The sequence below is a fragment of the Ambystoma mexicanum genome, chromosome 6q (genome assembly GCF_040938575.1).
Source record: "Ambystoma mexicanum isolate Mex_15411 chromosome 6q, UKY_AmexF1_1, whole genome shotgun sequence".
NCBI lineage: Eukaryota > Metazoa > Chordata > Amphibia > Caudata > Ambystomatidae > Ambystoma > Ambystoma mexicanum.
In genome coordinates this window covers 1,007,759,117-1,007,903,295 of record NC_090937.1, presented here as the reverse complement: position 1 = coordinate 1,007,903,295, position 144,179 = coordinate 1,007,759,117, and positions in this window count along the sequence as shown.

The following is a 144,179-nucleotide window of genomic DNA, read 5'->3' as shown; positions in this document are numbered from 1 at the left end:
GAGGGAGAACAAAACAAACAATCTTACTAGGCCTTGTCTCATTCAGATTGTGCAAGTGCTAATGCAAAGTGTAGGGGGAGTGAGAGGGGAAGTGCCAGGGGGAGGGAAGGGAGAAGTGCAATCAAGGCAGCATTGCTCTGAGAAAGTGCAGCACGGGCAGCGCGGCTCTCGGTAAGTGCAAGGAGGCAGGGGACTGTAAGATTCCAGTTACAGCTCCTAAGTGCGCAATAGGCGCAGAGGCAGAGCAGAGGCTACTGGTCCTGTAGGAGCCTGGCACCCTGTGCGACTCTGAGGGTAGCCAGGCAACCAGACGCGCAGCAGACAGGTAAGTCAGCAGGCGAGAGAGAAAAAGCAGAGGCAAAAAGGAATGTCATGAGCAGCTTCCTTAACTTCAGGTGGTCCCGCTCAAGTTTTAAAGGGGCAGGGAGGCCATTCCAAAGGGAGGCACCTGCAGAGGAGAGAGATATCTGCCCCCGAAACTAAACATTGTGTATTATTTTCAGCCCTCAAACAATTCAATAGAGAACAGGCTATATCAGTGTTTACAAACTTAATTCATGGGGCAAATAACCCAGATATGTAACCAACTTGTGTGTCAAACCCTACAGCAACCATGCTAGCAAGTAGACAATTGGAAGTCTGTCACTAACAAGGATCTAATACTGGATTTAGAGAAGACTAACGCTCTATAGACACTGGTCGTGGGCCTGAAAGTGAAGTTATGTCATACCCAATAAAATAATACCATCAACTACTTTCCCTTCTAAAATAAGGCAGGGAAGAAATCAAGATTCAGGGGCGAGGTGTTACAGCATTGCTACATTCAAATCAACTTAAAATAGAAAACCAGCAAAGCTGACACCAATTGGCGCTATGCCTTCTAGAATACAAATTGGTCTTGAAACATCACAATAGACGGATATGCTAGGAAATAAATATGTATTGAATCAATTATATTCAATCTACATCCAACATATTGAAGACAATAATCCCTAAATCAATCACTTCAACCCTCCTAGACAGTGTGTGACAAGCACATTCATCTTTTAAAAAATAATTATGCTCCCATTAGAGCAGACCTTAGGTGTCTGACCTACGCAAGAATTGGATGTTACTATAACCTTGGCTAGACTGGTGCTTGAGGTTTTCAGCCCTAAGGCCTTTCTTTAGATGGAGAAGATGATGGCGAAAGCCAGCCCTTCAGCCTCTTCCTTTTACCTGTGTCCTGCAATCATAGTGAAATATCTCACGCCGAATGGGTTAATATTTATTATTTACCCTATGTTCTCAGTGGTCATATACCAGATGCATTATAATCAGCAGTAGTCAAGTCTCTTCTGAAATAAACCTGCTCGATATGCAAGAGACCCCAGTAGGGTTAGACTAATAGCTCTTCTTTTTCCAGCCACTGCTATTTCTCAGATTCTAAATGTTGCAGAGTAACATGGAATATTAGATCTGTCACCGGTCTGTTGTACTGAGGCAATGGTATTACCTATGATAAGTGATATCAGGAGATTGGTAGATGGCAATAATGTTACTGGATGTATCTGCGGCTTTTAATATGTGGATCACGACATTGTTCTGAGCAGATTGTTTAACACAGGACGAGGGTATGCAGATATCATGCGGCTCAGGTCCTTCGGGCCTACCTCCCTCTGCCCCTGCCTGGAAACAGTATAAAAGCTATACATATGACCGACTGATTTTTAGGGCATAGTTTGTGCATGCTCCTTATGCACCCTGCGGGATACATGTGGCCTTCCAAGAATTTATGTTGCCTCCCAGGGTTCAACTTTGCTCTGTATCTGCTGCAATTCCAGGCGCTGAAGAAAATAAGCAGATTAAGGGTTTATGATTAGTCTCTAGAGCTTCTTTGTTGAACCTTTGAAGTGTTTTTTTATTTTTTATTTTGCAATCGAATCGACTTTAAGATCAAGGCAGTAGGTCAATTTGCCACAGTCATAGGTGGTAAGTGGTAAGAGCTAACAAGAATTAAAAACATACAAACTATATACCATGAGAGAGGAGGCTAAATAATTCAAAAAAAGCATTGGCAAAGCCATATGGTTTGATTTTGAATTGAACATTTTTCGATCGGGCACCAGGGTATATTTTATTTTATTTTATTGGCACAGCGTTGCATATGCAGGCGGTGCCATCACTTGCAAGCACCGCTTTAAATGTCCCAGAACTATCATCCAAAGCTTGATTTGCACCATGTAGTCACTAATTGTAATGTGCAACCGCACACTCGTCTATTTGCTGTAATCATGTGACATGCACACCTCAAATGCCACCGTAACATTAATTAATGTCTTAAGCATGTATAGCGACCAAATGATAGGTCCAGGTGCTGGAATCATGTGCACAGTGAAGCCTCTAAAGCCACATGAAAACCATCCAATTGCAGTCAATGGCTTATGTGCATGGTATAATAGCTTGTGTTTTTATTTAGCTCTTTATGTCAAATGCCTCGTACTTCTAATTTATCTAAAAAGAGGTGGTATTGGTACCCCATTTTATGGTACTCAATGTATCAACCTAAACAGCAGGAACGCCTAAGTCTGCTCTGCCGTGGGATACAAATTTAGAAAGGTCCCATGTTAACGCTGAGCACTTTCCTTCTGAGCTATCCACTGAACAGCTCGGATAGTTGTATGCGTGATGTACTGTACAGCCTCATATATGGATGTGCTCCTTTCATATGCCAGGCAGTGCCTCAAGAGCCACAGCATTGGCACCCAGTGGAAGTTAATTCCTTAAATGCATAGTTGTTGCACAATTGTCCTCCTATCCTAATGTGTTTCTGAAAATAGCTCTGTCAACATGTACAACGGTTGAAATATTTTTTTTCTCTTTTTCAAATGTCATCAGGTTTTTAATCCATGATACTGGCTCAAGGCACTTTACCCTTTGGCACAGTTTCTTTTTCACGATTATTCCTTTTGGCAGAACTCTTAAAACTCCCTACAAATAGACATTTTCCTTAAATTGGGCGCAAGTGACAATCAAAATTTCTTGGAAAGAACTGCCAAAACCTCTCCTGTTGTAGCATTTAAATTATGTCCTGGTATGTCAATATTTCTTGATCATTTTAATTTAAGAACATCTAAATATGTTTCAGGAATCAGAAGCACACCCTCCATTGATTGCATTGGAGGTATTATTGTGTTTTGGGGCCTTAGGTATGGAATATTCGCAATGGCCAATGATCAATGCAGCCCTCAAACTATGACCAAACTGAACATTGTTGGGTATATATGTGAGCACCCATGCCATGGATAGGCACTGTATCTAAAACATGCTTTTGTTTATCTATGGCTAAAGGAGAGTCTATATAATATCTTCTTTCCTCATCTTTGAAGCTCAACTCTTGCATAGAGGACACCAGGTGGCTATGATTCTGAACATAGCCAAAAGTCTAGTAATCGGATTGACTAGAACAGACAATATCACTCGTGATCTGAAAAGCCTTTATTGATTTCAAGTAGGGAAGAGAATTATCTTTATGTCAGATTACATTGTTCCTATGGCCTCATATGGTATCACCACTTTGCAAGAGCATCTCTGCCCGAGAGACTTCACCGATATCTACAATCAGTCAAACACGCCAACTTCTAATGGTACCCAACTTGAGGAGAGAAAGAGCAGGTGGCAGAATGTTTCCAGTGCAGGCCCTTCATGTGCAGCACACCCCCCATTAGGCTCTGTCAGGCCCAGGGCGAGCTTAAATTCAGGAAGCTCTTGAAAAACCTACCTCACTTTTATAGCTTTTCCTTCCAGTTATTTCCGCACCCCACTCACAACACATGGCTTCCTTTGAGGTATGAGAATACTATTGCAAACTGTTTTTCATACATACATTTCACTTTACCATACCCTGGCTGAAAGTTAAACCTACCACACACACATATATATATATATATATATATATATATATATATATATATATATATATATATATATATATATATATATATATATATATATATATCATTCAAAATGTGTTTGTGACAGGATTTGGGTGAAGCATTGTTTCTTATACAATTCCACACCATTTCACCACTCTGCACCACATTTTGCATATTTACCTGTTAGGACCCCCGAACATTACTGGCTACAAGAAATTTCGACACTGCACTGTTAGGCTGAATTATATGCAGTACCCTTTGGGAAAACCACACACAATTAGGATTACAAGTGACCTTTGGTACAAGCCTTTACTACACAGTAAAGTGGTAGCGATGGCTGAGCAGCCAGACTTATCTCAAGAGTAAAGTGATCAGACTCAATAGTTACACAAAGGACAGCAATTACTATGATTCAAACAAACACTAACTCAAGGTATCTGAGTAAAAGAATATACACATCAGTTTTAAACATTTCACTATTATCAAGCAGTTGAAAAATAACAATCTTAATACACTAAACTGCACCCAATAGATTCTGGACAAGTTAGGCTCAAAATGAAGTGTGAGCAAAATGGCACTCCGGTAATTTAAAAGGGAGGGAAAGACAAAGTTAAACAGGCGTTGAGCAGCACCAACAAGTAAGTAAGCAGGGCAATCTAGAAAAAGGAACTACATTGAGGAAATCAAATCAAGGGGCCTGGCCCAAAGTCAATGGACCAAAGTCTTTGCAGAGGATCACACAGTTCAGGGTAGTTTGCGGTTAAGTCTTTGCCAAGAGTTCAGAACAAAGTTGGTCGGATGAAAAGTTACTTTAAAGAATAGAGAAGGACAAGCCCTCGGATTGGTGAAAGATTTCACACACTTTCACTGCGGCTGGACAAAACGAACAACCGGGTTAGCACAGTACCTTTAGAGTAGAAGAATGCTGTAGCTTTAGCAGACGTTCCTTGCAGGTCCTGCAGGCTCACAGTTCCTGAAGCGACTGTCGGACTGACAAGAAGGAGGAAGACTGGAGGGTCCTGCACTGCCCAGGGAAGAAACCAGAAGCGGAGCAATGTGACAAATAAAAGGTGCGCTACTTAAAACCCAAGCAGGGTCCGTTTCTCCTGGCTATCCGGTTCACTGTAGCTGTGCACAGCAAATTCGATCAGAGGAGGGAGGCCTGGCTTGCAGTTTGACAAACTGGTTATTCCCACCAGCTCAAGGGGAGAAGATTCCTTGCAGATCTTCCCTGTCGTCGAAGTTTGGAGATTCGGACTTGCAGCAGGGCTTCGCCGGGAGGTTCAGTCGTGGTAGAGGTCCACTTCTGTCAGCTTCTCTTCGGATCTCTCGATCCAGTGGCTACTCTGCTTTCTCAGTCCCAGAGACTTGCTTTTTATGCAGTTTTCCCCCATTCACACAGTCTGGCTGTCAATCACACAGCAGGGTGGCTGTCCTGGCGGGACAGTCACCTAGCCAATCAAACAGGAGTGCGACTTGGGTTACCAAGGGAACCGATGGCAGGGGTCCTAAAACCCCTCCCTCACATCCTGCCTAACCCAACTTTCAGGTGTCTAAGGAGGGCTTCTGTGCAGAAGCCCGCCAAAGGTTGGCGAACAAACGGACCAAACCTGGTTTGGTGTGCAGAGTAAAACACGAAAAAGACCTTTACAAAAAGAAATGGTGAATAAACCCATCCGGAACCGTACACAAATATATATGGTCCAGGGGGTTTAAGTTCAATGCTACCAAGATAGTCTAAAACAATACCAAGGCTATATAAAATAACCGCGGTAGGAAAAATAGGGTAGATACCACTGCCACCAGCCAAGTCTTAATGAAAAGGGAATGAAACAATGTTCCATGAGAGACAGACAAAAAGGGATAACTATTAACCCTTTCCAGTACTCTATGCAAGATAGTTTGTACTGGGTCTGTGGTTTTAAAAAGACTAATAAAGTCAATGGCAAATTTACATGTTCTGGGAGACAGTAGTCAGTCCCAGAAAATGAAGTCTGAGTTGGGGAGTCTAAAAAGACAACCTTGTGTTACTGCACTGAAGGTGCTGTGTAACACACAGTAAAAAGATGATGCCTATGGAGTAGGTGAGGCTCCACAGTCTATGAACACAAAATGTTAAACACACACACAGCAAAACACATGTAAGAGTGGGAAAAAAGGCTCACACTCTTACCAGATGTATCCTAGAAATCCAGCAAAGCTGCTGAGGCACTCATTAGGTAAGGGAAATTAGCCATTTTGGAGAATTCTCCCTAACACGCACCATTTTCCCTGGATTTCAGCAAAAGTCAACATTTGTTTGTGGGTTTGTGGCTTGGCGAAGCATTGTTCCTTATACAATTCCACAACGTTTCACTAATATGCACCAAATCAGTTATAGTTACCTGTGAGGACCCTCGAGACAATACTGGCTACATGACATTTGTACACCCGACCCTGTTCCCCATATTTCAGCATGAGACCACATTTGTTTGTGGGTCTGTGGCTTGGCGAAGCATTGTTCCTTATACAATTCCACACCGTTACCTCAATCTGCATCAAATTTTGCATAGTTACCTTTTAGGACCCTCCAAACATTACTGGCTGCATGACATTTGCACACTCCACCCCATTCTCCGGATTTCAGCACAAGTCAAAATGTGTTAGTTTGTGTGAAGCAACAGTGTTCACTGGAAAGGGAAACAAAAACATTGTTTATAAACAAGCCTTTCAATGAACATGTACATTAGTAATATTAAACTTTAGGTCCATAGTTGTTGGCACTGTCGACATCATGTCACCTATCATGCTGCTCAGGAATCTCCATGTTGTTCACACGTAGTTCTTAGTCTCAGAATGACAATACATTGTGTTTTGTAGTCTTTATAAGACAACATTTGAAAAATGTGAAATCATCAAAATATTTGGTGATTTTTTCTTTTCACCTTTCTTAAGGAGCCTTTCCGAAAAGCGTAAAGCTATCTTAAGGTATTTCTAACAAGTAGTACCCATAAGAAATGAAAATCCCAGGCAACACCGGGTATATCAGCAAGGGGTGAATGAAAGCTGAGCCTATATATCACATACAAACGTACTTAGAGTCACCCCTGAAGTTGGTTGGTCCTGTAAAGCCATAACCCCAGGAAATACTGTTAGGAGGTCCACTGTTAATGTACCCAAATACTGACTTGTGTCTGGGGTTCATTATTTAAATTGCACACACACTGTGATGATTCTGTGTCTGTTGACCTCAATTTGTGACGTGGATACTATGCCAGTTTACTGAACCACTCTGCACAGCTGCATTGAATAGAACCTGCTTCTACCTTTGATACCTGTCTCCCTATTGGATTTATCGGTGACGAGCTGCAGGTTTCTGGGCCCTACTTCACCACTTTTACAGTAAAACTCTTTTAATTCTACCCCACAAAATCAAGTTCTAACTGTTCCTCAATAAACATAATGTTTCACCTATCACTACATTTAGCAGGAGAGGAAAGACTGACAAAGTACCTTACATATGTTTTAACAAGTAAAGATCTATAGGAATTAAATTACAGCTGTATATTTTGGAAGGAGTCTCTAGTGGTTGAGTGGTAACTCAGTGATCATGTTGCACCTCTAACATCTGCACACTTATAAATACTTATTACAGATGATTAACCTCTTAAAAGAGTCAGCCTTTCAAGGTTGCTAGTTTAACATGACCACCTTCTATAGCTAAAGTTTCACAACTATTTTACATTTCATACGTTATATGATAATTCCCTTTTTATACCATTATGTGAGGCATATTGTTCAATGCTGTTTTCCAAAGTAATTATGTTGAACACTTTTAAAGGTTGGTCTGATCTTAATGAGGAGTTGAGTACAAGGTTAATTCGTTTTAAGACTTCCCCTAAGAAACATTTCATTAATTAATTATTTGTGTTTTGATCCAGTGTTTTTTTACACCTCAATTTATTTCCAAATCAAATCAATAGCTACATGAGATATGGTGTTTAATACCTTTGATGAATAATATATGAGAAAAATAGAAATCACTAGATAATCTGTCACCAACACACCTGCAGTACCTATGGCTGTATGCTGATAAGGTAATGTGCTATTTGATTTCTGAATATGTTCTCACTTACATGAGTTCAAGCAAGTCTTTGATAATTACCTCCACTGTCCAGTCCGAACCTGTAGTATGCACCTGTGTTGTACTGCTGTATAGACCATTCCAGGAAACAACATGTTACTTGCCTATATGCTGCAAATGACATTCAATGTCTGCGTCAAAGTTTGGCAGAATGCCCTCTCTAAATTCCTCATCAATATGATGGGTGTGCCAAGAACCTGAATTGTAGAAAATCAAACAAATTCACAAGGAGTGAGTTGGCACTGATGTTGATGGCCCCGTCCAGATGTGTGTCTATGACCATTATAAGATCTTGTAAGGGGCTCTTTATCAGGTGATGCAATGCAGATATCTTAACCCTTTTAAAGTGTGTGCAGTTCATCGAGTACCGTTAGACTCGCTCATACCAATACTATCTATTTTATCTGTGGGATTTCATTTGAATGTTATGTGCATATGTTCATGTGATTGTGGTTTCACAGGCCCCAGCATCATAAAGCATTCATTTTGAAAATGGCAATATTATTTTTGATAACTATGACACATTGGGTAGAGCAAGAAATCTTGTGCTGTATATATAATACTCATTTATATATTTATTTTCGATGAATAAGGAACCAGATGTGAACACATTCACTACAGAGCGCCACAAGAGGAAAGAGAGAAAAAGGAAAGGGGACGGATAATTGAAGATCTGAACCTTCAAAGCCTTGGTAAATCCAGAAAAAAGATGCCACTGGGACAATTATTTGAATGTATACTTCACATTTCTTTCACTTTGAGTGCCATTCTATTTTGTATCAGACTTGTGTAATGACGTTTCTTAAATTCTGCCTCTCGCGTTCAGAAGCGCGTTATGAATATCTTGCTGATAGTTTGTGCACTTACTCCCTTTCACACCCCTTTCCTCCTTCCAGCCCAGAAATAAAAACATAGAAAAAGAGACCCTTTGTGAAAAACCTTTCTAAAGCCCTTTGTGATTATTGGATGTTCCCGTTAACTTGATATGATATGATATCATAGGTTATTTATAACGCCCTTAATACCCAGAGGTTTCTAAGCACGGACCCGGGGTTCAAACCTGTGTTGTTTCGTGTCGTCTCGCTTCCATGACGAGCACATTGCCCCTGAGCTATCCTCCTGAGCTTTCATCCTTCCACCCAAAAAAGGAAAACAAAATCCTTTGTGAGCCCCCTTGTTATTGTTATTTAATCCCGTTCCCTTACACCCGCTCAGAAACACAAAAGAGAAACATACTGGGAAGCCCTTTGTTCTAGTAGAGGCACCCTGTGAAAACATTTCCATTAGTGCCTCCCAGCCCACAATTTGTATGTAACAAGGGCATCTCTTTGAGAGTATCTCATTTTTTGGGTAGGGAGGACAGTCGAAAGGAGTAGGAGAACGAAATAGAGGATGGATAGATGATGGGGCAGTAGAAGGTGGCACAGGCGGTGCCAGAGAGGGATGGGCAGTAGGAAGGGGAACAGGAGAATTCAGAAAAGGTTGGGCAGCAGGAGGAGCAACCAAATGAGACAGAACACAAGAGAAAGGAGGGAGGAGGGGCAAGAGGAAGAGACAGGGGAATCAGGTGGTACATGAGGTGGTGGAACAGGAGGAGGTGGGTGAGGAGTAGGAAGTAGGTGAATGAGGGGGAGGAGGAGGATGTGGAAGGTGTGCAGGGGAAGTCATGGCAGCAAGCGGATGTAGCAGGGTGGGTACTGACTGACTTGATTCTGATGGCTCCCACCCTGTGTAGTAAGTAACGTAGTCCAGATGAGGGAGCCAACAGAAATGTACTGCCTGAACACGTTCCAGTCTAGCCACTAGTTGTATACCCCCCCACCCCCATCTTTGTTGCACTTGTACACACTCCAGACATGTTGGGGTGACTATCAAGATTTTCATAGGATAATCCACCTTTCCTAGAATAATTCTAAGACATTTGTATGCAAATGAAAACATAGATTGGCTTAAAAAGACAAAACACGAGTTACAGCAACTAAATATAATTTCCTCCGTACATTTAAGAAGTACAGCCTCTGATTGAACTCTCTTGCCTAAAAAGTTTTCTAAGACTTTTAATTGGCAAATATTTTACATTTCTACTCATGCAACATGTAAGTGGAATAGACACAAAAAGATGGCATACTATATATATTCTCCTCTTTTCCCCAAAGAATTCTAAGACTTGTGTGCAAGCCACTAGTACTTGAATCGGCCACGTCATGATGGCACACATTATTTCAACACTGGCTGTAATTTCCTACCTGCCCCTTCCTCAAAACTATTCAGTGATTCTAGTTTCCTCAATCAGAAAAGCAATGGCACGTGTGTTTATATCTGTGTACCTCTCCTACAACTGAATCTTATTTTAGGGGGTAATTCATAGAATTCAGCGCACAAGTGGCGCACGCAGCTGGCGCACAGTGTGCGCGTGCGAATCCCTGCGCCAGCCGCGTGCGCCAAAATACATTTCCGCGCACAGTGTATTCATGGATTCCAGCCACCAAAACCAGCCGTGGTGCACAGTGGCGCAGCGACCCTGCAGCAACGCCAGTTACGCCCCCAAGAACGCCCCTTGCGCAGGGAAAAGCCATCAAAATCCCCAATCCAGCGCAAAGGGCTGCCCTAACCCTGTACCAGCACGGCAAGCGGGGTACGTGTATCACTGGGGTGCGCGGGAAGTTCCTCACGTTATTCCAGCTGGGTACGTGTATTTCAGGGGTGTGCGGGAAGTTCCACACGCGATTCCATCAGGGTACGTGTACATCAGGGATGCGCGGGAAGTTTCACACGTGAATTCAGCAGGGTACGTGTATATCAGGGGTGCGCTGGAAGTTCCACACGCGAATGTCCTGGGTACGTGTATTTCGGGGTGTGCGGAAACTTACACACGTGAATTCAGCAGGGTACCTGTATTACTGGGGTGCGCTGGAAGTTCCACACGCGAATGTCCTGGGTACGTGTATTTTGGGGTGCGCGGAAACTTACACACGTGAATTCAGCAGGGTACGTGTATTTCAGGGGTACGCTGGAAGTTCCACACGCGAATGTCCCGGGTACGTGTATTTCGGGGTGCGCGGAAACTTACACATGTGAATTCAGCAGGGTACGTGTATTTCAGGGGTGCGCGGAAAGTTCTACACGCGATTCCATCAGGGTACGTGTATATCAGGGGTGCGCTGGAAGTTCCACACGCGAATGTCCTGGGCACGTGTATTTCGGGGTGCGCGGAAACTTGCACACGTGAATTCAGCAGGGTACCTGTATTACTGGGGTGCGCGGGAAGTTTCACACGCGATTGGCCCTGTGCGAGCGTGGTACGTGTATTTCAGGGGTGCGCGGGAAGTTTCACACGCGATTCCATCAGAGTACGTGTATATCAGGGGTGCGCTGGAAGTTCCACACGTGAATGTCCTGGGGACGTGTATTTCGGGTTCGCGGAAACTTACACACGTGAATTCAGCAGGGTACCTGTATTACTGGGGTGCGCTGGAAGTTCCACACGCGAATGTCCTGGGTACGTGTATTTTGGGGTGCGCGTAAACTTACACACGTGAATTCAGCAGGGTACGTGTATTTGAGGGGTGCGCTGGAAGTTCCACACGCGAATGTCCTGGCTACGTGTATTTTGGGGTGCGCGGAAACTTACACACGTGAATTCAGCAGGGTACGTGTATTTCAGGGGTGCGCGGAAAGTTCTACACGCGATTCCATCAGGGTACATGTATATCAGGGGTGCGCTGGAAGTTACACACGTGAATTCAGCAGGGTACGTGTATTTCAGGGGTGCGCGGAAACTTACACACGTGAATTCAGCAGGGTACGTGTATTTCAGGGGTGCGCTGGAAGTTCCACACGCAAATGTCCCGGGTACGTGTATTTCAGGGTGCGCGGAAACTTAAACATGTGAATTCAGCAGGGTACGTGTATTTCAGGGGTGCGCGGAAAGTTCTACACACGATTCCATCAGGGTACGTGTATATCAGGGGTGCGCTGGAAGTTCCACACGCGAATGTCCTGGGTACGTGTATTTCGGGGTGCGCGGAAACTTACACACGTGAATTCAGCAGGGTACCTGTATTAGTGGGGTGTGCGGGAAGTTTCACACGCGATTGGCCCTGTGCGAGCGTGGTACGTGTATTTCAGGGGTGCGTGGGAAGTTTCTCACGCGATTCCATCAGTGTACGTGTATATCAGGGGTGCGCTGGAAGTTCCACACGCGAATGTCCTGGGTACGTGTATTTCAGGGTGCGCGGAAACTTACACATGTGAATTCAGCAGGGTACCTGTATTACTGGGGTGCGCTGGAAGTTCCACACGCGAATGTCCTGGGTACGTGTATTTTGGGGTGCGCGGAAACTTACACACGTGAATTCAGCAGGGTACGTGTATTTCAGGGGTGCGCTGGAAGTTCCACACGCGAATGTCCCGGGTACGTGTATTTCGGGGTGCGCGGAAACTTACACATGTGAATTTAGCAGGGTACGTGTATTTCAGGGGTGCGCGGAAAGTTCTACACGCGATTCCATCAGGGTACGTGTATATCAGGGGTGCGCTGGAAGTTCCACACGCGAATGTCCTGGGTACGTGTGTTTCGGGGTGCGCGGAAACTTACACACGTGAATTCAGCAGGGTACCTGTATTACTGGGGTGCGCGGGAAGTTTCACACGCGATTGGCCCTGTGCGAGCGTGGTACGTGTATTTCAGGGGTGCGCGGGAAGTTTCACACACAATTCCATCAGAGTACGTGCATATCAGGGGTGCGCTGGAAGTTCCACATGTGAATGTCCTGGGGACGTGTATTTCGGGTTCGCGGAAACTTACACACGTGAATTCAGCAGGGTACCTGTATTACTGGGGTGCGCTGGAAGTTCCACATGCGAATGTCCTGGGTACGTGTATTTTGGGGTGCGCAGAAACTTACACACGTGAATTCAGCAGTGTACGTGTATTTGAGGGGTGCGCTGGAAGTTCCACACGCGAATGTCCTGGGTACGTGTATTTTGGGGTGCGCGGAAACTTACACACGTGAATTCAGCAGGGTACGTGTATTTCAGGGGTGCACGGAAAGTTCTACACGCAATTCCATCAGGGTACGTGTATATCAGGGGTGCGCTGGAAGTTACACACGTGAATTCAGCAGGGTACGTGTATTTCAGGGGTGCGCTGGAAGTTCCACACGCAAATGTCCTGGGTACGTGTATTTTGGGGTGCGCGGGAAGTTTCACATGCAATATCAGCAGGGTACGTTTATTTCAGGGGTTCCGTGGAGTACTAGACGTGAATTGGCCGTGTGGGTCCTCCCAGGTGTTTGCTCCACAACCTCCATGGCCCCTGCAGGCATCCCACACCACGGGGGACTAGCCTGCACCCCCACTCATGTCCCCCAGCATCCCCACCCCCAGCACTGTGGGGCACCCTCCACCAGGCCCCCAACTCATGTTCCCCTGCACCCCCACCCCCCAGCACTGTGGGGCACCCTCCACCAGGCCCCCAACTCATGTCCCCCTGCACCGCCAGCCCCCAGCACTGTGGGGCACCCTCCAACAGGCCCCCACACATGTCCCCCTGCACCCGCACCCCCCAGCACTCTGGGGCACCCTCCACCAGGCCCCAACTCATGTCCCCCTGCACCCCCACCCCCCAGCACTGTGGGGCACCCTCCACCAGGCCCCAACTCATGTTCCCCTGCACCCCCACCCCCCAGCACTGTGGGGCACCTGCCAGTAGGCCCCCACTCATGTCCAACTCATGTCCCCCTGCACCCCCACCCCCCAGCACTGTGGGGCACCTGCCAGCAGGCCCCCACTCATGTCCAACTCATGTCCCCCTACACCCCCACCCACCAGCACTGTGAGGCACCTGCCACCAGGCCCCAACTCATGTTCCCCTGCACCCCCACCCCCCAGCACTGTGGGGCACCTGCCAGCAGGCCCCCACTCATGTCCAACTCATGTCCCCCTGCACCTCCACCCCCCAGCACTGTGGGGCACCTGCCAGCAGGCCCCCACTCATGTCCAACTCATGTCCCCCTGCACCCCCACCCCCCAGCACTGTGGGGCACCTGCCAGCAGGCCCCCACTCATGTCCAACCCATGTCCCCCTGCACCCCCACCCCCCAGCACTGTGGGGCACCCTCCACCAGGCCCCCAACTCATGTCCCCCTGCACCCCCACCCCCCAGCACTGTGGGGCACCTGCCAGCATGCCCCCACTCATGTCCCCAGCCAACATGCCATCACAATCTAGATCCCTGGCCCCTATGGTCAGCCTCCAAATGCCAAACACCCACCCGAGTATTGCATCCACCCACTTAGAAATGGCAATAACATGATAGAACCCCAATTGCAAGTTTGGAAATTAACACATGTCCCTCACATACACCCAATGGGTGTCAGTGAATCTCAAAACCCATATCATGATATGCATGAAACCAATGAGATGATACTACACATTGAAGTTTGAACAAAAAATATGTATTAAAAGAAACATAAATTGAATCAAAAATAAACAAACAGAAATGGGAATTTAAAAAAATAAAAAGCAGCATGTCCGTGAAATAATGCAAAACCACAAATCATAATCCAAAGGAAAGGTGTCCAAAGTCACAGTCCACAAAAGTAAATCCAATGGAAAATTATAATTGAAAGCCATTGCTCCATGGGTAAATTGTAAAAAAAAATGAAAATCCAACAGTCAACTATATACAGATAAACAAGCCAGGGTCCATGATCCCAACAGAAGAAATGAAACCTATCTAATAACACTACCTAATAAAAAAAACTATATACAAAAATGTGGCCCATTGTCCAAAAGGTCCAAAAAAAATGCAAAACCAAAGGAAACCTAACACTAGCTACAGAACTATTTACAAGGGCAGCGGGCTAGTCCGATGGCTCACTTTTGGATGTCCCGGGCCAGGGCATCATCAAACTCCTGCTCAATGTCCCGGAGGCGGTCTCCTCCATGGCCCGAGGGTCCGCAGGGCCGTCGACGTGTCCACCTCCAACCCCCTGCGGATTGCCTCGAGGCACTCGGCCCGCCTCAGGGCCCTCCACATGGAGTTCTCCGCCCTGACCATCGTGAGCCGTGCCTCTTCCGCCCGCTGCCGCTCCGCATTTATAGCATGGCCCAACCGCTGCAACACGGAAGACACTTCCCATCCTGGGTCCTCCTGCCCTCCAGCCGATGCCTGCCCCTCCGATGTCGAAGGCCCCGAGCCATCATGGCTCCCACCACGTTGCTGCTGCTGCTGTGCCTCTGCCCGTGCACTGCCTCCTGCTGCCTGCACATCCTCCGCTGGCTGGGGTGCAGTCATTGATTTGGCCACCCCTGCTGGACATCCGACTCCCGACTGTGGCAGGGATGCCTCCTCCACCAGCCTGGCCGCACAGTCAGAGGCAGCTCCACAGGGCACCCAGGTGACTGATGGGTGGGAAGTTGGCACGGAGGACGACTGGTGCATAGGGGGTTCAGTTGAGGAGGGGGTCGTAGCAAGCCCCATCAAACGGAGGAATCCGGCCTGGGTGACCTGTCCCAGTAGGCCGACGCGGTCAACAAGCCATTCGAGATGACATACAGTCTCCTCATGAAAAGACTGCAGGTCACCTCTCATGGCCCGTTGACGCAACGCCACACCAGTCAGGACAGGTTCAACCCGGACCCGGAAAGCCACGTCCGCAGGCAGAGGAAGGCCAGTTCTCGTGAGCTCATTCCCTGCCTGAAAACGGGTCTGGACGTAGGCATCCCTGCTGGTGCAAGATGATGCAGGGACAGTATCAGGGACAGGATTGCACACAGGCACCTCCGCAGCGGCCTGTGCTGCCTCCTGTCCCTGGTCCTGCACTGCACCACTAGCACCAGTGGAATCCCCACCTCCAGACCCCGTCTCTGTTGCTTGCACGGCCTCCTCCTCCACCAAACCCCCCGCCAACCTGGATGACTCCGTGCCATCTTCCCCTGTTGGGCCCTGTGGGGTCCCAGCTGCCCCTTCTGCTGCCGAGGAGTTCAACTCCAACCTCTGCCTGTTGGACCTCCCCCCGGTAGCTGCGGCCTGGGACGCGGCACCGGACTCCTCACTCCCCGACGAGATCACAACCTGGGAGGGGAGCCGGGCCTTGCGTCTCCGGCCTGCGGTGGGATCCCCGCCGCTGTGCTCCACAGCACCTTCTCCGCCTTCTTCATCCGTTGACGCTGCAGACAGGGAGAAATAAAACACAGGCATCAGGGCACTGTACAATGGACACATACACACATGACAGTTGTAAATGAGTGGCATTGGCAAACCTTAGACATGCCATCACAATCCCCAATACACATGTCATTTCAACTTGCACACATGAGCCATACCACAGCCATATCGCAACTGCCAGCACCATCCATACACATACAACAGAATGAGCAGGCAATGGTGAGCCAGACATCACATGCAACACAGGGAGTGCACGACACATGTACACACACCACCACACTTGCATGCATGTGTACACCTCTGCCAAGTGTCGCAGTGTTCAGATGGGCATCCATGTCACATCTGCCAATCAGGCTTGCACATACAGCTGTCACATGCATCCATGTTGCATCACTGTTGCACCCTTGTCAAATACACACACATGCACATGTACACAGTGCTGATACATGCAGCTGAAAACAACATACATGCGTGACATCACGAACATGTCTACTTACATACACATTCATCCAAACATGTGTGCCCACACAACTGCATTTGGCATGCAAGCCTACACACATAAGCACCATCCATGTCTCACACATGACAGCCCTTGCATGTGTTAGCCTCACGGCCCTGTACACCCCCACCCATACTCGAACCCATACAAACAGATGTGCAACCTGCACACTACTGAAACATCATCACACGCACAGCTTACAATCAGGATGCATGTACACTTACCGCTCCACTCCAGACGGGTCTGCCTCTCAAGGACCTGGACGTGGAGCGCTGGGGATATGCGTTCCAGGACCCTCATCTGATCTTCCGACAAGTGGCCCCGGCGCCCCTTAGCATCCGCTGCCTTCAAGAGGTGCCGGGCCTTGTTCAGGGTCCTGGACCTGAAGTCCTCCCAGCGCTTCTTGACATGTTGGAAGTCGCGGACTGCCACCCCCTCCGCGTTGATGGCAGTCACGATGTCCGTCCAGATCCGAGTCCGTCCTTCCTTGTCAGCGCGGGAACCTCCGAAGAGGGCATCATACTGCCCCAGGACTTGCTCCATCAGGACACCAACTTCCCTGGCACTGAAGCTGGTGCCCCTCTGCCTCTCTGGCCGGGGGTTGTCAGTGGTGCCAGATGTTGCAGTGCCCGACATGACAACCCCAGAGGCAGGAGTGGGTGGGCAGCTGGGTCCTGGGGCTGGGCTGTGGAGCGATGGAATCCCAGTCGGGAGTCTTTGGTTCCAGCTGGGGTGGTCACAGCAACAGCACCCCTGGCTGATGTGCAGGCAGCAAATGGCAGGGCACGTGGGCAGCAGGCAGTCAGGCAGCAGCAGATGGCAGGTGGGAGCGTGCCCGGCGGTCTGGGGGGCAGTAATTCGGCCTTCTGGGCAGGAGCATGGTCTTCCGTGTGCTTACGCGTGGCCAGTTTGATACAGAGTGATTTGGCACGTGAAAATTCTGCACGTCAGCGTGTAATTCGAGGAAAGGCCCTTAGCGCGTAAGCGTGTCTGCACGCATACGCAATTTCATTAGATAGAAGGCCCTTCAAGCGCAAGCGCCCCTGTGACCTGACGCGCGCAGGCGTGCATGGGCATTTCAGCGCGCGTTAAAAACTGCACGTCCGCGTGCAATCCGAGGAAAGGGCCCATGCGCGTAAGTGACGTGACGTGCGCGGGCGTTTCCCTCAGCACGGGTTAAAGGTGAGCGGGGCCAGCAGTTCGCTGTACGTGCCTTTCGTGGAGACTGACGTGTGTTGCTGCTTCCTGTTGTTCGCACGCCATCACAACTTCACAGCTATCAAGGACATATCTCTTCTTTTGGGAGGGGTATTGGCTACGCGTGTTGAGTCGCACATGCTCTTTTTCCCACTGCGGTTGCCCCTGTGTATCGCACCCATTTTCGATGTCATAGTAGCCTGCGTGTCCCACGCGTACGTGTTTTTCGTGTTACTGGGTGCCACCGCGTACTGCGGGATGTTGAATCCACGCACGTAGGCTGCAGGGTTGCGTGCACGGTTTTACTGCAGTTTTGGGGTGCCTGAGCGTTGCGTGACCCGTCACTACATCACCGGGGTCACATACAGCCTTGCAGGTTCAGGGGGGCTGTTAACATCTTGCTTCCCACCCCCTTCACCCTAATTGCCCAGGTCAACTGTGGTGTACACCTCCCATTGGCACTACTCCATCTGTGCCGGCACTACTACATCTGTGCCATGGTTGGGAGGCCACCAAAGGTGAGGGGCGCCTCAGCTGGGCGTACTCCTCGTGGCGGGCGTGGTCGGGGACGTGGCCGTGATGACCAGGGAGTAGGGGGACTCCAGGGTGTCCAGGGTGGCCACAGAGGGTGAAGAGGCAGGGGTGCGCCACTTGAGCACAATGTTGTGCCAAGTGTCGGTGCAGTCATGCCACCACCCCCTGTGGTTCCAGGGGATGCAGCTTCTGCATCTGGCACTGGCACCCGTGTGACCCGGCAGTCTGTTCCATCGACTGCCACGGGCCCAAGGGTAGTGGTAGCTGCAGGTGCAGCTGTGGACACCGCCACCCAGGCTCAGGGTCTGCCAGCGCAGGCTGCGTTGGCACTTGAGGAGCCCTTGGTAGATTTCCAACAGGCCAGGAAGGAAACCATAGGGGCAGGCCGGGCTGCTCAGACCAAGACACATGTCCCTGGGGCAGTTATGTCATCTGCTGCCCCGAACAGCCGGGTGCTGGCAAGTGCAGGGGCAGATGCACCCAACAACACCCCGGTTGTGAGTCTGCCAACCAGGACCGTTGCGGACAATGTCCCTGCCACAGCTGATGTTGCTGCGCAGGGTCCACTAGAGGGCACCCAGCTGCCACTGACACAAGTCAGGCCTTTGGTAGTCCCTCCACCTGCCACTCCCTTGGCTCAATCCACCGAACCCACTGGCCATACTGGTCGGTTGGCATTAGCCAGCCAGGGTCTGCGCCACAGTCCAAGAGGAGGAAGGCTGCACCTGCAGCACAGGCTGGGACCCCACACACAGCCACGACCTCCTGCACGTCGAGGAAGAAACCTTTCTGCAAGCAGGAACTGTACTTCCTTTTGGGCTACGTGTGGGGCCACAGCCGTGACATGCTAGTGGGTGCCAATAGTCAGACTACGGCTGCCCAACTTGACACCCATTGGAAGTATGTTGTGGAACATGTCAGTTCATTCGGCCATGAGGTGCGCACGGCGCAAGAGTGCAAAAAGCGTTGGAATGACATCAAACGCAGCACTAAGGCTAAGCGTGCCTCTAATTACAACTTGACTCTGGTGACTGCCGGTGGGCCTGCACCAGAGGAGGAAGAGCTCACTCCGCATGAGGCACTCGTTGCGCAGTTCATACCACCTGAATTGGTTGAAGGAGTGGGAGAGATGCTGGACTTTGATGCCCAGTCCAGTGAGTGTTGATGCGTGTTTGTTGAGGACGTGTGTGTTTCACTTGTGGGATGTGTTGTGCATGATTGCCACTACATGTGACGTGTACATGGTTCTGATGTGTAAGTAATGCAATGCTTCCGTGATGCATGTCTCCTCTGCCTGCATGCGGGGACTCCATGTAGGCATGCTCCCTTGCCCCTCCTCCGCCACTCTGCACCCCAGTTCCACCTTTGCACTGGTCTGCTTCAATCTTGCCAATGTGTACTTTCTTGTTCATGCGTCCTGTGTAGATGCTAACTTCCAGCGTAGAATCTGCCAGAAATATGCCGTGTGGTACAGCCTTAGTACTTGATGCAGGTTATCTCACTTGTACTGTGCATAGGTCAGATGTCCCGCAGGAACATGAGTGCCCATTCATGCTCCATGTGCATTGCACGCATGCCCCTATGTGTCCTTGACTGGATGATCACTGTAATACAAGTCCTTTGTTACATACATTGCATGGCATCTCATCAGCCTTCCCATGTCAACTGTGGCTCAGTACTGCGTTGCACACATGTTTAGGGTCTGACAATCTGTGTGGCTCACAGGCCTCAGCCTGTTCAATGGCCAATGACTCTGTCCAACTGTTGTTGTGTCTTCTTCACACGTGGACTGCCTCCAGAGTTTTCATCATGTGTCCTGCTTACTGTCCCATCATCATTTGCAGTGTTGTCACTTGAATCACATTAAGCTGTTGATGCCAGTCAACACTGCCTGTCAATACACAGGTGTATGGTCAGCCTTTTGATACCATGCTAGGCATCCCTGCTTTGGTACTGGGGTGGAGGGGTGCTTGGCTTCTAGGTATGGTACACATTGAATGCACAATGCATGTGATGCCTGAATTTGACCTTGCAGTGCTTTCTCATTTCCTGGCACACACTACGGAGTCCTTGTACATGTAGTTGGTGAGTGGCGTACACATTTTCTGCACTGCATAGACCCACTTCCATGGAAACTGCCACCTTTCAACAGTTCTGATCACAGAAGCAATTCAAAGTTGACCCAGCATGCATGCCAGGTTATATGTTGTGTATCACATGTCTGCCTGATGCATTTGTTGTCGATGTGTGTGTGTGTGTGTTGTGTGCTTCTGACATGTGTAGTGACCTTTTTTCTCTCTATTTTTCAGGTAATGATGCAATGGAGGCAGAGGATGGTGTTGTCATGCCAGACACAGGGTTGTTACCACTACATCAACCCGGCACAAGTGGGGGTCGTGGGGTGGTAGGCCACGAAAACCCCCATGTGCTACAGTCCATCTTGTCTCTGGCTGCCTATGAGTCCAGCCTTGATGACGACTCTGACGTCCATGTTGAGTTGGATGAGCATCAAGTCCATGTGTCAGGGGTGAGTGATTCTGATGTGGACACTCCTCTGTCTGCGACAACTGCACTGAGGGATCAGACAGTCTTGGCTCCTCCGCCCGTGGTGGATCGGGACGCAGGGTCACCCTCCACACCAGTCGCTGATGTGCCTGGGACATCACATCGATGGGGGCATGTAGTTGTGCAGCCGCGGGCAGTGCCAACACAGCGAGGACACCCGGTCCTTGGGTCCCGCAGGGGTCAAGCCCGGCAACGCGGTCGCCGCGCGCAACCGCAATATACTGAGTGGGAGTAAGACATGACTGCCAATTCAGAACGGCAGGGGGCAGCAATGGAGAACATCGCTGAGAGGATGGAGCGTGTGGCCCGATCTGTGCTCCCCCCTGCTAGACAGGTGCTTCTCCAGCAGCAGGCGGCATGGTCCACGGCCCGCTCGCTCAGGCTGGGCATGGCGGCCTCAGACAGGGCACGCCAGGCTGAAATCTCCTCTCTGCGTCAAGCAATTGCTGCTCACGCAGAGGCGCACATGGATGTCCTGAGGGAGGTGTATGCTTCCCTAAAATCCACTCTGGGTGTCCTTATGATGTCCCAGAGGCAGCGGGCAGAGGAGAGGTTTGCACAGCTTAAGCGTACCATCTCGACTGAGTAACAGGCTTGCCGGGAGGTGCAGCGGTTGTCCAGCCAGGCCTTGCAGGAGGAACTCTGTGTTACACGTGCTACCTTGTAAGAGGAAGCACGTGTATCACGTGAGGTTCTGCATGCAGACCTACGTCACATCGCCACACAGAACCAGGCTCACCCATCCGGCAGACTTGCTGCCGACAAGGGGCAAGCTGCGGCTAGGCGTGGCCAGGCTACTGTGCCATGTCCTCCTTTCCAGGATGAGCCAGACTCGGACGACCATCTATCTCCCAGATAGGTCGGCTGCGCAGGCGTTGAGCCCATGGAGGTTTTTTTTTTGGCTCAGCATCATCGCATATGGGTGTTGAGCAGCACCCTGTACCTCCCCCCTCCTGGGTGCCTCCCCTCCCCCCCGGGTCGTATGTGGCCATTTTTGATTTTTCTTTTAGTTTAGTTAGTTAAGTTTCTGTTTGATAGTTAGTTTAATTAAGTAATGTAGGTTTTCCATAGTTAGTGTAATTAGTTAATATAGTTTAAAATTGCCTGTCTATTGTGATTTCATGTGACAGTGCGGTGCTTTGTGGCTTTTGAAGGCATCCCCTGTCTGTGCCACTCCTGCCTCCCTTATCCATGGGCTCGCAAGGATGGTTCGGTGTGACAACCTATTACACAAGGGCTTTGGACTGTCATATCTGTGGCATGTCTGGTGCTGTGTGATTTGTGTTGACACCCCTAGTGGGGATGATTTTGGTGTTATTGTCCACTGTTCAGCTTTTGCTAGATGGGGTGTTTCATGATTAATGTGTACATTCATTGCTATGCATTGTGTAGTATGTTTCTTATCTTAACTGTACACGTGCTTGTTGCAATTCATGCCGTAGATAGTGTGTTCCACACTTTGGATGTGAAAGACGGGCTGATGGTGTGATTTCTGATGTAACTCTCTGACATGGTCAAGTAATGAGATGCCTGAAGAGACACACACAGATGACTTTAAAGCATTAATCATGTGTTTCATGCCCTTTCTGCAGGGGGATGAGCCTCAAGAGCACCTTTGCCAGCAGACATGGCCCATTGGACGTCTGAATTCTGGACACGTTTATTGGTGCCCACATGCACATGTGTGCACAAGCAGAGGCACAGGGATTGCAGACCTACATCCTAGAACTGCTGACGTGTTCCAAGGAACTCCAGGCAAGGTGAGCAGCACAGGGGGGCCACAACACAGCAAAGCTTGCACCAGGCGAGTTGTACATGCAGGCTTAGTCACAGCACTGAGGGTGAGCTTGGACGAATATTAGTGTTGAAGCACACAATGCAGCTCAGATGTGTTGGTGGACTGATGGCTGTTGATTGTAAGGTTGTCTGGGACACCTGCATGGGCAGTGGCACATACCCTCCGGTACACCAAGGTCCATTGAGGCACTTGTATCAACCATGTAGCCTTCCGAGACATGGAAAGGGGCAGCTCACAGGGACATACAGCAAGGGACATACTCGGGTGCAGTGCATGTCTATTCCACGTACTTCATGATAAATGCACTGCCAACTTTGTTTCGGTCATGGTGGAACACAACCTGTTCTGAAGTCATGCCTTGCTATATGGGTCTGTCTGCTTACCCAGGGAACATTGCATGTTGTGTGAATTGTGACACATTGGTGTTCCATTTGCCATGCACCCACCGGCGGCTGACCTACTGCATTGACTGTGTATGACCCATCACAGGGGTAATGTTATATATGGGTACGAAGCATCTACACCAGATTGTCTGTTTGTAGAGTAGTTTGTTGCTATGGGGCATGTTTGGTGGTGTGTTTTTGTGTAATGGGCACATACAGGTTATTTACTGTGGCTCTCTTTGCAGCATTGCAGTCCTCCTCTAACCAGACCTGAGAGTGCGCAGGCAGGAGGCCAGCACTCAAAACCAGAGCTAAGTGTCTTGTTGTTTTTCTTTCAAACTGCTCTGCATAGGCTTGCTGGGGGGTGCACTAATGCATGGATGAATGTGTAATTCAATTTGGTATGTTTTTTTTTCCCCTAATCACCCGGAATCCTATCCAATTTTAAACCCTGTACCCTCTACCTGGTGTTCCTGCTTCCCGTACCTATCCAAGAAACGTTCCCTAACCCTCTTTCCCCGCTGGGGTTGCGGATGCCTGTGTAAGCCCCAAACTTGCAGGTGCCAAAACCCTAGAGGGGGTGGTTGGTTCGTGCCACTCCTAAGCCTGGACTACAGAAGGCCATGACAATGATGTCCAAGTTTGTTTGGATTGTGTATATGTTCATGCAGGTAGTACATTTTTGTGCATTCACTACTTTCATATGTCATTCCTCCTCCCCTCTCCTGCCACTCATTCCAGTTATCCAGTGTGCCAACACCTGTCCCGACTGCATATCCCTGACCCTCCTTCCCCACCAGGGTCTCAGAGGCCTGTGTGAGTTTGACCTTGCAGGCACCCGGGACACGGTGGGGGTGGTTGTTTCGTGACACTCCCGCGCCTGTACACGGGACCTGTGACAGTACACATCCGTTCATGGTGCATCATTCTATGTTATGTACCACACATGGTTCACATCCTGTTGTGACATTGTTTTACTGTGCTACCTTGGTTGTTACATCATTGTGGTAGTACTTGGCCTTTGTGAGGTACTGCTACGTCAAGTCATCTACTGGAGGGTGTTCTTGTTCGTTTTTCTGGCTTGGATTTTGTGATTTTGCAAATGAGGGTGGACTCTGAGGGTGCAGGCACCTTTTTATATACAAGGTGGGAGATGGTGACGAAGGGGAAAGGTGATCCTGTGGCCAGGTGGAATTGAGGGTTGAAGGATCCATGACCCAGGTGCAGTTGTTCAGTGGGTCATGGTCATTTGTGAGGGAGGGGGGGGTTGTTGTTGATAGTTGCCTTGCCCTGCAGTGTGATGGGAACCCTGACATTGTAATGGTGGTATCCTATGTACATGTTGTGTTCTGCTGATCACTGCCTGTTCATGTGTTGTGTTTACCTTTCAGGTGTGAGGGGATAGTTGTGGTTTGACATGCTGGGGTGTACACATGGTGAATGTTCACATGTGATGTGTAGAGGACACGGATGGTCACTTGATTGCACATACATATGTTGAGTGCATGTCCTTACTGACCCACACACTTGCACTCTGATGCACTACATGTACAACCACCCTTGCATATCCACGTGTACAATGTTTGCCTTCTGGTGCCCACTGTGTCCCTGCAGCACATGTTCTGCGACCAATTATGGATCCTGTACATGCCTAATTTGCTTTTTGATGTGGTCTGTCGCTTAGATGTGATGCTCAGGGTGTGCATCACACACAATGGCTGTTCACTGTGCTGTGCGCTGAGCAGTGTTTTGCAGGAGTTGGACACAGCACACAGAAGCTGCAGTGTTGATTTTGCAATGCACAATGTGCATGTAGACAGGCATTCCTTGTTATGTTACGTCTACAACTCTTGTAATGCATTTGGAAATGACTTATTTTGGGTGGGAGGTTGTTGGTCAGTCATTTCATCTGATTCCATGTCAGGCATCATTGTCTGATGTCACTGTACATTTTTGACATGGCAATGTGTACCTTATTGTTACTGTATTGGTGTATGGGTATTGCTTGCCATGTCATGTTGTGGTTTGGGAGGGTTTGAGTGACATAACAGTGATGGCCATGGCCTGTTTTGCAGGTGTGTGTGATTCACACCTTGCATGTCAGGGTCATCCGCTTCTCAAAGCAACTAGCTGGGGGTAGATCTCTCTCCGCGGCAGGGGACTCCCTCTGGAACAGCCTTCCTGTCTCACTGGAACTTGAGGAGAACCATCTCCGGTTCCGGAAGCACCTCAAGACCTTCCTCTTTGCTTCTGCTTTCTCTCTGCCTCTCCCTTGCAAAATTCTTCACTGGAACTGCACTGGATCTGCAACTGGGCCACTCTCACCGACCTCGGTCCCTGGCCCAGCCACTCTCCACTTGCACTGCCTCCCTGGCAACCCCTGCACTGCGGGACTGTCTCTCTATCCCTACCGCCCCCCTTCCCAGCACTTGTCTGCACTTACCTTTGCAGTTGCCACCAGCTGGCCTATGTATTTGTTTTTTGGTCTACTTTCCCTGTACTGCACTCCCCCCCATCCCCTCCCCTTGCACTTTTCCCTTCCCCCTACCCCTGCACTTGCACAATCTAAATGACACCTGGCCTAGTAGTATCGTTGTCTGTCTTCCCTTGTTCAACCCTCCCTGCCTCATCGCACCTTGAAATACTTGTGTAGAGGCCATATCATGTCATGTCATATGTGTGCCTTTTGGTCACACAGGATAGCTTGTGTTTAAGTAGCTAGGGATGCAGACAATGTGGCACTTCCATGGCAACTATCTCAGGGTGGTAGGGTTGTGACAGTTGACTGTCTCTTTGTCATCATCGATTGTCACCTGGTATGTGCCAGGCCTGTGTGCACTCTGCAGGGGTGGGAGTTTAGGTGAAAAATGTGGCCACAAGCTGGGTTCTGGGCTTCTTCGCCACGTGCCCTGTCCCCTCCCATGGGCAGCGCCTGTGCCTGTGGTTGGGGATGTGGGGGCACCACCATGTCCACCGGTACGCCCTGCCGTGTTGCAACATTATGCAGGACACATGCTGCCACAATGATCCTGCACACTACTGGGGGTGCATAGAGTAGCTGCCCGCCAGAGCGGTCAAGGGAGCGGAAACGTGATTTGAGCACTCTGAATGTGAGCTCCACTGTGGCCCTGGTTGCAATATGGGTGGCGTTGTATCTTACCTGTGGTGGGGTTCCGGATTGGCGTCATCATGTGGTTGCTCAGAGGGTAGGCACTGTCCCCTGGGGAGGTGTAAATGGTTGTGATTATTGGGGTTTGTGTATTTGTGTGTGTGTGTGTGACATGCATGCATGTGCAAGGGCATTTGTACTCACCTAGGAGCCAGGTGTCGCCATGCTGCCCAGCTGCCAGGGCCCGGCTCAGGACGGACATTCTGTATATGAAACTGTCATGGGTGGAGCCAGGGTAGTTTGCATAGACAGAGGTGATGATTCCCTTTGCATCGCATACCACCTGTACATTGATGGAATGCCAGTGCTTGCGGTTTCGGTAGATGTGCTCAGTGGCCCTAGGTGGACGTAGGGCCACATGGGTGCAATCTATGGCACCGAGCACTTTGGGGAAGTGTGCCACCCTGAAAAAATCCAGGACAATGGCCTGCCTTTCTGCGGGTGTTCTGGGCATGTATATGTGCCTGCGGACTGAGGGGAGTGCTGTCATGATTACCAGTACCTGGTGTAGGCGGCGTGACTGCGTGGCCTGTGAGACCCCCCCCCACTATGGCAGTAGTCCGCTGAAATGACCCAGTGGCCAAAAAATGAAGGACATTGAGCACCTTCTCCAAGGGGCTCAATGCTTGGGAGCAAAGGGTGGGGGATGTAAGGTCATCTTCCCACTCCCTGACCAGGTCTAGGATGATATGGGGTGGAAACCTATACCTGCCGTAGACCTGGTCGTCAGGCATCCCAAAAAGGCTTGTCCGTGGTGAGAAAATGCGTGCCCTGGCTATTCTCCTCCTCCTGCGGTGTCCCACGATCAGGGCTGTGACAAATGGGGCAATAATCCTAGCTGTATATACGTGTTTGTTGTTTGCGCGCACTTTTATACTGTGCACGGGGATGCTTCCACCTGTCTTCGTGTGGCGGACGCGTTGATGCCTGTGTGCGTCTTTTGCCGTTTGCGGTTTTCCCGTATTCGAATCCATGAATACGGGTTGTTGGCGTGCGTGTGGGCGTTCCGTGTAGTTCCCTGCAGTACTTCCTCAGTTACGCCTTCTTTTTCACTCATTATTCCCCATTCCGCGTGTTCCGACCACTGTTCCGCCCACTTTGGTTGTGTGCGCCGCGCTATGTGCGCTTTTGCTGTGCGCGTAGCGCACGCTGTGTTTGCCCGCGTGCGCCATGGCAGGATTGGGCGCACGGACAGCGGGAAACACGCGCAGCGTCTTCCTTGAATGGCATGCGTGCGCGTGCGCTGCGTTTCTCACGCTTGTGCCACCTTGCGCCTGCTTGCGCTGGGATTTTCGGCGCACGTTTGCTCCATGAATCGACCCCTTAATGTTCTAACTTTTCCTTGACTAAAACCTATCAATTGTCTACATATCCAACCATTAAATACTATTAATGTTCTTCTACCTGTCCCTCAACTAAAACCTGTGCTATTAACTGCCGTGTAAGCTAATGCCTCTGTCTGCACAAGACAGATTATGAAATTGCACCAAAATGTCCCAATTCAGGGGTTAGGTTTAAAGCCATATGTGCCGGCCCAAGCTTACCCTTCGATGACTATCAATTCCTGGATGCTGCCGTACATTAGCTTCATGAAAGTGCTAGCAAGACTACCTTCCTTACCTACCAAATACATAAGGTCTAACATTACACATAATTGAAGTGTTCAGAAACTGTAAGAAAAACTGAAGTATGTTGTATTCTCTCTTACACGTTAAATTAGGTTTAGTTATTACGCAACACAATTATATTGTGTAACACATAATAATTAACTTATCTGCTTTGGGAAAGCTTGTGGGCAGTATTAGGTACCTTTATCGCTGCATGTGTTAGAATTGTAAAGTCTAAAGTGTAAATTGTAAAATTCATACTGATACATTTGAAAAGGAAACAAAAGTCCGCCCTATACAAAGTTCATCATGGGTTTCGGAAGCACAACGGGTTGCATTAGTAAACAGTGTCATACCCACTACAAGGACTATGGCCCTGCCATGTGTCTTTTAGCCTTGTTATTAAGAATGTTTGACTAATTACAAGACAGAAAACAACATGCTTGTAACTAATAAAGGCCTTTCACGTGCTCGCTTGTATTGGGTACAATTTGGATTGTCTTAGACACTTACTTGAACTGTAAACCTTTGCTTTGAAGTCCTAGTATGCTCGTGCTCCGTTGAACATCCATCACTGTTTCTGCACACCAGTATCAACTCAACATGCTTTGGCAAAGGCAATAGTCTGGGCATTTGAAGTTCTTTATTGCATTTCAAATGCATAGGTAAGAATGCAGTAATAGTTGGGGGTGAGTTGAGGTGTGTTAGGGGTGGTGAATGGGGTGAGGTAGTGTGGGATGGATGATGGTAGAGGGGTTTTGCGGTAGAGATGGAGAGGTAGTTTTGCTGGGGTTGGTAGAGAAGGGGGAGGAAGCATCGGTGGGTCAGGTTAGAGAAATGTGCGGTGGGTTGGTGAAGTACGAGGTAGGTGAGGAAGTGTCGTGGTGGTAAATGGGTGTGGGGTAACATGCAGTGGTGTAGAATGGGGTGGTGTGTGGTAACATGCGGTGGCGTAGAATGGAGGCACTTCCCATGCCTAAATGTGCATTATTACCAAAACCAATAGACACAGTGCAGTCTGTTTTGTCTAATGAACAGACAAATAAGGGCTGGGCCAATTTATTGAACTCGGATGAATACAGTAAGATAAATCAAAAATCAGGTGATTTCTTAAAGCCTTTACAGGACCTAGAACCGTGCAAGTGCGGGGAAGAGGGAAGGGGAGAAATGCCAGGGGCGAGGGGAAGGGATAAGTGCAGTTAACTCACAAGTGCAGCCAACGGGTGGCTCATAAGTGCAGAGAGCAGGGACTGCAGGTTGCGGATACAGACCCTTAAGTGCTGGGGAGCCCGGAGGCAGTAAGAGGGCAACTTGGCATGCAGGAGCCTGGAACTGAGTTCAAAGGGTGACCAGATGACCAGTGTGTGGCGCAGTCAGGTGCATCCGCAGGGGAGAGGAAGAGAGAAAGTGGAAACGAAAAGGAAGGTCTTGAGTTGCTTCCGGAAACAGAGGTGGTTCTGCTCAAGTTTAAGGGAGACAGGGAGGCTCTTCCAGAGGGAGGCCCCGGCCGAGCAGAGACATCTGCCCCCAACTCTCTGCTTGGAGAAGTGTCTTACCCTCAAAGAGTTGGAGGAGAATCAGCGGAGAGCTCGAGAAGGAAGATGTTTTGGAAGAGAAAGTTGGAGGTAGAGTGGTCCCAGGCCCCAGAAAGCCTTGTGGATGATATAGATGGTCTTGAAGTTGATCCTTGCAGCCACGGTGTGCCAATGAAGAGATTTCAGAGCTGGAGAGACACAATCCATGGATAAATACGATTATGAGAGTTAAGCATCTGTCACGGGCGGTTTGTCAGGATAGTGTTGTATTAAAAGAGCCCTGTGGCCTATCAGCACTGAGAAATCCGCATATTATGCAGATCTGGGAAGAGGTGCTTTTTCACAACTAACATCAACCATATCTTCTTTTCAGCCATTAGAATATGTTTTGAATTTAAATATGGAGTTGACATAGAATTGAGATACAAATTTGAGGTCAGTGAACATCCAATGATTGGTTATGACAACATTATTGTCAATCAAGAATAGCACAAAGCTCAAAGGGTACCATATGGTAAATAGTTGTTTTCTATTTTAGTGAATTATCCTGCTGATGAGCCACCATGAAGCATATGTTGAGGATTGTTCTTTAAGAGGACTGTGGATTATTTAAATGAATATTTCTGAGGATTATGGCCTAATTAAATGAGGATTTATTTTAACCAATTTCAATAAATCTATACATTGTTTGTTGGTGCAGTGTTTCTTCAATATTCTTCTATATTATGCAGATCAGTGAAGAGGTGCTTTATCTGAGTACAGGCTGTGTTTCAGTACTTTAAAATTAGAGTATGTTGCAGGCCATGGCAGAGGTGTAATATGAGTGCACTGTGGCTGTGGCTGTACCTGGGTGGTACTGTGGCAAGCATAGTGTGACCAGAATGTCAAGACAAAAACTGCCACGGCCAACAGCATAAAAGAAGCACTACCCCACCCATCCCTCTCCTCTCCCTCTCTCTTAACCCGACTCCCCCCAAACACATAGGGCCTCATTACACGGTAGGCGGTAACCATGGCGCTGTTAGCGCCATGGTTGCCGCCGGTATTTTACTGTGTCCGCCTTGGTGGATGGCGGAATTACCGCCCTACTCCAAGGTGAGCGGGGGCGGTAATCCCCCATTCACCAAGGCCCTTCCCCATTCCCGTTTTTGCCCCCATAGGGCATAATGGGAATGGGGAAGGCGCTAATTACGGTACCGCAAATTGCTAAAAGCAGGCGTTAAAGTACCAACCTGCAAAGGGACCTCGTAATAAGGCGGTAAGGGTTAACGGTCACCGGTAGCCTGTTAACCCTTACCGCCCTCCGTGTACTGAGGCCCATAGTAACTGCACAGAAAGGGTGCTGTTCTGACTCTTGATGTATACTTAAATAACAATGGAACTATTGCTCTGTTTGACATTATATGCCGTGCTACTTACTTCCTTTTTAGCCAGTCTCTGTGGTGCATACAATTAATGCATATGTCTGGTATCCTGAAAGTTGGTGGTTCAACAAATGCATTTAAGGCATATGTCTAGTATCTTGAAATTTGGGAGTTCAAGACCAACCTCAGAATGCATAATTTGAAAAATATTATGTTTGTTTAGTTGATAATTGTTGGCTATAAAAAAAAAAACAGTGCAATCACCCTCGTAGTACCAAACATTGGGACAGGGTTTTTAAATCAAAAAACCTCTCTGGTAAGGGGTGCAGAGAACCCTATTACGGGACAGTCACAGCTAAACCGTGACATCTAGTCACCCAAGGTAGGCATGTCAAAATAGAAGTGATGTGGATGATTCGGCACTGAGATGTCAGCTTGTAGTGTTGATCAGAGCTGAGGTACTTCATCAGGTTGCAGTCTGCCTTGAAGACAGTGCATGTTGCAGGTCAGCAGAGAGGTGCTGCATTTTAGGAGCACACTGGATGTTTCCGTAGCCCAGGTGTGTCCAAATCCAGGCCTCAAGGGCCAGGATCCTGACGGGTTTTCAGGATATCCCTCGTTAATATTCATGAGGAATAATGTGCATATATTTAGAATCATTGCATGCAAATGTATCGGATGAATATTAATGATGGGTATCCTGAAAACCCGACATGGATCTGTCCCTCGAGTACTGGAGTTGGACAACCCTGCCCTAGCCAAATCCTCAGTACAGAGCTTTTGCACTGTTGTGGGCCATGTGTCATGATTTAGCATTGAGGCAAAAAATGCCTTAGAGTTAATAGCATTGAAAGACTACATATGTGCAAAATGGCAGTTACGACCATAGTGTAAATGATGAGCCAAGCAGCATTTGCACTGTTGCAAAGTTGCTATAATGTATGCCTTATAGGACAATGCTGCATGCATGTCAGAACAAAGGTGGGATGAGCGAATGCTGTGGACCTATCACTACTGTGATATAAGTGTATACTGCAGATCAGGACAAAAGTGCTTCATGAGAGTTGTGTCTGTGTGTCAGTACCTCAAGGACGGATGTGCGTGATGAGAGTACCATGACTATTTCACTGCCTTGATGATATTGCAAGATAGAGATGCTTTATGAGAGGTCTATTGATGTTAAAGTGCAATGATATCAGTATATAGTGAAAACAGTGTTCGAGCTGTTTTTCTGTACCTGTAAAATTTGGGGGATATATTTCCCTGTGAAAATATGAAGGCGGTGATGTGTAATTTTACATAACAGTATGTATGCGTAGGACATGATGGTATCCACGTGTTAATGTGATGTCCATCTTCCTGCAGCTCTCCCACTTACATAGCCTTTGTGGCATGTGATCAGTCGCAGCTTGTGATAATTTTCATTGGAGTGGTTGAAATAATTCCTATTAATGAGAATGAGCGACTGGGCATAGAGCCCCAGGACCCCACACCTCCAAGGTGGGTTCTTGAGAGTTCTCCACCAAAAACCTATTTTTTTTTAAATAATAGGTTACAATGTTGCATTATTTTGAACACCGTTTGTAAAACGTTGGACAAAAAGCCATATAATACACATCTAATAGATGACAGGTCACAGAGAGTAAACAGAAGAATTTTACAACACAATTTCATGTCTTTGTCCAAAATACATGCCCGTTTTTTCACTGTAAAACACACTTTATGATGCATGTGGCCACCATACATGCAATTATTCTGCCATTCATGGAATTTTCATGCTGACTGTGCCAATATATCCTAGTATTGCCATTGTAAGAACACACCCATGTTGTCTTTCACCAATAATGTAAGTCTTTCACTGTAAAACACCCTCATGTTGTTGTTCCTGTAAAAAGTGGCTGCCCTCTCAGCTGTACCAATAGAGGCTAGTATTGCACTGTAAGAACACACCCATGTTCGCTACACTCAATAGTGTCACTCTGCTGAGCAAATATTTGCCAGTATTGTCACTACAAGAACATACACATGCTGCTGTGCCAAATAATGACAGAATTGCCATTGTAAGAAGGCAGTATCATGCTGGTTTCTCTTATTAATTCCAGTATTGCCACTGTATGAACACACTCAGGTTTACGGCACCAATAATGCCAGGCTGGTATGCCAGTATTGGCAGTTTAAGAATACACCCATTGGCCCTCATTACGACCCTGGCGGAAATCGGAAAACGATGGCGGAAATGCAATACCGCCATCGAATAGCGCTCGGTGCGACTATGACCCGTCACCGCAAAGTACGAAGCCATTAGCGACACCGTAGTGAACGCCAACGCTAACTGCACCAAGTACGCGCGCGCGCGCCATGCCAAACCGTAAATACCACCATGGCGCAAGGGTACGCGAATTCCGACCCTAGCGGACATGTACCTAACGCCATCAAGCATGGCGGAAAGCACCATTCCGCCATGGTGAGAAGTACGGCATCGCGAATCAACCGTAAACGGCCCCACTGAGTGCCTGTACACCGCTCCCTGCCCACAAAGTACAACTCCCCGTAGGTGCAATGAAGTCACAATGCAACCAGTGAAATGTACAAGTCACCCATGCATGCCAACGAACAAAAGAATCACAAGAGGGGCCAATGGGAGCTGCAGGGCACAGATGGCACGAATACAGAAGCCATTCCAATGGACATGACCACAGTCACCCCCCCAGAAACGCACGCAAACACAGGCACCTGTGACCAGCAATATTCCGAAAATCACAACATTCCACCAGTCCACCTGGCTGACCGGCATCTGTTACACAAAACCCAATCCCCCGTCCCTGAGCATGACAACATTCAAACAGTCATATTGGCAGCCCCCATCCCTGACCTCACTGGGCTCCGTAGGCAAACGCGCCCAGCACAGTACCACGCGACTATACTCCGAAGCTGGAACCCAATGCAGATCTCCTCACAATACATCGCTCCCCAAATAGGAATATGCCACATCATTCGCAAAGAAGAACGCTACACGGCCCATATCAGAATAGAAATTTAATGCACAACTAAATCACCAAGCCCATACAGCCATTAGTCCATGAACTCCAAAACACATATCACCATAGTGGGCTGCATCCGCAAGGAATGACCAGCTACTACTTGTGTGACGCCCTGTTCCATCATGGTACACAGAGCCACATTCACGTACGAAAAGGCAACATGGAAGCGCACACAACCGCAGGCCCGTCCCAATGGGGAGGCACTAGTCCAGCTGAAAGGCCGAAATGTTGCTCCGAGCCACTAGTACTGCGTAAGGGCATGTGGCCCATTGGCGATCGTCCCATAAGATCGTAATGCTGCTCCACTGATTAACACGAAGCAGCAGGTGTCGGGAGTAAACGCCATCTGCAGGAGTGGCATACAGATGGCAGTGGCAAAAGGGGAGGAGATACCTGTCAACCAAAAGAAAAGAAAAAGAACAGAATAGCCATCAGAACTACATTCGAACAACTCACTTCAATGATCACACTAAATCCACAGTCATATGCATGCTAGCCCACTCGAAAGGATCATCACCACCCCAAAACCACTTGCGACTCATAACTATCTATATCGAGGTGTAAACACCATCACAAACGAGTGTACCTGTGCATGCGTCTGTCAAAACAGATTCCATCAGATGGGAATGTTAACGTGCATGGACACAAGTGTCTGAAGGCGCATCGAGACAGGGAGGGCTCAACAAGGCCAGATAGACGATGGTCCCACTATGGCAGCCCTGCATCACATAGCGCAGGGGAGGCGGATAGATTCCAAGAAGCCCTGTACATGGCAAACCCTGTATCAAATCACCTGCCCATGCATCCATTCATCATTCCCTCATCCTGTTATAAAAACGCCTGAATATTTACTCACAAAACATTCGAAATTTCCATTGAGTCTGTGCGTTATGCAGCCTGCAAAATCCACAGTGCCCCAGCCCGTAATTCCAGTGTTGTGAACTTACATGTATTTGGGAACGTCCGGCCTCATCGCCCTCGTCACTATTGCGCATCCCAAACTATTCATATCAATCATTGCTTCCTCGCCATGGCCCCTGTCTCAAGGACATTGAACAATAGAACGTTATATTTGCAGTCAGACCTGTGGGCATCTCCTCTCCGCTAGCTGAAAACCGAAAGCGCCGCCCTTCGAATTCCTCATTTGCAACATCACGTCGAAAAGGCATCTGTGGCCGTTTGAAATCACAAATTAATCCATCTAGTGCGGCTGTGTGTGAAAATGGCAACTGCCATCGCCCACTAATGGGACGCCCCACCCGTCGTTGCAACTCGGTACAGTGATGCATGAGGGCCCACCGTTACTCGAGTACTACGTTCCACTGACCCATCACAAGTCTGTTCGCACCTGCAAAGATTGTATGTGAAACAATGGGACCATAGCCGAATGTACATATCAACAAATGTTACACGGCCATCGGGTACAAATACATGATTGCAATAGCAAGATGCCATTCCTCGAATTGCAGCGTTGTGTGCGGGACGTGCTCGGCCAAAGGGGAGAGCAGCTTGCACAGGTGGAATGAATCACCACAGGTGGAGGCCATACAGCCTGAAAACACATAAATTGCACACCCAGTCTCCTCCCACAACCACACCCACTCCGAAATGCTACCGACAGGACTCGCGATGTTGGCCCTGGGGCACCTGATAGCACTGCAAGTACTCCAACTCCAAGAAGAAGACGAACACCAACTACAACCGGCCGCACGGAGGAGACGCAGGAGGAGGAGGAGGGCAAGGCAGGGCCAGCAAGGGCCGCCAGCACAGCCACTACCACCACGCAGGCAGCCCGCAATCCCACGCCTCCGAGCACATCCGTTCAACCTCACTGATGAGCAGATCCACACCCTCTACCGTTTGGACCGGGACACCATAGCCGCAATAGTGGACATGACACACGCTGACCTTGTCAGCATGATAGATAGCCCAACCGCCATCCCACCCCTACTGAAGGTGGTGTCTGTACTCCACTTCCTGGCCACAGGCACCTACCAGCACACAGTCGGACAGTTGCATGGCATTTCTCAGCCACTGTTCTCACGGACACTATTGCAAGTGCTCGATGCCCTCCTGCAGCATGCAGACGACTACATCTCTCTACCACGCTCGGAGCAGGAAATTACCAACACAAAAGTGGGATTCCATGCACTTGCCGGCATACCGGGTTGCATTGGTGCCATCGACTGCACCCATGTGGAATTGGTCGTCCCACATGCCATGGAGGCCCAGTACCGCAACCGAAAACAATTTCATTCCCTGAATGTACAAATGGTGTGTGACTCCAACAGGATCATTACACATTGTTGTGCCAGATTCCCTGGATCAACCCATGATTCTATGGTCTTGAGGAACTCTACTATACCACGCTACATGGAGCGACACGCAGGGAACAGATCCTGGCTACTCGGTGAGTCTCATTTCATGCATGATGATGTGGGGTATGTGATGCGGCAATGACCTGGCAGGAAGGGGGGGGGTGTGCGTACGTAGCAATGGCATTCCACATCATACGTTTATCGTCCACATACAGGTGATGCTGGGTATCCACTGAAGAGATGGCTCCTCACACCAGTCCGGAACCCACGGGACCAGCATGAGGAGGACTACAACCATGCCCACTCACGTACCCGTGTAGTCATTGAACAGGCATTCGGCCTACTGAAGACTCGTTTCCGCTGCCTCAGCAGGTCTGGCGGGGCACTCCTGTACCGCCATGAGAAGGTTGCAAAGATGGTCATGGCATGTGTCATGCTCCACAACATGTGCGTACGTAGAAATGTGCCCATGCCCCCTGACGCAGAACTGCAAGCACCTGATGATGGTCATGATGAGGGTGGGGATGTGGCAGCACCTCAAGGAGTCTGCGAGGCACCGGAGGGCCGTGACATTCGTCAGCATCTCATTGATGCATGCTTCTAGCACTCACGCCTGGTGGCTGATACATGGACACGGGACTCGTGGCACTGTGTGTGTCTGGTACATGCACAATATGGACTGTACGCCTATGATGGCCTAGTACACAAAGATCATTGTCCACACATCTCATTGGTTGATCGTGCACTGTTTATGGCATATGTGATATCATGTTGAACACCCTATCGACCCGCCACCCAAGTGAGCCCAACACACCCCCTCCACCCTCCTACCTCCCCCCCGAACACCAGTGTCCAAAGATGCTCATTGTCAGTGGGCTGTCGCTATTGCAAGCCCCCTCTGCGGGTGTCAGGGGCACCCCTGCCTGTGGAGCGCAGGTTCCTCCCAGATCTACGTTGGGGGCTGCCCTGGACGGAACTTGCAACGGATGATGTGTCTGCCTGCTCACGTCCATGCATGTCCCTAAGGGTTTGTGAGAGCTCAGTGAGCACACGGCGCACTGCGGCAAGTTCGGCACATACGTCTTTGGACGTCGCATGCAGTTCCCCCCTCAGGCTCTCGGTGCTTCTCTCCATTTGGACTCTCAGGCTCTCGGTGCTACTCTCCATTTGTGCCCTTAGTGTCTCTGTACTTCTCTCCATTTCTGCCCTGAGTGTCTCAGTTGATGTTTCTATGTCTGCCTTAGTGCGCCCACATTCATCGGCATGGTCCTTGAGGAGCGTGGCCAGTTGCTGCTGTTGCACGATTAACTGGTCGAGGGAGTGTTGCTCTGCTGGGCCATGGCCATTTGCGGGGGTGTCACAGAGGGGCTGGTCACCTCATGTTGCCTTGCCACAGGGCTTGTGGGGGATGGCCAGTCATCGTCTTGTGGGTGCCCCTGCGTGGTATCCTCATGTTGTATGGGATGGGACAGACAGGGGGAATGGGACAGGTCATGGATGGATCTGACTTCGACATCCCCGTCTTCTGTGTCGGAGCATGCTGCCATCAATGGGGTGTCACCTATGGTGCTGCTGCCACCAGAGGCAGTGCCTTCTGTGGCATCCGTTGGGGGGACCTGTGGTGGTGGTGGTGTGGGCATGCTGGCTGCTGGGGTGCCTGTTGATGTTCCCTCCTCTGTGCTTCCACCTGATGTGTGCTGCTGCCGTGTCTTGATGCGTGCAGCTGGGGTGGAGGGTCTTTGGCCGTTGGTCTTGGCCCTCTTTGCAGGTGCGCTGGTAGGGGTGTCCTGATGCTCGTCGTTTGGATCAGACCCTGTGGTGGAGTAAAGGAGGGCGAGGGTTATTAATGGGTCTGTGGGTATTGGAATGGCATTGTATCACATGCATTGGGGTGGTACCTGAGGGTGATTTGGGTCGGGGCCTTGGAGGTGCTTTCATTTGTGTGTGGAGTGAGGGTGCAGTTGTTTGGCAGCCTGCAGTTAGGGTGTGCCTGCTGCATGTGTAGTGCGTTTTTTAGGGGTTTTTAATTATTTATGTATTTATTGTGAGTTTTAAAGTGCGCTATCAGGGCGATGTGTGTGGACGTTCTCCTGGACATGTGTTTCTGTTGCACTATGTGGACACATGGTACTTCACATGATTGGACATTGTGGATTTAGCATTGTTTTATCTGGCCCACCTACCTGAATCTTCGGATGTCTGCACTCCTTTCTCCATCCCTCCGACTCCCTCTATGCTCTCCATTCCGATGGTGGAGGCACAGATTTCTTCCCAGGGGGTCAACTTGATGGGTGATTCAGGACCTCCCCCGGTGGCTGTGGCAATGTTGCGGTTGGCAGAGAGTATGCTGCGGACGCGTATCCGCAGGTCGTCCCATCGCTTTCTGCATTGCTGTGGGTTGCGGGGTGCGGTCCCCACCGCACTTACCCGCTGTGCCACCAGAGCCCATATGGCCTTCTTGTTCGCAAGTGCCGTCCTGGTCATTTGCGTGGAGAAGACGACGGCAGCATTCTCCTGGAGGGTCTCTGTTAGCACGGTGAGTTCCTCACGGGAGAAGTGGACCTGCCGCTTGCGGTCGCACGCTTTCTTCGCTACTTTTCCCATTTTTCTTGGTTTCGCTAGGGTGGATGACGGGTTGGGGTGTGTCTCGGGGTAGTGTTTTTAGTGGTTGTGTGGTTTTTGTGGTTTTATAGGTGTACTGCGGGATGTTTCCCGTTCCGGGCCCATCTTTTTACTTCCGTTTCCGTATATTTCCGGTCACCGTACTTTCCGGTAGGCGCACTCTGCGGTGTCCGCTGTGATGGGTGGCGGTATTGCACCTAGGGCGCCGTACGGCGGCGGTGTGGGCCGTTTTGGGGTCATTTCCGCCATCGCGGACTTTGCACTTCCGCCATGCCGTGGTGCTCGTGCCCGATGGGTCGGAATGGGCCGCACTTTGCTCCTTCGTGCAATGGCGGAAACGCTATTTACGCTGTTGCGGTCCGGTCAGTCACTTTCCGCCAGGGTCGTAATGAGGGCCATTGTGCTGTACCTGCTAATGGAAACATAGCTACCTTAAGAAGACATTGTTCTGCTGGCTCTGTTGTGCCCAACATTGATGTATTACCACTCTGTGATGACATTGGGGGTCATTACGAGTCAGGAGGTAACCATGCCACTATTAGTGGCATGGCTACCCTCTTACCGGGTATCGGGTCCCTTGAATGAGGAATTACCGGGCCATTCCGACCTTGGAGAGCCCGGTAATTCCTCATTCAAGTAACCCATCCCCATTCCCATTCAAGCCCCCATAGGGCTCTTTGGGAATGGGGAGGGTGCTAGCAATGGACCCATTAAAAACAGCCCATTGTTAGCACCCTGGTCTGTTTGCGAGACCCGCTAAGGACGCCTTGTTTTACCAGGTGGCCTTAGCGGGTTCCGCGAGCAGAACTCGTAATGAGGCGGTAAGGGGTTGACGGTTCCGGCACCTTTACCGGTGCCATTAACCCCTTACCGCCTAACTCGTAATGACCCCCATTGTCATGCTGAAAGTACCAATATATGACAGCCTTGCAACTTTAGGAGAACAGTCATGTTGCTGTGCCCAAAGATGCAAATGCTGCCACTGTAAGGAAACATTGTCATGCTGGCTGTGACATACATGCCATTATTGCCACTGTAAGATCACTCTCATGATGCTATGCCCATTACTGAATCTATTTCCCTGTAAAAGGATACTCATTTTGGCTGTGTCCAATAATGGCAGAGTTACCACTATAAGGAGCAGCCAACAAAGACCCTTAAGAGCCGCCTACAAACACTGCCTCACCACCCCAGATTCACTGCAAAAGAGCAGGGGGTTCCCGATTCACGTGCCAGGCCATCACACTCTGGAATTTCTACTGCTCGTGACATCAACCCAATCATAATTCCCAGATTGCCTGACATGTAAAGAGGACAAGCAGAAACAAAGTGAGCAGAAGATGTGAAGGCCATACCATTGTCCCCTGGCCTGCACACTCCAGCCACAGTAAGATGGAATAGGAGTATGATGTTGTATCTTCCCCAGGCTCCCTTCACTTCACTGCTGCTCCAGTCCTCAGTCCGCCTTCTATGCTGCCATTATATATATCACCTGTGTGATACCCCTCGTGTGTCCCCTGCTGCTCGGGCATTTTCATGAATCTAGAGCTGCAGCCTGTTAGCCCTATGTACGTTCTAAGCGAAGAAAGGACAGCACACTGCCCTGCTCGCTAGTACGGGCTTGTGCAGGACAACATCAGCCAATCGATAGCCCCTCCATTGGACTAAAGACATTGGGGGTCATTCTGAGGTTGGAGGTAAGGGATTACCGGCGCCTGTAAGGGCACCGATGGCGGTTATCCCTTACCTCCGTATTCCGAGTTCCCTTTGCGGGTACCTCTTTACCTCCTGCTTTTAGCAGGAGTAAATTACGGGACCCGCAAAGTGACCTTGGAGTAAATTACGGCACCGTAATTTACGGTGCCATAATTACCTCCTTCCCCATTCCCATTGAGCCCTATGGGGGCAGAAATGGGGATGGGGAAGGGCTAAGGTGAATGGGGAATTACCGGTCCATCCAACCTTGGAATGGACCGGAAATTACTCCATTCACCATGCCAGTATTCCATGGAGTAAATAGCTCCATGGTTGCTATTTACTCCATGGTGTAGTCCTAACTCGGCCCTCATTCCGAGTTAGGACTACTAGTGTCAGAGAAACGTAGATCAGGTTTTGTTTGCCACTCATCGCTCTAAGTAAATAACAATGAGTGCACCTGAATCCCCTTCAGCTCAGTCAGACCTCACACTGGCAGCATGACTAATAAGAAGCTTCAGACCCCAGCCCTGCCAGTCTCTATGAGCCTCATAGAGCTGGCAAGGTGATTAAGAAAAGAGATACCCCAAAAAGAGACTTCACCAGGCCCCAGTGTCACCGAGAGATCTCGGACCAAGCTAAGCTAACATTCACAGTGTTCCTGGATGAATCCAAAAAGGACAGTACGAGACTCAGCCTTCACTGTAATAAAAAAAGTGTTAAGCAACCCACCTCCCTCTGAGAACTGCAGTTCATCTGAAGTCGAAGAAAGAAAATGCCTCACCAGACGTTGGCCCATATACAGCTCTCTTATCTGCCACAACTACCATAGTTTACGGACACAAACAAAGGAGCGGGCTCAATCCCACAGAACTTCAAGGACAACCTCAAACAGAAAGAGTCGCCCTGCAGAGCAGTGCCCAAGATGCACCAATTGCGGAGGACGCGCAGGCCTGCCTTTGGGAGCTTCCTATTGTTTATTGTCAGGCATTGATACGTTACACTCTAGGGAAGCAAGGGGTGCAAAAAGGTCATGTTAGTGCCGCTTCGATGGACAAGAATATACTGGTTCCCACTGATGAGCAGTTTTACACTGAACCCAGTGTGTATTCCTCTGCTAGTACGGTTCCTCTCAGGTAATCTCTGCTTCCGAACAGATGAGTTGAAATATATGCAAATGGTTGTGTGCTGTGGGTCAGCATTGCTCACTACCAAAACATATTCATGTGATTTGCAACAAAAGCCACTTTAAATAATGATGAAATAGGACTTAATGCATCAACTTCATTATAAGCATAATGCACTAACATATGCTAACATCCATCGAGTAACAAGCACTTCAACAACATAAATACCCTTAGCACTGTATTAACAACTCCAAAATGATATGTATTGCACATACTGGCTCATAAAACATAAAGGGAGTAAAATTGTCGATTAATTGGGATTGTGAAGGGCTGTTGAAGCCGTGATAGGAAGTGCCTCAGCAAACACTTCTAAGTGAAACTGATCAGTGCAAACGGATGGAGCCAAGGTGCTTCATTCTGTAGACTGGGACATGCACTTTTCTACACTTTAGGGCTCATTACAAATTTCCCAGTATCCTGTTGGTAATTCTGGCGGGATACCTGGAAACTGCCCCTACCGTCTCTGCCACCTGGTATACCGGTATTATCAGGATATTATCAGTGGCGGAGACCGGGTATGTACCCATTCCATGGAGACCCTTTGGTCCCCATGCAAAGGGATTTCCAGAATTACTGGCACTGATAGTACAGGTGCCGGAGATCTCTGCATTTATTTGCCAGTATGGGCCAGATCTACTGGCAGGTCCAGCCTGTCGGTAGATCTGACCACCCACCAGCAAATTTGTGTTTCCCTGGTCTGGAAAAAATGCTGGTGCAGGAATTACCGGCATTTGTACCTGAATTTGTTACAGACAAGGGGAATTATTAATGAGCCCCATGTTGGGATTCGTCAGTGCATTTAAAAAAAGAACTCCAGGGAATTGTTTTTGAATTGCGTTCTAGGTAGTATGAGTCCCTGGAATGTCCTGTGTGTCTTTATATTCATATGCGATTGTAAGGTTGCCACACAGTGTTCTACTATTGTTTGGATTATGTGTAGCTTGAATAGTAGAGGGAAGGAATCTTCTACACACATCAGTGTGGGCTATTGACGCGCAAGGCCATTCCCCTGTCTTTTCCCAAAAGAGAGCAAACTATAGAATAAGAAAACAAGAATAAGCTGTCATTTTGTGTATGCCACCGCAATGTAGAATGCAACACAAGCACAATAGAGTTAGTTTTGCCACACTGTTTGGGGCTAGTTCTGCCACGTTATAGGGATAGGATAGGTTTCTGAATACACAGAGAGGGAATTTAATGAGTGGTGGTATGCACAGTTAGGTAGGGTACGCATGCATAATGCAGCATTATAAATGGCAAGACATGCACTATTTGTTTTCTTTATAAGACCCTGCACAGCACATTGTTAAAAAGCACAGCATTGGTGTTTAAATAGCTTAATAAGGATTTTCATTGGTTCCTGGTAGTGTGCCGACAACTGAAAGTGCCAAGGCTGAGGCAAAGGAAGGATATCTGAAAATACACAAATATGCCTTTTCCACGGTTCCAGTTTCGATAAGCAACAATTGAGTTCGTTTTTTGCTAATGTTGCCAAAAACAGTCTAGCAAAATGTATCCATAGCGCCTCCATTGGTGAAAACAGTTCAATGCACGCACAAAGAACACATTTACAGGTTGAATAATTTGAAGGCAAGAGGTCTCCTACACTGTCCTCACACTACAATGAATACGCTATGCACGTCATGACCCAATTAGATCAATCACCTGCAGGCAGCAGTATGTATCAGAAGGGAGTACGGGATGAGCTGTCCAAGGTTGAGCAAACTGTCTGGGAGATTGGGGCCCGGTGTGGAAGGATTTCAGTTTGACAGTTCTTTCGCCACGGCAGCGTTTTGAGCTCTCCTTTACCCCAGAAGTTGATTGAACTGTTGTGGATAAGTGTAACACCCAAGGCCACATCAGTAACAGGCACGCGTATTGTAATGATGTCAGCATGTTGTCGTGCCAACCAATTAGAGCTTTGTCCAACGATGAACAGGACATGACGTCTTGCATAGTGGGTGGGATCCTGGGCAGGTTAAAAGATAATGATTATAAAATTAGAAGAAGTAATGTACGTACTAATAAGAGTGGTTTTATTTTAACAAACAATGGCAATTTTTGAAAATTGTTTTTCATAAATATGACACTACGTGTTTAATTTATAACCCCTGGGCTACCAGGAAGTAATTCAGAACGTCTGTGCAACTTTTACCAGCCGTATGGAGTAAATGCAGCTGGTTTCATCATGCACTTTTGTGTGCTCACTTATTTTGGTTGGTGTGGATTGTTGGGAGGTTGTTTACAGACCTGTCATGAATGCAAAATTCAAAGTGAAGTAATGATTTTTATAGTCATTACATGCCACATGCAGAACATGTTTCTGGAAATCCCCTTTTAATCATATGCTCACATGGATAATGTATCTGCAAATTATTATCAAGTATTTGTATGTATTTGTGCAAATCCAACAAATATTTTCTCTTTTTTTAAGGCTTACCATGATGATCCAATTATAATGATGATAAGGCATCAGTCCAAATTCAAACAACTTTGGCAACCACCAAGTAACTTATGAAGCCGAAATTGAAACAGGGAAAACAAGAGTTTTGAATGCATGTCATTATTAATGGCGCATCTTAGGCGTCTATACAGAATTATTAATGATACAAATATATTTAAGACGTATTATACCCCTGAGATTTAACTTCTTTCTAACCAAACGATTGATCGTGTTATGAACATTAAGTCCAATAGCTTTCACTTTGCTATAGTTTTAAAGCACTGTTGCCTCTTCCTGGATGTAAAGGGACACGCTCTAACAACTGCAAAAATAACAGAAGTTCTACAAAATAAGGAGCCACTGATAACTTCTTATTACACTGTGGAATATCAGCTTGATACATAATAATGCGATCAGCTTAAATGAAGCATATGCTCTTTTCAACATAGGACAGACAACCAGGATAGCCCATAAGATGTCAGGCAGGTTTACATGATGGCATAACTGCATTTGTGCTCATGTTCGTATATGATCTATGTAAAAACAAGTGATTAGTTTGCATCTTATGGACGGATTCAAAAAGGAAAAGTGCATTCCTTTCCCTAGATGTTATGCACAGCAAACAAATCAGATTTTACTAATGGTTCACGGAAGTTAAATGCAGACCTTAAGGGAAAGGGAGGAGTGAACTTAAAACCTCTCTGACAAAATGAATTCTGCTCTGCAGGAGTACAAGCATGAGTAATGGCCAAACTGCGTACTCAGCCACCACATCTCTACAAATTGTGACCCCAATCATAAAGGTAAAACAGGCACAGCTAAAATATATACCTCCTTCACCTTTTATCGTAACGTGGGCTGTGGGAAGGCTATACTCTCAGAAGGGGTGAGAATGTGAGCCACTAGCAAATCAAACAGCAATTATATAACAGTTCAAAAATTAAAGAATGTCCAATCCATTTTGCATAAAATATAAATACTTCAACCAAACAAATCAATTGTACAATTAGCTATCAAAAACACTATAAGTGCCACCCCAGTAATGGAAAGATAAAGACATGCACAATGTAATGATGCCACACTCTGGATATGTATCAGGAAGGAACAAAGGCAAGAAATACAACAAGGAATTAAAAAAATATATTTTTTTTGTGACAAGAGGTGCAAAAGGGATTTAGCTATTCTCCAGTGTCCCAAACGTAGGTCCGGGGGGACAAGGACAGTTCAAAATAATATATTACAGGGTTAAGCGATTTGATGGTGTCGAAGCAGACTTCATGCTGTACAGCAGTGCAGTTTGAACCAGGTTGAGGTGCAGCTAGTCATACTGGATACAATGAGCTGGCACTTAATTGGTCTGAAGTGAGTGCTGGTTACAGTTGTGTACAGCATTTGGTAATGCAGATCACGTGGTTCACCGGGATCGTTTTGAGTCAGTTTGAGACATTGCTAACTGCTGGATTGGGTCAGAGGGTGACGCGATACTCCAGCGGTTCGATTCGAGGCCCAGCGGGTCAAAGTAGTGATCTTGATGATCCGATGCAAATGATCGAAGAGGCAGTGGTTGGAGTTTCTCTGCAGCAGCAAGCTGGTCATTCGAGCCGAAATGGTGATGGGCTCTGCTTGGGACTATGCAGCGATGAACCGGTTTGATGGGTTCACAACAGCAGTGGCTCGAAGTTCAAAGGAGTGCCAATGTCAGCACCAGCGGGTCCTTCTGGTTCAAGTGCAGTGACCACGGTCCAAATTAAGTTTAACCAGTTTGATTCTGCAGAACAGGGAGTTTATCTAATCTGGTCTTCCAGATGATGGGAGCCCCACTGCAGGGGCTCTAGGGCAGGGTAAGTCATCTCACGTTCTGTTTTCCCAGCCTAGGAAGGTTTGATGAAGAGTGGCAGGTCATGGTTCTCAGCAAAAGTCACCTCTAATGTGCCCTCGGAATGGGTAAGGAGATGACCTTGCCTGTGCCTTGGAGCCCTTCTTCTTCACCTCAAGGCTGAGAGATTTAGAAATATGAAACTCTCCCAAAAGAGGTCCAAACAAATTGTTCAATGAGAGGTGGGGGGTTCAAAAGTGAATCTAAGAAGGGGTAGGAGACGCCATCCTTTATCGGCAAACGTTCTGAGGTGAATCGACAAAAACAAGCATGCTTTAAGGGGTTCAATCCCTGTCCTCGTGACAAGTGATCTTTGCCTTGTTGCATCATACTGAAAGTGCTGTGTGCTAAAGGAAGTGTAGGAGACAGGAAAGAAAGAGTTGCAGAGAGAACAAGATGGTGGAATCCTTCCCCAACAATTCTGGGCTCCCTCGAACTACACTAACCTGCCCCTTCGCCGGCCTATAGCATCAACAGCCCTTTCTTATGCAACACCCTCTTGTGAGGTTAGTCCTTTTGTGTAGGATATGCCCTTTGATCCCTGTTTCGAAGGCTCCTCCTGCTGGAGAGAGGTGTTCCGCAACCTCAGATAGGATACAAACAGAGGCAGCCCCCATGAGATATGGCCATGCTGGCCATAGCAGAGTCTGCCAGTCTAGTTAAATACATACAGCCTGTCCATGGCTGGCCTCAGTATGAGATCCATCAGGTGTGACTTTAGTAATTATATGAAATACCATTCACCAAACCCCAAACTCAGGTATGCTTTATGCTGAAAGTTATAACTGCCACTAGGATGGTAATTCAATATAATCATGTAGTTATGCAGCAGATGTGCATATTTTAAATGCAATCTCTGTGCTGAAGTGACATTGCTGTCACTCCAGTTCTCAAGTGGGCACCTGTGAACTCTGAACCTGCACTGTGCCATTATTATAGAGCAGGCGCTTCATATCAGTATACTGAGGCAGCAGTGCACAGGTGTATACTTCACTTTTGACGTGTTTCGTTAGCAGACCACCCTTTCTGTGACGGAATTACCTGCATCATTTTATTATTAACAACAATTTTTAGAAAGCCAGGACTTCTACACACATGCCCTCCTGCCCCCCACCCACAGACAAAAAGTTTGAGACTCTCCCTCCCATCCAAGCAAGATGGCAATCCTTCAAATCCTCAAAACAAGTTTGGTAGTATTGCCTCTGTAAAGAATGTCAACCCAAATATCTTTACCGGACTAGGTAACATTATTGTGCAAGGTTACATTGAGTCAACTAGTTATTAAATTAACTAGTTATTTCTGAGTTTGTAGTCCTACTGGACTCAAGTGGATACATGTGGTATTACCACATTGGGCACACCGGTGCTACGGCTGTATTTTTGTGGATGTAATTAACGTCACTCAAAGGGGAGTGTTTTTTTCTGGGTTCCAGTGCAGAAACCATCATTTATCCATGTTGTAAAACAAGCAATATTTCCATATGCCAACCATTTCACCACTACTGCATAGCCTGTCTTGTAATGAGGCCCTTTTATACATTTTTTAAATCTTTTTTTCGTGCATGATGATTGACAAAAACTTCAATGTAATGGGTGTAATTTTCTAACTAAATCAAATTGCATGTAAGTGACTACCAGTGCTTGGGCATATGTGCTGTTGAGTTCTCTGCATGCAATTTTCAAAATGTGAAACGTGTAGTGTAAAAGGAAAAAGGAAATCCAGTTGAACTCTCATTTACTCTTTACTTTTATGAACTCTCAGTTGCTCTTTCCTTTTACTCTCCCTCGGGATAACAAATAAGTGCCACCTGCAAATTACACTTTGCGGATTGAATTTATTTATTGTTTTCTATGGAATCCACCCACTCATTAGCAGGTGCTAAATTGCTGCAGATCCCATAGGAATCCATGAATTTTATGCCTTGATTATAATCCCATGCAGGAGAAAAAATGATGTGCACTGACAAGACGGAGGAGGTCATCATGCCACTCTCTGCCTGCCTCCTTGTCTCTGCACCCATCTTGTCCCACTTTTGCACCTTAAGCGTATAGTCTGGGTATGCCGTCATGTCTGCTGATGCCATCCGGACGTGCCTCCTTTCCAAAAGTGTTCTAGAATCTTTTCCCGATCCCGGTAATTTAGTATTTTGGTGATGATGGGCCTCGGGGGAACTACCGGTGCAGGTTTCGGCTTCAGTGCCCGATGGGCTCTTTCCACTGGGTCAATGCCCCTCCGTCTATTTCTTGGAGCAGCATGTTTTCAATGTAGTCTGTTGTGTTGAGGCCCTCCTCACCTTCTGGGAGCCCTATTATGTGTAAGTTATTTCTTCGGGCCCGTTCTTCGGCTTCCTCGGCTCTGTTCTCCAGGTTACTCACTTGCTGACGCAATGTGTGGATCTCGGAAGCATTCGACTTGCCAGTGGCAGTATTTGCTTGTACTTCTTTTTACAGAACTCCTGGGCGCTCTGCTATCGTTCTCACATCTTGTCGAAGGAGGGTCATGTCTACTTGTACTGCATCGATCTTATGTTCTAGCGATGTTTTGAGGCTTGTCATCGCTGCTTCTAGCTTGGTTTCCCAGGTGACCTTCAGGTCCGCTATTGCCTTCAAGATCTGTTGATCACTGCTCATTGGTACTGAGTCTGCTCATAAACTGCTCTCTTTGTACTTAGCTTTATCCGTCTGTGTTGGAGTTTTGGCATATTCATTCATAGTGGGCTGTTTTCCTTTCTGTTTAGGTGCTTTAGCTGCCATCCTCTTGTCACTTGCTATGCAGCCAGCAGCTTCTGGGGCTCCAGTGTCTGTATCTTGCACTTGCGACAGCCCAGTGAATCTTGGTTCTACCTGTGGCACCAGACTGCTTCACTGTGGGCCGAGGCATCCCACCGTGCACTAGCGGTACTACGGGGCGCGTCTGACAGTGTGCTCCTGTGTCCCAGTCGCTATTCACTCTCTACCTTTCCCATTTTATGGTGGGTTATGTGTCTTCCTTGGGCCTGGCGTGGCCTCTTCCGTACTCGCTTTCCCAGAGGGTGCGGTTGTCTATCTGCACCCGTGCTGCCAGTTCCATGCACTGACCTTTGGGTGCAAGGGCCCCTTCATGTGTTCATTCACAAGCCTATAGGTGCTGCAGTGTTTGTTGTGAGGGGGGAGCTCAGTGTAATATACTAGTCTCCTCCTCCCCTCTCAGCCTGCCCAGGGGGGTCTTTTCACTCTCTGTTCTCGGATCCGCTCTCCAGCTGCCTTAGCTGCCCAAGACAACCTGCAGCCTGCCACCTGCACTGTGCATTTCGAGGGAGAAGACGTCTTTAGCAGGGGCTCTCATGCCAGCCGACAATCTCCGGTGCAGTACAGGATCCTGTATGTCAATTTGTTCGGTCTTGGGCTTGCCCGGACCGTCACCACGGATGCCCTCCACTTCAGGTGTGTGTTCCAATGGCCCACTGGTCTCAGGCCTCTGCAGTTCACAACGTGGGTGCCGCACGTCTAGCACTCCACCATGTACTCCTCGTCTTAAAGGCAGGAGCTCCAACCAGCCTGTGTTGTTTGCCGTGTCAGGCCTGTTTCAGCACGGGCTTGCTCCTTCAGCTGCGCGCCGTTGGCTGGTCCATTGTGGGGGGCCATATGGGTGTCCTGCTGTCTGCTTCGTGCAGCACCATCATCCGGGCCGGCTGCTGTCACGGAGACCCAGGTTCACTTTGCTCCGCGTTGCTGCCCCATCCACAGCAAGGATCAGCGGATCTATCCACGGGTCCGTTCGGTCCACACTCGCTTAGCTGCTCACTCCGTGTGCCATCACAGTACCATGCTGCATCTGTATATATATTTCAATTCATTTGGCTTCGGCTGCCCGCTCACTCCACACAGCTCCCTCTTGCTGGCGGCCTCATCCGTCATGGCTTGTGTTTTCAGATGCGCTGCACTGAGCTTGCTACATTGTATCTAGATCCTTTGTTCTCCTGAGCAGCCATTTTGGGTGTGTGATCGCAGACTTTTCGGCAAGTTTCAAACACCGTTATATTCCTGTCAGATGATCTGTAGCGAGCCTGGCATGACTCATTGCATACCCCACTATCTTATATGGCTGGGCTTTCATTCTAGGGATGATTTCTGTGCAATCTGCCGGTGGGCAGATTCAGGATCTTGTTGGATCTGCAGGAGCACCAGGTCCTTTCAGCCTCTTACATGGCTGGCTAGCCACACCTCCATCGTCAATATATTCTTCACTATTTTTCTTAGACTCCAGTTTCTCTAATAGCTGTTCTCTGTTAATTTCTTTCAACACTTTTTTTAGTTTAAATTTTACCTTTGCATACAACATCCGTAGTTTACAGCTCTTATATATCCTTTCGATACAGCAATTATGCAACGCCCTGTTTCCATTCGTAAAAGACACATATAGCATATGTAAAAGTGCTTGAGCGTTCAAGTCAAATATTCTCTTGGCTAATAATGACAGTTTGATAGACATCTGCATATCAATACTCTACAGATTTCATTCAAGATACACAGATCCAATAGATAGGCATTTTGGCAAGCGCAACATTCATTTTTACCAAGCATCCTTCCAAAATCAAGAGACGTTTAACACATTTTGCTCCCTATACCTCTTCCCCATACAGCAATAGGGGTCTTATTTTAGACAGGTAAATGCGAAGTATTGTAATGATTGTACAGTCACCATTGTTACCAATGTACTTACTCCATCTGTATTTTTACCTGATCTCTCACGTGTTCCCAATGGGCCTTCCATGTCAAATATGCATCCACAATGATACCCAAATATTTGTATCTATTAACTTCCTTCACTTTGTTACCATTAAGCATCCATCGGTAGTTATTTTTGTTCGCCCGTGCACTCTGAGTAAATGATATCATTTTCATCTTTCCCACATTAACTTCTGTTTTCAAATATTGGCAAGGAACTTGGGGTTGGTCACCCGGAGTTACCTGGGGGCAACCAGCCGTGGATTCCCTGTTCACTGTGCTTGGAGAGACAAAGCTTCACCTCACTGATGAGGCCCAGCAAGGCTGAAACACGTGTATGGGGTTGCTTTTGGTACTCTTGTTCAGAGAGGAATTGCCATAGCATTTCGGTGCTGGACTGGCCATGTGGGCGGGATAAAGACTGATATGCAAATGGGTATTTCCCATCTGTGAAAGGTACAGTGAGCAAAAAGCGTGTGCTGCAAACTCTCATCTGAGAACAGGTTATCATGCTGTGTTCTTTCTGGAGAGGAGCGCCTGCTACCTGTTTTCAAATATTTGCAAGGAACTTGGGGTTGGTCACCCTGAGTTACCTGGGGGCAACCAGCCGTGGACTCCCTGCTCACTGTGCTCAGAAAGATAAAGCTTCACCTCACTGATGAGGCCCAACAAGGCTGAAACATGTGTATGGGGTTTCTTTTGGTACTCTTGTTCAGAGAGGAATTGCCATAGTATTTCGTTGCTGGACTGCCCATGTGCGCGGGACAAATACTGATATGCAAATGGTTATTACCCATCTGTGAAAACTCCAGTGAGCAAAAAGCGTGTGCTGCAAACTCTCATCTCAGAAGAGGTTATCATGCTGTGTTCTTTCTGGAGAGGAGCGCCTGCTACCTGTTTTCAAATATTTGCAAGGAACATGTGGTTGGTCACCCTGAGTTACCTGGGGGCAACAAGCCGTGGACTCCCTGCTCACTGTGCTCAGATAGACAAAGCTTCACCTCACTGATGAGTCCCAACAAGGCTGAAACACGTGTATGTGGTTGCTTTAGGTACTCTTGTTCAAAGAGGAATTGCCATAGCATTTCGGTGCTGGACTGCCCATGTGGGCGGGACAAAGACTGATATGCAAATGAATATTTCCCATCTGTGAAAGGTACAGTGAGCAAAAAGCGTGTGCTACAAACTCTCATCTCAGAACAGGTTATCATGCCGTGTTCTTTCTGGAGAGGAGCGCCTGCTACCTGTTTTCAAATATTTGCAAGGAACATGGGGTTGGTCACCCTGAGTTACCTGGGGGCAACCAGCTGTGGACTCCCAGCTCACTGTGCTCAGAGAGACAAAGCTTCACTTCACTGATGAGGCCCAACAAGGCTAAAATACGTGTATGGGGTTGCTTTTGGTACTCTTGTTCAGAGAGGAATTGCCATAGCATTTCGGTGCTGGACTGCCCATGTGGGCGGGACAAAGACTGATATGCAAATGGGTATTTCCCATCTGTGAAAGGTACAGTGAGCAAAAAGCGTGTGCTACAAACTCTCACCTCAGAACAGGTTATCATGCCGTGTTCTTTCTGGAGAGGAGCGCCTGCTACCTGTTTTCAAATATTTGCAAGGAACATGGGGTTGGTCACCCTGAGTTACCTGGGGGCAACCAGCTGTGGACTCCCTGCTCACTGTGCCCAGAGAGACAATGCTTCACCTCACTGATGAGGCCCAACAAGGCTGAAATACGTGTATGGGGGTGCTTTTGGTACTCTTGTTCAGAGAGGAATTGCCATAGCATTTCGGTGCTGGACTGCCCATGTGGGTGGGACAAAGACTGATATGCAAATGTGTATTTCCCATCTGTGAAAGGTACAGTGAGCAAAATGCGTGTGCTGCAAACTCTCATCTCAGAACAGGTTATCATGCCGTGTTCTTTCTGGAGAGGAGCGCCTGCTACCTGTTTTCAAATATTTGCAAGGAACATGGGGTTGGTCACTCTGAGTTACCTGGGGGCAACCAGCTGTGGACTCCCCGCTTACTGTGCCCAGAGAGACAAAGCTTCACCTCACTGATGAGGCCCAACAAGGCTGAAATACGTGTATGGGGTGGCTTTTGGTACTCTTGTTCAGAGAGGAATTGCCATAGCATTTCGGTGCTGGACTGCCCATGTGGGCGGGACAAAGACTGATATGCAAATGGGTATTTCCCATCTGCGAAAAGTACAGTGAGCAAAATGCGTGTGCTGCAAACTCTCATCTCAGAACAGGTTATCATGTCGTGTTCTTTCTGGAGAGGAGCGCCTGCTACCTGTTTTCAAATATTTGCAAGGAACTTGGGGTTGGTCACCCTGAGTTACCTGGGGGCAACCAGCCGTGGATTCCCTGCTCACTGTGCTCAGAGAGACAAAGCGTCACCTCACTGATGAGGCCCAACAAGACTGAAACATGTGTATGTGGTTGCTTTTGGTACTCTTGTTCAGAGAGGAATTGCCATAGCATTTCGGTACTGGACTGCCCATGTGGGCGGGACAAAGACTGATATGCAAATGGATATTTCCCATCTGTGAAAGGTGCAGTGAGCAAAATGCGTGTGCTGCAAACTCTCATCTCAGAACAGGTTATCATGCCGTGTTCTTTCTGGAGAGGAGCGCCTGCTACCTGTTTTCAAGTATTTGCAAGGAATTTGGGGTTGGTCACCCTGAGTTACCTGGGGGCAACCAGCCATGGACTCCCTGCTCACTGTGCTCAGATTAGACCCAACAAGGCTGAAACACGTGTATGGGGTTTCTTTAGGTACTCTTGTTCAGAGAGGAATTGCTATAGCATTTCGGTGCTGGACTGCCCATGTGGGTGGGACAAAGACTGATATGCAAATGGATATTTCCCATCTGTGAAAGGTACAGTGAGCAAAAAGCGTCTGCTGCAAACTCTCATCTCAGAACAGGTTATCATGCCGTGTTCTTTCTGGAGAGGAGCGCCTGCTACCTGTTTTCAAATATTTGCAAGGAACTTGGGGTTGGTCACCCTGAGTTACCTGTGGGCAACCAGCCGTGGACTCCCTGCTCAGTGTGCTCAGAGAGACAAAGCTTCACCTCACTGATGTGGCCCAACAAGGCTGAAACACATGTATGGGGTTGCTTTTGGTACTCTTGTTTAGAGAGAAATTGCCATAGCATTTCGGTACTGGACTGCCCATGTGGGGGGGACAAAGACTGATATGCAAACGGATATTTCCCATCTGTGAAAGGTACAGTGAGCAAAATGCGTGTGCTGCAAACTCTCATCTCAGAACAGGTTATCATGCCGTGTTCTTTCTGGAGTGGAGCGCCTGCTACCTGTTTTCAAATATTTGCAAGGAACATGGGGTTGGTCACCCTGAGTTACCTGGGGGCAACCAGCTGTGGACTCCCAGCTCACTGTGCTCAGAGAGACAAAGCTTCACTTCACTGATGAGGCCCAACAAGGCTGAAATACGTGTATGGGGTTGCTTTTGGTACTCTTGTTCAGAGAGGAATTGCCATAGCATTTCGGTGCTGGACTGCCCATGTGGGCGGGACAAAGACTGATATGCAAATGGGTATTTCCCATCTGTGAAAGGTACAGTGAGCAAAAAGCGTGTGCTACAAACTCTCACCTCAGAACAGGTTATCATGCCGTGTTCTTTCTGGAGAGGAGCGCCTGCTACCTGTTTTCAAATATTTGCAAGGAACATGGGGTTGGTCACCCTGAGTTACCTGGGGGCAACCAGCTGTGGACTCCCTGCTCACTGTGCCCAGAGAGACAATGCTTCACTTCACTGATGAGGCCCAACAAGGCTGAAATACGTGTATGGGGGTGCTTTTGGTACTCTTGTTCAGAGAGGAATTGCCATAGCATTTCGGTGCTGGACTGCCCATGTGGGTGGGACAAAGACTGATATGCAAATGTGTATTTCCCATCTGTGAAAGGTACAGTGAGCAAAATGCGTGTGCTGCAAACTCTCATCTCAGAACAGGTTATCATGCCGTGTTCTTTCTGGAGAGGAGCGCCTGCTACCTGTTTTCAAATATTTGCAAGGAACATGGGGTTGGTCACTCTGAGTTACCTGGGGGCAACCAGCTGTGGACTCCCCGCTTACTGTGCCCAGAGAGACAAAGCTTCACCTCACTGATGAGGACCAACAAGGCTGAAATACGTGTATGGGGTGGCTTTTGGTACTCTTGTTCAGAGAGGAATTGCCATAGCATTTCGGTGCTGGACTGCCCATGTGGGCGGGACAAAGACTGATATGCAAATGGGTATTTCCCATCTGCGAAAAGTACAGTGAGCAAAATGCGTGTGCTGCAAACTCTCATCTCAGAACAGGTTATCATGTCGTGTTCTTTCTGGAGAGGAGCGCCTGCTACCTGTTTTCAAATATTTGCAAGGAACTTGGGGTTGGTCACCCTGAGTTACCTGGGGGCAACCAGCCGTGGATTCCCTGCTCACTGTGCTCAGAGAGACAAAGCGTCACCTCACTGATGAGGCCCAACAAGACTGAAACATGTGTATGTGGTTGCTTTTGGTACTCTTGTTCAGAGAGGAATTGCCATAGCATTTCGGTACTGGACTGCCCATGTGGGCGGGACAAAGACTGATATGCAAATGGATATTTCCCATCTGTGAAAGGTGCAGTGAGCAAAATGCGTGTGCTGCAAACTCTCATCTCAGAACAGGTTATCATGCCGTGTTCTTTCTGGAGAGGAGCGCCTGCTACCTGTTTTCAAGTATTTGCAAGGAATTTGGGGTTGGTCACCCTGAGTTACCTGGGGGCAACCAGCCATGGACTCCCTGCTCACTGTGCTCAGATTAGACCCAACAAGGCTGAAACACGTGTATGGGGTTTCTTTAGGTACTCTTGTTCAGAGAGGAATTGCTATAGCATTTCGGTGCTGGACTGCCCATGTGGGTGGGACAAAGACTGATATGCAAATGGATATTTCCCATCTGTGAAAGGTACAGTGAGCAAAAAGCGTGTGCTGCAAAGTCTCATCTCAGAACAGGTTATCATGCCGTGTTCTTTCTGGAGAGGAGCGCCTGCTACCTGTTTTCAAATATTTGCAAGGAACTAGGGGTTGGTCACCCTGAGTTACCTGTGGGCAACCAGCCGTGGACTCCCTGCTCAGTGTGCTCAGAGAGACAAAGCTTCACCTCACTGATGTGGCCCAACAAGGCTGAAACACATGTATGGGGTTGCTTTTGGTACTCTTGTTTAGAGAGAAATTGCCATAGCATTTCGGTACTGGACTGCCCATGTGGGGGGGACAAAGACTGATATGCAAACGGATATTTCCCATCTGTGAAAGGTACAGTGAGCAAAATGCGTGTGCTGCAAACTCTCATCTCAGAACAGGTTATCATGCCGTGTTCTTTCTGGAGAGGAGCGCCTGCTACCTGTTTTCAAATATTTGCAAGGAATTTGGGGTTGGTCAACCTGAGTTACCTGGGGGCAACCAGCCATGGACTCCCTGCTCACTGTGCTCAGATTAGACCCAACAAGGCTGAAACACGTGTATGGGGTTTCTTTTGGTACTCTTCTTCAGAGAGGAATTGCCATAGCATTTCGGTGCTGGACTGCCCATGTGGGTGGGACAAAGACTGATATGCAAATGGATATTTCCCATCTGTGAAAGGTACAGTGAGCAAAAAGTGAGTGCTGCAAACTCTCATCTCAGAACAGGTTATCATGCCAGGTTCTTTCTGGAGAGGAGCGCCTGCTACCTGTTTTTAAAGTATAGCTACCCAGTGCATTTAGTTTATTTTGTAGGACTTTCTGTATATAGTCGACAAGCACTATGTCATTGGCGTACCCTAACCAGGATACACTGATAGTTAAGTATCTTATGGGGTAAATGCCCTTTGCGTCCAAAGCTTTTTCCAAATCAACAAGATACAAAGTAAATAATGTGAGGGCCATGATGCACCTGTGCTTAACCCCTCGACAAGTTGGTATCCAATTTGTGGTGCTTCCAGTGCATCAAGCATATCTCTTATCCCTGTGTTAGCATGGATCTTTATAATCATTGATAGTAAACCTGGCGTGATTCCCAAATCCCTACTTTTTTCCAGAGGCGTTCCCTAATTAACGTGCCAAATACATTATCGAGAAATCGATAAAATCTGGGTTCACTTTCCCAGACCGCATGTGCCATGTGAATTCTATAAGAGATGTTAATATAATTAGGTTATGCGATGTAGACATCCCTCTCTTGAATCCCCTTTGTATGCAGGGTAGAATGCTATTGTTTTCAATCCATACATTCAACTCAGCAAGTGGTATTTTTGCAAAGATCTCAGACGGTATGTCTAACATAGCAAGCATCCTATCATTTGTGGGAGATTCCTTCCTTTATGCCTTTAGAAGAAGGGGTCTCCCACCACTTCTTTGAATCATCTCTGGACTTACAAAACTTCAAGAAGATTTTTTTGGACATTGTTGTGAGAAGGCGGGTGTTCCAAGGTAGAGGCAAGCTCTACCCCTACCCATCCCCAGGGACCATTGGGGTGAACCTCTCCGGTCACAAGGCCTGCATCTCTACCAGCCAAACTGCTGCCCAGGACCTCACTTTGCTGACGGACCCCTTGAAGTGTGTGCCAGCCTCCATGTGCTGGGAGCCCTAGAATAGGTCTGAGACTTTTGAGTGGGATTCACAGCTCATGAGAGCCAAGTCAGCCAGTATTCCTGTCACTTCAACATCAAACCGTTTTGAGCCATGATCGTGGGAGGCTTGGTTCGTACAGCTTTGGTATGACTACTATGAAGCGACGCCTAAGGTCGTTCCATGCTGGGGCCATTCGCAAGGTTGTACCTTGCGAACAGCGTAGTAGGTCGACTTCCTCTACTACATCCTCCATTACTTATAACTTCAGTGTTTATAAATTTGGTCTTGACCATGCACCCAGGACTCTAGGCCCTGGCCACAACCACAGCAGCATACCACACCAATAATAGCTTATAACTTCAGTGCTTATAAATTTGGTCTTGTCCATGCACCCAAGACTGGATAAGCCACTATGGGTGTGATATGCTGCGGTGGTTGTGGCCAGGGCATAGAGTCTTAGGTGCATGGCCATAAGGTCATGCTCCCAAGATTCTATGCCCTGGCCACAGCCACCACAGCATATCACACCCGTAGAGTCAAACATTTTAACTATGCCATATGGGCACTTTTAATGTCCGCGAACATGACGAGTGTTCTTAGGACAGTTTCAACTTGCCCACGAACAGTACAGACAGGTATAGCGTCCTCGGGACACCCCCATTTCGTTTATTTATGAACATTTCAGGAGACTTGATGTGTTCTGAGAACAATTTCAACTTGCCTACGAACAATACGAACAGGAATAGCATCCTCAGAACACCCCCATTTTGTTTATTGACGAACATCCCAGGACACTTGATGTGTTCTTAGAACAGTTTCAACTTGCCTACGAACAGTACGGACAGGTATAGCTTCCTCAGGACACCCCCATTTTGTTTATTTACGAACATCCCAGGACACACAATGTGTTCTTAGAACAATTTCAACTTGCCTACGGACAATACAGACAGCGTCCTCAGGACAACCCCATTTCATTTATTTACGAACATTTCAGGACACCGCGTGTGTTCTTAGAACAGTTTCAACTTGCCTGCGAACCTTACGGACAGGCATACCATCCTCAGGACATACCCATTTTGTTTATTTACGAACATTTCAGGACACCGCGTGTGTTCTTAGGACAGTTTCAGCTTGCTTGCGAACAATTCGGACAGGTCTAGCGTCCTCAGGACACCCCCATTTTGTTTATTTATGAACATCCCAGGACACATAATGTGTTCTTAGAACGATTTCAACTTGCCTATGGACAGTAGAGACAGCATCCGCAGGACAAACCCATTTCGTTTATTTACGAACATTTCAGGACACCGCGTGTGTTCTTAGGACAGTTTCAGCTTGCTTGCGAACAATTCGGACAGGTCTAGCATCCTCAGGACACCCCCATTTTGTTTATTTACGAACATCCCAGGACACATAATGTGTTCTTAGAACGATTTCAACTTGCCTACGGACAGTACAGACAGCATCCTCAGGACAAACCCATTTTGTTTATTTACAAACATTTCAGGACACTGTGTGTGTTCTTAGAACAGTTTCAACTTGCCTGCGAACCTTACGAACAGGCATACCATCCTCAGGACATGCCCATTTCGTTTATTTACGAACATTTCAGGACACCGCGTGTGTCCTTAGGACAGTTTCAGCTTGCTTGCGAACAATTCGGACAGGTATAGCATACTCAGGACACCCCCATTTTGTTTACTTACGAACATCCTAGGACACATGTTCTTAGAACAATTTCAACTTGCCTACGAACAATACGGACAGCGTCTTCAGGACACCCCCATTTCATTTATTTACGAACATTTCAGGACATCATATGTATTCTTAGAACAGTTTCAACTTGCCTGTGAACAATACGGACAGTCATAGCATCCTCAGAACACACCCATTTTGTTTATTTATGAACATTTCAGGACACCATGTGTGTTCTTAGGACAGTTTCAGCTAGGTTGTGAACCATTTGGACAGTTCTAGCGTCCTCAGGACACCCCCATTTCGTTTATTTAGAACATCCCAGGACACTTGATGTGTTCTTAGAACAGTTTCAACTTGCCTACGAACCACACGGACAGGCGTAGTGTCCTCAGGACACCCCCATTTTGTTTATTTACGAACATTTCAGGACACCCGTATTGTCTGCGGTCAGAACAAACACAACAGGGGTGCCTGCCACCTAAATAAATACACATTTAACCCATCTCTTACTCCCCCACCCTCCCCAAACAGTCTTACACACCAAAACACTCTACTAAATAGTATTTTTCCACCAAGTTTCACCGCGCTGTCTGCGGACGTCCGCGAACCCAAGATGGCGGGCGTTTCCGAAAATCTGATGCACTTCACGCTCTTCACCGTCCAATCAGCGAACACATTCCATGTTCGCGGACATGACGAGAGCCGATTGGCCAATCAGGACACTGTCCGCGAAGCGAACAGGGAAGTGTGTCCATGGACCAAACATAGATATCACACATTTTTTGTGACCTACTTTTTGGTCATTTTTAAAAAACTACTGGACAGATTTTTATCAATTTTGGGACCAAGCCGCTGCTCCTGGTCTAAATTTGGTGAAAATCCGTCCAGCGGTTTGGGCTGTAGGAGTGAGCAAAGTTTTTTCCCCATTCAGTCTATGGGAAAAAAAGAGGTTTTGGGACCCCCCCCCCCTATAACTTTGCCCCCCCTGGACCAAACCTCACCAACTTTGCAAAAGGATTCAGAGTGACCCATATACTTGTTTTGCAAAGTTTGGTGAAGATTCATCCAGGGAGAGCGAAGTTATAAGCTGCCCAAAAAGGGCTCTTCCTATGGAAACAGCAACTTAACCATAACTACACAGCCACTAACGTGGCTGTGTAATATATATATACAATGAAAAAATGTTGTTAAAGGGACGGTATGGTTACAAGTAAAACCAAAAAATCTCTGAAATTTGCCAGTTATGGTAAGCTAAGCAACCATAAATCGTGCCACCACCATGCTAAGACTAACTAACACCCATGACATCAAAGATGACAACACAAATATCATTGATAACATCACTGATGACATCACATATCTGGGCCACTCATTTTTGTTCACTGACATATCTAGGCCAGGCGGTTTTGTTCACTGACAGTCAGAATATTAAAATTCAAACGGTGCTATATATCTAGACGTTAACCTTGTCATATGTTCTTAAAGTACTTTCTGTAGGGTTTGGTCTCAGCTCATGGTGCACATACATGGGGCAATAAGCAGGCCTCAAACACGCAATTCATTTGTATACATGAAGATAAATATCAATGTTATTAACATTTTCTGATGATGTTGTTTATTTTTTCCTTACTTTAGTTTCCCTGTATGTGCCTCTGATTTGTATGCATTGTGGGTTTTCATATGTATTGTTTGTATGAGCTCAAATGTGTAGTACGTCTTGAATTGTTAGCTAGTGATTAGATGTTTAACATTACTCAAAACTCTGATCAGGTAGCATTCATTATTGTACTATCCAAAATTACAAGATTATAAATGTAGTACTTCTATTGTGCATGCTGCAGCCATTGCCTATGTTTATGTATGACAAGGTTCCTGTATTAACAACAACGCTCCAATACTATGTTGTTTAGAAGAGTACATTCTTTAATAGATTAAGTAGTTCATGATAGGTCTCCCAACCACACCTGACATCTTGTTACCAACATTTTAAACACAACCCATTGTAGGGACTTTTCATCAAAATTAATTTCACATGTTATGTCATCAGTGATGTCATCAATGACATTTGTTATGTAATCTTTGATGTCCTGGGTGTTCGTTTTAGGAGTGCACGGTGGTGGCACGAGTTATGGATGCTTAGCTTACTTACTTGTAACCATAACGTCCATTTAACAACGTTTTTTCATTGAATTTCATGGGTTTTTATTAGTCCAACTTAACCATAACGTCCCTTTTAATAAAGTTGTTTTCAGTGAATTTCATGGATTTTAACCAGTGCATGCTATTTTCCTACAACCTACTAATATCATACTTACTCCAATATAGCAACATTGGTGTCCAATATACAAAGTTTCACCTTAACACTCTGCCAATCCCCACCTTCTAGCCTAATTTTTAACACTTCTATGCACTTTTTGCAACCTTTTCCACTGTTTTTGCATCCGTTGACATCCGCGAACATCTGACGTCATTGAGCACCTTCCAGACAGTGAATGTCTCTACTTCGTGATCGGGTCCGTGCATCAAGGACTGTTTGGAACTGCATTTTCTACCAATCTAGGAACTTTCAAGCTCAAAATGTACCCTTGCACAGCTCTTAGACCTAAACATACTCATTATCCTTTGACAATCTAGTACAAAGCACATACTTGGAAGAATTTTAGCAAAATTGCTATTTATCTTAAAAATGGCATCCGCTATTGTCATCCCTCCTCCTCAAGAGCCAACACCACCACCAGCTGAAGGACCTGAACAACAAAAAAAGGCCAGTACTTCCAAAGACAATGAAGAGAACCAAGAACATGAGGTAGAGGAAGTGTCTACCTCCAGCACCCAGAGAGAATCATGGGTGTGGCAGTGCTTCACCACTGTTGGGAATGTACCAAAGGTAAAGCTACCAATAGTGAAATGCACTAATTTTGTACTCAGTCACGGACTACCTTGACAGTACTCCTACGGGACCACCACCATGCACCGTCACACCAAATTCAACCACTGCAATGCTCTTAGAAAGGTTGTTCCTTTCTTAGCAAGTAGTAGGGTGTCTTCCTCCACCTCAACTTCCTCAACCAGTACTGTAACCACACACCAACTTCGGTGGGACACAAAATCCCAGCAGCTACCTTGCAAGCAATAAAAGAAGCTGTTGATCCATATCTTTCAAAGACAACAGTCCTCTGTACCTTTTTCACCACACCACTCTGCAAGGGAAGCTATTTCGAAGTTCCTTGGAAGCTGTAATCAAGTAGCATGAGAAACACTGCTGCTACCATAGAAGTAACACATGCGCAACATCTTCCCCTGTCCATCTGCCCTCCATCTTAGTGCCTGGTGCCGCTTCCCTCATTTACCTACCCACCTGACGTTCTAACCTTTTCTGCAAACAAAAAAATATATCAAACAACAAAAGGAAGGTTCCTTTCGGAACCACCTTTCACAGTTAAAAAATAGAACTAAAAACAAAAATATCAGATACTCCATCTACTTTAAATTTCTCAGTAAAGTGCATAGACTCAATATGATATTCCAACATTTCCATTAGCATTTTGTGTTATGCTAATGGCAATAATGTGGCGTTCATCCCCGTTCCAGGGACTGGAACAGGGGATAATGGCCCTGGCAGCCCAATTTATCAGCCCAAGCAAAGTGAGGGCGGATAATGAGGGCTCCGGACCGTTATCCCTGTTCCAGCCCCTTCAATGGGGGATGAAGACCATTAGCACCCCGGGTTCCCAAAGTGGTAACCCGGGGTGCTAAAAAAATAAAGGAATTCTCTTCCTACAGCGGGACGCTGAAGAGAGAATCCTATGAACATATTACCATGACCACAATATTTTTCCCTTTCAAACCGATCCCCCTTTCGAATAACTTTACCACATAGCCGGGACCAGGTGGACATGGCCACTTTAACCTCATTTGTCGTCCCTCGTGGTCATGCCCAGTAGCCAGATTGTCTGGGTCATGACCTTATGCCATGAGCTGCACAAGCTGGCCACTGCCCATGGCCACAGGCTATACCTCAGTCACCAAAAGTATATCACTATTTTTTGTACCTACATTATGACACTTGTCAAAAAATAAAACATGTGCAAATTTGCAAAACCATGTTTTAAGGTCCTTGGCAATGCTCCTTACATGAGTTCACTGGAAATCTACCCATGTTTTATTTTTTCAAAAGTGTCAAAATGTATATACATACAATAGTCATATAACTTAGCCCCCACTTGACAAAACCCATTCAGACTTTACACAAACATTCAAGGTTGGATTTATAATCTTTCTGGAAACCTTTGTCCACATTCGACAAACGGCAACAAAGTTATAAATCATTTTAAAATGTTGAGACCCCCCTCTAATTTAGCCCCCTCTTGACAAAATCTCACCAAACTTTACAAAAGCATTTATATCTAGATCTGCAATGTTTTTGCAAACTTGTGTGTAGATTTGTGATATGGCACCACATTTATAACCCTTTACAATATTTTTGGACCCTGCCCTCAAATTTTTCCCCCTCCTGACAGAATCCCACCAAACGTTGTAAAACCATTCAGAATCAGGCCTGGAATAGAATACCTAAATGTCCTGCAGTTACGTTAAGTGGCGCCAAAATTATAAGCCTTCCAAAAACATCTTTTCACCAACCCTGTAATGCAGAAATAGCATATATGCACCTGAACATTTGAAGCGTTCGGGAACATCACAGGACCACCTCTGAACATTCAGAATGTTTGCAGACTACGGGTTGAAAACAACTGTTTTTTGGCTTCTTACGGCCATATCCCATCCTCATCACCCCTCACCTCCCCAGAGATTGTTTGATTAATTTGACAAGTGCAACCTTGTGTTTTTTAATATGTTTTTTCAAAGGAGCCATTAAGTGGGTTTTCAGGGGGATATTTCCATTTTGAAATGGCTGCGTACCAGAAACTGGAAAATCTGGCTTAGAACAAGGCAATTCTGAGCCCAATCCACTGTTTTCTGGATATGGCTGTGAAAATATAACCTGGGCCTTCCGTATGAGGAATTATGTGAACCTCTATGATCTATTTGCTTTTATAAACAGAGCAATACACCTCAGTTAGTCATAGTCTATTTCTATGCATTGTGCTTTGATCTGCTTGACTTGACAGAATGAATAATCGATAAGGAGTTTATGTTGTTCAAGCCTGATCTTTATGGAATGGGATTTGACACAATGCCAACAGGGACCCCTATTATTGGGGATGGGAGGAATTCCTCTCTGCACAGTATGGTAACCCATTCTGAAATTGGTCTTTCTACCTTGGCTGCTTATGAAGTAATGATCAATAAATGTTTCACTAGCACCATGTGGCAGGATGTTGGTATAGTATTGGCATACAAGAAAGTCTGTCTTCTCCATTCCTTTCCTATTGGGGCACGTGATGCAAAAAGAACCTTAACAAGAGACCTCCGGAGAATCTGTAATACCTCCCCGTCTGCCCCTCATTTTGCACGGGCAGTTTGAAAGAGGAAAGCCCTCTATCATAGCTGGAGGAGGGCTCAAAGTGGGAAAAGAAATCTTGAATGGCAACTTCTAACTAATTATGCCAGATCTAACGATACACTAGCTTTTTGGAAACAAGCTCATTTCTTTTCTCTGTCCTGTACAACAATGGGAGTAGACTGTAAGACGGATTGGAAACAGTTTTGTCGTAAAGCCCCAGCATGCTAGAATAAAAAGGGGACAAACTGTGGCCAGTACTATTATGGGGGCATATTTATCCAGGAGATTCCACCTCTGTCCCTCCTGTAGGATAATCAGGTGGGGGAAGTTGGCATCTGCTGGAAGGAAACCTGCATTTAAGCAATCAGAAGCTAGAAACTACATTGCCCAGCTTCCTGAGCATCTCCAGCAGTCTCTGCGCTCCCAGAACAAGAGGATCAGGCCCACAGGGCCTGTAAACTTGCTTGGGAACACCCCTGCCAATGCCCCAGCATCTGCGCATGCGCGAACAAGGGACGTTTGTTCGTGCTCAGATGTTCCTCCGGGCGGATGCATTTTCCAAGGCAACGGTTGGGCAGAAAACTCACGCGGGGCCGCTCCTCGCCTAAAGACATCTTCCTAGGCCCTGCGATCAAAATGTTAAGTGAAAGTTTGATGTGAAAGCTGATCCGATGCAAGAGAAGTGTCATGTTGAGTGTGTAATGCAGCTGGGCCGTGAGATAACACTGGGGGCATTGTTGTGAAAGTACTCTGGAACGTAGAATCCCACGCAGAAGTGCATCGACTTAACCCTGTGTGGAGACTAATACTGTATGGCAGCGGGAATGCACTGCATGCAGGATAGACTAATCCCAGTGTATTAACCCTTCAGAACACGTTACACATTGAACATGTATTAATTATATGCATAAGTGTATTTAGCAAATACAAAGCCATTCAGTGAAAGTGTAACTGAACAAAGGTTCTAGGGGTCACTCTCAAAGCAAAGCAAAGGTGTGTCAAGAAGCTCCAAGGACAACTCAGCAAGAGCCAAGGAGCATGTTTCCCTGATTCCCCCTTCCCTGCCCATAACCTCTTCCTAACCCTCTTTCCGGTCTTCCTTCATCCCTCCACCCATCCAATCCGTGGACCCTAACCCTCTTTCCCTGTGGTGGTTGTGGAGGTCTGTGCACTTTTGGTTCCAGACACCAAAACCATTAAGGGGAGGCAGGAGTTTGTGCTGCTTCTGCGCTGGACCAGAGATCTACACAACAGTAGCGCAAGCCCACATATAGCCAAGCGCCCAGACAGCACAAATTTTCAACCCTCATGGAGGAAACAGCGCAGGCCCTATATGAGCTTAAAGCGGAGTTAGCCGCTACCCGGCAAGATTACGCAACCCTTGCCACCCGAGTACAGGTGCTTACGGCGCAGGGGGCCCCACACCCTGAGCGGGATACTGCTGCTCCAACCCCAGTCCAGGTACAACTTACTACTCAACCACCGGTGCCCCTAGCTGCGCCCGAGAGGTATGGGGTGACCCACAAACGTACACCACTTTCATCACACAGTGTCAGCTGCATTATTTAACCAAGGAAAGTGTTTTCAGGTCTGACCACGCACAGACTGCGTTTGTCATCTCTTATCTTACTGGAGACGCAGCAGCCTGGGCCACCCCATTAGTCCAAAAGGATGATGCAGTATTATACAATTGGTGTGAGTTCCAAAACGAATTCGCTAAGATCTTCAACCCAAGAGCAGCCTCCCTCGTGAAAGATCGAGAACTACTAATGCTGTGGCAGGGCAGTAAAGAGTTAATAACTTACGTAACCTCTTTTAATCGTTTGGTGGTAGAAGCAGAATGGCCCCACGAGAAAAGGTTGGCCCTGTTCTATCAGGGTCTTACGGACGAGCTCAAGAACCTTATAGTACTGGTGGACCCACAACCAGAATCTTGCACAGACATGATCAACTTGGCCTTACGTCTAGACCATCGGCAAGGTGAAAGACACCAGGATAAGAAAAGGTGGGATGGGAAACAAGTTCCAGCCAGACTAGACTACCAGAAACCCGCTGTGGGGAGATCCGAGAAGGCTTCAGAAGTAGAGCCCATGCAAATAGGCACAATTCGTGGTCCCATCTCCAAAGAAGAATGAGAGAAAAGGAGACGAGATAAGCTGTGTATGTATTGTGGCAAATCAGGACATTTTGTAAAGGAATGTGGAGCAAAACCAAAAGGGAACATATTGTTGGAAAACGCCAGCGCTAACCAATGAGTGGGGTGGACCTGCTGAGCCATAGCCATAAAGACCCCCCAGTTACCCTAGCCAATGTTACTCACACTCCTCAGTCTCATGTTACGGTTACAGGTGTGTTGCGAACACGTCAGAAGAACGTGTCAGCTACCCTTATGGTGGATTCCGGGGCTACCAGAAATTTCGTGGACGTCCAACATGCTCAGTCACTGGGTTTACCGTTGTTGGCAAAAGGAAGTCAGGAATCAGTCTGTGCTGTGGATGGAACCCCGCTAAAATCTGGACCAGTGACCCAGCATACAGAAGAGATGGTGTTGGACGTCCAAGGGCATAAGGAAACCATTCGATTTGACGTAATTGCAGCTCCACAGTTCGGGTTTATATTGGGATTGCCATGGCTCGCACTTCACAACCCAGCAATCGATTGGACTTGAGGCACTGTACGGTTTTCATCAGAGTACTGTAACACTCACTGTTCCAGAGAAGGTGGATGGGTAGTCCAGGTTCTTAGTGCTACTCAGGTGGAAGTACCGAAATAACAAAACTACCATCAGAATATCAAGACGTGTTCAATAAGGTGGCGGCAGAGACATTACCACTGCACCGCTCGTACGATTGTAGGATTAACCTGAAACCCGGCACAACGTTACCATGCAGTAGGATATATGCCCTAACTGAGAGCAAGAACAAACACCTCAACGAGTATATCGACACAACTCTACAAAATGGGTTCATACAGCATTCAACCTCACCCGTCTCTTTGCCACTATTTTTCATACCCAAGAAGACTGTTGACCTCAGAAGCTGTATAGATTACTGTGCGATAAATTTTATCACAATTAAAAACTGCTACCCTCTCCTGCTCATTCCTGTTCTATTAGACCAAGTATGGGGAGCGAACATTTATACCAAACTGGACCTTAGGGGAGCATATCATCTGGTGCGGGTGCGTGAAGGAGACGAGTAGAAGACAGCCTTTAAAACGAAATATGGACTATACAAATATCAGGTCATGCCATTCGGTCTCTGCAACGCACCCGCTGCCTTCCAATATTTTCTAGATGAGGTCCTCCAAGGTCTCTTGGATGTCTTCATAGTCGTGCATATCGACGACATCTTGATATACTCACAAACCCGAGACGAACATGTGGAACATGTGAAGACGGTGTTACAACGCTTGAGAGAGCATCATTTATATGCAAAACCTGAAAAGTGTAGCTTCGACTGCACTACAGGGGAATTCTTGGGTTTTATATTGTCTCCAAATGGAGTGAAAATAGACGAACGGAAGGTCCAGGCTATCTTAGACTGGCCGTCTCCTAAGCACATCAAAGCAGTGCAATCAGTTTTGGGCTTTGCAAATTTTTACCGGCGTTTCATTCGAGATTTTGCCAAGAAAGTCTTGGCTATTACCAGTTTGTTGAAAAAAGGAGCGCCGTTCGTCTGGATGCAGAACGAAGTTTCAACCAATTGAAAGAAGCCTTCACTTCCGCTCCAGTTTTCTTGCATCCTGACCCAACACAACCATTTATAGTAGAGACTGACGCCTCAAGTTATGTGGTAGGTGCTATTCTTTCACAACGAGACCAGTCTGGCCAGTTGCATCCTATAGCCTATTATTCAAGAAAACTGAACCCAGTGGAACAGAGCTACACAATAGCCGATCGGGATCTCCTAGCGATTAGGGTGGCGTTCGCTGAATGGAGACACTATTTAATGGGAACAAGGCATACTATTACTGTGCTCCCGGACCATCGTAATCTTCAATTTCTGAAATCTGCACGTGGGCTCACCCCACGTCAACTGAGATGGACCATGTACTTTGCGGACTATGATTTCACATATAGATCAGGACTAGAGAACAAAAAGGCTGACATCCTATCCAGATACCCAGAGGTCCCTTCAACTTCGATGTCAGAGGAGACAGCTAAACCCATCATCGTACCAACGAAGTTCATTGGGGGAACCACTAATGATCTCTGCGAGCAAATAAGCAAAGGAATATCTGCACAGGAATTGCTCCAGTGGGAAGATCCTAAAAAGGAACATTATCTGTTAGATGGAATACCCTATCGTTAGGAAACATTTCATAATAGTATGTAATTTTCCCTCCATGTGGCAACCCCCAAACTTTTTGCTGTTGTTTTACACCCTGATCTAGACTTTGCCAGAGAAGCTCAGCCTTCCGCCGCACTCCTCTGGGCTTTCGCTCAATTTTTATGGGGAAACCGACATGCCCTTAAGACAGTCAGTACTGGGAGACTTCGTTTCCCTTAGTCCTTTCCTCATGTTGCAGCTTTTGTGCAACATGAAACAAGAGTGCACTGTAACTTACATTACCGCGCTCTTGGGTCTCTAGTCATTCGCTGGACTTATCATGAACTGTGCAAGTGTGTAATGGACGGGACTGGTGGCAGCTATCGTTTCTCTTGTTTTTTTAACCCTTTTTTGCCATGTATCCACGCTTACCGCATTTGGCACGACTAGGTGGCCTGGCTCCCAAAATGGCCATGCCACGAGGTTCTTTGTCGTGTCCGCTGACCGTCTTGCCCCTTCACCTTCCCCCAGATCGAGCCGACCCGGGGCAGTCCTTATTTGGTCATGCACTTTGCCACGAAACACAACGCTTTCGCAGGCTTCTGCATGCCTTGTGTGAGCGTCCAGGATGTGGGCTGGGATGTCTGGTCCAAATACACATTCTTGGTGCCAGAGAGTCTAGAGTGTCCTGAATGCCTGGGACCACCGTGGTCCATGATAGGTCCACGTATGGTGTGAGTGTTTGTGAGCAGATCTCCCATTGGGCCCTCTCCGTTTTGGCACAAAGGGACCTTTGGATAAGAGGAGGCTGAAAACACCACTACCATGTTGATCTCCTGAGATCACACCGAACAAGGGATAAGGAGCCAAGTATCCTGCAACAAGAAGCTGAGTCGAGGAACCGCTGGTGACCTGCTGAAGGTTTGGCACCCTGAACCGCTGTCGTCCTGTCCTGCGAGACCCCTCTGCATCTGATCATCCAAGAAGGTCTGCAAAGGCGCTTCGACCCATTGGAATAGTGGGATCATCTATTCCCGGCACCTTCATCAAACCCTGCAAGTAAGCCTCTTCGGAAGTGTCCCTGGGCCAACCAGTGGGCTGACCAGCTTACACAGGATGCTTTGCTCTGTCACCGCTGCTGTTTCGGGGAAGCCTTCGAAACTTGGTCCACTGCTTGCTCTGCGTCCATGGCACCCTCACACCGAATTTGTACACTTGGCATTCCCAGGTCTGAAGTGAGACGAGTGCGCCCGGACCAGAGTAAACACAGTTGCCATGTTGCCCTGCTTTGGTAACAACCTGTGCACGTCCGCTGCATTTGGGACACCCTCTACCCTGCATCCTGCTATGCTGAATCTACACGGTGTCGAGACGTCCTGATCATCGCAGCTGAACCTGCCAGCAACGTGAACTGAACTGGAGAAGTCTGGGTCTGCCTGCGTCAGGGACCGGTGAGTAGTCCATACCCCAACCAGTGGCCCTTCGCGCAGGAGCCCGTTTCTTTGCTACCGCTGTTACGAAATAGCGACTCTATCCCGCACTCTCACCCTGCCTCTGGCCACAAGTGGAGGCCTTGCTTGAGTAGTGGGGACTTGTTCTGCATCGCTTCATTCACCTTCCTGAACTGCCTGATATCCTCGAAGAGGACCTCTTTTGTCCATTGGCACCAGCGCGTGCAGGTACTTTTGAACATAAGGCTCCTCTCTTCGTAGGGCTCGGACTTCCTCCTAGTTAGGTGTATTTCAGATGTCGAACTGGGTCTAATGATTACTTGCACTGCCTGTTTTCCTCCCCATCTAGGTGGTCTAGCTATTACGTGCTCCTAACTCCTTAGACCCTGCGGTCTTGTATATATATTGTATTGATTGTAATGTGTTGGTTTACTTTAGTATTATTGTGATTCTTTGGTATGGTCGATGTTACAAAGGCCTTGTAATAAATGTGTCTATATTTTTAATATAACACCTGTCTGGTGTAATTTGTAAGTGTTCTTGCTTTGTGTGCTCATTGAAGTCTTTCCGTCACCCTCACCCCTCTTGAGACTTAGTCTTGACCGCCGGCATCGCTACCCTGATTGGTCTGGATTGTCCAGAGGTTACCCTGTTCCAAGAAACTAGGCTGACCTTCTGAACCTCTGCCCCACCAGGTCAGAGTTCAGAAATCCATCTTAACACCTATCAAGGTAAAGTTGTGTACCTGCCCACCCCTGCTTTGAGAATGCAGGCGCTGAAATGGTGCCATGATTCTCCACTAGCTGGTCATCCAGGGATTAGCAAGACACAGGAATTGGTTCAGTGTCACTACTGGTGACCACATCTTCATAAAGAAGTCCAAGCATATGTACAGCAATGTGAAGTGTACGCACGAAACAAGCCTGATCATCATAAACCCATAGGCTTGCTCCGACCTCTACCTATACCAACAGCACCATGGAATACTATTTCCTTGGATTTCATTGTGGAGTTACCCTCTGATCGGGGGCATACCGCAATATTAGTGGTAGTGGATTCTTTTTCCAAACTCTGACATTTCATTCCTTGCAAGGGAGTACCAACTGCTCATGAACTGGTGGATCTTTTTCTACAACACATAGTTCACTTACATGGAATACCCCAATATATAGTTTCCGACTGAGGGGCGCAGTTTACCTCTAGATTTTGGTGCTCATTTTGCAAAAAATTGGGAATCAAGCTACAGATGTCCAGCAGCTATCACCCAGAATCCGATGGACAAACAGAATGTCTGAACCAACGTTAGAACAATATCTAAGGTGCTACACACATAGTGCAGAAGGGATTTGGGTAGACACCCTGTGGCTAGCAGAACTGGCCTACAACAATTCTCGACATACCGCCACTGGATATTCACTGTTTTACACCACTTATGGTTACAAACTTCCGGTGCAACCTTCATTTGCTCAAGTACAGGATCCTTTACTATCAGTGCAGGCTCGAATGACTGTCTTATCGCAAACATGGGCCAAGACACATCAAAACCTAGTTTCAGCTAAAGACTCAACCAAGCGGTATGCAGATACCAAGCGTCGGGAAAGCCCGCAGTATAAGGTGGGGGACAAAGTGTGGCTATCTACACGGCATCTGAAGCTACCAGGGTCACCTACGTTCAAACCCTGTTTCCTTGGCCCATTTCGTATAGCTTGCATAATTAATCCAGTGGCCAAGCACTTACAACTACCATTGCATATGAAGGTGCACCCAGTGTTTCATGTTGCCTTGTTGAAGCCGGCGGCCCCACACACACGCATGGAAAGACCCCCTCCCATTCTAGTAGAAGGGTATCCTGAGTATGAGGTTCATGCCATTCTCAATTCCTGAAAAAGAGCTGGAGTATTGTATTATCTAGTTGATTGGGTAGTTTACAGCCCTGAAGAACGCTCCTGGGAACCCACCAGCAATATACATGCTCCTCGGCTCTTACGTTTATTCCATTGTAATTATCCAGAGAAACCTGGCCCTTCTGTGGGGAGGGGTTGTACTGTCATAAAGCCCCAGCATGCTAGACTAAACAGGGGACAAACTGTGGCCAGTACTATTATGGGGGCATATTTATCCAGCAGATGCCACCTCTGCCCCTCCTGTAGGATCATCAGGTGGGGGAAGTTGGCATCTGCTGGAAGGAAACCTGCATTTAAGCAATCAGAAGCATCCTCAGCATCTCCAGCAGTCTCTGCGCTCCCAGAACAAGAGGATCAGGCACATGGGCCTGTAAATTTGCTTGGGAACGCCCCTGCCAACGCCCCAGCGTCTGCGCATGCATGAACATGGGGCGTTTGTTCGCGCTCAGATGTTCCTCCGGGCGGGCGCATTTCCTATGGCTCCCGTTGGGCAGAAAAATCATGCAGGGCCGCTACTCGCCTAAAGACATCTTCCTAAGCCCCGCGATCAAAAAGAAAAGTGAAAGTTTGGTGTGAAAGCTGATCAGATGCAAGAGAAGCGTGCTTATGTTGACCAGGTAATGCAGCTGGGCAGTGAGATAACACGGGGGGCATTGTTGTAAAAGTGCTCTGGAACGTAGACTCACGCGCAGGAGCGCATCGACTTAACCCTGTGTGGAGACTAATACTGTATGGCAGCGGGAATGCACTGCATGCAGGATAGACTAATCCCCGTGTATTAACCCTTCAGAACACGTTACACATTGAACGTGTATTAATTATATTTTCTTCTTACAGACGCTGTGTGCCTTCCTTTTCTCCCGGACATTGCTGAAACCGGATTTGGGCACCAGACTCCGAAGCAACAACCAGAGCTAAGTGTTGCTTGTTCAGTTAGCATGCAAGTGCATTCCTTGGTGTGAGAATCACACCAGTTAAAGGGCAAAAGTGTGTGCATGGTAGCTGTGGATCCAGCCTACTCTTTAGTATGTACTTGTGATTCTGAGTGTCATCCTGCTGGTTTTGTGTGTAAAGGCAAATTGTTATGTGACACCTTGGTGCATACTTGGTAAGCGCTCATCTCCTGAATCAGTCTCAGTGGGCCAGAGTAATAAAAAAATAGACTGGAAGCAACTCAGTGCATGCAAACTGAGTGGAGCGACTTCCAGGTGATGCAGTCACAGTGCATAAGTGTATTTAGCAAATACAAAGCCATTGAGTGAAAGTGTAACTGAACAAAGGTTCTAGGGGTCACTCTCAAAGCAAAGCAAAGGTGTGTCAAGAAGCTCCAAGGACAACTCAGCAAGAGCCATGGAGCATGTTTCCCTGATTCCCCTTTCCCTGCCGATAACCTATTCCTAACCCTCTTTCTGGTCTTCCTTCAACCCTCTACCCATCCAATCCGTGGACCCTCTTTCCCCGTGGTGATTACGGAGGTCTGTGCACTTTTGGTTCCAGACACCAAAACCATTAAGGGGAAGCAGGAATTTGTGCTGCTTCTGCGCTGGACCAGAGATCTACACGACAGGTTTATTGGACAAATTATTGATTCTAGAGCTCTAAATACTTTGATTTACAATGACAATAATACTAGGTGGCTCTTTAATTATGAAGTTCTGGACCTTGTAATAGTAATTAAATCCATTAAGAACTCACGTGCCCCTACTCCTGATGGCCAATGCAATGCTCTCATCAGGATTAATTCCTGGGTGTGGGCGAATCGGCTGCATGCTTTTTTTTTTTTTAATTAGTAATATAGGTACGATGGCTAAGACAATGCAAGAGAGTATCATAATTCCAGTCTTCAAACTGTGGCTGCACAATGACCCTAGAAGTTATAGAATCTTGGCCATGCTGGGTGCACCGGCCAACATTATTGCTGTTTCTAACTTAATGAAATAAATGCTTAGGCCATGATAACAACATAACCCCTTACAACCAGACAGACTTTCGAAAAGTCACTGGTAGTATTTCCAATATAGTAGTATTAGTGACTATTGTGGAAACTGCATGGAGGTTGAATCAACAACCATGTTTATATTGTCATTATTGACTACAGTTCTGTAGTTTGGTGGTTGTGGTTTGATACTCTGAAGTCTTGTGGCAAAACTGCTTAACTGGGTGATTCCCCCAGGTCTGTTAAAGAAGATAATTTATTTACACACTGATACCACAATACCTGTGAGACTGTCTTTATTTGGTTTGCGTATGGACACCATAAAACCTTTACCTTATGGAGCTTTCCTATGAGATGTAAACTGATAAAATGTACCTACCCAGATTAGGCAATAGCAGCATACAGTGGCTTGGGTATGCAGATGCCTTAATCCTTCTGGACTGTATGCCGAAAGGATTACAACTCCAACTTAATTTAGTAAATGCTTATGGAGGGATGCATTGTCTAATGATGAATACATTGAAGACTAACATGATGGCCTTTTATCCTGGTCATAAGAAACTAAATAGTAAATTATCTTGGAGATTAAACCAACATGATTTGGAAATCTTACAACCTGTATATTATTTGGGCATGGCCATTGATGACAAATTAAACTGGAAAGCCCAAATGGACAAAACTGAAGTCATGATGTGAGAGAAGCTTGGAGCAGTTAGAACCTTCTCTCACAAATGTGATGGCTATATTATTAATTCAATCTTTAAGCTCTATAAGGCGAAGATCCTCCACAGTTTGTTTTATGGTTCTTAAGTATGGGCCCTAATCATGAAATTTACGAAGCTGGAAAACAATTGCCTTCCTTCTATGAGTAAGCTTTCTTGCATTTTACCAATTGATTACTTGTATGCAGAATTATGTATGCACAGTGTAGGCTGTGCATTGAATTCCCGCTGCATAATCTCTACTGGAAATTAGCAAATTCTGCACCTAATACTCATGTATTTGATCCATAGTGCCTCTACTATTAAGGTTTGTGGACTTGGATACACTTGTTTGGCACATTTGATGAGTGAAACAAGTGGTTGGTACCAGCGCCTCACTATTGATGCCTTTAATATTACTTACCTTCATTTCCAGACACTAACTGAAAGGGAGATTGCTGATCTTGACGATGACCAAACCATAGTTCATTTGGCCAGCAAATTCATACAATTCCACATTTGCAGCAAAATGCCAAGCTATTTGTATGAGTTTCCAAGCATTTGGAATATCCTGTGAGTCCGTGAATATATCAGACTCAAATGTAATTTAGTGGGGACACTGAAAGTCATGGGTGCCAGGAAAAGGATGATCAGCAGCTAGAATGGGCAGATTATGTGGTAACAACAGTTTAAAAACTGCCCAACACAGACTATTGGACTGCAAGAGTTTTGCCATGATTCAGGGCAAACAATGTTTGGCATATGGCGATTTTGAGGTGTTAGCTGTTTCCCTTGAATCAGTATGGGATCACTATGTTGAAGTCAATGTTGTGTCCCTCATATATTACTTCACAAAATGTTGGCACACGTCTAGAAAATTGGAGATGATTTCCTTGGCTAATTGTCTGACTGTGTTGTTTGATTTCTCGTATCTATTGATTGTGAGGCTGTCTTGATATTATGAATAAAAAACCTTAGTTGCCTGTATTATACTAATAATAATAAAAAAAATAAATCCACTTTATATTTCTTGCCCATGGTCTTTTGCCATAACACTTGCCTACTGTGTGTGTTTTTAATTTCTAGAATAATTTTCCCCCTACTGGCTGCCATTGAGTCTTTAAAATATTATATTTATTTATCTGTATTCATGTTATTTATTTATTTATATACAGGGAGGGTCAATGATATTTTTATCACAGAAGAACATACACTAGATAAGAAATCAGATTTAATGGGAAGCAGCTAGCTTCTTACAAGAGGGTGAGTTCGAGTCACATTCTGACCAGGTTGTTGGGGAGGGGAGTAAATGGAGCAGTCACCGGGGACAATACATGTGTGGACATACATAGATTATGTGTGGACATACATAGATTAAGGACAACCAACATTAGATATTTTGAAGTGTGGGTAGGTGTTAGGAAAGATTTCCATTTACACTTCTGAAGTGTTCCTGTACTTCCCAGTGAACTGACCTGGACCTTTCCTCTACACCTAGCATTCCTAGGTCTGGAATTAGGAGAGTCCGCCTGAACCTGAGCCTACACAGTTCCTGTGTCGCCCGCTATGGTAACGAACTTCATGGGTGCCTTGCTGCTGTTCCCTCCTTTGCCCTAAGACAAACAGCAGTGGAACTGGCCCAATCACTTCACCAGAAGCAGAGAAATCACCACTGTCCCACCACGGACTGAGATCCCGGAACGTCGACCCTGAAAGCTGAAGAGACGCACAACTGCTGGATTCGGACCTGTGATTGAACTGGAGTGCGTCACGGTTCGGCAAGTACTTGCAACCCTTACTAGTGGCCCCCGGGCGTATCCATATACTTTTATGCATGAGTGTCCTCCAAGGGCCACTCTCATTTGTTAAGGTAGCCTCTGCTACCAACCTATTCCCGATTCCTGGAAATCGCTCTGCCCTCTTGTAGAGACCCTCCTTGAATAGTGGAACTTTATTCTTCATCACCTCACCCACCTTCCTGAGCCACTACAGCCCCTGAAGAGACCCGTTTTGTACTTTACCGTACAATCGAGTGCCCCGGCACTGAATATTCTGTTGAGCACAAGGCTCCACACTTCGTAGGGACTGGACTGCCTATTAGTTAGGGTTTGAGTTGAAGCACTGCCTAAATTATATTTACACTGTATGATCCCTTTATGTTGCAGGTTGTGGATCTCTTCTTGTTGAACCTTACTTTACTGCATATATGTTTCCTAGTATAGTGTTGCTTTAGAATTGTTAATATTGCTGAGTTTCATCTTGTTTTTGAGTTAAAAGGCATTTAATAAATGTATATGTCTTTTTGATAGATACACCTGACACAGTAATTTGTTGTGTTTGCTGTGTGTGCTCATTGTGGACTTTCGATCACCCTTACCCCTCTGGAGACCTAGTGTTGACTGCCGCCAATGCTACCTTGATTCGTCTGGCTTGTCCAGAAGGCTACCCTGTTCCAAAAAACTAGGCTGGCCTTCTGAACCTCTGCCTACCAGGTAAGAGTTCAGAAATCCATCTGAACAAATTGGTGGCAGCCTTGGGATAGGATGGAAGGCAGCCACTGTTGCACACTAGTAAAGGTACCCAGATTACACTTACTCAGGACATATAGTAACCTTAGTAGAAACTTACCATAAAACATGGTAGCAATAGCAAACATACCCTTGAATACTTCCAAATCATAGACACTCAGAATATTGTGTACCGAGAGAGGCTTATCCACACAAGGTACCAAATGTGAAATTATCCAAAGGATCATGGATTGGCAAGAGGCGCAGCTCGGTGCCATTACCTCAGATGAGAGTGCAGAAGGTGGTGGGGCTGCTCTCATTGACCTCTCTAGAAGAGCAGTCACTCTCCTCATCCATGGGGTCCAATAAGGCAGGGATGATGAAGAGTCCCAAGATCTGTCTGCTGGCTCTGATGCTGAAGCCATGCTTGATTTCAAAAAGCAAGAACTGTTGTTTAAGCAGAAGAAGCTTGAGTTCAACATGGCCAAGCTGAGAGTTGAGCATCTTTGGAAGGCCTGAGGAGACAGGCCTGCTCCCAGCTTGAGGGTGAACCTCCTGTGAAGCATAGGATCTATTGGGAAGGTATGCTCCTGTACAGTGAGCTCACAGACTCTACAGAAGGAGACCATAGGAGGCTGGTGGTTCCCCTTCATGTAAAACCCTTCCTCTTGCAGCTGGTGCATGAAGTCCCCCTTGCTCGTCACCTTGGCATCAAGAGAACCAAGTGAAGGTTAGCCATGCACTTCTACTGGCTCAAGGTGGGGGTCCAGGTAGAAAGCCACTGCAGGAGTTGTGCCACCTGCCAGTTATCTGGAAAATGTGGCACAGCAATCCAGGCTTCCTTGGTACCACTCCCAGTTGTGGGTGTACCATTTGAGAGGGTAGGGTTTGACATTGTTGGCCCCCTTGACACTCAGACTTCCTCAGACAATAGGTTTATCCTGGTGCTGGTTGACCATGTCACCAGGTATCCTGAGGCTATCCCAGTAAAACAGTAACTGCCAAGTCAGTTGCTAAAGCTTTGCTTGGCATATTCACTAGGGCTGGCTTCCCTAAATATGTGTCTGATAGGGGCAGCAACGTCATGTCCAAGTACATGCAAGCCATGTGGAAGGAGTGTGGGGTTACTTATAGGTTTTCCAAAGCCTACCACCCACACACAAATGGCTTAGGTGAGGGGTTAAATAGAACCCTCAAAAGCATGATTGGAAGAGCCCCAGAGGAGAAAATGGGATCTCCTTCTTCCATGCTTACTTTTTGCATACATAGAGGTACCTCGAGAGGGGTTGTCTTCAGCCCCTTTGAGTTTCTTTTTGGTTACCCTGTTAGGGGACTCTTGGCTAGAGTCAAGGAGGGGTGGTAGATGCCTGCTCCCTCTATCACTTCCAATATAATGGACTATGTGCTAGGATTGAGGAAGAGAATTGTCCTCCTTATGGCTCAGGCAAGTGATAAGTTGAAGGCTGGGCAAGCTCTGATGAAACACTGGTATGAGAAGGCTTCCCTTGTCACCTTTACACCAGGCCAGCAAGGTCCTGATCACGAACCCTATATGGCCTAGAACTTTACAGGATAAATGGTCAGGCCCTTACTAAATAGAGGAGCCACTGGGTGAGGTAAAATATGTAGTGGACCTTGGAAGGGTTGGATAGGCTCCACAAGTGTTCCATGTGAATAGGCTGAAGGCTGTCAACTCTAGCGTTGAAATTGCTGCACTGATCTTGTCTTCAGATGTAGAAGCAGAGGAATCAGAACCTCTTCCTGACCTGTTCCAAGGCAGTCTTTCAGATAGCTCCATTGAGGGTGTCAAAGTGGCCCCTTGCCTGACTTCTGTTCAACAAGATGCTGGACTTCCTTTGCATCTTGTACTCATGCCCTGAATCATGCTGTTCCCATCTTCATCTTGCATCCTGGCTTGCAACATTATGTGTCACTACTGACTTCTGAAATTGTATTAGCTCTCCCCTCTTGCTTCTCCACTCTTTTGACTGCTAACTCTGTTCTCTCCTCCTTTCCCCTTCTCCCTTTCCTATCTCCTCCTCTTACTTTATTCTATGCACTTACTCTATCAGAATTGTCCCTGGACCTAGTATGATAGCAACCTCGTCTGTCTCCTCCTCCCTCCCCTTACTGTTTTTTTTCCTCCCACCCCCCTCCAGCACAATCTGAAATGTCATCAGGCCTAGTATGATAGTCACTTGTTTTTTTCCTACCCTACCTTTCTGCACCTCTCTGGCTGCCTTCTTGTTTTTCTCCAGCTCTACCAGAAATGTCGTCAGGCCCAGTACGGTAGTCGCCTGCCAGTTTCCATCTACTTCCCACTCTCCCCCTCCCTTCCTTATCTGTGTCTTAGCTCGTGCACTATCTGAAATGGTGTCAGGCCGAGTACGATAGTTAATTTCACATCCTTACTGTTCATGGCCTGTAAGAATGTCATTGTATTTTCCCTTGTTCCCTCCCTTGCCTTGAAGCGCTTTGAAACACATTGTGTATAGGCACTATATAAATAAACTATCATATCATATCATATCAAGATGAAGTGAGAAGTTTGCTGAGGCAATTCTCCCCCTTGTGTGCCCTAGCTCTTGGTTTGACACATTGGTGCAAAAATGTCATTGACACAGAAGGTAGTGGACCTACTAAAAGTAGGGCATAGAGGGTGTCAGGTAGGGTGAGATCTTACATCAAGACAGAGGTCAACAAGATGTTAGATCTTGGTGTAATTGAGCCCTCCAGTTTTCCTTGGTCCAGTTCTGTGGTTCTGGTACCAAAGGCAGGTACCTCTGAGCTGAGGTTCTGTGTGGACTACATGGCTCAGAATGCTGTCACAAAGTCATATGCACACCCCTTGCCTAGAAATTATGATCTGGTGGATATCTTGGATGTCTTCAAGTACCTTAACACATTTCACACCACTGCAGGGTTTTGGCAAATGGCCCTAGCAGAACATGCCACGGAAAGACTGTATTCTCCTCTCCAGAAGGCCTTTACCAGTTCAGGGTAATGCCATTTGGATTGAAGAATGCACCTGCCACTTTTCAGAGGCTTGTGAATCCTGTCCTTAATGGATTGGATGAATTCTGTCTTGCATATCTGAATGATATAGTAGTTTTCATTGCCACCTGGGAGAATCATGTGAAACACCTTGGAATTGTATTGCAGACCCTTCAGAAGGCCCCCTTGACCATAAAGGCCAGCAAGTTTCAGATTGGTCAAGATTCAGTGGTTGACTTTGGGCATGAAGTAGGCGGAGGGAGGATTCAGCCTCTACCCAGTAAAGTGAAAGCAGTACAAGACTGTCCTACCCCCACTACTCAAACACAGGTGAGAGCCTTTTTAGGACTCACTGAGTATTACACAAACTTTATGGCAGACTATGGTACCATAGCAGCTCCCCTGACTGCTCTCACAACTCCAAAGATATGCAAGAAGCTCTCTTGGTCTGATGATTGTGGGAAGGCATTTAATGGCTTAAAGGCTTAAAAGACTCCTTGTGCCACGCCCCTGTTCTCAGGGCCCCTGACTACAAAAGACATGTTATTGTGCAGGCAGATGCCTCTGACACTAGGATAGGTGCTGTACTATCACAAGTAGATGAGAAAGGCAAGGAACACCCTATTGGATTCATACGTTGTGAGCTTAAGGACAGAGAGCTCAGGTGGTCCACAGTAGAGAAATAATGTTTCTCTGTTGTGTGGGACCTAAAGAAGCTGAGGCCCTTCCCCTATGGTACCCACTTGTAAAGGGGGACCCTCTGCATCCCCTCAAGCCCTCTGACATCTGTGGACTCTGACACTGGAGACAAGAGTACAGGAACGGCGCCCTGCACAAGTTCATAGTCATATTTAATACAGGTTCAGAAGATACTGGAAGCAGCACACAAAGCTCCTACAATCATCTTACTTATATAGGCTAATTTTAATGATGCAATGTTTTCATGCAAATTCAGGATACATTTCTAAATGGTTCCCTTAACTAGAATATAAGCCCTCCTTGTCTTTGATTGGTTGGCTATATGTCACTCACATAGCCCACATTAGCTCATCTTGGCAAGCATTGGTTGACTGACACATAGGTCCTCATTACGAGGTGGGCGGTATGGGATTACCGGCACTGGTAAGGGCACCAGTGCCGGTAATCCCTTACTGCCCTACTACGAGTTCCCTTTGCGGATCCTCCCTTAAAGCCTGGTTTTTCCAGGCGTTAAGGACGCGACCCGCAAAGGGACTCTGGAGCTAATAACGGTACCACAATTTGCTGTACCGTTATTAGTGCCTTCCCCATTCCCATGGGGAAGGGCCCTGGTGAATGGGTAATTACCGGTTCCGCCAACCTTGCAATGGACCGGTAATAGCTCCATTCACCAGGGCAGAGTCGGAAGGGTTTTGGAGGCAGCCATGGCGCTAATAGCGCCATGGCTACCTCCAACCTCGTAATGAGGCCCATAAACTGATAGAATGACTTCAGACCCAGCCAGACAAAATTACAAATCCTTTTAATGCCTGCCAAGAACCAGTCCTTTCATACTTCTCGAGGTCCTGCCAAATTTACTTGGCAGCACATACAGCGAAAAACTCCATGAGCTCATCTTATTTGTTGCCAAGTAAGCAGATTTTCTGTCTAATTGGTAGTGTCCCCATGCACTTATCTGATTTGCTATCAATCATATCTGCTTTTCTTGCCAAAATCTCTAAATATACCATCCCAGATGTACTCATTTACAGTAAACTGCTGCCAAAGAATTATTCACCATCAGCTTGATAAAGGCCTTTTGCCACCTGCTTCCAAAACAAAACTTTGTATTTTGGCATCCATTTTAGAATTTATCTCAGTCTGTTCACCCTAGATGGCCGACTACCAACAGTGAGTTCTTATTTGCTTTTGAGCATACTCATTTTCTATCCAGTTTTCAGATTACATTTTTACATACTCATGATATGTGAGTAATGCTGGAGACACCCTTTACTTCCTGAGTCATTCTGACCCCAAAAATATGTGCCGCCCCAAATGCACTTTTGCCTAAAAATAAAAAGCGTTATAATTCAGATTTTTGCAATACTGTAACCATTGATCAACCTATCATGTTACCTGTGCTCAGTTTGAGGGTGGGGGGATTAGTACCTCTTATACACTTCCCCCTATGGTCTGTATTTAGACATCTATTCAATACACATCCATTACACCCAGTGTCCACCCTCCCCTATATTCAGTTTACATATGCATCCCTGTCCCAGTCACCCCCCTCAATGTGGTGCTTTATCTCAACATGAGAGGTTTCATAATAAAAAACAAGTTTACGAAATCAACAGTGACGTCAGTCATTTTGTACTCTCTTAATCTAAAACATATATGTACCTCCTTTTGCTAAAAGACTATTGCAACGTCTTGCCCTCTTGACTTTTATATACTCGTATCCTTAACAACAACTTTATTTGTTTTTGTCTGGATCACATCCCCATTTCCCAATTAAATTTAAACAAATCATACACGTCAGGTGATTTCCCTTTTGTCAGCACAAGAATTGAGAGAAATCATTCCTTGAGGTGACCCACCAGCCCATTTATTTTCTGTTCCATCCAAGTGCAACTTTTACTGTACAATTGTTCCTTCTTCCACCCCATGAAATTTCCTTGTTTTCAGCTCTCTCCCCATGCACATTTTGATTTCACCCTTTGTCTTCCGTTGACACATCTTCCACCCGATTCATCTTGTTTTAGCTTATTCCACATCCTGACCTTCTTGATGATCATTCCATTTTATTTGTCCTTTAGGCTGCTTTGGAGCAACTTTTTAGAGCCCCTCAGCTCTTAGGCCAGTCCCTTTGAGTACATTGTTCATTAAAACTTAAAGTTCTCAAATTCTTAATCTTCTTATCCAAAGTCAGATAGTAAGTGGGTAGGGCATTCGATTGTTTCTGGGGAACACAAGGATGGGGGAGTCTTGTAAGGGCTAACTGTTAAAAACAACAACTGGACAACTGTCTGGGTCCCTCAATCTTTTCACCCCCCTCGCTGGATCGGTTGCCGTCAATCACCTGGTGTGTAGGTATCTCTTGTCTATCTGTAATATAAAACTGAATTAATTTCTTGAAAAATAAGTGTATCTTTATCGTCAATACTGCCTCCTCAAACCCAATCCTTAAAATACCTATGTGTTTCTTTTAATCACTCCTGCCTCCTAAACAATCTCCACTGGCTGCTCCTTTCTCTCTTTTCGCACATCTTAGTGTTACTTTATACGAAAATCATACTGGCTGATACCAGGACTTGGCTATGAGCTGAGGTCATAAAAGATATATATTTTTTACTTTTCCTGCATTACCCTGTTTTTCAAGGGCCTTCTTTTCTTCCAACAACTGCATTGTGCATTGAAGGAAACATTTCCTCTGTGGTTGACATTCTCAAACCAAAGAGTCATGCTGTCTCCTTTTTAATGACAAAATAATAAACAACAAGACAGACAACATAACAAATTCAAAACATATGTTCTAAAAAGGATGTGTTTTCTTCAATCGCTCTCCTACTTTCTTCTTGGTGCATCCGTAGCTGAAGAAGAAGATGCTGGTATTGGGTTCCTGCTTCTGGGAGAAACCGAAATGGAGACAAAGTCATCATTCATTTTTATGTTGGCAAAAGCGATCAATCATTTCCTCAGGGTAGACCTTTGCTCTTTTTGCAAAATAGTTTTACTGAGATCATCTGTTAGGCATTCTTAGCCCACTGAACTGTAAGCTACTCTTCTGCAAAGTTAAAAAGAATTGTTGTTGCACATTTAAATGATTTATCATTAATGTAGCGATCAGGCCTGTCTTTCTTTAGTTTTTTCTACCCTGCTGAACATTTTCTCTGTACTGTTTAAGTCCTCCTCCTGCTAGTGGGACTGCTGTCTTTTCGTTCTTGCTGTGTTTATTCTGTTGAGACATAATTGATATATTTTATCATCCTACGTACACTAATCTTGCCTATACATATTATTGGGAACCCAGTATTGATTCTATTAAGTGCATGCAAGTGTATCATATAAGAAATACATTGTTTTGCCAATCCTAACTATTTCATGCATTTTGCCAAATGTACCCATTCGGCATTTTGCCATTACAAGAATTACAAAAAGGTTACTCCACCTTCTATCCAAAGTCTTCTTCATTCTCGTTGTTAGATATGGCCATGCTCGTGTATATATATATATATATATATATATATATATATATATATATATATATATATATATATATATATGCTATCCTGTGCTCACACCTTTTTGCACCTTTCTTGGGAAAATGCTATCTATTTGAAAGACTGTATTCCTTACTGCCTTTCTTCTGTACTCACCTGGGTCCTCTTACTCCTAATAATGATCAACAGTTTGTTTCACAGACTTGCTGTGTGAACCGATACTTACCTCTTCTATCTCTACTTGTCTTCTAGCACTTACCTAATATTTCTTCCCATTATATTGCTATTCTCTGCTAAGGCCACGTAGACATTCCTCCCATGCTCAAAAATGACAATAATTTTAATCTGTAAAACATAAATCGACATGATTATATACATACAAACAAACAATATTTTTGGTACTTACTCTCATATGTTCTCTTGTGCAGATCCACTAAAGGTTTTTCTCATATTTGTTCATTATTGTTCATTAATCATATTTTGTTTTTATTAAAATACACTACACTAGTCAATAATACAAATCTGGATATCTTATCCACGTGTGCTTTTCGCTGCTTTAATATTCATTCATTCATATATTCATTCATTCATTCATTCATATTTATTTATTTATTTATTTCACCCCTGAATTGTCATCAATCTCTTAATTTTGAACTTCGCTTTTATCCTTATCTATTTATGATTATCTTACATTCATTAGTCTAATTACAACACAAACCCTCATATGTTTCATATTATAATCCATTTCATGTGTATACTTTTTTATTTTGTTCCCCTATTTGTGTCAATAGACCCATGTCATAAGGGCCTGTGGTCCACGGGACATTTGGCACTCTCTCGAAGTCTTCCTGAAAATATGCTGAGTGCTACTGGATTTGTATCATTCTCTGCAGGATTTTCCTTTTCTCTTTCAGTGTGTGATGCTCCTAAAAAACACCACTACATCATTTGTTTTCTTTTCTCTAAAGATGTCATCATCAATGATGTCAATCAACCTAGACTCTTCTTCAAGAGCTAACACTGTCCTCGATGGTCTACTCTCATTGTCTATTCCGTTGAGCATTGCCATTTCCCCTCATAATATGGCTGCTTTTAATTCTATAGGTATATTCTGTCCCCCCTCTTTGTCCTTAGGTACCTATAGTCCAAACAAAAATTCATCAAACATGTTCACCATTCTCTCCACTAGGGCAAAGATCCATGTTAATAGAATGCTCACCTCATACATAGAAAAACCTCCAACTCAACTGGAACAACTCACAGAGCCATTTGCCCTGTTAATGCCAGTATAAATTCATCCATGTTCGAATAGTGTATTCCAAGAGTGGAACACACTATCCCTTGGTCAATACATACTTGGTCAATACATAAAATCATCAGGTTAAGGTTTGTCATCCAATCACTCCCCAAAATATTGAACGGTGCCTGTCACAAATCTTACAAAGGATCAATCATGTCACACTCTCCCATAGAGATTGGTAATTCATCAATAAAAAAGGAACCCAACCCATAGCTCCAAAACATCCTGATCACCCATGGCAATTCCCACCATTGTACACCTTTCCTCATTTGTTCATGGACGAGCTTGTCCCAGTGTCTACCATTAGAGCAAAAACTTTGTCTCCTACCATCACATTAACCCTTGGCTCCTCTTGGGGCCTAGTGTCACTGAAAATTCTTAACACATCAAGTTGTCTCATGATCTGTCATGATCTGCCCTATTGTGGGTCTATGAGAGGATATCTTCCTTCCATAGTGGCACCTCCTATCCTGGGTGTCAATACCTGTCTTGTGTTTGCATATTGCTGAATCTGCACAGGGGCTTGCTGAAATTGCCCCTGTAGTGAATTCATGTTGCTCTTGTTCTAGCTACTGCACCAGTTGCACTTTCAGCGCCTGGGTCTGATACAATGTATGATCCTGGTCAAACCCTTCCCTAACTTGTGAGCTATGTACTGGGGGATAAGCTGTCCCCCCTATTGAGAATTGTCCTTCTTGTACATAACCTTGGCTCCAGCATGTGCACCCAATGTGCTCTGCCATCCCACATTTCCAATACACAGGTGGAGCCTCTCTGACTAGTCCCCCTTGGTTAAATGGTCCTTGCTCATTTTGATTATCATTCTGCATATTCTTAAAACTGCCTTGTTTATTCTGCAAACCTCCTCCTCTATTTCCCATTCCTCTGCCTTACGGCATTGCCTCCTTTTTTATGAACTAACTTGATTTTCTCAAGTTTTCTAACATCATCTTTTTTCCTGTTTTTCTCCTGCAACAGCTGAGAGTAATGCACTATAGTCAACTTTGTCTTAAGCCACAATTTTGTTTCCATTCCCACTTGCTTCTCAAGTGCCTCCGTACCTGCCCAGGCAATCCCTGACATAAAATGTGGTAAAATAATGCCACTGTTTTTCATCTCAGCTCGCGCGCTTCAAGAGTTCAGTGCTCCTGAATATCCTCATGCTCTTTAAAAATTAACATAATATCCCAAACTGGTGTTGCCAATATAAGCAAAAGCACCCTGTATGTGTGTGTATGTATTCTTATTGAAGTATTACATTCCTTCTTCTGACTACCTGTGTGTGTTGTGTGGATTGAGCCTGCAATCCATTGATTGCCTGTACTTCCACAAGATCATGTGTGTATGTGTGAATGCATGCTTGTATGAATGTGCATATGTGCACACGTGTGTATGTATGCATGTGTGTGCACATGCATGTGTGTATCTATACATGTGTGTGTGCATGCATGTGTGTGTACATGCATGTGTGTGCAGGTGTGTGTGTATGCATGTGTGTATGTGTGTGCATGTTGTCTGTATGCATGTGTGTATGCATGTGGGTGTGTGCATGTGTGTGTATGCATGTGTGTATGCATGTGCATGTGCGCATGTGTGTGTCATTCCCCTCTTCTTATAAGCATAAAATGACAGAGATTATAACCTTAATCATATCTTTTCTTTCCCCAATAAATCCATTAATCACATATACTAATAATCCATTTTGTGCTTCAATAATTGTGCCAAGCATCCCTTGTTCTTCCTTTTATCAGTGCTCAACCAGTTGTACTGAACTATAACTACATTTTAATTTAACAAAACCCTGCAAAAACACCTAAATAGTGGATTCCTTATTCTTAGAAGTCAGACCATCAGGATGTGTGCTTCTATGAAAATACTTTTTGACCTAGTGTTTTCTCAGAACAATTGTTTAAATATATAATATTGTCCATATTGTGTGTGACCTTAGTCCCAGTGCACCTTGCCAGCACTTTCTCTCATTACTCTCATTACCCACTGCTTCCACATTCTAAATACATTTTTTTTCATCTTGACATGCTCTTCCAATATTTTTCCCCAAAAAGTGTTTTGTCTCTTTTATTCTTGCTTTTCCCATTAACTATTAACTGTGCTTGTTTAATGTCATCCACTAGTACCATAACCTACCTTGTAATGTAATTCGCAATCATAATTCAAATGCCCCTATATTGCATAGTTATACTGCACAGTGAGGAGAAACACTGCCCCCCTCTTGGCACCCATCCAATGTGGTCTAGCCTTGGTGCACATGCCTAAACCTGTATGTATAAAACCCTTATGATTCTCCATTATATTGTAGTGCATAACCCATGCCTTCTCTCTGTTCCCAACTAACAGAATGCTCGCTATTGTGATCACCCACAGCACTCTTCTGTGCTTTCGTTTACAGTCTGTCTTTCTTTTTATAGCACATTGAAAACTCTTAATAAAAACACCTTTCCTCTCTTTTTCACATCTTTGCAATTGGCCCATACATGCTCCAGGACCCATGTTCTTTCCAAATGTTAGATCCATACTCAACAAAAAATGGGTACTTGCCCAACTTAAAATCAACAAATCAGGGGCACGGTGGTGTGTGCCCAACAACGGCATTCAACACCAACCCCAGTTAAAATGGGAAATTAAGTGTGTGACCCTAAACAGTGGCGCAATGGAGTCTCGCCGCCTCCCATTAAAAAACAGTATATTCAAAAATAAAGTTCAACCACACATACTTTTCCTGTCAAAAATCAACAATTACTTCAAAATATACACCCTCGCATGACTACACAACCAGGGGTCTAATTACCCCATAATATATTAATCTATTCCTGAGCTTTCTCTTAGCATCTAGTGTTAATAACCACACACAGATGCCATGAAAAAAATCATTTTGTTTCTTCAAAACGTACTCATTTGTCAATTACTCAGCAGGTGTCAACCATATGAATCCCTAATTGGGCACCCCCTCTATAAAGCACATGCATTATATACATGTACCAGAAACATTGTTTAAAAAAATAATAATTTAAGGAGTCCGGGTTCAATCCTAAACTTCCATATGAGTCAGGGACAGCCCTGGCTCAGTTTCAGCTTTATTCTTCAAAACTGCACAAATGAATCACTAAACTTATTTCTTGTGTTTATACACATATTACCTTTAGCCCTACTGATTGTTACTTGTTTCAATCACCTCTTCATGACTTTTTATGTATTTTCCCTGTTTTTATTGTGAATAAATATACAAATATTTTCTTAATTTGACCACAGCTTTGCTTTAGCGTTTTATATAATATTGTCAACAGCATAATGCTGTCCTTCTGTGCGCAGTGTTTCAACTGCATTAACTCAAAGGACTATCCTTATTTCTAATTGTAAAACAGCTCTGTCTTTCCCCCCACCATTAATCATTCCTTTAGCTGTGTCACTGATATCTGTAGCTTTGAAAGGAAATTCCGGTTGCTCCCAGTAGCCCGGATTTGAACATATTTTACTTATGTATATTAGTGCTGGCTTTCTGCCGACGGCGCACATCGTGTGCCAAATAGATTATTTCTCTGTCTTAATACATTTTTTCAAGATGCTATATGTCACTTTACCTTCATTTTCTGCTGGAGAAAGGGAATCTGGTGTTGGTTTTTGCCTTATAGACTTATTTTAATGACTTTTTATTGTTTTAACTACACAGGTGTAATCAGCAAACAAATGATTTATGTGCAATTTTCTTTCACCTTCATTTTCATGGTGTGATTTTTATCATTCAAAGACTTTTGGCTCGAGCGTACCCTACAGCTTGCTCAAACCTCTGCCTTTTTCAGTGATCCCTACCTATTTTTTGAATGGTGCAAATCACCTCCCCTAAATAAATAATGTAATTTATTGACTTCCTCTTAACTTTGTACAACTGATTGTCTCTCTTTGACACCTTAATTTTCAAACAGACACAGACAGACAGGCAAACTAGTCGAATCTTCACATTAATCCTCAGCACTCTTCGCTTTATCGCTGAACCTAAATATACCCTGATAGGGCTATAAGTCATCACCTACAATACACCTGTTTATGTGCTGCCTATTTACCCCACTTGGGGTTTTGCAATGACTTCTTCTAGATCTTACTTAAGGCAGGAAACCAGACTTTCAGACGCTCTTTGTCTCACAGACACTCTTTGTCTTTTTCTAAACAACCCTCAATACTTTTCTAAAACTACCCCGTTGCACTTCTAAACTACCATGTTATTTTTTAAACCACTGATTACTTATTGATTACTTGTTGATTACTTTAATATATAGATAACACATCATTTTCCTTTACCCCTGTCACCTTTCAATACATACCATAATCCACAGATGTCAAAGTGTACCATCATATCATACTGCCAGCCATGGGGAGACTTTTCCCTGACAGAATGGGGGCACACTGCAGACTTATCCTGTTACTTTTCCCGGCCATCTCCCCACCTCTGTCAGCATGTCAGCATTAAGGCTGGGTCCTTGTCCCTGGAAGATTTTAAGGGACCCTTTCCCAGTGTTCACCATGTGTAAAGGGGGACCCTCTGCATCCCCTCAAGCCCTCTGACATCTGTGGACTCTGGCACTGGAGACAAGAACACAGAAACAAATGCTTGGGCACAAGTTCACAGTCATCTTTAATACAGGTTCAGAAGACACTGGAAGTAGCACACATAGCTCCTACAATCATCTTGCTTATATAGGCTTATTTCAATGACACAATGTGTTCATGCAAATTCAGGACACATTTCTAATTGCTTCTCTTAACTAGAATATAATGCCTTTGGTTGGTTTGCTTATATGTTGCTCACAAAGCCCACATTAGCTCATCTTGAAAATAATTGGTCGACTGACACATAGACTGATAAGCTGACTTCAGAACCAGCCGGAGACAATTACACATCCTTTTAACACCTTCCAAGAACCAGCCCTTATCTACTTCTTGAGTCCCTGCCAAATTTACTGGGCAGTTCATACAGTGAAAAACTCCATGAACTCCTCTTATTTGTTGACAAGTAAGCAGCTCTTCTGTCTAATTGGTAGCTTTCCCATGCGCTTATCTGATTAACTATCAATCATGTCTGCTTTTCTTGCCAACATTTCTAAATATAACATCCCAGGCGTACTTATTTACAGTGAACTGCTGCCAAAGAGTTCTTCACCATAAGCATGATCCAGGCCTTTTGCCACCTGCTCCCAAAATGCCATTTTCTGTTTTGGCATTTATTTTGGAATCTATCTCAGTCTGTTCACCCTAGATGTTCGGCTACCAACAGTGAGTTCCTAATTACTTTTGAGCATAACTCCTTTTCTATCCTGTTTTCAAATTACATTTTTACATATTCATGATTTGTGAGTAATACTGGAGACACCCTTTACTTCCTGAGTCATCCCAACCCCAAAAATATGTGTCGCCTCACATGCACTTTTTACCTAAAAATAAAAGGCGCCCTAATTCTGATTTTTGCAATACTGGAACCATTGATCTACCTATCATGTTACCTGTGCTCAGTTTGGGGGGACGGGTCTAGTACCTCTTATAGACACTTCACTGTGCAACATGACCATAAGCCCTTAAAGTGGCTCATGAGCATGAAGGGAGAGAATCCAAAGTTTCTCAGGTGGTCCATAAGCATGCAAGGGTTTGACTTCATCATTGAGCATAGGTCAGGTGTCCAACATAGCAATGCTGATGGGTTGTCCAGAATGTTTAACCAACCTGAACAACAAGCTTATCCAGGGGTGGATTAGTTCCCCCTGTGCTTGGTCTGGGAGGTTTGAGTGTTAAGAAAGATTTCTATTTATGGGTAATTTTCCCTCCAGTTGTGAACTCCCCAACTTGTTGCTGTTGTCTAACCATCCTAGCCTGACTTTTACCAGTAGAGCCCAGTCTTCTGCTGTACTCCACTGGGCTTTTGCTCATTTTGTTATGGGAAACTGACATGCCTTTCAGACTGTCAGTACTGTGATACTTTGTTTCCCTTAGATTTTCACTTTGTTGCTATTTCTTAGCAAGATTTATCAGTGCACAATGTACCTTCCAATACAGTGTGCTAGGGTATCTTTTTCATGTTTAAGGCCCTAGACACCCTCGAAGGATTTTTGGTGAATGTACAATTGTGTCCAGGACAGAGATGGTGGCAGCAGTTATTTTTAAAGCATTTTTGACTCTTTTCTGTGGACCAAACCGTGTTTATCTCGTTTGGCCCATGACTGTGGCCAGTGTCTAAAATGGCCATGTCACGAGGCCCTTTGTTCAGTCCTTTGACTATTTTGTCCCTTTGCCTTCTCCAGGTTGAGCAGACCCGGGAAATTCCTTATTTGGTCATGCAGACTCCGCTCAAACCAGAGCTTTCGCAGGCTCTGCATGCCTTGTGTGTGTTTACCCAGGATGTAGGCTGGAGCTGTCTAGTTCCAATACAAATCCTTGGTGCCAGGATTTCTGGTGTGCTGGGATGACTGGGACCACTGTGGTCCATGATTGGTCCATGTCTGGGATGGTTGAATGTGAGCAGATCTCCTATTGATTTCTCTTTGTTTTGGCGCAAAGGAGATTCTGGATCAGAGAAGGCAATCTAAACCTATTCCAGGTCAATCTTCTGAGTTCACACCAAACTTAGTGAAGGAGCCAAGTATCCCAACCTGAAGAAGCAGATCTGTGGATTAGGAGGATCCAACTGAACCTGAGCCTATGTGGTTCCCGTGTTTCCCCGCTGTGGTAACGAACTTCGTGGATGCCTTGTTGCTGTATCCCCCTGTGCCCTAAGACAAGCTGCAGTATATTTGGCCTGATCCCTTCACCAGAAGCAGAGAAATCACCACTTTCCGGCCACGGACTGAGGTCCCGGAACGGGTATACACGCATTTCGCCGAATGGATTTTCATCGTGGGACATTTCATCGCTGAATTTTTCATCGCCGAAAACCCTTTTTTTAAAAATATTTTTGGGGGGTGTTTTGTAGGGGTTGGGGTATGATTATTAAAGTAGGGGGCAGTCTGGGGGGTGAACCCCCCCAGAAATAAAATTTTTAAAAAACAAGGTTTTTGGCGATGAAAAATCGGCGATGAAATGTCCCACGATGAAAATTAATTCGGCGAAATAACGTAGAACCCCCGGAACGCAGCCCCTGAAAGCCAGAGAGATGCACAACTGTGGGATCCCAACCTATGAGCGGACTGGACTAGACTGTCGAGGTTTGGTCTAGAGTGCATCAAGGGTTGGTAAGTACTTGCAACCCTTACCTGTGGCTCCTGGCGCATTCCATAGACTTTTACGCATGAGTGTCCCCAAAGGGCCACTCTCCTTTGTTAAGGTAGCCTGTGCTACCAACCTATTCCCGATTCCTGGAAATTGCTCTGCCCTCTTCGGGAGAACCTCTTTCAACAGTGGAACTTTATTCTTCATCACCTCACCTACCTTCCTGGGCCACTACAGCCCCTTGAAGAGACCCGTTTTGTACTTAACCACACGATCGAGTGCCCCAGCACTGAATGTAATTTTTAGTACAGGGCTCACAACTCATTGGGACTAGACTGCCTATTAGTTAGGGTTTGAGTTGTTGAAGGACTGCCCAAAGTATATTTACATTGTATGACCCTTTCTGTTGCAGGTTGTGGATCTCTAGTTGTTGAATCTTACTTTAGACTAATAGTTACTGTATATATGTTTCCTAGGATAGTGTTGTGTTAGTATTGTTAATATTTTTGAGTTTCATCTTGTGTTTGACATAAAAGGCCTTTAATAAATGTATAGGTATGTTTGATATATGTATACCTGACTGGGAGTAAGTTGTGGTGTTGTTTGCTGTGCGTGCCCATTGTGGACTTTCGATCACCAGCACCCCTCCTGAAATCTAGTCTTGACCGCCGCCAATGCTACCTTGATTGGTCTGGCTTTTTCAGAAGGTTACCTTGAGACTAGGCTCACCTTCTGAACCTTTCCCCACCAGGTCAGAGTTCACAAATACATCTTAACAGTCGGCGGTACTGCCAGCTGTGTTAGGAATTTGACCAAGATGGAAATGCTAGATTGGAGGCAGAGAAAGTGAGGGACAGAGGCAGATTAGAGGTATGGTATAAATGTTAGCTAGAAGGCACATGAGATGTAGGTTAAAAGGATATATCAGAGGCTCAGAGGTTAGGAGGTGGGCTTTAGTTCCATCAAAGTGGAGCAAGAAAAGTGAAAGAGTGGAAGTGAGAGGAAGCACAGGGATGGTGAGGAGGAAGAGCAGAGATTATGAAATGGCTTGTAGAGTTGGATAGAGAAGGTTAGATATGGTGGTGCCTTATCCTGGATAGATGTGTGAAAATGCCCTGTTTTGCATCATCAGCCATCCAGTCTGGTGTAAGGTGAATAACCCAAAACCCAAATGATAAAAACAATCCCAAATAGGCCAAATAATCAATGCACTGTTCGCAAGGACATTTTTTTTATTGCATGCAAAAAGTATCAGATGGTCAAGTATATCCGAGCTAACATGGAGCTTTCCACACTCAAAGGAGTAACTTCTTTTATAAAAACGCATATTAACAGAACTATGCATAGTAATTATTCCAACATTATCCCACACTCCCTATTGGCTAAAAACTATATACAGTTTTAAGTATCCCCTGTAGTCCATTACCCTATTGGTCACATAATATCTAAAACACATTCCCCCAGACACAGTACATGTATGAGCAACCTGAAGGTACTCTCACAACTACTTCTCAGATATCTTCTGTTCAAGTATCCAGTGAAGGGCCATCACTTTTGGATCCCGACTCTCGAAGTGGACTAGTGAGGGAGGATCATCTGAGTGAAGGGTCCTTGAGGATTGGGGGAGGGTTCCAGAGGGCGAGAAACAGTATTCCCCTTTTCCTGACATTGACTTACCCAACTGTCCCTCAGCCTGTGTAGGATATTGTTGTTCATATCCAAATTACCCCCTGAAATTACACAAAGTACTGAGAAGAGGAAGGTGCCTCAAAGAGTAGTGCAGGCTACCTACGGAAAGCACCACTATAGTACTGGGACAGGCGAAGAAGAGGGATCCTGGAGACTATAGAGCTGAAGGTCAGGCATGTCCCTCTGATTGGGTTAACTATAGTCAGGCAAGCCAAATCCAGGAATCACACCTGAATCCCTTTCAGAGGGTTCAGGTGTATAAAAGGTGGACCACAAGAGCAGGGCAAGAGCAGCATGGAAGTCAAAGCTGATTGATGTGAGCCATAGGGGAGCGGAACGCGAGAATACAGGAAACATGCAGAACAGGAACCTCCACAATAGCGAGGGAGCCGTGTCTCCAGAGAGCTGGTGAGATCGGAGGAAGGAAGTAGTGTAGTGTGTCAGACATTTCCATTTGGTTCTGCAGATGCTCATTCCCCTTGGTGCAGGAGCTGGCCACAAGTGCCTGAGGAGCAGGTGGTGAGACCCTGACCTCATTCGTTGAGAAACCGTGAGAGCCGAAGAGACGTGATGTCCAGTAATGTGAACAGTGAGTTTCTGTGTGTGAAGAAATCCAATACGCAAGTAAGAGGCTATATTGTGACAGAGCAGGCGCATGCCGCCGGTGTGCTTATGAATGTCTACAAGCAGCGATGAGAGCAAGAATAATGCAATGGTACTTTAACAATCGAATATATTGAAAATTGATGAAACATTGTATAGGAGTGGTCACATGAAATCAGCACATCTTCGAAAGTCTCAGATCCAAGCCAGAGAATGAAATGAACGAAATGCAAGGTTAAAAACAGATTATGTGGAAACAATATATCAGAGTAGTCACGTCTGGAGAAGCTGAACGTGTTCAAAAGTCTCTGATCAATTAAGGACATTGAGAAAGCAATAAGAAAAGTTAATAATATTGAAAAGAGAATAAAAGCTGTGAATGAGCACCCGAGGGGAGACAGTGAAGTGTGAGCAAAATGCTGAACAAGCAAAACTAATAGAAAGAAGGTTGTAAATCAATGCTAAGAAAGTTGAAGTTGGCACAGAGAGCCAACAAAGTGACAAGAAAGTTAAATCATTAACCTATGAACTTTTAAGTCATCTCAGTTGGTTGTGAACTACCAAAGCAATCTGAGTTAAAGGGACAGAAAGCTGGGGCAAGGGCAACTCGTTGCGCAACCTGTAGTGGGTGGGCCTTGCATCCTGTCAACTGCGCCTAGACCAGAAAGCCCCAACAAATCTAGGAGAATTGTGAAAGCAACCCAGAAGGAAGATAGAGCTGAGTATTGGAACTTTGTTTTTGGGAGCTAATGTTTGAAGCTTGGGGACACGAACTCTGAGCTCCTTTGAAACTTTGTCTTGTGAACTAGTGTTTGAAGCTTGGGGAAGGGAACCCTGTGCTTCTTTGGAACATTGATTTGTAAACCAGTGCTTTAAGCTTGGGTAAAGAGAAACCCAAGTCTTGAAGGAACATTTGAAGCCTATATTTGTTGGAAGTGTATCCTGAAATTCGGGAAGGGTGCCAGAGATTACTACAGACTTTATTTTGGACATCATTGAGTTAGAATAACCCTACACTGCATCATTTGTACTAGACATGAGGACAAGCATAGGTTTTGACACAGCAGACTTTTGATATGGACTTACAGACATATACTTTCCTTAGTTTCTATATTTAGGGAAATCCCTAGCATGGCTATAGGACAAGTTAGGCATTACACCCATCTTGATATTTAATAAAGATTGTATTGTTGAATTCATAATCTGTTGTTTATGGCATCTCTTGATACCATGCCTGCCTCACACCTGCTATATTGTCATTGTGAAACTTAGGAGTTGACCGGCTACCAAGTACATTATTACCATAATACTTCTCTTTAACAAGTAAATATTCTTGGCCATCACGTGATATGCACCCCTCTGTCGGAGCCTGATCAAAGTGTGAATAGCGGGGTCAACTCTGCTTTGATAATATGACGGGCCCATAGGTCAGAGCTCACCCTCGAGTACCTGTAAAACGAGATAGCTGCACCTTGAGGAGGATGGGGTGCAGGATTCTCTTACTCCAACACAATTCAATAAGGACAAATCAATAGTTTGGCAAAGGGAAGTCCGTTTAATGACAAGTACAAAAAATGGGGAAACAAATGGTTATCAACAGTGTCGTGATCGCCTGTCTCGCTTCAACTTCCAAGTTCTCCATTCAACCAGAAATTCGTATAGGCAAAATTCGTCATCATTTGACATGTAAAACTGAACGTTTGTCATGCAATTCTATTGGTTGGAAAAGGTAACTTAAGTATAGGTGCTATATCTGTACATGGTAACAGAGAGTGAGGATAGGATAACTCTTATCGGGTGGGCGTCTATGCCCATCCCTCTACATCGCTCGTGACAGACATCACTACAAGCACTTCTGGCTTCTTTAGAGTAAGCTTCAACTTGGCTATCGTTTCTTTTAACAAGCCATTGCCCCTCTCACAAATCCCGTTACCTTCCGGATGATACGCCGATAAGAACTTGTGCTTTATACCAAGCAACACGCTGATCTGCTCGAAGACTGCGTTAACAAAATGAGCCCCCCCGTTATTTGACCTCATCACCTCACACCCCCCCATCTAGGGAACACTTCCCTCACAAGGAATTTGGCAGCACAGGTTGAGTCTGGGTGTGTACAGGGACCTGCTTCTATCCATCTAGAGAATGGACACCCCACTACAATTAAGTACCTGTACCCGTTACATACATGAATCATGACGATAGCATCGACATGCAAGTGCTGAAAAGGCCCATTTGGCCGGGGGATGATTCCTCTCACTACTTTTAATGTGTGCCCAGCAGTGAATTGCTGGCAGATTATGCAGTTCACCATGAAGAATGCAACATGCTCTGCTAAATTCGGTATAAACCAGTCTTCTGCGAGCGTTGCAGCTAGATTTTCTTTTGTCACGTGAAATGGGTAATGTAGTTGTTTTAATGCTATTTGTAGTAGGGCTACAGGCATTACTGGTTTACCAGTGCTGTCTTGCCGCCACAACCCATCTGAGGGGTTTAAAGAACAGCCTTGGTGCTTCCACAGGTTCTTTTTGTCCTACGGTGCCTCCCCTTGAAGCTACATCAGTTGAGTCTGCCCCATATTACTGTAGTCCTCTGGTGTGGCTCGAGCTACAATCATTCGTTCATGGGTGCATGCCACTTCTACTTCCATGATCGTCTCGCTCTTGGATGCCATGTGCTTCGCTTCTTTGTCTGCTTCATGCTTTCCACGTAACACGAAATCTGTCCCCTTAGTGTGGGCGGCGCATTTCACAACCGCTATGCCCACTGAGAGCTGTAGTGCCTTTATCAGCCTGTCCAATAAGGCTGCATGCTGCACTGGCATGCCGTCTGCTCGGAGGTAACCCTTCCTTTTCCACCATGCTAGGCCTGCGTGCACAGTGGACATCACATAGGCGGAGTCACTGTATACTGTTACTTCCTGGTCTGCGTGACTCTCAATGGCGAGTATCAGCACCAATAGTTCTGCAGCCTGTGCCGAATAATGAGATGGTATTCATGCACCAACGAGAACTCGAAATTCTCCATTCGCTATGTGTTTTACTACGGCCACGCCTGTATATCTTTGTTCGTCTTCTTGGTTGATTCTTGACGAATCGTCAATGAAAACGATCTCACCTCCCGCCAGGTCATTTTCCTTCACCCTGGGGATTTCATCATAGAACTCTTCATAGTTTGCGCAGTCATGTATCGGCTCTCCTTCACTGACTTGCTCAACTATGAACGTAGCTGGGTTTACAGTTTTACATCGAAATATTTTGATCGATGGATTAGATATAATCATTTCATAGGCAGAAGCCCTCTGTGATGTCAATGTGCCTTTTGGTTTCTCCAAGATGGCGAGTAATGAGTGCTCAACGTATAACGTCATGGAACAGCCCATTACAATGGTTGTCGCCTTCTCTATGGCGAACGCAGCGGCAGCTAAACTTTGTTCGCATGGGAAGTGGCCTCTCATGACAGGGTCCAGGTTCCCACTGTAATATGTCAGGGGCTTGTACCCCAGCGAGGTTCTTTGGGCAAGCACTGCCGTCATAATGTTGCCATTCGTGTGTGAGAATAGGTAGAATTCCTCTGCACAATAAGGAATCCCTAGAACTGGGGCCGTACAAATCGCCCTCTTGAGTTCTGCAAATCCTGTCTCCATTGCCTCAGTCCATTCAATCTTTTCCTTTGTTGCCTGGGCCTTCTTTAGGGACTGGAGCAAGGGCTTGGTACACGAGCTGTAATCAAAAACCCATGCTCTGACATAATTGCACAGGCCTATGAAGCTCTGCATTTGCTTTATCGAGAGCAGCTTAGCCATGTTCATGATACCTTCAGCCCTTTCTGGGGTTACCTTTTTCCCTTCATGTGAGATTAGCTGACCTATGTATAGCACCTCTTGTTGACAGTATTGTAACTTTTCCTTGTCAACCTTATATCCTTTCTCTGCCAATATGGTCAGTAGCTGGACTGAATCGCGCCTGCATTGCTCTTCAGTGGTGCTGCAGATCAGAATGTCATCTACATACTGCAAAACAACACTGTCTACTGCAATATTGCTTAGGTCTATTTGCAGGACTCTGTTGAAAATGGACGGGGACTCACAATACCCCTGTGGCAATCTCGTGCTCTTCAGACGCATTTGTCTGAATGTAAATGACGTCAGATCTTGTGAGTCACGGTGTAACGGGATTGAGAAAAAAGCATTTTTTAAATCAATCACTGTTAAGTATTTCACCTTGATCGGTATGTTACACAAGATCATAGATGGATTAGGGACTACAGGGAACTCGGCTTCAACAATATCGTTTAATGCTCTTAAACATTGGATTAAATGCCACAACCCTCCCTTTGATTTCTTGATGGGGTAAATCACCGTATTACAGGGTGATTCTGACGTCACTAGGATGCCCTGAACCATCATGTCGGAAATTGTGGACATGGGATATTGTCGCGCTCTTGGTAGAATTGCTCCCGGTTTTAGTTTAATTTTCACCTCTCCTACCCCCTTCAGGAGTCCTACGTCATAAGGTCCTGTGGTCCATACTGAGACAGGCACCTCGGCCATGTCGTCATCAAAGTATGCTGGATGGTTCAGCGCCAAAAACATTCTCTGTGGCACTTCTTGTTTGATCATTTTGACCCAGAATATGAGACTTACTTCCACCCTTGTCTCTTCTAAGTCAGGGTGTTCTTCGAACAGATCGTCATCTGTGACGTCAGTCACTCGATACCCTTCTTCAATGCCGATAATTGCGCACCATTGTCTGCCTTCGTCATCGTACCCTTCGACCAATGTTACTTTCCCTCGCACTGCTGCACGATGTATCGTTAAGGGAAATACTTGTCCCTCTTCTTCATGCATAGGTATTTGGCCTGGATAGGAACTCATCAGGGGTTCTCATAGTGCTATCTTTGAGGCCTGGCAATCCCGCCATAAGCACACGCACGCCATATGTGAAGACTTCTGGTTCTATTGGTATAGCTTTCATGGCTATGCGTCCCGAGTATGCTCCGATCATTTCGCACACGTTCGAATAATGCATACCTGGAGTGGAGCATACTATGCCCTCCTCTGTGAATGATATAGTCATATTCAACTTTGTCATTAAGTCTCGACCCAAAATGTTTACTGGGGTCTGACGTGAGTATAATAAAGGTACATTTATCTCACAATCTCCTACAGAGACTGGGAGATTGTCCGTAAAGGGAACTCTGCTGTGAGCTCCTGTAAAACTCTGAGTATCTATGGCCTGGCCGGACAAGGAAAACTTGCCTTCTCGTATGCACGAGTGTGTTTCACCCATGTCAACTAAGAAGGAATATTCTTTCCCCCCTATGACGACATTTACCCTTGGTTCCCTGTTAGGGTCTGGAGTCACTGATAGGATAGAACACATCAGGGTTCCCAGCGAGCTGTCCTATTTCATGTATAAGTTTGGTCCACTGTATGCTTGTGTATTTTCTCCATTCCCAGGGTTGCCCCCCTTCCGGAGTTTGTGCCCTTTGACATTTCCGGCGGTGCCTGTTGGGATTGCACCTGTGGCAGGTTCCCCATGTTCGATGGTTGAAACCCTTGCTGTGCACCTTGCTGCAAGCCCGGTGCTTGCTGCTGCACTGTGTGATTCGGTGCACCGCCCTGTTGTGGGATAGCAGGCGGATTCACTGTGTTTGCTCCTATTCCTTGGCCACTTTGCCACGCACCTTGGCTTCTGCACGAGCACGCCACATGTCCTGTCATTCCACACAGCCAACACACCGGTAGTGGTTGGGCCATCTGTCCATTTGGCATATCTGGGCTGCCCATCTGCACATTTTGGAAACCTCCTTGAACATTCTGGAAACCTCCCTGATTACCTTGAAATCCTCCCTGATTGCTCTGCCATCCTCTTCCTCCGAATCCCCTTCCCCTCGGGTAAATTCCCACGTTACCCTGGTTATTCTGCGATGGGTTAGTCGCCTGTTGTGCTTTCGAATCAGCTGGGCTGGTCAGCATAGCTCCTTCGAGAGCATACTTTGAGAGTTTCTTTTGCACCAGCTATGCTTCCTCACCCTTATGAGTTGCCTCCTTTTTTTGATTCTTTTCTTGCAACAATCTACAGTAATGTGCAATTGTCAACTGTATTTCGGACATGGTTTAGCCTCTACTCCTACCAATTCCTTGAGCTGTTTTTGCACCGGTTCTGGCAACCCTTGGCACAATATATGGTAGAAATCAGGGATAGATTTAGTTCAAGATTCATGCGTTTTGAGCACCCACGCGTCTTGGAAATTCTGGATATAAATCAACAGATCTTCTGACTCCTTCATTTTCTGAGTCATTATAGCGCCCATATCGGAAGTGTCTGGGTACAATACTCGTAGCGCTTTCCACACCGCTTCTCTACAATTATTAAATGGTGCTCCATCATGGGTAGTGTTAATTATGGTTACACCAGGGTACTCAGCTCGTTTCCATACATCGTATGCTCTCTCACCAAGTATGGTGATCAGGAGGCCCTTAATATCCCCTATAGCTAATGTGACACCCCCTGTCATTTTTTCTAATTCCTGTATCCACTTCCCGGCTCCCGATGTCAACATTGGAAGCTTGTTTTTCAGGTTTTCTCTGTCCATGTGGGGCCATGAAATATATTGTGGTCTTACTCCCCCTTTTTCTAGTAGCAGGAGTTGGAATGCGCAGTCCTCCTTCTCTTTCCCCATAGCTCTCCTGTCTATTGCTGAAGTAGCATTTCCGCATCGCCGTCTACCTGGCAATGTCCTCAATCTGTCTGCATAGGCAGGTGCTGACACCCCTCTCTGACCGTGGGGTGTTCCTTCATGTCGGCCAGGCTGCGCTGCAGACTCTGATGCCCTAGAAGCAGACTCACTGGCGTCTGACCATCGGACCCCTTTGTCTTGTCCCTTCGGAGCCACTTCTCACGCTGTCTCCCTTCTTTGTGTGCCTCGCAGTCTCACCACCGGAGTCGGAGGCTGATTGTTCCCAGTTCACGTAACTCCTTGCATCTTCGTCGTTCTTACTAATTTCTAGCCTGTACAGGGACAAGTCCCCTGCTCCCACTACTTTGGTTGACATCCTCAGTGTCATACAGTTGAGTGCTTTCCAAGCGCTCATCTTCCCTTCCCTTTTGGGATATTTGTTCCAGCCCCATTTCATCCTATATTTTATCAATCGTTTCCCCGATGCTTCTGGTGTTGAAGTCATCATCAATATTCGTCCCACTCGTGCCCGGTACTGATCGTATGTGGGAAAGAATCCTTTGATGTCTTCCCATTCTACAACAGGATTGGGTTTTTAACTTCACGCTCCAAATATTCGAGATCCTGTGCCTTCTTGCCTTCTATCTACGCTTGCGTTCTATATCATCATCGACTTCCTTGCATCTCCTCACGTCTTCTCTAGTCATTTCTTCTTCCCTTTTTCTTTCATTCCTATGTTCATTTACCCTTCTAACTTCCTTATCCTTTCACCTCTTTATCCCTTTTTCACGTACTCTTTGCTCTCCTTCCAAACTTTGCTGATTCTGTCTGTACTGGTCATAGGCTGCCTTCTGTTTGCGAACGAGCTGTTTTTCTTGCTCTTCGCAATATAGCTGTTCTCGCCTCAGCCTATCTTTCCTTTTTATCCTTTCATCCCTTATTTCTTTCTCCTTTTCTTTCTCCCTTCTTTGCGTCTCATCAGACCTCTCTCTCGGTCTCACCTCATCGCCTTCCTTTCCATCGAGTATCAATAATATCTGTCCTCCCATCCATTAGTCTTTTACAAATGCTATCTCATCAGCTCTATCTTCACTTCCTTGTCACTTCTTTCCTTCTCTCTCTTTATCGAGAGGTGCACCAATCTGTGCCTGGTCCTTCCTTTCACCATCACGTCTCTCCATGTCCCTCGGGACTACGGAGGTAAGATTAATTTCCTGATCCTTCCCATTGATTTCGTCACTACTGTACGTAGGTGACTCATATGCAGGGTTGCTAAATACCGTGGCTGCCTTGAGCTTCCTCAGCAGGTAAAGTCCCTCTGACTTAGTTCCCTTGATTTCTGTCTACGGGTGGCTCCTCCTCCTTCGGCTGTTCGAACATTTTCCAAAGTTTTCCAAAGTTTCCAAAGTTCTGGAACAGCGAGGCGTTTCTCTAGTTATTTACCTGTATATGTGGCATGCAGATAAGTCGTCATGTGCAGGTATTGCTCTTCTGATGGGCACTGGGCATAGGCTCAGTGCAGCTCTCTGTTGGTTCAATTGCTCCTTCTACATCACGTACCTTGGCAAGTCTGTTCCTGGTACCTCAAACTGTGGGCCTGGGGTGTATGCTATGTCTGGGACCTCCTCTACAGGCCTGCTCATTATACCAGACACAGTGCACACGCTAACACCTCCCTGCCCTTGTAGATACATTTATTGGATTCACCTCTTCTCCTCCCGTCCCAAGTCATGGTACATCCCTAGCAAGTCTCCTCACTTATCTCTGTGGGATCCCAAGTGCTCATGAGTGACTTGATAGGGGCACAACTTTTATGTTTGACTTTTGCTTATATATTGATCCCTAGAGTGCAGCGTCTGCAGTTCAAATAGGATGACCACTCTTCAGATGAGGGTAGCAGTGCTCTAAGTCTTCACCAGGCCTCTTGCATCACAGAACCCCATGCCCTTCTCACATGAATTCAACATTCAAAAGATGCATGCCTAGCATTACTCCCGGGACCAAACATACCTTTCCCAGCTCCACCGAGCTCTGCAGATGGCCTCAATTACCTGTTATCAGCACTGCGTGGCTGCCTATGTCCATGACAGAATAACTTCTCTCTGGGGGAATGGAAGGGTACCTGTCCCAGGCTCAACTGCAGCTCCATGTTCGGCTTGTTTCTCATACTTTCATAAACTGCATCCTTGTAACTCCTATAACCTTAGTCCATGGACCTCGCCTTTACTGCAGCACTTCTCTGACTCTGTCATGATGCCTACCCTTCGGAGCACCAGGCCAGGCCCAGCACCCCCGGAAGCAGGCATCATGCCCTTGGGTAAAAGCCCAGCAGCCCCTTATAGGGGCTCTTTGGACTCAGTCCTGGCGCCTTTGGCGCCAGGCTCATGTTGGACATCAGTCCTGGCGCCATAGGCGCCAGGCTCATAAAGGGAGGTGTTTTGTGCACTTACCTGATGCAGACCATGCTGCACGCTTCAGGCCTCCCTGAGACCTGAAAGGGACTATTTTTTCATAGGGACTATTTTTTCACTCGGGCGTGGCCAGGGAAGGATACATACCTAGTTGGGGAAGGATACATACCTGGGACTTCTTTGGAGGATATTTAAGCCACGCCCAGACAGCAGCTCATGCTTCGCGTTGTTCTGCTTCCTGAAGCTTAACGCTCACCGTGTCTGCTCCTGCTCCTGGACTCCAGCCACGTCCGCCTCGAACCTGGAAGACCTGCAAGGAAGGAAGAGAAGAGAAAGCTGAAAACCAAGGACTATTTCAAACTTCTTACCTGCATCCGGAATCTTCTCGCCAGCATCCCTGAAGAAAGACTTCCATTTAAAAGCATTGCGTTGCTCGCTGCAGCGCCACGCTTCACTCACCTGTCCTCGAGATATCTCCCGGCTCCATCGTGGCTGTCAGCATCGGACGCCACATCTCTGCACCTAGAGGAGAGAGGAAGAAACAAAAGGTGAGCAGAAGGAACACAGAAGGAAAGCCTGATTAACAGCCATAATACTTACCGGCTTTTCCTCCACATTTCGGGTCGGCGCCGCCCCGTTGGCAGGTACCGTACCCCGGCCCCTATGGGGAAAGGACAAGAGACATTTCTGGGGAATGATAAGGACATTTAGAGGGATCGCCCTCATCACTACTCACCTCGGCAGTTTAACTCCTCGACGCATCGCCTTCATTCTGCACCTGAAATAAAGGACAGATCACAGGTTAGAAAGACAACATAAAGGGGGCCTCACTTGAACTTTGAACTTTCATACTTACGGCGCATCGCTCAGGAAAGTCAAGTGGATTTTGCCAGCGCCATTCTGAAAACCAGTGAAGTAACTGGACGAACGCGCGCCCCTGCACCAGAAGCAGGATGGAGAGTTCATCCTTCCAAACCATAAGGTGAGCTTAAACCGGGGTTTGGAGGAAGTTAGAAAGGAACGAAGGGGGGAAAGGGGGAGCTAGCACACTATTCTGCAGACTGTTAATCCCCTTTCTCATCTGCAGAAGGATATTCCTACGGGCCAGGCAAGCACGAATTGGAGGTCCTGTCCAATCGGTGTTCCGGGTCCTGCGCATCACGCTAGAAGAGGCCACAGCAATCCAGACTAGACCAGCGCCCCCGTGGGAACCAGGTGAGCGTTACAGAACGCGAAGCCTTCCTACAAATTCCCACCCAGGCGCTATGGAAACTTCCGAAACTGACCAGTTGGCCCAATTACTGGGGGAATTACGGGCCGAAGTACACGCCGCTCGTCAAGAGACTAGTGCCCTCAGGAGGGAAGTGATTGTAATAAAGGATAGAGCTGATGACCTGGCTAGACAGCTTTTGCAAGGTCAAGCTGGACAAACTCCTTTACCCGGTTCCGGGGGGAACCTCGCTCCTGTGGTTTCCAGTAACCCGGTGCAGATTAATCTACCTGGAAACATGCCGCTGGCCCCACCTGAATGCTTTGCTGGGGACCCCAAACGATTCGCCGTATTCATGAATCAGTGTCGTTTGCACTTCCTATGCAGACCTGGGGCCTTCCCTAATGATCAGACCAAGGTAGCCTTTGTGTTGTCATATCTCAGCGGCTGTGCTGCCGATTGGTCAGTCCCACTGGTAACTCAAGATGACCCGATTCTTCGTGATTTTCAAGGATTTCAATCAAGCATGGAAAGGTTATTTGCTCGACACTCCCAGGGACAGGCTCTGGATGACGAACTTCTATCTCTGCGACAGGGCAATCAAGACCTTCTATCCGACATTGCAACCTTCAATAGACTAATTGTGGAAACTGGTTGGCCAGAGGATAAAAGAATCACGTTATTCTATCGAGGTCTACGCGGAGAACTTAAAGATGTCCTGGCACAAGTTGTAAATCCGCCCCAAGAATGCACTGAATATATAGACTTAGTGGTCCAATTGGATCACAGGCTGCAAAACAGAAAAGCAGATCGGTCCAAGTTTGAAAGCCGGGTATTGGCCAAGACCCACGCTAACCCCAAGGGGGCTGATGGCTCGGAGCCTATGCAAATCGGAGGGGTTAAAGGACCCCTAACTCAAAAAGAACGGGAAAGAAGACGACAGATGCAATTATGCCTTTATTGTGGGTCCTCTGGACACTTCCTACGAGATTGCCCGGTTAAGCCGCCCAAGAAGGTGGTAGGAGCCGCTGATAAAATCCATGGAAACTCTGTATCGGGAAACGACCACGCCCGGCAAGCGTAGGGGTCCGCTTGCCGAGCTTGAAAACTAACTCTCAGACCTCGCATTTCATTGTGCCAATGGTCCTCGTAGATCCGGAACAGCCTAAACGGTTGCATGCTATAAAGGCATACATCGATAGCGGGGCTATAGGAAACTATGTGGATCGAGAATTGGTCTCTAGGATAAACCTCCCTCTGCGTCCTAAAACCAACAAAGATGTCATCACCACAGTAGATGGAACCGAAATTGCCTCTGGACCGGTAACACATTCCACAGCTGAGGTGACACATGTAGGTCCGGATGGACATCTGGAGGCAGTTGTGTTTGATGTAATCAAGGCTCCACAGTTTCAGCTTATTCTCGGAATCCCTTGGTTAGAGACACATAATCCTCAAATTGATTGGCGAGCGAAGAGAATAACCTTCCCGGATTGTGCACAAACCTGCTACCCAGAAAATCCAAAGATTAATCTAGCATCAGTAACCTCTGTCCCCGTGCAACTACCTCCAGAGTACCAAGACTTTCAGGACGTCTTCCAAAAGGAACAGGCCAACACGTTACCTCCCCACAGATCGTACGATTGCCAAATCAATCTGGTGCCCGGTGCACAACCCCCTTGTAGCAGGATTTACGCCCTTACTGAACCAGAGAATCTGCATTTGAGACAATATTTAGATCAATACCTCGCCAATGGTTTCATTCGCCCGTCAAAGTCCCCGGCATCCTCAGCTTTGTTCTTCGTGCCTAAAAAAGAAGGTGACCTTAGAACTTGTATCGATTACAGCGCATTGAACCAGAAAACTGTTAAAAATCATTACCCTCTGCCTCTGATCCCTGAACTCCTTGACCAGGTGAAGGACGCTTGCGTATACACCAAGTTAGATCTCCGGGGGGCTTATCATCTGGTACGAGTAAAAGAAGGCGACGAATGGAAAACGGCCTTCCGTACAAAATATGGACTATTCGAATACCAGGTGATGCCTTTCGGGTTGTGCAACGCGCCTGCAGCCTTCCAATTCTTCATGAACGATGTCCTTCGGGAACTCATCGATGTCTGTGTTGTCGTGTATATTGATGACATTCTTGTGTACTCCTCTTCGGAATCTGATCACAGAAAGCATGTCAGGGCCGTCCTAGAGAAACTGCGCCAGCACAAACTGTTTGCCAAGCTGGAAAAATGTGTTTTCCATACCACCGAGGTTGAGTTTCTCGGATTCATCCTGACACATAGAGGGGTCCGAATGGATTCACGGAAAGTGGATGCCATCCTCAAATGGCCATCACCTAGTTCGGTGAAAGGTGTCCAAAGCATGCTTGGTTTTGCCAACTTTTATCGCAGGTTTATCCCGGAGTTTTCACGTGTGGTGCAACCCATCACTGCACTCTTGCGAAAAAATAAAAGTTTTGAATGGACCGAGGAAGCCGAACAGGCCTTTCAGGAGTTGAAAGCTAAGTTCACGTCTGCACCTATTTTGAAGCACCCGCGTCCCGATCTCCCATATATAGTCGAAACCGACGCGTCCAGCTTAGCCATGGGAGCTGTCCTGTCTCAGAGAGACCCTGAAACCAACCAACTACACCCGTAGCATTTTGGTCCAGAAAGTTCTCGCCGCCGGAGATAAATTATGCGATCACCGATAAGGAACTATTAGCCATTAAGTCCGCCTTTAAGGCTTGGCGGCATTATCTCCTCGGCGCCCGGCATACCATCACCGTGATCACTGATCACCGAAATTTACAATATTTAAAAACTGCCAAGGCTCAATCGTCTCGACAGCTCCGATGGGCTTTGTTCTTTGCTGAGTTCGATTTTGTAATCACCTACCGCCCCGGCTATAAGAATGGTAAGGCGGACGCTCTATCCCAAATTGGAATGGAAGAAATAGACACAAACTCAGAACCTGTGCCGATAATTCCCGAACAAAGAATTTTGGGGATAACCACTTTAGAAACCCTTGAAGACATTCAAGCACGAGTGAAACAATTCCTGGACTCTTCAGCCTTGCAGGATTGGATCAAAAGGGGGTCTAACTTTTCAGTCAAGGATGGCTTACCTTACTTCCAAGGACGCTTATTTTTGCCAGAAAAGGAATTGCAAGAACTGGTTATTTCCCGTCATCATGATACCCTGATGGAAGGACATCCTGGCATTGCCAAAACAGAGGAAAAGGTTAAACGACAATTCTGGTGGCCTTCCTGGCGAAAGGATATTAAATCTTTCGTGATGTCCTGTGGCGTTTGTGCCCAAAACAAAGGTCAAAAGACAAGACCCGCCGGTCTTCTTCAGCCCTTAGACATTCCACCAGCACCTTGGCACACCCTGTCACTAGATTTTATCACGGACCTGCCCTCTTGTAATGGTTACAATACTATTCTGGTCGTGGTGGATTTATTTTCCAAAATGGCACAATTTATTCCGTTGAAAGGATTACCTTCAGCCTTTGTTCTTGCCAAGGAATTCCTCGAAAATATCATCTGTTTGCATGGATTCCGGTCCATACTAGTCTCCGATCGGGGAAGCCAGTTTATTTCTCATTTTTGGAAAAAGTGTTGTCAACTGGCACAAATCGACGTAAGACTCTCGACCAGCCACCACCCACAGACCGATGGTCAGACGGAGAGAACGAACCAGACCCTTGAACAATATCTACGATGTATGTTGCACCAATCGGAGGGTAATTGGAAGGACATTTTATGGGTGGCTGAATATGCATACAATAACTCGATACACTCTGGAACTGCTCAGAGCCCCTTTTATACCCTATATGGACATCACCCTCGTACTTCAGACTTGGACTCACCTCTGAGCCTTGAAATGCCCGCAGTGGACCATTTGCATTCTACGATTACTCAAGCCTTCAAGGATGCAACTGCACATTTGCAACATGCGAAAGGGAAATACAAAAAAAATGCGGATCTGCATCGAAGAGAGGCGCCTCCATACCAAATAGGGGATCAAGTATGGTTGGCTACCAAACACCTATCACTCAAGGGGCCTCGAACTTTTAATCCAAGGTATTTAGGCCCTTACTCGATCAAAGCTATAATCAATCCAGTGGCAGTCAAGCTCGATCTACCAGCTAACATGCGGATTCACCCCGTTTTTCATGTGTCACTTTTGAAACCAGTGCACCCAGGAACCAGATTAACAAAGCCACCAGAACCGATTCAGATAGATGGGGAGCCTGAATTCGAGCTGAAGAATATTTTGGATTCTAAGATCTCAAAATCAAAACTTTTCTATCTAATTGATTGGAAAGGGTACGGGCCTCAGGAAAGGTCTTGGGAACCCAGTGATCACGTACATGCACCTCGGCTGGTAAAAAGGTTCCATCGGAATTTCCCAAACAAACCGAAACCTCCAGAAGGAACGACCCTGGGAGGGGCCTTTGGGGGGAGTGCTGTCATGATGCTTACCCCCGGAGCACCAGGCCAGGCCCAGCACCCCCGGAAGCAGGCATCATGCCCTCGGGTAAAAGCCCAGCGGCCCCTTATAGGGGCTCTTTGGACTCAGTCCTGGCGCCTTTGGCGCCAGGCTCATGTTGGACATCAGTCCTGGCGCCATAGGCGCCAGGCTCATAAAGGGAGGTGTTTTGTGCACTTACCTGATGCAGACCATGCTGCACGCTTCAGGCCTCCCTGAGACCTGAAAGGGAGTATTTTTTCATAGGGACTATTTTTTCACTCGGGCGTGGCCAGGGAAGGATACATACCTAGTTGGGGAAGGATACATACCTGGGACTTCTTTGGAGGCTATTTAAGCCACGCCCAGACAGCAGCTCATGCTTCGCGTTGTTCTGCTTCCTGCAGCTTAACGCTCACCGTGTCTGCTCCTGCTCCTGGACTCCAGCCACACCCGCCTCGAACCTGGAAGACCTGCAAGGAAGGAAGAGAAGAGAAAGCTGAAAACCAAGGACTATTTCAAACTTCTTACCTGCATCCGGAATCTTCTCGCCAGCATCCCTGAAGAAAGACTTCCATTTAAAAGCATGGCGTTGCTCGCTGCAGCGCCACGCTTCACTCACCTGTCCTCGAGATATCTCCCGGCTCCATCGCGGCTGTCAGCATCGGACGCCACATCTCTGCACCTAGAGGAAAGAGGAAGAAACAAAAGGTGAGCAGAAGGAACACAGAAGGAAAGCCTGATTAACAGCCATAACACTTACCGGCTTTTCTTCCACATTTCGGGTCGGCGCCGCCCCGTTGGCAGGTACCGTACCCCGGCCCCTATGGGGAAAGGACAAGAGACATTTCTGGGGAATGATAAGGACATTTAGAGGGATCGCCCTCATCACTACTCACCTCGGCAGTTTAACTCCTCGACGCATCGCCTTCATTCTGCACCTGAAATAAAGGACAGATCACAGGTTAGAAAGACAACATAAAGGGGGCCTCACTTGAACTTTGAACTTTCATACTTACAGCGCATCGCTCAGGAAAGTCAAGTGGATTTTGCCAGTGCCATTCTGAAAACCAGTGAAGTAACTGGACGAACGCGCGCCCCTGCACCAGAAGCAGGATGGCGAGTTCATCCTTCCAAACCATAAGGTGAGCTTAAACCGGGGTTTGGAGGAAGTTGGAGAGGAACGAAGAGGGAAAGGGGGGAGCTAGCACACTATTCTGCAGACTGTTAATCCCCTTTCCCATCTGCAGAAGGATATTCCTATGGGCCAGGCAAGCACGATTTGGAGGTCCTGTCCAATCGGTGTTCCGGGTCCTGCGCATCACGCTAGAAGAGGCCACAGCAATCCAGACTAGACCAGCGCCCCCGTGGGAACCAGGTGAGCGTTACAGACTCCATCTCACATGCCTACCTATTTCAGCTACCTACTCTCACATTGCTTAAAGAATAACACTGTATACTACAGCTAAATGCAAAATAGATCACCCTATCACTCAGTAGACTTGCTACACTGATCATTAAATTTCATAATTGTTTGTTTAAAGAAAGCACAGTCCCTGCATCCATTAAACAAGCTTGGATTGGCCCTCTGCTGAAAAAGCCATACCTTGATCTGTCAGTGGCTGGTAACTACCGCCACATAATGAACACGCCTTTTTTTGCTTACAATTCGAGATAAAATCACACACCAACAGATCCAGGATCACTTGAGTCAGGATAACATCTTAGTTCCCAAACAGTCTCCATTGAGAAGCTACCATAGCACCAAGAGAAGTAGTAAGAGATGTAAAAACGAATAACATGAGATCTATAGTTAAGGGTCAACCCTTTCTCTTCATTCTTCTGGACCTTACAGTAGCTTTTGACTTGGTTGATCAGGTCACTCTAGTCTCTAGGCTTCAGGAAACTGCCTTTTTCTGTAAGGATGCTGCCGGCTGGGTCTTGTCATTCCTCTCTGATCATATGGCCAGAGTGTACAGTAAGAAGGTGACTGCAGAGGGCGTTACAGTTACTTGTGAGGTGTCACAGGGCTCATGTATGTTGCTGACAAGGTTTAACATCTTCACCCGGCCCCTGTTTGAGATTCTGGATACAGAAGGAATAACAAACACAAACTATGAGAACGACACTCAGTGTCTCTTTTCCTTCATCGGTAACCACACAGCTTATTCCTTAACTACCTATACCACCTATAATCACATTCATAGTTGGATGCTTTTCAACGGGCTGGCTTTGAACAACGCAAAACCGGGAATATGGTTTGAGACACTATCAAAAACTGTGTAGGTTAGACCCAGCGTTCCAGTCCTTTAAGGTGGCAGACTGTACTCTTAAATCCTTACCAAAAGTCAAAACCTTGAGTGTCATCTTGGAACTGGAACTCAGCTCATGTTGGTGCCCTAGTCTCCTGCTGCTCCTCCTATTACCTGAGGCATCTAGCCCTGATTCGTCCTTTCCTTAGCAAGAACAGCTGTGCCACTGTTGCTTGTGTCATTATTGGTTTTCGCTTGGATTACTGTTCCAGCTTACTGCAAGGGCTTGGGCAGGGCGAACTGAACTGACTTCAGGTGGTCCAGGTTAATGCTGTTGCTGCTGTGGCCAGAAAAGCTTTGCATTGGTTGTTTATAAGGAAAAAATAATAATTTTGCTCTCTATGCATTGAGCATACTTGTCTCTTTGGTAAGAGTTTAATCTATCTTTCCTCGTCATTAAACTGGCTCTGAGCTAAACGGGTTTGGAGATTCAATGACGCCAGTCTTTTGCTAACCTCTAATGCTAAGCTCTCCCTGGTTCTAAAAGAAGGGTGTTTTCTGATGGCTGCTCCACACCACTGGAACACCTTACCTTTGGGCCTAGGGGCTGGCTTCTCCGTGGGGCTGTTTAAATGTTGATTACAAATATTTCTGTTTGATTAAATTTTTCACACTTCCTAAACTAATCTGATCCTTAGTCGGAATACATGTGTCTGATTCTTGCTCTGTTATTTGGTGTTCATTTGTCTGCGCTGCTATGCCCATGGGCCCTTGTCCCAGTGAGTTTTAAATAAAATAAATAAATAATATCTGTAACTTCTGCATCCACAATGTGAATACATTGTTGCTCTTTATGTGTGGCCATATAGTGTTTCTAATATGTGTCTAAACTAACTACAAATGGATACATGTACTTTCTGCCATGCCCAACGAGAGCTGCTAACCCTATGCCGCCTGCTAATATGTTTTGCACAGTTTAAAACTCTTTCGCTGCCTGGGACGTTGTACTCACATCCCAACACTGGTGAAGTTACACACAAGTAGTCGTGAAGTGAGAGAATTCAAAGAGGGTCCTGGTAGCAATGTTAGTGATCTTGTTGTGAGGACATATAGCATAGTTGGTAAGACGAAAGAGGATGCTGGCGCAGGAGTGCACCTTAGAGAAGACAAGAGTGATTAACAAATGCTTGGCAGTTTTGAAAGGAAGTAGTTGCCTGATTTTCCTAATGTTTAGTAGGTTGAGGCGAGTTGCCTTTGCAATTTTTGGATATGAAAGTAGCGAAGGTGTGAGAAGGGTCATAGATGACACTGAGGTTTGTAGCTGACGAAGAGTAGGAGGGAGAGTCAGGTGGGAATTGGATTGGCAGGGGAAGAGTTGAGCGAGAATATTTGTCAGGGAACACGAGCACCTCTGTTTTGGTAGGTTTTGTTTTGGTAGAGCTAGATTATCAGAGTTTATTTCATTTGTGTCAGAGTATTGGGTTTATGTGAAAACCAAAATCAAAAATAGAAACTGAGATGCTTGATTACACAATAACACAGTTGCGTGATAATGTAGGGCGCTTCGAAACACAATTTGCTGATTTATAAGTGCCTTACAAATGCCCAATAAAATTAATGTATTTCTACTTAATGTGCGTTTGTGGGAATTGTGCCCAAAGTCTTAGCAGTGACGTTTAATTTTGTGCTACCCAAATATGCTCCCGACCAGATTGAGAGGCAGTTGAAACGAAAAGGAATTTCACTGAAGATAGAATTTGCCTAGAAGTCGCAAGCCATGTGGCATATGTCAAAGAAGGGCTGTAAAAGGAACCAACATAATGACACTCATCACATGAGTCCTTGCTGTACGATTTGCAAGGCAGGTATTTTTAACGCTCACTCCTTAACATGTGGAGCCTACTGAGCATATTAAGTGCACTGGAACCTAGGGTGCACGTTTTTTCAGAGTCTAGCTTCAAAGGCTGCAGAGCCTAAAAATGTCTTCCTGGTAGTGAAGTTTCCGAATTCTGAGGCGTTTCCTCGTCTGTTAACAAGACCTCATTACAAGTAATGAGTACACATATGGCCTCATTACAACCCAGGCATTAAGGGTTTAACGGCGCCGTCGGCGCCGTTAACCCTTAACGCCTGATTACCATTTTAACGCCTGCTTTTAGCAGGCGTTAAAATGCAAGGCGCTAACCCGCCTTGGTGCAAATTATGGCACCGTAATTTACGGTGCCGTAATTAGCGCCTTCCCCACTCCCATTATGCCCTATGGGGCAAAAATGGGAATGGGGAAGGGTAAATGGGGAATGGGGATTTACCGCCCCACTCACCTTGGAATGGGGCGGTAAATCCGCCATCCACCATGGTGTAAACAGAGTTTACACCATGGTGGTAAAGTAGGGAACTTACCGCCTGGGTTGTAATGAGGCCCATATGGGGGTCATTACGAGTATGGCGATAGGGGCTTAACTACACCGTTAAGGATGGCGGTGCCGTTAAGCCCCTACCGCCATATTCCGTGGTCCCTTAGCAGGACCCATTAAGGGACCTTGGAGCTAATAACGGACCCGCAATTGGCGGGCCCGTTATTAGCACCTTCCCCATTCCCATTGAGCCCTATGGGCGCTCAAATGGGAATGGGGAATGGTTAACTGAATGGGGACTTACCGGGTCCACATAGTTCGGAATGTCCCGGTAAGTCCCCATTCAGTGACACCGGACCCGGGTTTGGAGGTAGCCATAGCGCTAATAGCGCCATGGCTACCTCCAAACTCGTAATGACCCCCAGAGACTGCTTAGATGTGCATCCAATTGTAGGGAGGAAGACAAATGTATAAAGCACTCTACTCGCCTCGAAGGAGGCACCGAGACACTCTTACATCCAAGGCCCTCTACATAGTTGTCACAAGTGTGCATGTGATAGGCAGTCTAAAACTATGCCGAACTATTGACAGACTCTGCTAATTTTTTTAATTAATGTTTTACTATATTAAGGGCATTGTTGCAGAGCTGTATGTTCGTCTTCTTTGAACGTCTTCACTTATTGAGTGGAAAATCGAATACATAGTACGATTTCAGGACTCCTTCCTGCTGGCACGAGCAATGGAATGAAGCCAGAAGAAAATCTCTCCATGAGTTATGTCCCTTCTTCGAACAGATGTGTTTTTTGGCAAACCGAAGCTGAACATATTATTGTTTTGGCTCAAGCATATCTGTCGGCGGCATCCGAGAGATAATTCTGCGTTCATCAACACAGCGTGTTTTCCATTAAACGGCGAAAAGTGTCTGGACTACTTTCCTGCGTCGTAGCATTTCAGCGACTGCCATTCACTTCTCACAGCTGCTCACATCAAGCCAAGGAGCTTACTCTAGAAATGTCGGCTTTTTCGAAAATGGAGCCTATTACTGAATAACATTATGTAGTTAAAATAATCTGGACAGAGGTTAAGGTTCTCTACGGAATACATCTCCTCTAAAACAGCTAAGTAGCCATTTTCTTAAAAAGAAGGCAACGTGTCCAAGCAGTGCATTGGTTTTTATAGCAATAACAAAATCAAAATCTAATATATTCGGACCATGCACCAAAATAAAAAATATGGACAATTAACCACGAAAATATTACATTTGACCAAATCAGGTGCACATGTATAGCTATATCCAGCAATCAAATGCAGTTTACTCACTGCTCTTTACCGAAGACTGTGGAGAACAGCGTCATAGCCACGCTCGGCTTCAGTAGTCCCTGTATCCGATACCTGGGAGGAAGGGCACTTTAAGAACACCAGTCATATAAATAGCGATGAGTGAAAGGTAAGGGAATAAACACTGTGGGCCCGATTCATGGAATTCTTTGCAGAGAAATTCAGCGCCTTGCACGCCAAACGACGCGTAAGTCCCTGTTCGACGATTTATGGAATTGAATGCGTGGGACTTCTCCTGGACTTGCGTGGAGTTCGTGCAGGCTTGGCATGTTTCTGCGAGCCGTTGAGTGCCTTGCACAGACACGACACAAAGCATGGGCGTGGCTTGCGCAGAGGGCTGCGAAGGGGGCGGAACACCGAAAATGGGGAAGAACTTGCGAAAAAGTTGTCATTCCGAGGAACTGCCTGCAGGCAGTCCCTCGCATGCCCACAATTGCGCGGCACGTGACGTATTCATGGATTCGATGGCACAACCTCTTGGCTGGACCATGGCCACGCAAGTCCTTCATACTATCCGCCACCTGAAGGCGGGCATAAGTACACTTGCGCATAGGAATCGCAGCACGGAGGTGAGTTTGCATGTCGTATTTAAGGGGGTGTGTATGCAACCGGGGGTTCGATCTAACTCAGGGGTGCGTGTACGCAGTGTAGCAGGGTGCAGGAACGGTTTACAGGGGCTTGCATGCCGTTTTTTCGAGATTTCAACCGAGTTACAATTTTTCATACACATGTTGTTGGTGTGCTGGAAACAGTTACGGGGACCCTGCGCAGGGTCCCCGAGATGCAGGCCTGCTTGCGGGAAGACCGCACACCAGGGATGTCATTTCAACAAAATGCCAGGGGTAGCGGAAGTGACATCACACAACCTTTGACCTACGTTGACATCAAAGGAAGTGATGTAATTTGATCCCCACCCTGAAGTGACATCACGGGAAGCGATGGAACACAATCTTTCACCCTTTGACAAAACATGAAGCTGTATGACATAGCATTGTTCCTAAGTACACTAATAATATATGGTTGCAATATCACTGTAGTGTGATCTACATTTCATACAAGAATGAATCACCATACGTATCATTATTATTGGATTGTACAAATACTGCAACTTAAAAATGTCAACAATACCGAATACCGTGCCTTTGTCCCATAGTAAAACCCAACCCCCATTACTCTGACTGATGGGAGCAGGGGCTGCAGGGGTGTCCCCTGCTCCCATTAGTCAGAGTAATGGGTACAGGGGCTGCAGGGGTGTCCCCGCTTCCATTAGATGGTAGCAGGGGACAATAAAGAGAAAAGTATGGACAAAAAATGAAAAAAGGGGCCTGGGGCGCCAGTTCAAACTCACGTTAGTGGGACAGAACTGACACCGCAGGGATACAGCAGAGACACCGACACACTTCTGTGTGTGCTTCCAAAAAGGTAAGTGGGTAGGGGGAGGCTGGGCACAGTGATGTATCTGATCACTACGCTGCACCATAATATAAATTGGCTTTTTGAAAGTTGACATTATGAGTTGCACAGTGATCACATAGATCTGTTAATATCAGTGTGTATAGGCCCATATTACCAAATTACTGTGAAATCAAGCAGACGTCAAAGGCAAAAAAAGAAAGATGTGTTATTATTTAGCACTTACACTTAAGCGCTTTATATAGAACAAATATACATACAATATCACCAAACCTGTGATGGTACTCATTTATAGATGAATGAAAGGCTGAGTTGGCTTTGCTTGGATTCAAACCTGCGGATCACACAAACTTTGCAGCACTGAGCGCTCAACCCACTTAGCTATCTTACCAGCCAGAGCTATTTTACCAACTATAGTAAAAGGCGCAATTACATGTCTGAATGTTCTCAAAGTCACAAAGCAAATTACACTCTGTAATGGATACCAATGAACTGGTAACTGAGATTTTACAGCTGGCCAGTTCATTTGCATGTCTGGTGCAAAGTTGGCCACATGTCAAGCATGCGGTGATCTACTTGAGTTATCAGAGGTTGGCAAAATACATACCATTGGGAGGGTTCATAACTGTGTATTAAAGAATTTAGAGTAGCGCAGAAAAAACAGCTCACTGACACGGCATCCTGTACTTTGGGCACTCGTTACCGCATATATATAAACAAACATCCTGAACAGCATGCCAGGGAGATAGAAAAGATAGACACGTTACAAAAAAACATTAATTGTGGCACAATGAAATCAAGGGGCACTTGATGTGCTATGGTCAAATAGTTCTACACTGTACACAAGCCTTTAGGCACAAGGATTTTGTCAAGTGACCGAGGACACTGAGATGGAATGTCTTGTGATGATTGTAACAGAGACAAATGCAGAAAAAAACATGCTGTAACTACAATTTACGAAAAAAGCTAAATACATATACTTTTTGAATTTGAGGTGTTTAAGAACAGCCTAAATAAGACTAAATCAGTGACTCACCCCTTGAGTTGTGGCTAAAACAAACCTTTAATGAGTCTAGCATTTATTGTATAGAATTCCAGAAATACTATTTGTTATTCCTTCTTATTTAGGATCACTGCTTAAAATGTTACACTTGTGGAACCCGAGCCTAAATAAGAAAGCCAGCCACTCCAGAAACAAAGAGCCACATGATGCCAGGAGCTTCCATTGAAAAACATTTTTTAAAGTTTTTTTAACAGTATCATTTGAGACTACAGTGGTCGCAGGTGCGACCTCTGGCAAACACCAAATGACGTCCCTGGCCCACGCACTGTTTGTAGAGGGTGTGTATTTGCGCCCGGGGGAGCACGCAAAGGAAGCCGTTCTGGCCGTTTATGCTTTGCGCAGGGCGTGTCCAAGACGTTCTGAGCGCGACTTGCGATTACGGTTAGTTTGCACAGTAAATTCCATGAATACATGGGGCACGCATTTTTTATTCTGTGCACAGTCTCGAGCAGTGTCCGTCTCAGCATGCGCCCTTGCAAGATTTCTGAGCACATTTCCATGAATCGGTCCCTGTGAACAGTGCTTGAACAGAATAGGCCTTTCTGAAGCACATCTAAAACCCAACCAGTAACCCTATCCCCATAAGGGTTTGCAAGTACTCAGCATGTCCCCCGCTTGACCTGCCAACTGTTGGCAATAGTATATTAGTGAAGAATTTGCATGTTGGTCTCATCCGTCTTGGTAGTGTATGCTTGAAGTTTTAGCAAACATATACGGCTTGTGGGATGTTTTTACCCATGCATCCAAGCCCTACAATAAAACTGTGCAGTACTGGCATGGAAAACATCATGATGGCCAGAACTCCCCAGAGAGTGCACAGGGAAAACATGAAGAATAGGCTGCCACCCATTTTTGCCTATGTTGTGAGCACATGAGGGCACTGCCTAAAACCACCAGTGGGCTACACACACAGTAGCCTGAAACCATTGGGAATGGCAATGCTGATTGCCAAAAAAGCAACTCAGAACTGTGGGGAATTCATTTTCTTAATCCCAAAAATGGTTGCATTACCAGTACTCACCACTATCAGAAAGCCGGCGTTTTAAAACCACCAGACTTTTGTGTAAAACTGAACAAATGAAACAAAACCAGACCAAGGAAAGACTTGCTAAGAGGTGGATACAATGTAAAACTATATTCTGAAATGACTTGAAGGAAGTAATTATTTAATGTATATGTAAAAACTGTCAGTTTGATTTGAATGTAGAAAACTGGGAACAAAAAGTGACATTTAGCTGAAACCTGGCTTAATGAAACTGGATTCTGCCTGACAACTACCCCTGACAGGAGTTGAAACCTGTTCAGCCACTCCCCTTGCCAAAAGGAGTTGTCACCTCTCTGATTAGATTAGGGGTGGAGCAGCTGGGGACTACAGGGAGTTGAACAAAGGCCTGTCCTGGACTCAGGCAAATGTTATATTGGGGGGCCGTAAAGTGGCTTCCTCTTAGGGGAAACTAGGAGGGGCAGTGCCTCTGCTAGCAGCTGAGCTTGGGGGAAGTGGATAAACCAGTTATTTCACCCTGTGATGTGGGAAGCCACACCCCTTTTTGACCAGGGCATAATTTTAAAAAGATAGATAACTCATAGTGCGGACTTGTCAGAATTATATAAGTAATATCATTATTTTTGTGATTTTTCTGTGAACATTTTGAGAGGCGTTAGGACCCTGTGGTGTATTCTGGGGGGTTGCTAGCGGAAAATAGGGTCTCACTCCAAATGTATGCATGTTCAAAATCTGACACTTCATCAATTAATGTCCATACTCCTTGCGCACATGTGTGTAATTTTGGGTAAATGTCCGATATTGCAAAACCAGTTAAAAAGCGCAAAATGTTGTCATTTTTGAATGCAAGCCCCCAGGAAGATCAGAGGCGGACAAGCATGGACCATAAGGAATATATAATGTGCACATGTAATTTCAACAAATTGTATATCTGGGAAGGATGTATTTGAATCAAATATAGATTTGTGGGCAAACTGACCAGGGGAGGATCCTCTGACCCATAAACAGACTTCATCATGTTGACAATCCATTTCCTTCCCCCAATCATGGGAGAGGGGAGAATTGGGCCAATGACAAGTAGAGAGGGGCAGGCTTAGCTAGGCCCAGGCACACACCCATTTTCAAAACACATAAAAAGAGACTGCTGGGACAGGTAGAGACATTCAATTCCATTTGCTGCGGAGCATGCTGACCGACGACTTCACATCCAGAGATCCTACACTTAGACTTCCAAGCTAAACAGAGACTACAGAACTTTGAACCAAGAAGGCCCACTGCAAGCAAAAGTATTTGTCAGCAGGCCTCAAAATCATTTGCGAACTATTCCACAGCCGGGTGAGCTGTCTGAATTCTTTTGCCAAGAACTCTTGCCAGTGCCCAGAAAACAGTGTTACATCCAGAATCCTCTTGATCCGGACCGGAAAGCAGAGCAGTATCCAGAACCAGAGGCCAGAGATCCAGAGTGACCCAGACCGCTGTGAGCAGAACCAGAGAGCTGACCCAGATCACTGTGAAGTGCCGAGACCAGAACCGGAGTCCAGTCCAAAACCTGACCAGATCCGTGGCGAGGCCTATTTCAAATTTATATTGTGAGTACCTAGCAGAACTGTGCAGAACGAATCTCTTAGTTAAAATAATCTAATCCAAACTATTTTAACCTAAGTAGAACTGCCTCCTAGAAATCGTGTCATCTGTCATTTTTAAAGCTGCACAACTGTCACCTGTCATTTTGAGTTTTACTTTAAATCCGAAAAACGACCTTTACAAAATCGTTCATATCTCTGGAACCGTTTGTCCTAGGAACTTGGTTTAACTTTCCTCTGAAAGCTTAGAATCTCAGCTTTCCAACGAACCTAGAACCGACTTACCGTGACTTTTACCGTAATCACGATTCACGCACTCGCGAATTTTGTCGCGATTTGCGATTTGGTCTGATTTCTTTACCTGTAAAAAGATAGCAGCTTTTTGCTTTCCTTTGCTAAAAATGTGTTTGCCTCTTAATAACCATCCCTGAATCATTCCTAAAGTGAGCCTGAGCTCATCCCAAGCATCTCTCACTCACCCTGAACCTCCTAAAGGGAATTAAAAGCATTTTCAGCATATTTCTCACTTCATTGCCACCACATTCAAAGCACTTCGGCCTGTGTTTTAAAACTCATACCTGTTTTCTCTAAGCTTACTGGGGTGGGAATTGAATTTCGTATTGTCTTTGATTGCATTCCTTACAACTGTGTGCTCCTCTTTCCATCTCCTTCCATTTCTTACATTACATTACATTACAAAGGGGAAGGGGGTGAATTGCCAGAGAAAAAGTGATTATCTTATCTTTTGCTAAAGTCATATCAAGTATTTCTGTACTGCATTTTATTCCTCATTGCTTTTCCCTCGAAATCATAAAAGTATTTTCGCTGCCTTATCCATCCTATCCCCCATCCTACACCAACTCCTCATTGATTATAAAGAAGTGTGCTAGTGTCAGATTACCCCTTGTTGATTAACATTATATTTATAAGGGCGATATCGATTATTAATTATTATAAAAGCGTGGTATTTATATTTTGTTTTATTTCTCAAATAAACCTTTTAAACTTGCAAAACAGAACTACTTCTTGCCTCAGTGGGGTCAGGGGGATTCTAAGAGAGGGGTGTTATATAGGGGTAGTCATCCAGAACTCATGAACTGGACATAAAGATATATCAACAAGGGTTTCCATTCAGTATCCCAGACTAGGCATTGACTTAGCTGTAGTGTTGAATTGAATCCTCTTACAGGCTCCATTCACAAACACGTCTTTAAACAGGACGAAAGAGTTAAAGGTGGAAATTGGAGTTTGACGTGGACAATGGGCCAATCACTGAACCCGAATGGCTTGTGAAAATAAAACAGCACCTTAGAACATACATCAGAAATGCAATTCCCAATCGAACAACCCTGCCTCTACTGTGGTGCCTGTGCGTGTGATTGTGTGTGTGTGTGTTTACTGAGCATGGTGACTGCAGTGACTGCAGCCTTAGATGGTCTCTGCCGACTCACAAAGGTGGGTGAAGTGTATGATTCAGAGGACCTGAGCATGCGTAGTACAAATATGTCCATTGCTATTCCCACGGAACATCCTATCCATCCTTGTTTACATACAGCAGCCAAGCGCTAAAAGGCAGAACTTCAGCCACAAAAATGTTAGAACTATTGTATGTCACTGGCAAGACGTTTCAAACACATAGCTCACAGCGTTTACATGTGTATATGAAGATACCGGAAATACCCTTGTAGCATTGCCATTGGCACTTACCAGCCACTTTCCTCGAGGATGAAGTATCGTATGGCTCGATTCCATAACCACAAAGACGTCATTAAATGCAAGACCTAAACACAATGTATTCACCACATGACTGTGGACTCAATACGCACACCCCGAAAGGGTGATGGATGGTGAGGGGGTAGCACAGTACATGCAACTTTACAACAAATCATTAAAAACTCACGTTTAAAACAGATTTGGAAGTCATTAGCAACCTTCTGAACCATGTTAATAAAGTGCTATGATGGTGCTATTATTGGATGCCCCTTAGCAACTGCATTTCACAAACGCCTCCAATGAAAACTTTGCAAGTCATAACCCGTCATTGCATTATGTCAAACATATATAGATGACAAGCTGCAGAGACATGTAAGTTAAGCGCTTTATTAGACTTTAATACCAAAAAATATGAATGGCCATATAATTGTACATAAGTAAAAACACTTTTAAAACCATAATTAAACAAAAGCGTTACACATAGGCACACATTTACGGAGGGAAAACATATATAACACGGTATGGTGAAATTTTGTCATGTCAGAACCAATAATACATCCAATCCAGTCACACAGATATTACTTTTCAAAGATTATCAGCAATTACTCATTGAGAGCTTATGTTTCCTGAATTGCAAAGCCTGGCGGACACATTTCCCGGTTACATAACAGGTCCAGAAACCAGTAGGTAAAGCAAGATGGAAAAAGGTGGTATGGAAAATACATACTAGCAAAGCACTCACCAGGATTTCGATGGCAAGGTTATGACAATACCAATTTCATTAAGTCTCAGATTCGGATATCCTGCAGAACACAGAAGTGGAAAAAGGCAGATGATTAAAATGCAACTGGGTAAGACACATTGAATACCCTTGCTTAGTAGGATGCCAAGACCCTTAGTTGTCGTGCTTGGCATGTAAGCTGTCCCTTCATTTTAACTGATCAGAAGTTTTCATTGCAAACTTCCCTGCAAACTGAGACATATTCCAATATTGGAGTAGAACGAGCAACACCAGGGATCAGGCACTGGAATGTTTCATTAGCCTTTCGCTGAACTTTTAGATCAGAAAAGCTCCCTTGGTAGTTCCATATATGGCAATAACCATTGACTTAGAAACGTAAGGCCTCAGGGTAAGTTCTGCACATTTACCCACAGAATTGCTCTAAGATTTTAAATAATTGTATTAGATTGGATTGGGTGACCCTTACTGACTGCTTTATAGAGGTTGTCAGTGAACCCTTATGGTCCTTTTAATTTATATGACACATCATATTGTAAGCGACTTCAATTCAACACTACAGCTAAGTCAATGCCTAGTCTGGGATGCTGAGGGAAACCCTTATTGATATATTTTTATGTCCAGTTCATTTACTCTGGATGACTACCATGTACAGTTCACTCAGGGCCACATGTAAGGGACCCTGATCTCTCCAGATATCTAACCCAGTTGCAGTGACCTGTCATGTGATTGCCTGCAACGACGCATCCTGGCCCTGCTCAGTCCATTCACCTCTCACAAATAGCTTATGTAAGAAGTGCTCTCTGGCTATTTTGATGTCTACCAGTGTCGTCATTCTGGAATTTGAGTTCCTTCCTGACTTACAGAAGTTTGTATTTTATTTTGCAAAACAGACCGTTTCCTTAGAGCGTTCCTTTGAGGGGTGCTTTCACAGTGTAAAACAGCGTGGTGATCTAACCGGATATGTGTATCCGGTCAGTTGCCACACTGTATTAAGCTGCACAAGTGGTAAAACTAATCCAGAATATCCCAGCTACGAGCCCCCACTTTGTAAGCGACTTCAATTCAACACTACAGCTAAGTCAATGCCTAGTCTGGGATGCTGAGGGAAACCCTTATTGATATATTTTTATGTCCAGTTCATTTACTCTGGATGACAACCCTTATATAACACCCCTCTCTCAGAATCCCCCCGACCCCGCTGAGCCAAGAAGTAGGTTTGTTTTGCAAATTTAAAAGGTTTATTTGAAAATTAAACAATATATATCTATCACACTTTTATAGTAAATTAATATTTGATAGCACACTTGTGAGGATGATAGTGATCAACAATGGATAAGGTTACAGTGGTACACTCTTTTTGATGGCTTAGAAGTGATATAGAGAGGATGAAGTAGCTGAGAAGGCTTTTATGGCTTCAAGGACAATGCAATGATGAATAAAAATGCAGTACAGAAAATAAACTTGATATGACTTCAACAAAAGACAATGTAATCACCTTTCTTTGACAATTCACTCACCCCCCTTTATGCAAGGTAAAGAGATGGAAGGAAAACACACAGTTCTCAGGAATGCAATCAAATATAATTCAGTTCCCCCCTAGCAAGCTTAGAGGAAAAGGGATGATTTTAACACAGGCAAAGTACTTTAAAGGTGGTATGCAAAGAAGTGAAAAATATGCAAAAAATGCTTTTAATTCCCTATAGAGGTTCAGGCTGGGTGACAGCTACTTTGTATTAGTTCAGGAGCACTTTAGCAATGCTCTATGAATGATTTTCAAGTTGCACACGAATTTCAGCAAGGAAAGCAAGGACAAATATTTTTACACGTGGCTGAAATTAAGCAAAATGTCAAATCGCGGTAAAATTTAGTCGCGTGCGTCGAGCGCAATTACGCAGGCACTATAAGGAGTAGGAAGTCGGTTCTAGGCTCGTTGGAAAGTCTAGAATCTTAGCTTTAAGATGACAGTTAAAACTCGCTCCTAGCACAAACGGTTCCGGAGATACGGCCAATTTAGTCAAGGTAGTTTTTCGGATTTGAAATTTTAAAGCTCAGAATGACAGATGAAAGTTTTCAGTTTTAAAAATGACAGAATGACACGATTTTAGGAGGCAGTTCTAATAGGCTAAAATAGTTTGGATTAGATTATTTTAAACTAAGAGATTGGTTTTGGCACAGTGCTAGCTGGGTACTCACACTAGATTTTGGACAGGAATGCGACTTCGTCACCGATCGGGTCAGGATTGGCTGGACTTCTGCTAGCGGTTCTTCACAGCGATCTGGTCTCTGGGTCTCTGGTTCTGTTATCGGTTCTGCTAGCGGTTCCGGATACAGCACTGCTTTCTGGATACTGATACAGGTTCTTGAAAAAGTTATTGGCAAAGAATTCAAACAGCTCGCCCGGCTGTTGAATAGTTTGGTTGGTTTTGAGGCCTGCTGAAGAGGATTCGGCTTGTGGATTCAGGCCTCTCTGCTACAAATTCTGGAGTTAATTTCTGGTCTCTGGAGATTGATGGATTTGAAGTCTGGATCTCTGGATGTGAAGTCTGAAGTCTCCCGGCAAAGCTTCCCGCAAGAAAGTGGAAAGTGAATGTCTCTACCTGGGTTTCAATGTTCCTTTTATGTGTTTTGAAAATGGGTGTGTGCCTGGGCCTAGCTAAGCCTGCCCCTCTTACTTATCATTGGCCAAGCTTTCCTCTCTCCCTTGATTGGGGGAAAGAATTGGAGTGTCAGAGTGATGCTGTAGGTTTTATGGTCAGAGGAACCTCCCCTTGTCAAATTGCACACAAATCTATTTCTGACCCAAACACATATTTATCTATGTACCATTTTTCTAATATTATAGGTCCAGTTAACATATTTTCTGTAGCACCAAACCATCCGATCCCTGTCTTTGTACGATGTCGTGTCTACTTATGACAGAATTCTCCCCTTTTCATCCAGATAACGACCTCTAAACCTTTCCAGATTTTACACATATGTGCACCAGGGATATGGTTTTCAGATGATAAAGTGTCAGATTTTGAACATGCATACATTTGGAGTAACAACCTTTTTTTCCGCTACTATCCCCAAGAACATACCGCAGGGTCCTAACACCTCTTAAAATGTGCACAGAAAATTCAAAAATATGATGATGTTATTTATATAATTTTGACAAATCCGCACTGTGAATTATCCATCTTTTTAAAATCATGCTCTGGCCCCAAAGGGGTGTGGTTTTCCAAAGCACATGGTGGAATTTCTGGTTTATCCACTTCCCCCAAGCTCGGCTTGCTCTCACAGGCACTGCCCCTCCCAGTTTCTCCCAAGAGGAAGCCATTTTATGACCCCCACAATATAACATTTGCCTGAGTCCAGGACAGGGCTTTGTTCAACTTCCTGCAGTCTGCAGGTACAACTCCCCTAATTCAATCAGAGAGGTGTCACCTCCTTTTGGCAGGGGCAGCAGAATGCAGCCAGGCCTGGGAAGAGTTGTTGAGCCAGTTCAACTCCTCTCGGGGGTAGTTGTCAGGCAGAATTCAGCTAAATGTCACTTTAGTTCCCAGTTTTCTACATTCAAATCAAACGGACCATTTTTGCACATGCAGCTAGAATGCTGATTCTAAGTTCAAAACTATGACATTTAAACAATTGCAACCTATGTGACACTCACAAGTAGGTCACTCATTTATTCTAAACATTTCGATTTTAGTGGCTTTAAACCCAAATTCACTTAAGCTGCTGACATCCCCAGCTATTTTTTATATATACATTAAATAATTACTTCCTTCAAGTCATTTCAGAATATAGTTTTACATTGTATCCACCTCTTAGCAAGTCTTTGCTTGGCCTGGTTTGGGTTCATTTGTTCAGTTTTACACAAAAGTCTGGTGGTTTTAAAACGTCGGCTTTCTGAAAGTGGTGAGCACCAGTATTGCATCCATTTTTTAAATTAAGAAAATTAATTCCCCACAGTTCTGGGTTGCTTTTGGCAATCAGCATTGCCATTTCCAATGGTTTCAGGCTACTGTGTGTGTAGCCCAATGGTGGTTTTAGGCAGTGCCCTCCTGTGCTCACAACATAGGCAAAAATGGGTTGCAGCCTATTCTTCATGTTTTCCCTGTGCACTCTCTGGGGAGTTCTGGCCATCATGATGTTTTCAATGCCAGTAATGCACAGTTTTATGGTAGGGCTTGGATGAATGGGTAAAAACATCCCACAATATGATGGACGGTATACAGAATACTTCTCACACCTGTAGAGGATTAGCCAAGTACACCTACCAGAAGCTCCGCCCCCATATTGCCTATATTTTGGGAACTGGAAATTCCGACACAAGCATTTCCAGTAAGGATGCCTGTACCACAAAGAATCCTTGAAACAAGGTATCCATTGAGAAAACTGTATATGCATTCATGAGGATATAATGGTCTTCTGTACAGAATCCTGGAAGAAGTGTGAAAACAAATGAGAAAAAGGACTAGTGACGTCATATGAAGCAGAACTGATGCACTCAGAAAATATACAAAAGAACAAAGAATATAGACATTCTATAGAATCAGAAGATAAGGTGTCGAAGATAAGCAACATTTCGGGATCGAAATGGAGATGTTTGTGCAAAGAAGCACTGAAGAAAATGCAAAGTCATTTTGCACTTGTACAGATGCAGCAACGCAAGTAGACAAAGTAATCTTAAGGCTGGCTACGTAGTAAATCAATTGTGGCGATGCGCAAATGTATACATATAGGAATGTATAGAATCTGGATATTCCACAATGCACTGTAGCAAACTCAGAACCCCGTGAATGGAGAGGGCTGGAAGTGTGACGCAGTTGGAAATTAGCTAATGTGGAAGGAGAATTCAAGAAACGCTGGCTGGCCCAGCACCAAAAATCGAGGCCACTGTGAGCCTGTTTGTCTGTCAAAGAAGTTACATGAATGTGAGAAACAAATAAACTTCTGTTTGAGGTGAAATGGAAAAACACTGAAGGTGCCAAGAGGTCATCATTTAATAGTATTTTATTCAACGAGAAGATTGAAAACATGGTTTCCAGTCACATGGTCAGTCAGAAATTTACTTTGGGTCGAGCTACACTGAAACCAGAAGCTAGGACTATGCTATACTCCCTCTTATTCTCAGGCACAGTGAGTCTCTACAAGGCCCAGTTCAAACGCATTAATTGAATGGCAGACCGCAGGAGTGAGAATAGATGTTGGACTAATTTGGTGGGGAGGCATGACCAAGCCAACCCACCAGCACCTGGGGTACCAGATTGCGTGCTGCTGGCAAGTGAAACATTCCAGAAGGGTACAATTGTGCCAACTAATTATAGAGGGCCACGTATTAAGGAGTCCTATAGTTTGTATAAGCAATAAGGTGTCATGTATTAGTGTGACATGGAAGATGACTTGTACTTGGGATGGGCTTAGTTGTCCACCTGATGTTAGAGACCCAATCACAACCCCCGTCAGTATGGAATGTATACTTAGATGTTCCCTGTAAGCCTATCACTTTCCCTATTAGTTTTTCTTAGTTTGCCACGTAGGATGACGTCAGTAGTAATGCATTTTTAGTATAATAATGCTGTTTTTTCATATTATGTTTGAGATTGCTTGTGTGACGTCAGATGATGTCCATTGTACTCCCTGTTTTAGATAATTGTTAACAAAACAGAACAAAGTTTTGCCAACTTCCTGAGTCATTTTGATTATTGATGTTTGAGTAAATCTTGCATCCCCATCCATCTCAAAGTATGGCTACCTCGTCATAAAGGGCCCCAGGTCTCGGGGTTCACACCAATAATAAGATCAACTCTGGAAGTTGGCAGAATGTCTCTGTTCTATTCTCAATTATTTAAAACAGGGAATTACACCGAACATCAACGGATATCGCACAGCATAGTCTCAAAGCATTTCATAAAAAACAACACCTTTGTAGCAAAAACTCGTCATACGTGACATCATACTATGTGGCAAACTAAGAAAACCTAAGTTGGATTGTGGTTGGTTTTAGGGGAACATCTAAGTATACTTTGTATAAGGGATTGGATTCTGATTGGGTCTCTACAGTCAGGTGGGCAACGTATGCCTTCCCTTAGTGCAAGTCATCTTCAAAGTTATTAAATACACAGCATATCATTGGCTCTCAAACTATAAGGCCCTTTGTTACATGGTCCTCTACAATTGGTTGGCATACCTGTACCCTGCTGGAACATTCAATTCTCTAGCAGCACGTAAGCTGGTACCCTAGGTGCTGGTGGGTGGACTGGACCGTACCTCCCCACCCAATTAGCCCATCATTACTCATGCCATCTGCCATTCAGATTGTCTTTGAACTTGGCCTTGAGTCGCTTTTCTTCCTTGAGAATATAAGGGAGTGTGAGCATGTTCTTATCAAGGTTCAGGTCTGCATGCCCACTTCTATTTCCATCCTGGACTCCCGTGACAGGAGACCCTGAATCGCATTTCATTGTCTTGAATAAAGAAACGTGGCACTCATGGTGTTCTCTCTTAGTAACTTAACAAGAACTGCTTCAGCATCTCACGTTCACTTGTTCTTCAAGGATTGAAAACCAGTGTTGGCTGCCTTAACCTTTGGCACCAGGCCAAACAGCCTTCCTTTGATCCACCTTTGAGCTTCAGCTAATTTCTTTGCTTCAACATACATAGCTATCAATCCTTCTTTCTCCACAGGTTTAGCTTACTAAGAGCGTGACATTGAATATCCAGATTTTATATATATATATATATATATCGAAAAAATAAGAAGTGGTTTCACTTCTACCAGAGGAGGACGGCACTCTCAAGTTGCGGTCGTACGCCAGTTCTGGAAATCAGCCCATCAAACAACAGCGAGTTTGTTCACTTATCCAGTTTTATTAGGCATCAAAAAGAGACAGATTTGTCATGGTACAACGCGTTTCGCAGCGCTCCTGCTGCTTGATCACGTACACAAAAACAGTTGCACAAAGCCATTAAATACAAGTACATGCGAAACTCTATGGTTCCGTTGAGTGTTTTGTGTGTGTTGTCCATTTTCACTTTCTACCTTACTAAGGTTCTATAACTTTCTTTAGTGGATACATTCAGCCATTTTGGAATTGGTTTTGTGTACATTGCAACACTGGTTTATAAAAGAAAAAATGTGTATTGCGGTTACATTTCTTGCAAATTTTGTTTTATATAGAAGAATAAGTAAACCCTTTTTGTGATTTGCAGCTGCCTAGGATCTTTATAAAATACAATATTTCTTCAATGTATCCATTAATACATTGATTATTAAGCTAGTACCAAACTCATTTTTGGTCCTGAAAGTGTGCTTTTGTTAATTTGGTGTAAATTCGTCCAGTAGTTTTTTTTTTTTAATCACCAAACTGTAAGGGAAAAAAATTAGTGATATCTATGTCCGGTCCGCGGACTCAATTCCCTGTTCGGTCTGCAAACTGGCCTCTGATTGGGCAGAAAAATGTGTGGACTTTTGCGTGGTCCGCGGACATCGGGACGCAGCCGCTTATTGGGTGGTGGGAAAACGGGAAATGCGTCGGTTTTCCTGAAACGCCCGCCATCTTGGATTTGCAGACTTTTTGGCATCCGCAAACAGTACGGTGAAAACATGAAGAAAAAAAAACCAGCATTTACACTTGTCAAACTCAACAAACAATCTCCGGGGATGTGGGGGGATGAGGATTGGATTGGATATGGCCATAAGAAGCCAGAAAACGGGTTGTTTAACACCCCCGAAAGTCTGTGAACACTCCAGATGTCCTGGGGCAGTCCTCTGGTGTTTGCAGACACAGCAGATGTCCTAGGACATCTGTTAGGACATCTGTACCTATTTCTACATTACAGGATTGGGGAAAAGCAGTTTTTGGATGGCTTATAACTTTTGCGCCACTCAATGAAACTGCATGTCATTTTGCAATTTTATTCTAGAACTAATCCTGAATGGTTTTGCAAAGTTTTGTGGGGTTCTGTCAAGAGGGGGCAAAATTAGAGGGGTTCTCAACATTTTTAGATGGCTTATAACTTTGTTGCTATTTGACGAATGTGGCCAAAAGTTTTGAAAATGATTATAGACCCAACCTTCAATGGTTGTGTAAAGACTGAATGGATTTTGTGAAGTAGGGGCTAAGTTATATGACTATTGTATGTACATACATTTTGACACTTTAAAAAAAATAAAACATGGGCAGATTTCGAGCAAACTCGTGAGGAGCATTGGCAAGGACATTAAAGCATGGTTTTGCAAATGTACCCATGTTTTATTTTTTGACAAGTGTAATAATGTAGGTACAAAAAATAGTTGTATACCTTTTGTGACTGAGGTATAGCCTGTGGCCGTGGGCAGTAGCCAGATTGTCTGGGTCATGGCATAAGGTCATGACGCGGACAATCTGGCTACTGGCCATTACCGCTAGGGATGAAAAATTGTGTTAAAGTGGCAATGTCTACCTGGGACCGGCTATGTGGTAAAGTTATTCGAAGGTAGGATAGGTTTGAAAGGGAAAAAAAGTGCTTGTGGCAATATGTTCATAGGGTTTTGCTGGCTGCCATGGCAAGGGAAGAGGGGCTGTGTACGGAACCCCCCCTTCTCTTTCCATGTTGGCTGTCTTGGAAAAGGATCGGCTTATAGGAAGAAAAATCTATGTTTTAGTACCTTGGGTTCCCGCTTTGGGAACCAGCCGTGCTAATGGCCTTTATTCCCCATTTCAGGGGCTGCAATGGACGATAATGGTCCATAGCCCTCCTTATTTATTTATGTATAACTCACCAATGCCCGCAGACATCAGGCTGTGTGGTTACAGTATTTGTTGAGGAAGATGAGGTGGAGGAAGATAGCTTACTACTTGCTGAGAAAGGAATAACTTTTCTGAGAGCATTGGGGTCATTGGAATTGGTGTGGCGGCGCATGGAGGTGGTCTCGTAGGAGTACTGTCCAGGTAGTCTGCAACTGAGTACAAAATTGCACTCAGTGCATTTCACTTTGGTAGCTTTAGCCTTTGGTACACTCCCAATAGTAGCAAAGAACTGGCACACCCATGATTCGATCTTGGTGCTAGAAGTAGGCACTTCCTCTACCTCATCTTCTTGGTCCTCTTCATTGTCTTTGAAAGTACTGGGCTTTTTTTGTTGTGAAGGTCCTCCAGCTGGTGGTGGTGGTGTCTCTTGGGGAGGAGGGATGGAAATAACTGATGCCATTTTTAAGATAAATAGCAGTTTTGATAAAATTCTTCCAAGTATGTACTGTGTACTAGATTGGTAATGGATAATGAGTACGAAAAGGTGTAGGAGGTGTGCAAAGGAAATTCTGAAGTTGAAAGTTCCTAGATCAGTAGAAAATGCAGTCCGCGAAGGACAGATCTTATTGTGAAGTGCGGATGGGTTCTTGGACACGTCATCATGCCGCACGCCAGCATGTGGTCATGTGGCACTGTCCGGAAGGTCCGCAATAAAGTCAGATGTTCGTAGATATCTATAGATGCAAAACTAGTTGAACTAGTTGCAAAAAGTGAATAGAAGTGTTAAAAATGATTATAAAAGGTGGGAAATGGCAGAGTTTTAAGGTGACACTTTGTAAATTGGACACAAATATTGTTATATTTGGTAAGTATGATATTAGTAAGTTGTAGGAAAATAGCATGCACTGGTAAAAACCCATGAAATTCACTGTAAAACATTGTTAAAGGGACATTATGATTAAGTTGGACTTATAACAACCTATGAAATTCAATGAAAAAACTTCATTAAAGGGATGTTATGGTTACATTACACTAATAAAAACCTATGAAATTCAATGAAAAAACTTTGTTAAAGGGACATTATGGTTAAGTTGCAATTATAAAAACCTATGAAATTCAGTAAAAAAACATTGTTAAAAGGACGTTATGGTTACAAGTAAAATTGAAAAACCCCTGAAATTCGCCAGTTATGGTAAGGTAAGAAACCATAACTCACGCCACCACAGTGCACTGCTAAGACTAACACACAGGACATCAAAGATGACATCACAAATATCATAAAAGCATAATAGTGCATATATATATTGCAAACCAACATATTAATCCCCAGCACTTGTGCCATCCTGGTATCTCTTGGGCTCGCTCATTTTCTGAAATCGTACCATTCTCAATATTTCTCATTTTAACTGTTATATTGTTTAAGGAAGGAAAAACACTACTCCGGCAACTGTAGTATATTCGGTACTTGTAGTAATTCATCTACGATTGCTATACGCAGCCTCCTTATTACAGGGCCATTCTTAGCATCCTGTAAAAACGTGTGGATGTCCACATCTCTTTTAACTAGGTCAGGATAAGCTCAAAGAATAAACACAATAATTGCAGGCACAATATGATGCACATTACTTTCCGGGAGAAGCATAAATTCAGTGTAACAAGTATTCAGTAAGAAATGAATCAGGTTTCTGCTCTCGTTTCCAATTATCAAATCTGAACTCCAAATCCAGTTCAGGCATATTTGTAATGTGTCAACAACTTTCTAGAGTTCACTTTCAAAGAATTCTGTGGCTTAAGAAAGACATTTGCACCCCTGCTACAATATCTATAAGGAGTGTCCCTTGAGAGCCACAGTCCAAATGCAAATCTGCATTTATTAGTTAATCCATTGGTTTATCGTCCTTCTCCCTCATCATCGATCGAGTCTGAAATTCTTCTTGTCTTGCTTCTGGATCGATCATTTGGGCTGTGATGGTCTCACCGCTGTAGAGCTTGACGTCATAGAGGTAAATCCAAGATCTTCTATCTTGAACTTTTACTGCTGAGGGAGTAATGTCCTCCACTATATACGGTCCGATAAATCTTAGCTCATGCCACTTCCTAGTAAAGTTTCTGATCAGTACAGTGTCACCAGCAAAGAGTCTCTGTGCTGATAGTAATTCAGAAGATCCAGTTGCTGAATGGTTTCCATCTGTGTTCTGAGACTGACCACCCTGACGCTTGAGTTGATCTGAAATGACAGAGATACAAGCCTCATACATGTCAAATATTAATTGAATTCATTTCCTAACATGTTTGCTGTACTCTGGGCATCACTTCTACTCCTCGATGTAGGAGTTAAAGGCATTCTCATTCGTCTTCCTGTCACTAGCTTGTGGGGTGTGAGGTGGTGGTCCGACCCGGACTGATTCCTTAGGGCACATAGAGCTAGGGGTAGGCAATATAGCCATCCCTTTTTCAGTGTCAACTTAAGCTTGGCGACTCTTTCCTTAAGAAGGCTGTTGAGTCTCTCACATATCCAATTTGCTTGCGGGTGATAAGCAGAAGAAAACGTGTGTTTAATGCTCACCAACAATCCTATTTGTTCAAATACTTCATTAACAAAATGTGGGCCATTATCGGATCTCAACACTTCACACACTCCCCATCTTGTAAAAACTTCATGTCAAAATTTGCTGTGCAGGTGGCATCAGGGTGTGTACAAGGACCTGCATTGATCCACCTGGAGAAGGGACCAACCACCACTAGCAGATACCTTTATTCATTATATACTTCCAGCATATCAGCATAATCAATATGTAAATGCTGAAAAGTACCATTTGGTCGAGGAAAAACTAGTCTAATTGTTCACAGTCTATGCCCAGCGGTAAACATTTGTCATATGATGCAGTTTACTACATAAAATGCATCGTGTTCTAATAGGATCGGCACAAACCAGTCTTCTGCAATTGTTGCAGCAAGACTTTCCCTAGTTACATGCGCAGGGTATTGCAGCTATTCAAGCACTACTTTTAAAAATGCTACTGGCATCACTGGCTTTCCAGTGCTGTCATGTTTCCATAATGCTTCTGTGGGGGACAGAAAACACCCCTTTGCTTCCATAATTCCTGTTCTTCCCGTGGTGCACTGCCTTGAATCTCCATTAACTGGGCTGTTGTTAAATGATTAAATCCTTCATTTACTACCATAATCCAAACTACCTTCTCCTTGACATCTGAATTATCAAACCTAAAATATCTGAAGAATATGCAGCCCTTTTGGCTTCTGCATCTGTGGCTTCGTACCCGCAAGAGATATTGGGGGTCATTCCGAGGTTGGAGGTAAGGGATTACCGGCGCCTGTAAGGGCACCGATGGCGGTAATCCCTTAACTCCGTATTCCGAGTTCCCTTTGCGGGTCCCTCTTTACCTCCTGCTTTTAGCAGGAGTAAATTACGGGACCCGCAAAGTGACCTTGGAGTAAATTACGGCACCGTAATTACCTCCTTCCCCATTCCCATTGAGCCCTATGGGGGCAGAAATGGGGAAGGGCTATGGTGAATGGGGAATTACCGGTCCATCCAACCTTGGAATGGACCAGAAATTACTCCATTCACCATGCCGGTATTCCATGGAGTAAATAGCTCCATGGTTGCCAACCATGGAGCTATTTACTCCATGGTGTAGTCCTAACTCGGAATGAGGGCCAATGTCAGTTTGCTTAGTGTGTGCTGCACATTTAACTATCGCTATGGCTACTTGGAGTCGTAGTGCCTTAATAAGCCTTTCCAATAATGATGCATGCTGCACTGGAGTGCTGTCCACTCGGAGGCAGCCCCTCCTTTTCCAACATGCTAGTCCTGCATGTACGGTTGAAGTCAAATAGGCGGAGTCACTGTACACTGTCACTTCCTGCCCTTCATGATTCTCGAGCGCGTCAATAAGCGCTACCAATCCTGCCGCTTGCGCTGAAAGTGAGATGGTAGTCTTGCACTTGCTACAACCTCAAATACACCATTTGCTCTATGCCACATTACAGCTGCGCCAGAATGCCTTTCTCCACTTGTTTGATCAATTTTTGAAGAACCATCAATAAAGAGAATTTCCCCTACTGACAGTGCGTTCTCTTTTACGCTCTGTATGTCGACATAATACTCTACATAATTCGTGCAGTCATGCACATACTCGCCCTCTGCCACTGGCTCAGCTACAAAGGTGGCAAGGTTCACTATTTTAAATCTGACAATTTTAATTGCTGGATTTTATATGATTACATTGTATACAGAAGCTCTCTGTGATGACAATTTATCCTTGGGTTTCTCCAAAATGGTAAACAAAGCATGCTCCACAAAAAGCATCATAGAACAACGCTTTAAAATAGTTGTAGATTTCTCAATTGTGAATGTGGCGGCTGCCAATCATTGTTCACAAGTAAAATGCCCTTTCATAACTGGGTCTAAAATCCCACTGTAATATGTCAGAGGTTTGTACCCTAATGTAGTCCTTTGTGTAAGCACTTCTGTCATAACTATCCCATTTGTAAACAAGAAAAACTCCTCTGCATAATTGGGAATTCCTAAAACAGGAGCTGTACAAATTGCTTTCTTCAATTCTTCAAACCTTCCCTCCATTTCCTCAGTCCATTCTATTTTCTACTTATTCACTTGTGCTTTCTTTAAAGCCTGCACAAGCAGTCTTGTGTATGAACTAAAGTCAAACACTTATGCTCTCACATAATTACATAATCCCAAAAACTGTTGCATCTGTTTCACTGTGTGCGGTTTTGCAGTTTTCATGATTGCTTCAGCACTTTCAGGTGTTTCCCGCATGTGAGATCAACTTACCTATGTACAACACCTCTTCTTGACAGTACTGTAGCTTCTCTTTGTCTACTTTGTATCCCTTCTGTGCTGGAATAGTCATTAACTGAATTGAGTCTTGTCTGCAGTCATCTTCTGTTGTGTTACAAATCAAAATGTTATCTACGTACTGTATCACAGTGCTTTTCAAATCAATATTGCCTAGGTCTATCTGTGGGACTCTGTTAAAGATCGATGGGGACTCAGAGTACCCTTGGAGTAAACAATTGTTTCAGACAGATTTGACAGAACTTAAATGAAGTCAAGTCTTGAGAGTCCTTGTGCAATAGGATTGAGAAAAACACATTCTTCAAATCAATCACCGTAAAATATTGTGCTTCTACCAGTATACTGCATAGTATCGTCGCTGGGTTAGGAACTAAAGGAAACTCTGTCTCTACAATCTGGTTAATCGATCTCATATCTTGTATAAATCTCCACAACCCTCCCTTTGATTTCTACACAGGGTACACTGCAGTATTACACAATTACTCTGATGGTTCTTAGAATACCTTGTTCCATTAGTGCTGAAATAGTCTAAAAAATGCCCACATCTGCCTCTCGAGACATAGGGTACTGTTTTGCTTGAGGTAAAATCTTTCCTGGTTTAAGCTTTATTTTAAACTCCCCTACTTCCTTCAATAGGCCTAAATCATAAGGGCCTGTATTCCATAAAGCGCTTGGCACTTTTTCCAAGTCTTCATCAAAAAATGCTGGATGCTGCCGCATTATCGCCATGAGCTGTGGGATCTCCCTTTTAGCTATTCTAATCCAATATTTAATGCTCAGAAAGAACACTAATTGATCATCTGAGGGATCATCTACAAACATGCACCCTTCCCTAATCTCCTACCCACAACATCCGTTCCTTCGAGCATTGCCATTTCACCTCATACAATGGCTGCATCTAACTCTAGGGGGAGGGTCTGTCCATAGGAATCTGTGGTCTAAATAAACATTAATCAGGTATCCACATAGTCTTTCCCACTACGCCAGGTAACCATGCTAACAGAATGCTCACCTCATAAAGGAAAACATCTGGTTCTATCGGCACACCTCACATAGCTATTTGCCCTGTAAATGGCAATATACATTCACCCACATTCATATAGTGTATACCAGGAGTGGAGCACACTATACCTTTGTCAGTAAAAGAAATCATCATGTTAAGTTTTGTCATTAACAGGGTAATTCATAGAATTTCGCAGAAAAGTGTCGCAAGCGGCTGGCGCAGAGTGTCCGCGTGCGATTGTCTGCGCCAGGCACGTGCGCTAAAACCGATTTCCGCGCACAGCGTATTCATGGATTTTAGGCTCCCAAACCAGCCGTGGCGCAGAGTATCGCAGCGACCCTGCAGCAGCGCCAGTAACGCCCCCAAGAACGCCCTCGCGCAAGGAAAAGCCATCAAAATCGCTAAATCATCGCAAAGGGCTGCGCTAACCCTGGACCAGTTTACAGGGCTGCCAAACAAGGAACGCAAAGCGGGTAACGTACATATCAGGGGTACGCGGGAAGTTGTACACGCGATTAGCCAGGGTACGTGTATTACAGGGGTACGCGGGAAGTTTAACACGCGATTGGCCAGGGTACGTGTATTAGAGGGGTACGCGTGAAGTTTTACACGCGATTAGCCAGGGCACGTGTATTACAGGGGTACGCGGGAAGTTTAACACGCGATTGGCCAGGGTACGTGTATTAGAGGGGTACGCGTGAAGTTTTACACGCGATTAGCCAGGGCACGTGTATTACAGGGGTACGCGGGAAGTTTAACACGCGATTGGCCAGGGTACGTGTATTAGAGGGGTACGCGTGAAGTTTTACACGCGATTAGCCAGGGCACGTGTATTACAGGGGTACGCGGGAATAATCACACGCGATTTGGCTGGGTACGTGTATTACAGGGGTACACGGGAAGTTTTACGCGCGATTTGGCTGGGTACGTGTATTACAGGGGTGCGCGGGAATTATCACACGCGATTTGGCTGGGTACGTGTATTACAGGGGTGCGTGGGAAGTTACACACGCGATTAGGCTGGGTGGGTCCTCACAGGTGTTCCCTGTACACCCTCCACGGCCCCTGCAGGCAGCCCACAAAACAGGGGACTACCCTGCACACCTGCTCATGTCCCCCTGCACCTCCACCCCCCAGCCACCAGGGGCAGCCTCCACCAGGCCCCCACCCATGTCTACCACCACCCCCACCCCCCAGCCACCAGGGGCAGCCTCCACCAGGCCCCCACCCATGTCTACCACCCCACACCCACCCCCCAGCCACCAGGGGAAGCCTCCACCAGGCCCCCACCCATGTCTACCACCTCCCCCGCCCCCCAGCCACCAGGGGCAGCCTCCACCAGGCCCCCACTCATGTCACCCACCACCCCCACACCCCAGCACTGTGGGGCACCTGCCAGCAGGCCCCCACCCATGTCCAACTCATGTCTCCCACCACCCCCACCCCCCAGCCACCAGGGGCACCCTCCACCAGGCCCCCACTCATGTCCCCCTGCACCCCCACCCCCCAGCCACCAGGGGCACCCTCCACCAGGCCCCCACTCATGTCCCCCTGCACCCCCACCCCCCAGCCACCAGGGGCAGCCTCCAACAGGCCCCCACTCATGTCTCCCAGCGTGCTACGTGTATTACAGGGGTGCGCGGGAAGTCCCACTCGCGAATAGCCTGGGCGCGTGTATTTCAGGGGTGCGCGGGAAGTTCCACACGCGAATAGCCTGGGCGCATGCATTTCAGTGGTGCGAGGGAAGTTTTACACGCGACTTCAGCAGGGTACGTGTATTACAGGGGTGCGTGGGAAGTCCCACTCGCGAATAGCCTGGGCGCATGCATTTCAGGGGTGCGCGGGAAGTTTTACACGCGACTTCAGCAGGGTACGTGTATTACAGGGGTGCGTGGGAAGTTACACACGCGATTAGGCTGGGTGGGTCCTCACAGGTGTTCCCTGTACACCCTCCACGGCCCCTGCAGGCAGCCCACAAAACAGGGGACTACCCTGCACACCTGCTCATGTCCCCCTGCACCTCCACCCCCCAGCCACCAGGGGCAGCCTCCACCAGGCCCCCACCCATGTCTACCACCCCACCCCCACCCCCCAGCAGTGCAGGGGCACCCTCCACCAGGCCCCCACTCATGTCCCCCTGCACCCCCACCCCCCAGCCACCAGGGGCAGCCTCCACCAGGCCCCCACCCATGACTACCACCCCACCCCCACCCCCAGCCACCAGGGGAAGCCTCCACCAGGCCCCCACCCATGTCTACCACCACCCCCACCCCCCAGCCACCAGGGGCAGCCTCCACCAGGCCCCCACCCATGTCTACCACCACCCCCGCCCCCCAGCCACCAGGGGCACCCTCCACCAGGCCCCCACTCATGTCCCCCTGCACCCCCACCCCCCAGCCACCAGGGGCACCCTCCACCAGGCCCCCACTCATGTCCCCCTGCACCCCCACCCCCCAGCCACCAGGGGCAGCCTCCACCAGGCCCCCACCCATGTCTACCACCACCCCCACCCCCCAGCCACCAGGGGCAGCCTCCACCAGGCCCCCACTCATGTCCCCTATCACCCCACCCCCCAGCAGTGCAGGGGCAGCAGGCAGTCAGGCAGCAGCAGGTGGGAGCGTGCTCGGGCTCTGGGGGGCAGTAGTTCGGCCTTCCGGGCAGGAGCGTGGTATTCCGTGTGCGTACGCGTGGCCAGCTTGGTACGGAGTGATTTTGCACGTGAAAATCCTGCACGTCAGCGTGAAAACTGAGGAAAGGCCCTCAGCACGTAAGCGCGTCTGTGACGTGACCCGCACAGGTGTTTCCCACACAGCACGTGATGACAGAGCACACGTGGAAAGACTGCACGTCAGAGTGTAATCGCGTGTGATTGGTGGAAATGGCCCTACACGCAGAAGTGACAAAGCGTGTGATTGGTGGAAATGGCCCTACACGCAGAAGTGACAAAGCGTGTAATTGGTGGAAATGGCCCTACACGCAGAAGTGACAAAGCATGTAATAGGTGGAAATGGCCCTAGCGCGTACACGCCGCGTAAGTGACGCTGGACGTGTGGGCCTGTATAAAAGGTACGTGTAGAACACGTTTTCCTTGTACGTGCTTTTCGTGGAGAGCGAGTGGGTGAATTCTGTACTTCTTGTCGTTTCACACGCGATTTACTTCACGGCGTTTCTAGTTCGTATTCCCTGTTACCTCTGACAGCTTTTGCTCTTTTTTCTCTTTTACTGGTTTACCTGGGCCTGTTCCCTCAAACAGTGTTCCCTTCTACTGTTGTCCTGTCTCCTCAGACAGCGGACAAATCTTCTTTTGGCGGGGGTGTTGCCAACCAAACGTGCTCCTTTTACACGCTCGTTTACCTGGCAGATGGTGAGTCACGCACGTATCTAACATCTGTGCTAGCCCCGTGTGTAGCCTACCCCTTCAGAGGTCATTCTAGGCTGCGTGTGACACGCATACGTTCATTCTTGTGTTTCTGGGTGCCACAGCGTAGTGCAGGTTTTTCTTTCTGCACACGTGGTCTAGGAGGGGTTGCGTGCACGTCATCTCCCTTTTTTGGGCCTCCTGTGCGTTGCGTGACCCGTCATCTTTCCCCAGGGGTTACATTCAGCCTTGCTAGAGCACTAGGGTACAATTACCATCTGGTACCCAACCCCTTTGACCCCCAATTGCCCAGGACAATAGTCTACATCCACTCCCATACGCACATTAACATCAGTGCCAAGGCTGGGAGGCGAGGATTCCGTAAGGGTGGCAAAGGTGGAAGAGCCACAAGTGGTGGCCGTGGTGGATCCGGTAGGGGACGTGGTCGTAACTTGCAGGGTGAGCCTGTCCCCCCATGTGTGGAGGACCAGTCACGGGCACCCATAATCCCCCCCCCTCCCATTGAGGCTGATGTGGCTGACACCATCCATGCTCAGCCCTTGTTGGACCAGCCCATTGTGGCACCAGACCTGGCTGACTCCATGGCTGACTTCCAGGTCAGCAGGGCTACGACACGTGCGCTGGTGCACGTTGATGCCATCATGCCACGTGGATCTGGGGCAGCAAGGTCATCTGCTGCACCAAGGAGGCAGGGCGGAGAGGCTGCAGGGGCAGCTGCGGCTCCATCCACCCCAGCCCTCACACACCCAGCCAGGACAGTGTCGGTCCTAGTCCATGCTGCTGACATTCCCCCTGACACCATCACACTAGAGCTAATGCCTGCACCAACTCCCATGCTGAGTGTGCAATCCCACACTCCTGATACAGAGTCCACCAGGGCTCCTGCCCCTAGTGTCCAGAGCGGCGCAGGACACTCAGGATCACCACCACCTTCCAAGAGGAAGAGTGCTCGTCCGGCACAGGCTGATGCCCCAGACACGGCTACACAGTCCGGCCCGTCCAGGAAGCCCAGCTTCACGGATGACGAACTGAATGCACTTGTCGAGTATGTGTCCGGACATGACAACGAGATGGTCATTGTTGCAGGATCCAAGACCACACCTGCACAACGCCAGGCACACTGGCAGACCGTTGCGGACATCGTAAGTGCCCTTGGAATTGTGAGGCGCACAGCCAATGATTGCTATAAGCGCTGGAATGACCTAAAGCGCAGGGCAAAGAGTAAGCTGGCCTCAAGTCATGCCGCAACTCTAGTGACTGGAGGTGGGTCTCCAGTAGTAGACATGGAACTCACTCCACATGAGTCAGTCGCTGGGACCTACGTCACGGAGGAACAGATCCAAGGCGTGGGAGATCTGGCTGATTACGAGGCATTGTCCGGTGAGTGCCCATGCATGTGTGTGTCATCCATGTGCATGGTGTGTGTGTGAGGGCTTCTGTTCGGGTGCCAGGTGAGAGTGTGTGCGCCTGAGTCGTATGGGTCAGCCATGTGCTTCATGCAATCCTTCCTGCGCAGCTGCATTTGGCCATAGCAGTATCCCTTCTGCCAACAGTAGACATCTAGCCCAACTGCACGCCAGTTGTCCTTGAAGTGTCACCTTGCCACAACATATTTGCTTCTCTTTCACTGTTCATTCAGTCAGTTTGTTTGCATTCCACCACTTTCACTAGGCATGTTGCTGTCCACTAGTCACATGTCTGACATGGGTATGGTAAAGTGGAGTGACTTTGTTACCTGGATATCATTTGTACACACATGTCCCTGTGCAATTGGACCATTTCAGACTGGCAGCTCCAGGTGAAAAATCTGACCTGTTAGAATTAGAAAAGCTATTACATGCGGGAACTGGACTGAATGAATAGGTGCTGCCCTCCTCTCCATCTTCACTCAATAGCAATGGTACATGCCATCTGTGTGATGGCATGTGTGTTTCACCTGCCAATCACAGGCCAATGTGTGATGCCACTGCCAGGCAGCATGCAGAAAATGTGTTCATCTTCCATCTTGGTGTCATCAGTGTGTGCCATTTGCCTGGACTTCATACGCAGTGAGGGTGCATGCATGGGAGGGTTTTAGTCATGTGGGACATGTGTCAATCAAGTACTGGTTCTCTTGCTTCTCAGCCCTCAATGTGTGCCATGGTGCTAATGCCTGTTTCCATTTCTTTGTTTTCATGTCTTTGCAGGGGAAGACGCACCTGATACTGCTGGGGTTGTGGAGATGGTGCAGACCCAGGAGGGGTCCGAGGGCCGACCAACCACCAGTGAGGGACGTGGTGTGGTGGTGGGGGAGAACCCACAAGTGCTGCAGGTCGTGCTCTAAAGGGGTGTCTCTGGCTGCACCTCCCCCGAGCTGTACTCAGGTGTTGATTCGGATGAGACCTACGTGCCGTCGCAGGTGAGTGTTCCAGGGAGGGATTCTGTTCTGTCTCACCCACCTGCACCAGGGTCAGAACCCTCCATGGGGATGTCAGTGTTGGCAGCTACGCCTTCGGTGGTTACGGATGCAGGGTCACACTCCGCGACATCTGATCCTGTTCCTGGGCCAGCAGATCAGAGGGGGAATGCAGTCCTGCAGCCTCAGGCAGTGCCGGCACAGCAAGGCGCAGTTCGCCTTGCCCCAGACAGGTGTGGTGCCCGCCGACGTGGTGGCCGTACGCCACCCGGCAATACCGCATGGGAGCAATCCATTTACGGTATGGCAACCCAACAGGCTGCATCATCCGAGATGATGGCTCAGGCCATGG